Source organism: Bacillus rossius, chromosome 1 (assembly GCF_032445375.1).
Source record: "Bacillus rossius redtenbacheri isolate Brsri chromosome 1, Brsri_v3, whole genome shotgun sequence".
Classification (NCBI taxonomy): Eukaryota; Metazoa; Arthropoda; class Insecta; order Phasmatodea; family Bacillidae; genus Bacillus; species Bacillus rossius.
The window spans coordinates 89,347,632-89,491,810 of NC_086330.1; the positions used below are offsets into that span (position 1 = coordinate 89,347,632).

At 40.9% G+C, this 144,179-nt stretch overlaps 2 protein-coding genes across 16 annotated transcripts in view; one reads left to right on the forward strand and one right to left on the reverse strand.

The window, feature by feature from the left end:
• Positions 1 to 4,644: 4,644 nt before the first annotated feature.
• Positions 4,645 to 82,917, reverse strand: LOC134539511 (lariat debranching enzyme). 14 transcript variants are annotated; one of them, XM_063381687.1, is made up of 10 exons: positions 56,636 to 56,853; positions 56,491 to 56,535; positions 48,358 to 48,560; positions 46,131 to 46,422; positions 41,605 to 41,705; positions 32,836 to 32,965; positions 22,258 to 22,341; positions 18,176 to 18,318; positions 13,428 to 13,903; positions 4,645 to 12,509 (listed from the first exon to the last, which is right to left on the reverse strand). In XM_063381687.1, the coding sequence occupies exons 3-10, from the start codon at positions 48,552 to 48,554 to the stop codon at positions 12,397 to 12,399; spliced, it is 1,536 nt and encodes a 511-aa protein (XP_063237757.1). In that variant the 5' UTR covers positions 48,555 to 48,560; positions 56,491 to 56,535; positions 56,636 to 56,853; the 3' UTR covers positions 4,645 to 12,396. The 14 variants fall into 14 exon arrangements, with proteins under 14 accessions (XP_063237757.1, XP_063237684.1, XP_063237667.1 ...); XM_063381614.1 differs by having other exon boundaries at positions 48,358 to 48,566; XM_063381597.1 differs by lacking the exons at positions 56,491 to 56,535; positions 56,636 to 56,853 and adding an exon at positions 82,636 to 82,917.
• Positions 82,918 to 98,334: 15,417 nt separating this feature from the next.
• Positions 98,335 to 144,179, forward strand: part of LOC134539570 (chitooligosaccharidolytic beta-N-acetylglucosaminidase) — a 79,276-nt gene continuing 33,431 nt past the window's right edge. For both annotated transcript variants that reach the window (XM_063381724.1, XM_063381731.1), the window contains exon 1: positions 98,335 to 98,546. The gene's annotated coding sequence lies outside the window, so the exon portion shown is untranslated. The remainder of the gene's footprint in view (positions 98,547 to 144,179) is intronic.

The window sequence follows — 144,179 nt, forward strand, 5'->3', positions numbered from 1 at the left end:
TTTGAGCACTTTGTGTAGGTATTTTTTTTCGTATAAAATGATGTATTTTAAAGTAGAAATCTAATATTTATTCCGACATTACCACTTATTTAATTAACGGAAATACGAAGTTGTCTGATGTGTAAACTTTCTTTTAAAGACTTTTTAAATGTTATAACCTTTATCTGTCTGCGTTGCCGCAGTGTACCACTTATAAAAATGTAGCCAGCGCTAGTTGGCATCATTCATGTTTGGTTATGTTGCTTCCTGTATAGAGCGCGCACATGTAATCAAATAATGATACTGATATCACGCCAATTGCATGCAACGCACGCTCTGTATTGAGTGCTGAGTTACCTAACTACATTTGTTGGCCCGCACTCTTTCGTGGTGTGTACAATAGTTATGTGTTCGTTCAGGCTTGCATTCACATTGTTTTTCTATTTAAAGTTGAATAAAGGTTTTTGTTGCATTACTTATTAATTTAAATTGTTCGGCGTGCTTTTATAGACTCCACTTAATAAACGTACTTTCCATGAATGAGTTGTTTTTATGAATAATTGAAGCTAACAAAAAAAAAAATTTTTTTCGCTTAAAAATTGCACCCATACTTTTCAAACTTCGTTTTAGTATAAAATGTGCGACAGTTATGCGATTTAACACGGTAAAATGAATAATATCTAAAGTAAAAGTCTGTTTAGGTTAGGTCAGCTACATAAATTATCATTAAATATTATTTACTTACTGAATAAGTATTGTTAATGTAGATGACCTTACCACAATTTTTAATGTTATCACTACAACTTTAAAACAGTAAAATTACCCAATTAAAGCTTTTTTTTTAAAATCATTTGATGGTTGTGTTAAAAAAGCAACACGTAAGCCGAGGCCACACAGAAAGCTACGCTATGTTCGCTGCGCCAGGTGGCCATGTCTGAGAGACGCCTGCCATGGGGTTCAAGTGATGATTTCGACGATGATATTCTGACAGCATGTGAACATAAAATGAAATGGGTTCATGAATTTAAAATAAAAACAAAGGGATTTGAATTTCATTTGATGAAGCAGTTGCTAGGGAGGACGAAACCAAATTTATGGATTATTTTAGGATAAATTCAACTAAGTTTGATAGCATTATCTTGTAATCAAATTCCAGGTGTTGTCATGCCTTCTATATTCTTCCATCAATTTAGTCCATAAACATTGATATTTTCATAATCTTTCAAATAACTTTTCCGTCGACTTGACTATTTAAAGTATAATACTGGGAAGAATTAAAATTCATAAAAAGCAAATGCAGAAGTACAGCACAATTCCGTGCGAAAACAGATGTTTTTGGTTAGTCTGCGCATGTGCAAAGTCAGCGACGTTTTAGAAAAATAGCAGAGAACCAAACACCTGGCAATGTCGCCAACATATCAAACAGCTTTGTGTGACCAGTGACACCTGAGATTCAGTTGGCTATATTTTACTTTGTAGCAAACATTGTGAACATAGCGCCCTGTATGACCATAGCTTAAAACTTTTCTGAACAAAAAATGGAAACAACTGGAATAAAGGTTAACTCCAATATTAATTTACTATATCCAAATTGCATAATAGTTTTGTTTATAAACAAAATAAAGCTGTCTGACATTTTGAATAGATAATCAAAGTTAAGATGATAAAGTGCAAGACTTATCACATTGGTTTTGCTACATTTGTGCTGAACATAGTTCTATCAATTGACACTGGTAGGAAAAAAAATTACATGCAAGACATAATAAAATATGTTCTTCTCAGGAAAGTTCTTTGCTTTGTTATAAATCAAAGTAGTACTGCTGGCATTTCATTCCAAAATGGCTTTGATTACTAGTTTTTTTTTTTTTTGACATATGTTTTCCAGAATTGTAATTATGTAAAATACATACTTTAAGATGGCAGGAAAATGTAAATAGTATGAAATTAAATAAAAGTTTTTATGGTAAAATATTTGCATAGTCTTACATGATTTTTATCCTTGTTGTGCATATTGAATATGTATAGAATTTAAAACAAAATACAGTGAAATGCTTTTAAAATGTTCCCGCACAATACAATTTCCTGTCTCATACGATCAAATGTTTCGGTCCCGCCATTTTCTGCATATGATATGGATTATTATTTTCTGTGTAAGAAGTTTCCTGTACATTATTCTTTGGGAAATTACTGTTTTTTTTTATTTATTAACAAAAATAGGTAATTGTTCGACATGTAAATTCTCTTTAGGACACGTTTTAAAACATTACAACCTCGATTTGTTCCATGTCCGGTGGTTCAGTGCAGTGTGCAGCATGTATAGATATGTAGCCAGTGCTGGTTGACATTGTGCTAGTTAGGTTGATGCCTTTACAGAGTGTGTGCACAATGTCAATAGCTCGCCACTGTGCAGCAGTGGTTGGCATCATGTTTGGTTAGGTTGATACCGTATATGCGCACAAATTGTTGACTATAGATATGGGGAACTCACGGATTGCTGCACCATGTGCACTCTTTCTTTTACTGAATAGTATAATTTTACCACTCATTACATTAGTGCTGTCTTTCACTGGCATTACGGTTTTTGTTAATTTAAGGGAAATGAAAAATATGGTTTTTGTTTTGTAATAAAGGTGTCAACTAAGAGTGTGATTAAACACAAAGCGTTTTCATTAAAAGAAAAGCTGGACATCATAAAAAAGTTAATTTCAACCCCAAGGTTTCACGAGTGGCAGTCGCTAAAGAGCTGGTAATACCACCATCAACATTAAATACCATTGTTGCCAAACAAGATAAAATACTTTCCGAGGCTGGCAATATTTCATCGACATGTAAGAAAAGGAAGAGTGGCAAATATTAAAAGTTTGAAAAACCATTGCCTGAATGGTTTAAACTACAGTGTGCACAAAAAATCCCATTGAGTGGCATGATTTCAAAAGAAAAAGTCGAGAAGATTGCTTTGACACTTAATGTTAAATTCAAAGCATCAAATTTAACGATTTAAGAATAGGACTGGCATTGTCTACCGAGCAATAGAAGTGGAGAATCAATAGATGCATGGAAAGTATTATTGCCTCAAATTCTGAGTACAAACTGGACATTTCCAGTGTTGATGAGTTTGGCCTCTCTTTCCAAATGCTGCCTGACAAGACATTTTTTTTTAAAAGGAGAGGCTTGCCATGGAGGTAAGCAAAGCAAGGAGAGGCTGACTGTTCTTGTGGAGGGCCAATATGGATGGGTCCGATAAGCTTCCAATTTTTGTAATTGGAAAGGCCAAAAATCCACGATGTTTTAAAAATGTGAAAAATTTTATCATGTAGGTACACAAATAACAAAACAGCATGGCTGATTTGTGGCATCTTTGAGCAATATTTGCACTCCCTGAATGCCAAAATGGGAGTAATGAACAAAGATTATCGTGTTTATGGATCACTGCCCTGCCCATCTGAGGAATGTAAAAATACAGTTTCTTCCTGCTAATTCCACAACAGTGCTGCAATCCATGGATCAGGGTGTGATCCAGGTACTGAAGCAGTATTACCATAAGAGAATGGTGTGCAGACTAATCACAAATATGAATCATGTAACACCCAACTCTCCACCATACAAAGTGTCTTATTTTAGTTGCACTGCATTTCCTTACGGCTTCTTGGGATTCGTTGGACCCAACCATCATAGCCAACTGCATAGCCTGCTTTGGAGGTGACATGTTGGTGATGAGAGTGCAATAATGCATGGAAAAGTTTGCAAGGCAAACTAAAAAAATCACGTGAAGTTTTGACAATTATGATGAAGCTGACAGTAACGTCTTGCCTTGTGAGCTTCAAGAGTGCGGAAGCGATAGCATGCAGCAGTAACAAAAACATGGTTGCAGTAGAAGACAATTAAGATGAAGAGGATGAGGAAAATGAAGCAAGAGCACCACCAAAACTAACCTGTTCTGATGCCTTAGTACATCTGGAAGGACTGCTGGACTTCATTGAAGGAACGCAAAATGTGCCAGACAATATTTAGTAAAGTGTGTCACATTAAAAATGTCATAATGCAGCAAACCAAGAATAACTCTAAGCAGAAAACACTGGATCACTTTTGACGTGACGACGTCAATAAATCGATGAACGCCGGCTGCACGCACGAAAAAGTGTCCCACTACGGATGTTCCTGTTTGCTCATTGTACGCATGCGTGGCATCTCTCTTCCACTCGATTGGAACGACCATCGATTTGACTTTTCAATCATATTTTCGTCGTTTGAATTATTAATATTATGTAATTTAACGATCGTCCACCGATTTTCAGCACAATCGGTACGGTTATTTAAAAGTAATGTTAAATATTCAAATACGTTTTGAACCAACAATGGTGTTTTACAGTTACACATAATAATTCAAATTACAACCGGGATCTTTTGCACAATGTTTTAAAAAATATTGTAACAACTTATAAATAAGTTTGGTGTATTTGGGATGTGCATTTGTTATAAAATAGAGTTATTAAAATGAAATAATATTATTCCCCTACCGTGAACAAAATTTTTACAAAGATATATACGTATGTATAACATCTGAAACTATAAATTATCAAGTATGGCCTCATGGCTGAGCGGTCAGCGGCGCTATTTTCTAATCGTAAGGTTGTTGGTTCGAATCCCGACAGGTGCGAAATTTTTTATTTTTTTTTAACTTTTAATAATAAATACGGCGCACGTAACATTTCAAAAGTAATAAATATATTTGAATAATGAATGCAAATAAAAGTAAATTTATTAATTAAATTGTACATTTCATTTCACTCCTTTGTATCCATACAAAATAGTGATAATTCAATAAAAATGATTCAATTTTATTCATAAAAGTATGCAGAGGTAGATTTTATCATACAAAAGATAGAAATATTAAAAAAAATTCTTCCTCAAAGAATATAATATTTTTAATGCCTAAATGGTTTGGTTGCAAAAACTTATTACGGCTCAGTCTCAAGCCGAATATGATATTTCCTTTTCTTCTGGATCAATAATTTCATCAATGTTTTGTTATAATGTTGTCACGTTAAACTATCGTCCGTAAACTAAATTTACAGACAACCAATTTTTTTCAAAAAATTTAATTTAAATATGTATTTTTGTGCAGACACATATTATTCAACATAAATATATACAACTAAACTATGAAAAAGAGAAAATCTTCAATTTCCGTTATAAAAAGTTTTCCCAGCTAAGTTTTTGATACAGTTCGTTGAAAAACCTTTTTCCATAATTTAACTGTAATGTCAAGTTTTGTTAGGTCGAGTACAATGAACTTGATTTTCAAGCCAAGCTGAAGCTACTTGCTCAACTCAGCTTAAGTTTTTGAGCCTTGACCCATCTCAAAACTAAATAATTCTTCTATTGAAACATCAGAAAGTTTATTTAAAAAGACCGAATAGGTTTTTCCAGGGGTTGGGGGGGGTAACATAAGCAGGAAATATCAAGTTAGCACTTGTCAGTGTTAGAATTTTTTACGAATGGACACGTTCATGTTGGAACCACTGATGGGTACTTTAGATGCTCAAAATAGCATAAACCAAGCAATTTCCAAAAGGTAAACAGAAAACGGACCTTGCGGTAGGAACAGGAAGCCAAGAAGACCAAGACAAAATATTGCTAGTCCTGTCCGTTTGTGACTGGCGCTTTTCACAGGGAGAAAACGAAAATCCATTGTTGACAGTGTGACTAAAATCAATTTATTAGTATACATTTGCCTTACTAAATATTATTGAACTCTTACATCTTTCACAAGTTACTTGATTAATAAGCTCAGCAGACAAAAATTAGTCTCCCTAGTGCGCACGCACAGATGGATCGTTAAGCCTGTACAGATGGCACATTGAATGAGTCCCGTGCTCAATCTCACGCACCATTCCTCTATGTGAGCATAAGGCAGTAGCGATAAGTGAGACATTGATGTTTCAAGTAGACAGGGTACGTCAATATGGATAGATTTAAGGATGTAACAAGAGTGGCAGAAAGGGGCCATGCCCATGGCCATACGGTGCGTGAAGTTGCTGGATTTGTTGGTGTTGGTGTTTTGCAGTGGACTGTTCAACGTGTCTACAAGCAGTGGTGTACTACACGTGGCTACAAAACACATCAGAATTGTGGTTGGAAAAAGATCCTGACAGAGGGACCGGAGATGTATTTCACGGCTAGTGAATCAAAATCTGATCCAAACCCGACAGGAATTGCTGAATACAATGAATGAAGGTCCATCCCAACCTGTTGGCAAGAGAATATTGCGATGGGAACTGCACACAATGAACATTTGGAGTTGGTCACCTCTATAGAGTCCATTGCTCGTACATGCACATAAAACTGCACATCTTCAATGGGCTAGAACTCATAGTACGTGGACAGTAGTTGACTGGCGGAATGTAATGTGGTCAGACGAATCATGTTTTTGCCTGTATACCAATGACGCATGTCGAGTGCACTGACGGATTAATGAAGCATTTCATCCTGGATTTGTGCGAGGTCAAGTTCAAGCCGGAGGTGGGTCTGTGATGTTTTTGTGGGTGTTTTTCATATAGTGGATTTGGGCCCACTTACTACGGTGACCACTAACATGAATCAGCATGCTTATTTAAACATTATGGATGATCAGGTGTTGCTTTTCAGTCAACATCTATCTGCATGAGTATGTCCCAATTTTTCAAGATGACATCAGCAAAGTTCATCAGGCTAGACGTATATGTGACTAGTTTTATGAACAATCCCCCACCCTATTACATCTCAATTGGCCTGCAGAATCACCTGACTTGAACCCCATGGAAAATCTGTAAGACATGTTGGAACAGCAGGTAAAACACCAACATCAGCATCCCTGCAATTTGGTGGAATTGTGCGATCAAATTGTCAGCGAGTGGCTTAACCTGTACGCGACGTACCTGCATGTACGGACTCACTTCCCAACCAAATTCAGACGGTTATCAAGTCCATATTGTGCCGGATATTAGGTTTTTCGACACGTTTTTTTTAATTGTTATTATAATTTTAAATTATTTTTGGAAATTTTATTTGCTATATAATTTGGTTACAATTGGGTGATTTACACTTTGTTTGGCTGGTGTACTCTACGTAGTTAAACTTTGTGCCAGTAGACTGAAGCACCTTTCTCAGAGACCTATCTGATCTTTTGCAAATCTAAGACTTCGTTGGCAGCCCGTTTGACATTTCTCTCGCTTGCAGTCACGTCCCAGGCCTGTAACATTACTTCTCTTCATGACTAAAACTGCATACAACAGCTCTGGACAAGTTGTTACCATTTCTCAGAGACGAGCTTACCATAGCTTTTAACGTCACGCATTTGTCTTAGGTTCTCTCCTTGAAAGTCACGGCTAGGACGCTCGTTCCCACCGTCATTGCGTTTTTGTTCCCCCCCACACCGTCCCAGCTCCCTCTTGGTTCTAAGAATTTAGCCCAGGATCATTGTCCTCCCGTGAACCCCGCCAAGCGTTGGCCATTTTCAAGGCCGACTTACCATAGAAAAAAATATGTGCAAAGATGGACCACACACGACATCTAGCGGCGGACACAGTAACTTCTTCCCTTGTCGCCAGCGGGCGGAGTTGACCCCCGCGACATCTGGGGACAACTCTGCTAACCTCACAGCTACCTTCCCCTGTAGGCCGCCAGAGTGCAGCACCAGACTGCGGCATTAGCCCCAGGCGATAGCTAAAGTCTCGGGCGAGTCGATTCTTTTTTTATTTCAGACACCCCACAATAGGTAGCGCTAAAGTCGGCCAGTGCTACCAACTTCGAGACATCAAAGTCAGAGTTTATTATGATGCCCACTCGGGGAACTTCGGAACCTTTCGGTGCAGACCCCCCAGTCTCGCCCTCCACTTTTGATTGAACATTTACTTTTAATTACGAGATGCGGCTCTTGGCCAGACACTTCGTGGCGCTATCCCAGAGGACTGTTTGTGATTATCGGCGGATCAACGCACTGCAAGACTTCCATCTGGCAGCAACCGACGATGTAGTCGATTAGACAAGGGATGCGATCCCTTTAAATTTATTTAAGTAGTTTAGTCTGTCTGTACAGTAATCAACATAGTAGTCATTTTATTTTAAATAATTTCTTTTGAAATGGTAGAAACGTCTGCGCCAGCCGCGTATTCGCGGGCTCCAGATCCGGACTGGCGACGCATCAGAAAATAGAAGCCAACGTCCCTGTCTGGTGAGTTACGATCTGCGACATTCCCCAACCTCCCCATAACTTTTGCGGGCATTCTCTGCCCAGTTTATACTATCTGTGTACTAGTTCTGATCAGTTTTGATTCGGACTGTTCGTAGACAGGGTCCGAGAGCCGGACGCCGTATTGGCATTTTCACCACCCTTCCTCAACAACACACAGGCACCCTGGCATCATGTTCCCGATTGATCTCCGGGAAACGAAGGCCCTACCTCCAGTGCTACTGTATCTTTCAACCTTTTTCTGAACTTTCTTAAATCACGCCGTCAGACGTGGTTCATCAGATAAACATCATTTCTGGACTTTAACAATATATACTGGGATGGTTTAAATATATTTTCATTTTTTTATTGGTTTATGTATTTTTTTTTTAGTGAAACCTTTTTGTAATCTGATTTAGGGCTGGCCCTAGAGATGTAAAATACCCAGGTATATATAATTAAGGGTAAATACCTTGGGTACTTACCCAGGTAAATACCCAAATTTCATAAATACCTGGGTATTTTCATTAAATCAATGATAATTTTAATTTTGTCGAGTTTTAATAATTTCACAAAGTAATAGGTTACATACACGATGTTAATGAAAGTATGTTGCAAACTTAAGCAGGTGATTCCTTATCAAAAACATGGAATAGTTATACACCACCATTTTTTCCAAGCACAATTCTTACGGGGGAAAAGCAACAGTGTGAAATATTTAGAAAAACCAGACAAATAAATTTTTATTTTGGGGAATAGCGAATAGGGTAACCTGACCTGACCTATTATTATCATGAAGGGGATAGTTTTATTTTAAGGTTTTTCCCCCCCGAAGGTTGGATAATTCAACACACTAAAGATTTATCAAAATATTGTAATTTTACTCCACATCATTTTAGATACTTTGTCAATATTAACCATTTTTAATTTTTTAACTACAAATTTTCCCTAGAGAATAGTACTATGCAAAAAAAATGGCGTAGTGTAACACTAAGACTTGACTACCTTGTTTTTGGAAGAAGGAATCACCTTTAAAAGTTGTAGCATACTTTCATTAACATCATGCATTCAACACAAAAGCACACAATATTACATAACTAATCATATTTATTTTTTTTGTTTTTTAAGTTTCTGTTTTTAATTTATCTTTTTATAGTTTTATATTACTCCATCTGTTATTACTTTCCAGTCCTTACTTAAATCTCACATTAATTAACCTACAATGTTATTTAACTTACACAATATCAAAATAAAAAGTAAACATTTATTTTCAAAATTTTCTAAGAATAGCTGAGAAATTAATTGCATGTTTATTTGTTCTTCACTCTTCATCTGTGCAAAATGGACTAAAAGTTAAAAATATTCGACTAATATTTTTAATAATACTCTTCCAAGTTTACTAACCACTTCACTATCACTTTCACTAGTAAGTTCCAGCTTGTCATCTTCCTGTGTGTCATCTTCCTCTATGTCATCTTCATCTTCACTGTCAGTTTTGCTGTGGTTCTTGTATGGAGATACCTTATTTCTCTCTCTCACTCTCTTTGTTTTTCGTCTGTCTCAGTAGTACTGTTTAGTAATTTCCAGTTATGAGATACATACGTTATCTTGGCAGCACATAAGGTTGTTAACCTGTTTCTTTTCTTGTCATGAATCCAGCTAAAGGTACTGAATGTTCGTTCTGTAGCAGCTGATGCGACAGGAGCCCCAAGGATTCTTATCGCTACATCAGCTAACACACAAGTTCCACGTAGGCCCCTCCACCATAATATTGGGCTCAATTCATTGTTACCCACACCATCCCAAATGAACTGGCGCCTCCACAGTCCTTCTTTATCCCTGTAGTCAGCCAAATCATGCCGAATCTTCATTACATTCAAGGCCATGTGGTGACCAACTTCACAGATAAAACCCAAGGCATCAACCAATTCTGTTGGTTTCAATTCATTACCTTGTACTGCAGGATTCAAAAGATTTGCTGCTAGGTGAATAAAGTTACAGCATAAAGTTACAGCAATAAAATAATGAATATGCCATATGATTATACACTTAAAAAGTGATTTTATTTTAAAAACCCTCATTTTGGGTATTTACCAGAGGCAGGGGTAAGTACCTAGGTAAATACCCATTTATAAATACCCTACCCACCGGGTATTTACCCAACTCACAACACTAGCTGGCCCATATTATTTTTTTTAAATATATACCTGAAAGGTTTTTTGAAGTACTTAATTGTTTTTGTATGTTAATATTTTTTAATGTTTGTCATAAGTTTTCTAAGTATGGAGTAATTATATTCAGACGGAATCACACCTTCTTTCTATTCATTTCCTATATCCTTGTGAAACCTTAAAGATCCTCAGCACAATATGCAGAGTTACACTGTCTTTAAATGATGCTTGTAGTGATTTCTCCAGGGGAAACTAATTTCTTTGTCCGGTAAGCTTATTCAAAACTAAACTGCATACTAATTTACAATGCATAAACACAAAATCAGTGGATCCAAACATTGGACATTGCAAATGTAGACTTCATTTTTCTGTCCGACAATGTGATGTCATTCACATAAGAATAAGGACATGGACAGCCCACAGGTTTGGACCATTGAAGATGGGCCCTAAATGATAGAATTCTTTTTATTCCTCCTCCCCCACCCTTATTATTGCTTAAAACTGTATACTGGCTATTTTACTTATTTGGACTTTTGGCTGGTTGTACCTTTTAGAGAGAGAGAGTAATAGACCCACTATTGACAAATCTCTCCCATGTTGACTATATGCTGCAGTTTAGGGCAGATACCTACCTGAATCGTTATCAAAAGAGAAGCAATAATGTCTTTGCACAGCTCAAACTAGCAGAGAAAAATTGTTAGAAGAAAAAAATGTTACTGCTGAGGTGCATATTTTGACACTAAATTGACTTACTTCACGTCATGTCTCATGTATTTAATAAGCACATTGCCCCACATACCAATAGTTAAATGGATTAATCTTGCATTTATATTTTGCACAACGGGCCTACTTTTGGAATTTTTTGGAGTAGCTGCTTCTGAGAAAATATGTTCTGAAAATTTAATTTGGAAGTACTGATTATTATTATTATTATTAATAACTGTAATGCAGCACTGCGATACTGTAGTAATTTTTATCTTGGAACAGTTGACTTTCACTTTTTTAAGGAGGAATTGGTTGGATTCATAATGGTCATTGTAGATTATAATAAATCAAGTCCATAAATGAATGTTGTGAGACATGCCTTAAAAATTCCATGCATTAACAGACTACTTACCGTTTGTATGTACCTAACGTAATCATACAGGATAAATATTTAATCTCCATTTTAGGTATAATAAATATGCTCGACTGTTACTGTGAGTTGCATTTTTAAGTTGATTCTGTTTGTAAAATAAGTACCCTATTAGATAACAGACTCGCACCATTCTTTTATGTACCTGAACTAACCTGGAAAAGATATTACTGAAAGGAGCACAGAAGCACATCAAAGCTTCTTACATGAAAAAAAAAAAATTGGCCTTTAACTTTGTAAGTGAAACCTATTTATTATTTATCCCCAAAATAGCAGCATAAAGTATACCTAATAATTGCAGTTAGTGTTTGTAAATGAAAAACATGTTGGTAGAAAACATTACCCAGTAACCATGAGGCAACATGCGAGAAATAAGACGCTTGCCTTGCTGTAAAACGGACTAGCCACAAGATGAATACCAAATTTCTTTGATGCACACGAGTCACATACGACACCTTCATCTCTTAAGTGGTGAAAATGTATGCAGAAAATTTAATGCTTCAGCACTTCAACTCTGCCGAGGGTTGTATCATGTTCGAGTTCACTGTTCTAGTGGAGTTCATGTAACACTGGAAGCTAAGTGTTTTAAACATAGGGCCCCCAGGCTGTTAATTGTACAGCTGTTAGCCTAGTTTCATGTTTCCAGGCATTTGTCACAATTGCACTCTGTTCCCGGCCTTTACTTTAAATGTTTTTAAATGAACTCTAGACAAAAAACTGACATTCAAAAATGATTGCTGCAGTGTCATTAAGCTTTGGTAGGGGCGAAAATAAATGGTTCTTTAAAAAAGGTTTTTGTAACTGATATAAAAAAAATTCTTTCTTAATTCAAATTTTTTGCTTGGTTTGAAAATTTAAGCCCCTTGAGACTGAAAATAAACACGTTCTACGGAATGCTGGTATCAATCGTTGTCTGTGCTCTGGTACAAGGCCTGGTTTCGCCTCTTGAACTTCTTGTTCTTGGGCTGTGGGTCAGTGGGCTGGCAGTCGGGCGTGTCCGAGACATCCTCTCCGCCTGCGCATGCACGCCAACCACAGATTACCTCTTTGCACAGTTGCTGCCACTCGCAGAAACTTACTTTTTCTATACAAGTGCACAAAAATGTGCAAGTATTAAAAACACTGCATTAATTCAAAGCAAGATATTGATAAAATTCAGTACAAAATAGTCAGCAAAATAGACAAGCATTTTGGTTACTTTCACTTGAGTCTGAACCACAGATTATTGTATTGTTTAGATTGCTACCACTTCTTTCTCATCAGAAGAAGAACAGGGTGTGAACACCTCCTTAATATCCTTAAAAAGTCCTTTATTTGTTTTAATTGGATAAGGGCCTTGAAAAATTCCTTAGATTTCACTAAGAATCCTTTTTTTTTTAATAAAAAAAAAAAACACCTAAATAAAAACTGATAGCATGCTAGTAATGGGTAAGTGCATGCATTCTAATTGTTTTGTTTACTGACTTGGCAGAAAGCAATGCTTTGTGCATGCGCAGTACAAATTGTGAATTTCGGGCCACATTGATTAGATTTTATGTATAGAAACCATTTTGGATGATTTTTTTTTATTTCACCTTTAAACTGAAAACGTGTGATTTACTCACTTACTTTGAACTTATAAAGTAAATATAAATATGATCAAATTAAATGTTAGGGCTTCAAATTTTGGCTAAATACCATGTTTGGGTTGAATGTGTGTTCCAGAGATAATTATTGACGAAAGGGGCTTATCTGTAAGAAATTAAACTAACCAAGGCAATTATTTTTTGTGCATTGACTATTTAACATTTTTATTTTCTTGAGGGATTTAGTGATATTACCAATAGTTTTATGCCTCTTGATAGTGGCGAAGGTAATGAAGTACAGGGGTCCATCAAACTCTTTAATGTTTAAATTCATGAGACGGTACGAACCAAGAAGAAAGTCGGCGTACCTGTGCTGCCTTGAGACACTGTGGACACGTCGTCACAGCCGCTGTTCACAACCTCAACATCACTGCAGTCGGGTTCGCTGTGCAGCGGTGATGGAAGCACAATGGCCGACCGACGCAGCGACACGCGCGGTGAACAAGTCGACACATCCAGCTCGAGGCTGCCGTCCAGTTCCACTGCCGAGTCGTCCGTCACAAGGAATGAGACAGACGCATTTGCCTCAATGAGAGAGGCATTAGCAGAATCTGGTGCATTATCTTCCAGGAGCAGCGACATGGGGTCATCCACGCCCAGGCGTTCGCACAGCGCCATTGTCTGCGGGTTGACCTGTGCGGTGGGACGTGTTGCCAACGTTTGCGCATCTTCGGCTGGGTCGTACGGGGTTACCGTCTGCGTGAAGTTGAGCGGTACCGTGAGATTGTTGTTGAGCCGGCGTAGCACAAGGTCCATTTCCTGCCGTGTAGGCGCAAAGTTGCACCTGTGAAGCACAACCATACCGTAAGATGTGTCAAAACGTTTTCACTACAATTGTGCTATTTAATTAATGAAAGGATTGTGAACAAATGTTATTAAAGTATGTGGAACTTTATGGTTTCTACTATAATATCTGGCAAAGTGTAAGTATTCCTATATAAAGTTAAATTACATAGAGGTGGTAATGGGTATAAGCATATCATAAAGTGGGATTTTTCAAAATTACTATTAATGTTTTTTTCACAGAAGAGTACTTGGTCTAGAAAATTACCTACATATTTATTCTTAATATTGTATTTAATTTTAAAACATGGGGTGCTCATATTAATCAGTAATATAGGTAGAAGATGTAATATTTTAATTAAGTCAATTGACAAAGAATGTTAGTATTACATATAATTATGTAGGATGAATACTTTGGAGTAACTGCACCAGCCTTCAAACTGCAGCCCCTTCCCAACACACCCAGTCCCCAGCACCTGCCTCCTGTACCTGACCCCAGCCTTCAGTCATCCCCACCCCCTTCACCCCCAGCACTCAGCCCTCAGCCTTCTGAATTGAATGAGAACAAGGAACAAAGATACTATTTACTAATACAAGTTAAGTGAAGTTTAAAACTACAGTAGAACCTCGTTTTTACATATTTCAAGGACCAGGACAAAAATATTAAATTAATTAAATTTTTGTCTTTATTTAGTTCTTATTGTTATAAACTGTGGGACAGTGGTTCTGTGCCCTGGGCTCAAGTAGGTAGCAGCCAGACGTGGATAGGCAAGTTTTCTGCAAGCCTTGACGTCAGTCAGGCTAAGAGTGCATGATTGGTTGGTGTGGCTGCGAGACACAGTTCTCTAGGTACTGACCTAACTTCCCCCTTCCCTTTTCAGGCAGAACGGCACTTTTGAATGCAGCGATGGCAATGTGCCTTGGATAATGGGTAGTAGAAGGGGGGGGGGGGGGGGGGGGAAGACTCATTACAAAGGTAGATTGGAGAGCGGGAATAATCTAGGACAGTATTGGTTGGTTTGGTAGCACGCGGTAGGATCTGCCCAATAGGGCATGGGTTTTGGTTTTGGTGTTGGTGTTGGTGAGGGAGACAGCAACCGGACACTGGAGGTGATGATGGTGTTTTGAGGTATTCCATTGTTTTGAGAGAAGAAATAGTGATCCTCCCGGTGGAGGTGGCAGAGTCAACGGCCAGGATGCAATATGTAGACATCATATTTTAGTACCTCAGTGCTTCACTCTTCAGAAATGTAGCAAGTACAAATTTATGATGGTTTATTCATGGCAGGCATTTCACACGTGTTAGATAGGCAACTTTAATGTTTCAATATACGTATTTTAATTACCCAGTTTTATCACATAATCTTCGCACCTCTATTTTAGGGTGTCAAATTGGGATAAAAAACCTCTTGCGTAAACGTAGCGTGATGTTTTTGGTCCTATTAGATTCCAAGCATTTTGTGTAGGTATTTTTTCCGTATAAAACGATGTGTTTTAAAATAGAAATATAAAATTTATTCGGACATTACCATTTACTTATTTAATTAACGGAAATACGAAGTTGTCTGATGTGTAAACTTTCTTTTAAAGACTTTTTAAATGTTATAACCTTTATCTGTTTGTCTGTGTCGCCACAGTGTACCGCTTATAAAAATGTAGCCAGCGCTAGTTGACATCATTAATGTTTGTTTATGTTGCTTCCAATATAGAGCACGCACACGTAGTCGAACATCGATACTGATACCTCGCCAATTGCATGCGACACGCGCTCTCTGTCGAGTGCTTCGTTAGCTACATTTGTTGGCCCTCACTCTTTCGTGGTGTGTACTACTACGATAGTTACGTGTTAGTTCAGGCTCGCATTCGGATCACAGAATTTGTTTTTCTATTTAAAGTTGAAGAAAGGTTTTTGTTGCATGACTTATAAATTTAAATTGTTCAGCGTGCTTTTATAGACTACACTTTTTAAATAAACGTACTTTCTATGAATGGGTTTTGTTTTTTGAATAACTTTACATAACAAAAAAAAAAAATATTTCGCATGAAAATCGCATTCCTACTTTTCAAACTATATTTTAGTATAAAATGTGTGACAATTATGCAATAAAACACGGTATGTAACTTTTGATATGCGAGAGCTCGTTTAATCACTAGTTTTTACATCTGTTAGTTTTGGCTAAACCTTGAGAAATATTTATTATGTTCCAGTTTAAATTCATATGTGGAGTTTTAAGCGGTTTTACAGTGAAGTTTTGAGCTTGGTGTGAAGTTAGGTTATTTCTTTAAGTATTTTTGATGTTTTAGCATGGCTACAAGTTCTGTTAATTTGCATATGTTCGTAACTTGTGTGAGTTATCTTATTACTTGAGCATTTTAGAGTTCCTAGGTCTTACCAGAGTTCAGTTAAGGGAGTATTCTTATGCTTTGTTAATGTCAATTTGAATTTTGTTTAATATTTAATTTCTGATTTTTTGGTAATTGTGTGTGCACACCAATATTATGTTATGTAAGCAGACTTGGCTGTTATTTTTTAATCCTAATACAGTTTGTTGTTGTTTTTAATTGTTGACTTTATAACGGTTCGTTATATACAAAATAAACAGTTCAATGCCGATTGTAATTTTTGTTGTTTTTTATTTTTTTCCAAACAGAATGCCCCGACGAATCCAAACACTTACAATTGTTCATTCACTCGTTCCACATGTATATCTGACTGTCGAAAATACTGCCGGTAGCTCGCATGACGAGAAATTACCGAAAATTAATAGCGTAGATGAAGTCCTTCAGTAATGTTTTACTGCAAATACAAGAAAATGGGACGACCTCGAAGAGGACCGCACCCAGCGAAAACGAATTCCGCCCCGAGCCAACTGCCGACGAAGGTGGCCGCAATTTCTAATTCATTGTCCGAAAGAAAATAAAACAAATTAGGTTGATTTAATATTCGGCCTGGCTCCGACCACCAACGTGAAATTATCTATTAGTACATTACATTATAATTTAGTGAGAAGCCACCGAACGCGACCTACTGTGGCAGCGATCGACAGACGACTGGTGATCTCATGAACTCGTCTCCTCCACGAAGGGAGTAGACGACACATGACCTCACCGACCAATCACACGCACTCTTCATTCACTCTACATATATTAGCCAATCACAGAACAAATTACAACACATGAAAGAACCTTTTACACACAGAACTCTGGGCTTCCCCTGATCTGTCTCTTTTCAATTTCACCTCGAAATCGGGGACTTCCATTCTCGTTCTCTCTCCCACACCGTGAGAGAGCAGTTATCACTCCGTTCCCATGCAGGGGGAGAATTACCGTCTTTATCTCGGTTGGCGGGGAAGCACTGTTCCTTTCTCACTCCCACTTACAGGCCTCTCATGCCTCTCTTTCTAACCATCACACCAGCCCAGACACAGTCCCGTGATTTATAATTATATTACAACACGTTAATAAAAATTAAGAATAATAATTATAATACGAATTACTTTACAAAATTAAACTTATTGAGAAAAACCTGAAAAAGGAGGCCTAAATAGGTAACAATCTAGAACAGCGGCTCATTTGTGAAAAATTACATAAAAATTACTAATGATAGAAAATGTCTAATAAAATAATCAATACCTTCTTAAAAACATAGCAAGTGAAAAATATCAACCCTAAAATATAACAAACGGTAAAATATCATTAGAAAGACTTTTTAACAAATACTATTTACATTCATGAAAATAGTTTAAAAGAAAAAATTATTTAATTAGGAGGGCAGGGTTCTGCAACATTACAACTTGGAGTTGTGTTTATGGCGTGGTCAAATAAATGTATTTATGTGTTATTGAAATTCCCCCCCCCCCCCCCCCCCCCCCCCCTCAAAAAGTGTAGAGGTGTGATGCCTCCATGTTGAGACGATGCAACGAATATAACAATCGGCCCCACCTGCTGGCATCTGCCGTGGGTCTTTAGGGCGGTTCCAGTAACTCTCCAGCAAAAACAAACAAACAGCTTTTCCTCCCTTCCTCAGAACTTTTAGTTTAGTAAATTAATCTATCATTTCTGAGGATTTGCAGACATTTGGTACTTTGCGACAAAACTACCTGGTGGAGACTGTTTGGTTAATTAAGAGTATATTTTCTTCAATTTTATGCTACGGTAGCTTCACAACAATATACTGCACTCATTACATTCAAAATGTTAACTGAAATACATTAACTTTGGGAATGCTTGTTTGAACAATCTGTTGTTCGACACTGAAGTGCAGAGCCGTTACCTCTCGTCTGCGCCAGCGCCTGGCATGTAGTGGATACCTCGCTTCACGCTCAGCAAGTGGTTGGTCAAGTACACGATGGTGAGCCACTCCAGGTCGTACTCCAGCTCCAGGCTCTTGACAGGGTCGTGAGGGATGTCCAACACCTGCACATGGCACGTGGCACGCTGCTAGTTGCTTACCAACAGCAGCACAGTACTTTACTTTTCAGTATCAACATTAAATAAGCTGTTAATAATTTCACTTTGGCTTATTTCGAAACATCTTATATATTATTTCTCTAGCCTGTTTTTCTGTTGGTCCGCGAGATCTTACATATTCCTTTACCAAATTCCATGATTAAACCCTCATTTTAAAGCTTATCATACCGGCTAATGACGAAAAATAAACCCAAGGTATAAAAATGTACCCTTCTCTTAAATTTGAGATTTAAAATCATCTAAGAAGAGGTCCTTTAATGGATGAGTCGAATTTTTGATAGATATCGAATCAGATTCGATAAATATTGAATCGGATATCCGCTTGAAATATCAGAGTTTACAAATTTCTTTTTTAAATTGCACTTCTGTCATAATAAACAGAACTTATGATAAAGAAATCTTAGAGGATCCTTCAACCTAACCAAAAAATTCCACCAAAAAAACTACTTAACCAAAACTTCTGGCACGTCAGACTTTTCTTATAAGTACGTATATACTTTTAAAATTACTGTTGATATTTTGTATCACAAACATAACCTCTTACATTTACTTCTCACAGCATCAGTTAGTATTGAGGATACGTACAACCTAAAAGTAAACGATGATCACATCTTCACTTCCAACATTGCATTTAAAGAGGTTTTGTAAACGCGTATATTATTGGTATGTTTGAATATAATGTTTCTGTAAAAAAAAAAATGTGTAACAGCAATTTGTACTGATGTGTTCAATTACATGTCTTCTTTCGTACCAACCCCCGTTTACTTTTTTCTAATCTTCTTCACAATGTCATATAAAGGCAATATTTACCCTTTATAGAAAGTAAATATTTAATTTCCTTTAATATTTATTTTGTTTAATTACACTTTATTCCGTATGTTTACATTTGTAATCTATGATTAATTCAGATTTAAATTTCTTTGGTTATCGTTTTGTATATGTATTACTCTATGCTAATTTTTATTTTAAATTATTGTCAAGGCTAAGATAGCAGTATTTTTATTGAAACCAATATTAATTTAAAGATGAACAACGACAGTAATGGGTAGTAATTTTAATAGTTTTGTTTTATCAACAACCTTAAGAAAGTCGTTTATTAGTAACGGGGAAAAGATTCTTTAGAACAAATTGAGACTCGATGAAGGCAACATCTAGAAACGCAACTATTTCGACATTAAGTTAGAATTGAATATTTATAGAAGAGTTGAAAATGTTTATTAATGCTAATATTGAATTAGATTTCGAAGGAACTACTAATTTGAATCAACGAAGATAAGATTCAGACGTCAAGAATTCAAACAATTATTTAAGAAGAGAAGTCGACGAATATCCAGATTCAAGAGATTGTCCAATGAATATAAATTGCTTTGAAACTACGAAGAATAGATGCCGTTGATCATCCTGAAGAAAGAAGAATTCAGTCGAAGAATGAGAAGTCGCAGTTCGAGCCCGGGAAGGATGACCGTCGTGCAGTCCAGCCCAGTTGCCGCCCACAGCCCGAAGGATGGAGTCGTGACGGCGCGTATTCCTGCCGCCCGCTAGAGACCGGAGGAGCAACACCGAGTTCGCAGTCCTGATTGAGGCGAACCAAGGATTCTTCGAGCACCTACACGTCTCGTGGGTATCCTGCAGCAAGGTTTGGTCCCTTACCCCATCACCCGAAGACTCGCTGATTAAAGAAGTATCCTCACGAATTACGATTTAAACAAGACGAACAATTTTCACCGAACAAGAATCTTTTATGGTATCGAACATATTCTTTGTATGGAAAGACAGTGTACTTGTTCATCTTTTGATTTATCAGTTAAATTCCGGAATCGCGATCCCGAACTAAATAATATTAGATAGTATAGATGGAACTTGATATTGAAAGAACATGTTGCTATTTTGTTTGACGGGTACTGAAAGTTACGTACCCAGTAGTCCACGCTCTGCGGACTGAAGCTAGTTTAAAATAAATAACACACAAATGATTAACATTTTATCTTAAAGATAACTTACTCAAATGAGAGAATTGCTAGATGCTTTGAAGTCGAGAATGATAACAAATTCCATCTGTATTTTAACATAAATTATTTTAGTTAAGTTATTTATATAAAGTGTGATATTGTGCTTGTCGAAGTATATTGTCACCGTCTGCACAAAACCTTACACGCAAATATAAATACTACATTTGAATTTGTTTACACGTCATTAACAGGTCTAGTCACGAGATTAGTATTTAACATACTTTTGACACACTGTAATTTTGACTTTCAGACACAAACTTCTAGACACAATTCTTAAAACTGAGAGAGGTAGCCTAGAGAAATTGAAATTATTAACTACATCAAAGAATTTTAATAATTACACTAGCTGACTCATCAGTCATTTCTCTCCAATTTTTAAAGAATGAAATGGCACACAAAATGATTTGGTGCGCACTGCGGAATTCCGCACAGGTCAACTAGTTATATTTAGTGACAATTTTTTTTTATTACCACCACCTCTGGGGTTAGACCTGCAACATTTCAGTCCCGCAACAAAAGAAAAACATTAGGGTCAGCAAGAGAGACAGTGCCCAGCCCCAAGCTGAAACCAGGACATTCTTTAAACTGCACTTGGACAAATGCATAGGACTGTGCTTTCAATACCATCTCCGGAGCTCCAGTCATCGAGACTTGGATCATAGAGATAAAGTCTTAAAGAATCCATTGGCCAGCCTGATGTATTAGTTTCCTCGAACTGTCTCTGAATGGCACATGTTGCTACAGATGGTTATTAACTAGGGATTGGTGAATCAAATCCTTAGTATTCGTAGGATTCAGTATTCGAGGGGAAAGATTCAAAGAAAAATATTAGATGAAATAAAGTAAATTAAATAATTCAACACTGATAACCTCGGAAATTTAGTCGGTCAGTTTTTTTTCCTTCATACCTGTCCTGTTACCATTCCCCAAGATACTGAACTTTTAGCATATAATAATGAAAATAAAATTACAATATGTATTGATTCTGGAAACTTAGTTTATGAATAAAATATATAAGGGTTAAATGTTTCAACACCATGGTTAATATTTTTCATTTCTTGTACATTATTTTATTTTGTACCCTTAAGACCCAGATTTAGATTCGAGAGGTATATTAAAAGTACTCTTTGGGATTCCAATTCGAGAAAATTGGGACTTGAGTGTAAGGGACAAGATTATATGGTGAATTGTGATAACACGTTAAAGCATGTCAGTACACCATATAACACCAAAATGCATGTTAATACACCATGTAGCACCAAATGCAAGTTATATAATGGAATTAAGCAGAATTTAACCAAAACTTGATTCAAATAATAAAAAAAAGTATTCTTTTAATATTTGAAACTAAGGAATGTTTTTATTTTTTGGACAAAAAAATTGTACCTAAGTGCATATGTTTTATTGTGCAGCATCTATTATTCAATCACTTTTAAACCATAAATGATCGTTCATTTATTTTTATTGTTCTGATTGTATCTGTTTTAGACCAATTTATTACAAATTATTTTATCGTAAAAATGCAGTATACAAATTTTACCAGTATTTTAGTGGAGTAAAGATTACAAAACAGATTTTATAAAAGTAAAACAATAACACCCAATTGGATAAAAAATAAAAACATAAAATATTTTCTCTACCAATCACTTTCATCAACACTTCCACCTCGTTCGCCTGAGAGCCCTACTAGGCCAAAATGGACAAGTCTTCAGGGCTCCTAAGGGCCCATCAGTTGTCACCACCTGTGGTGGTAGAGTTGTGGCAATATTTTGACTTACTCCCCAGTTGTGTCTGGTAGTGTGAAGTGGCCATTCCTATATATATTTTCAGCCCTCATCAATGCAATGGGGATATTGGGAGGAAGGACAAGGCTGACCTGAAGGAACTTCCTGTGGGGCAGACACTTGTCAAGCGCCAGAAATCTCGTGTGGTGCTGCTTGCCACCCTTATCCGGCGAGTCCTGCAACAATCCGAGCATTCCCTTTCACAGCATTTCTTTGCATTTACAGCGGCAAGGCAACTGAGCATCAAGATATTAAATAACTGTATTAATATTTTGATTTATCTCCCCTGCTGCCACTTCGGACAATGTCGACCGCCAGCAGATAAGGGGTGTCCACTGTCCAGGGTATGAATGACCCTTTTTTAGGCTCAAACCCAATAGAAAAATTCACCAAACTCAAATTCTAACTAACCTTATTTTTTATATTTTGATTCTTAACACTGAACTGTCAACAACAACAACAGGTCATACAAAATCTTAAGTGCAAGAATTTTTTTTCTCAAATGTTTGACAAAGGTAGATGATGTGCCCAAGGTCATTTTTAGTACTTGGGTACCATTTTGTTGTTTCTTCCTTTATATTCTTCTCAAAAAGTTGGAACATTAGACATTGCACTTTTAATTACTGCATTATTATGTTTTATTTTAAATGTAAATTTAGTCTGCAACAGGCACACCAGGGACGTAACTAGGAATGAGCAGACGGAGCATGTGTCCCGGGCGCCACATTTGGGAGGGCACTAAGTGGCAGAGTAATTGGTACTACATATAGACATTTGCTTTGAAAGAAATGACATACATACATACGTACTTTACGTACCCACGTACGTACTTTACGTACCCGCGTACGTACTTTACGTAACCACGTACGTACTTTACGTAACCACGTACGTACTTTACGTAACCACGTACGTACTTTACGTAACCACGTACGTACTTTACGTAACCACGTACGCACGTACTTTACGTACGTTACATACGTACATACATAACAATACATTACAATACATTACAATACATTACATTACAATACATTACAATACATTACATACATACTTACATACTGAGGGCTGCGCGCACGTTCCCGGTGACTTTAAAATGTTGTGCATGGGCGCCACCACGTGTAAGGGCACGTGGACCCGGCTGAGTCTCGCTCTCAGGGCGTGACGTAGCCCAAGTGGGGACGAGTTACCAGCCCTTTCTACCCTATCTAGATCCAGACCTGGCCCGCTCTAGGCGTCGGGCACGCCACACTCCTAGGCTAAGTAGGCTCTCTCACCACGTGGTTAAATAAAGTACTCAGGTTTTACTTATACCCAGATTTAATTCCACGAACACGCTTCCCTCTACGCACGTTACACTTTACACGGTTAAAAAGCCTGAGGCACGAATCGACTTAAGTGAATGCATGGTCCACACACGTGGCCATGCTATAAAGTATGCTTAGTACACAATGGTTAAAAAACTCGACTGAGACAATTAATTATTAATGCAGCCCGCCGACCGAGAGCTGCCCCGAGGAATAACGGACGAAAGAGATTTAAGAATAATTAAAGATACAGAATTACTTGATCAGTGGTTCACAACGGTTGAGGTCCCCGGGGTGCTGGCGCGTCTGCTCTCGGTCAGTGATGAAGATGGACTGGGGCGAGAGCTCTGCTCGTCTCGACTAACATGGCGCCTCCGCGCCAACACAATTACCGTTATTACATTCTGTGATTCCGTGCCCCGGCGAAAGTTAAGTAAATTATAGATTAACATTGAAAAATATATAAAAGCTACTGGCAATTTAAAGTTCATTAATATTTACTTAGTTATTGAGAGTTTATATAAAAACATTCCTACCCTCGTCCAAGTCCGTGCCTATTCGGGTCCGCCCGGGCAACGTCTGTGGTTCTTTCAAGTAACATGATATTTAAATTAAAGAATACATGAGTAACTGCACAAACACTGGGGCAAAAATGAATGAAAACAAAAGGTTTACAATTAACATTAAACTTAGCAAATTAGGGGGTCGCCGCACTGCTTCTAAGCGCCCTCTTGTGGTAGTTCGTGGCGCGCAATTCAAACACACGACTACGTACATGGCGGTACAAATGCCAGGGAAGGGGAGGAGGATGTTGGGGAAACGGAGACTGACTAGGCTCATGGGGCGAAGCCCCGGCTGACGTCAATTGCCCCCCCTCGAATAGCCGGTCATGGCGACGTTTCCGCTAGGTTGTCGGTGGGCGTGGTCGCCCCTGTCGTGCCTTCTGTTCCCGAGCCCCTTATCAACAGCAGCTGGGCTCCCTCGCGATCCCCCGGGGTCGTAGCGTGTATCGCGGCGCCGGAACTGGGACTTGTGACGCAAGGTCTCCCCTCTCCTCCCGCGGTGCTTCGTCTTCCTGCGGCTTTGATACTGTCACCCGGAACGTGGAGTCTGACAACGAGTAATGCAGAGGCCACAGTGGCTTGTCTGGTGAGCCCGGCCTACTCTCTACTTCCTCCGGCCACCTTACAAGTGGTTGGGATGCTGACTGGCTCTCCGTCGTTCCGGGCGTGTCCCTGAGAAATCCCTTGAAACGCGAGATGTCACCCCCAGACTCTTCGAACAGCCGTCTCGGCCGGACCTCTGTGACTGCGAAGGGTGTCGCCTGTCCCGCCTCCAGGTTCGGGAAGCCTCTGAACCCGCCCCCGTCTGTTAAGGTGGACGTGGCCAGCTGTGCGGCCGCCCTCCCATCTGTCCCGCCCGCCGTCTCCGCCTCTTCCTGTCCCGTCTCCGTCCCGTCCGCCGCCTCCGTCTCTCTGTGCCGCGTCTCTGCTCCGCCCTCTGTTCCGCCCGCCGTCTCCGTCTCTCTCTGCCGCGTCTCTGCTCCGTCCTCCGTTCCGCCCGCCGTCTCCGCCCCCTCCTGCCCCGCCTCCGCACCGCCCTCCGCCTCCGTCTCTTCCTGTGCCAAGCGTACATCGTCCCGGTGATATTTTGCGGCCCGGCCTGAGGGTAACTTTATCACGACCGCCGTGGGCCCCGCCTTGATCACCATCACAGGGCCAAACCACTTTGGCACCAGGCCGGCGCAGAAGTTGCGTCGGCTAGAGGAGAGTGGGTGGAGCCTCGCGTAAACCAGCTGACCTGGTTTCAGTTCAGGGGGCGGGCGGGTCGTCTCGGGCGTGCGTTGCGCTTGGTAGGCTGCCTGGTTACGTCGCGCCATGTCGTGCGTCTCGGCCAATCGCCTCAGGCGTCTTTCGGGGCTCTCTACTTCCGGGTCTATTTGTTGTTTCCGCACGTGGTATTCCCCGGGGAGGGTGAGGTTCCGCCCCTGGACCATGGTGGCTGGTGTTTCGCCAGTTGCCGCGTTCACCCGTCGCCGGATGCAGTACAGAATGTTCGGGATGTGCGTGTCCCATTGGGCGTGGTCGTCCGCGAGTCTCAACCGCAGTTGAACCTTCACCTCCTGGTTGCGTCGTTCCGTGGGGTTCGCGCGGGGGTGGTACACGGGTGTGGTGTGTAGGATTACTCGCCATTTTCTCCCCAGCTGCGCCCACCGGCGCCCGACAAATTGGGTGGCATTTTCCGACAACAGGACCCGGGGGTAGCCCCACCTAGGAAAAAACTCCGTTTCTAGGCTGCGTGCAATGGTGCCGGCGCGGGTGTTCGCAAGGGGATAGGCCTCCACCCAACGCGTGTAGCAGTCTATCACCACCAGCAAGAATCTTTTCCCTCGGGGCGAGCGGGGGTATGGTCCCATTAGGTCTAGGGCAACTGTATGGAATGGCTCGGTGGGCTGCCTGGGAACCTGCTGGGCTGTCCCGTCGGTGCGGCGCACCTTGTGCCTTTGGCAATGTTTACATCTCCTCACGCAGTCCCGTACAAACTTGTTTACCCCTGGCCAGTAGAACTGTTCCCGAAGGTCGTGCCGCGTCTGGTCTGCGCCGGGGTGTCCGGCTAGCCTGTTCACGTGGTACATGTCAAACACCTCCCGGCGGGTGGTGGCTGGCGCGAATGTCCGCCATTGGCTGTCTGTCCCCTTAGGCCGTGCCTGCAGTGTCCCGTCCAATACACGGTAGCCTTCACATTCTCCGCTCCCGCAACGGCGCACGATCTCCTGTGTGTCTGTGTCCGTGAGTTGGGTCACTCGCACGTAGGCGTCTAAGTCATCAAGCTCCGCGCCTGGCGGTAATGTCGGTGTGGCGTCAAGGATTAAGGCACACAATGCGGCTTGGGTTGTCGGGGTGCGGGGGTCCTGGGCACGCGCCCGCTGGATGGTGGCAAAAGCTCCTCCCACTCGGCGTCGTCACAGGCTGTGACGGTGACGTCCGGATTCCGCGACAGCTCGTCCGCCAGTTCGTTCTGTTTTCCCGGTACATGCTCGACTTCGAAATCTAAGGCCTGTAGGAGCATGGCCCAGCGCGTCAGCTTTGAACGTCGCCCCTGCATCGTGGCTAGCCATTTGAGACATTGACTGTCCGTTCTCAGCACGAATTTCTGCCCCTCCAGGTGCGGGCGGTAGCGTCTAAGGGCCCAAACCACGCCTAGGCACACCCGCTCGTTCACACTATACCGCTGCTCGACGTCGCCGAACTTGGCGCTTGCATATTCAATCACCCGAGACTCTCCGTCGTCACCGAGTTGTAACAGGATGGCCCCGATGCCCTTCTCGCTCGCGTCTCTGTTTGGGTCCAGCCGCGCGAGTAAGTGGCACTGTTGGAATCTGCGTTTTAACTCGTCAAAAGCGTTTTGGGCTTCCGCAGTCCACCTGAACGGACGTTTGGGTGACAGCTGTTCGATCATCGGCGCCGCTATTACCGAGAACTCTGGAACGAAGGCTCGCAGCCAGTTCGCTAGCCCTAAGAACTTTTGCAGTTGCTTGCGCGTGCGTGGGGGCTCTTTGTTGACAATTACGTTCAGTTGTTTTTCCGTGGGTCGGTTTCCGTCCGCGTTAACCACCAAGCCCAGGAAATCTAGTTCTGTGGTACCCAGGTGGCATTTTTCGCGATTACATGTAAGGCCATGGCTCGCCAGGCGTTCCAAGACTAAGGCTAAGTGATGTGCATGTTCTTCCCACGTCTGAGACCAAACAATTATGTCGTCCAGGTACGCGGCCGCATACTTGCCCGAGTAGTTGTCTAGGACCCGTGTCATCATCTCTTGGAAGGTAGCGGGGGCGTCCTGTAGGCCGAATGGCATCGCGCAAAACTGAAACCTCCGCCCGTCCGGGGCTGTGAACGCCGTCTTGTGTCGGTCCGCCGGACGTATCGGCACCTGCCAATACCCAGATTTTAGGTCGAGGGAAGAAAATATCTTGGCGTTACCCAGGCCTGAAAGCGTGTCGGCTATGTTCAACAGGGGGGGTGGGGCATTAATTGTCACTCTATTGATAGGTTTGAAATTGACACAGAAGCGTAGTTTCCCGTCTTTTTTTTCTGCCAACACGACCTGGAAATTATACGGACTTTCACTGGGCTCAATTATCCCGTCCTGTAACAGGTCCTGAACCTGGTCTAGGATGGTCTGTTTACCAGCGTGACCGTAGCTACCGGGTGGGATAAACATTGGCTCGTGAGGATGGGTCGGGATGGCATGCTCAGCTATGGTGGTACGTTTTAGCGGGTCCGCGGACGCAAACACATTACACTGGTGGTCGAGGACCTGCTGAATGGTAGCCCGGAACTCGGGGGGAACCCCGTGTTGGAACTCGTCGAGACTGACCTGGTTTACCTTACCCAGCCCGTGGATGGTCCGCCGCCCCTGAGTGCCGATATGAACGCAGCCGGCCCGGATGTCGATGGCTGCGTGCTGCTCGTAGAGCCAGGGTAGCCCCAGAATGACGTCATCACGTAGCTGCTCCACCACCAGCGCCGTCGTGACGGACCGTTGGTCCCTCACATCCACCTCCAGCGTCGCGACGCCCTGGGTGTAGCAGGCGTCTCCCGTGGTAGCCAGATGGAGTTGGCCCGGGTGGGGCTCGAAGTCATCACGGCCAATCACGCGTGCCGCCACACAGTTGTGGCTGGCGGCGGTGTCAACAAGCCGCTCCCACGTGATCCAGGAGGGACCCCGCCGCCGTTGGTCTGTTGCTGCTAGGTGAGGCGGGGGAGGTGGGCTGTCTTAGCGCGCCGCCCCCTGCCGTCCGTTTCCCGACGGCTGCTGTGCCGCGAAGTCAGGCCGGAACTTGTTTCTCACCGGGCAGTTCTTGTGCCAATGGAATGTGCCTGGTGGACACGTGTGGCACTGAGGTGGTGGGCTGCCACCGGTAGTCCGTCTCCGCCATGCCAGCTGTGCGTGGCCGCTCGGTCCGGGTTCGTCGCGCCGAGCTTGGTCTCGGGCGGGCGCCGTGTAGGGCACCAGCGCCTTGGTGTCGGCGGGCGTCGCGTCTTCCTGCTTGGTGCTCGGGAGGGCGTGGATCTTGGTCGGTCTGACAGCTCGTAGGTCCTGCTCTAAGACGCGCGCCTGTTGGACGAACTCCTCTGCCGGACGCCGCGTCATCGGGCGCAAATACGGACGAAGTTCCGGGCGCATCAGCTCAACTACCCGCTCCAGCACTCCGGTAGGTTCTTCTTCGGGAAACAGCCGCTTGTACAGGCGTACCTTTTTCATGATAAACGCCTCCGCCGTCTCCGTCGCGCCTTGCTCGAGGCAGTACAGCTCCGTCCGCACTCTCATCTCTGCCTTCACGTCCGCGAATCTGGCCTCGAACAACCTCGGGAACTCGGCCCACGGCATGTCATACTCCTGGACAATCTGCCACCACGTCTTGGCGTCGCCTTTGAGCGCGTTGCCCACCCTGTTCGCCCACTCACACTCCGGCACTCCGTAGCGATTCAGGCGTTCCCGAAACGTGTGTACAAACCTCCGCGGATCGTCGCTGGTTCTGCCCGCAAATTGCGGTAGTTCTACGTGTCCTATGAGAGGTATCCTGCCCCGTGGTGTGTCGGCGGCGTCCCTCACCGGGCTGCGGCCTGACGAGCCCGCTCGTCTCACGTGGTGGCACCACTGGCACGTGTACCACCCGTCTTGAAAGGAGATTATCTCGGACTTCGCGAAACACGCCGTGTGCTTGAACGTGCGACAGTTCCGGCACCAGCCTCCCTCCCGCGTCTTGCCCTCACACTCCGCGTCCGTGCACTTCCCGTGTCCCGCCTCAAACTGATCCGCCCGTTCTGCCTGCTCGTGGTTCGGCTCCACTTCATACTGCCCTACGCACACGCACGTGTCCGTCCACGAAGAAACTGCCGTCCCGCTCATCTGGCGCGGTCGTGCGCACATAACACAATATAAGCTATTCTTTTTAAACAACTCACTTGCCTTAATCGCGCCCGGGTTGTTGTCAAGTCCGTGATTGTCCGACATTGTGGTGTGGTGGTGAGACCGGTCGATTGTCTCTCTTCTCCTCGCTACGCGACGCGACACGGATGGCGGTACACACACACACTGACTGCGCCCAATTGCTGTTGCTGCGAGGAATGCGGCCACCTGGCTGCTCGCAGCGAATTCCTGGAAGCGCGCGCGCTCGGCTGGTCACGTGGTCGGCGCGCCAGAGTCCCGCTATGCGCTCCGCGCGAACAATAGTTCCAGCGCGAACTTTAGTTCCGCGCGCCCCGCGTAACAACCGCCTATCTCACACGTTCGTACAGGTCTGGTTTCCGCGGAAAATGTAACTCGCCCCGCGCTCTTGGGCGCCAATTGAGGGCTGCGCACACGTTCCCGGTGACTTTAAAATGTTATGCATGGGCGCCACCACGTGTAAGGGCACGTGGACCCGGCTGAGTCTCGCTCTCAGGGCGTGACGTAGCCCAAGTGGGGACGAGTTACCAGCCCTTTCTACCCTATCTAGATCCAGACCTGGCCCGCTCTAGGCGTCGGGCACGCCACACTCCTAGGCTAAGTAGGCTCACTCACAACGTGGTTAAATAAAGTACTCAGGTTTTACTTATACCCAGATTTAATTCCACGAACACGCTTCCCTCTACGCACGTTACACTTTACACTGTTAAAAAGCCTGAGGCACGAATCGACTTAAGTGAATGCATGGTCCACACACGTGGCCATGCTATAAAGTATGCTTAGTACACAATGGTTAAAAAACTCGACTGAGACAATTAATTATTAATGCAGCCCGCCGACCGAGAGCTGCCCCGAGGAATAACGGACGAAAGAGATTTAAGAATAATTAAAGATACAGAATTACTTGATCAGTGGTTCACAACGGTTGAGGTCCCCGGGGTGCTGGCGCGTCTGCTCTCGGTCAGTGATGAAGATGGACTGGGGCGAGAGCTCTGCTCGTCTCGACTAACATGGCGCCTCCGCGCCAACACAATTACCGTTATTACATTCTGTGATTCCGTGCCCCGGCGAAAGTTAAGTAAATTATAGATTAACATTGAAAAATATATAAAAGCTACTGGCAATTTAAAGTTCATTAATATTTACTTAGTTATTGAGAGTTTATATAAAAACATTCCTACCCTCGTCCAAGTCCGTGCCTATTCGGGTCCGCCCGGGCAACGTCTGTGGTTCTTTCAAGTAACATGATATTTAAATTAAAGAATACATGAGTAACTGCACAAACACTGGGGCAAAAATGAATGAAAACAAAAGGTTTACAATTAACATTAAACTTAGCAAATTAGGGGGTCGCCGCACTGCTTCTAAGCGCCCTCTTGTGGTAGTTCGTGGCGCGCAATTCAAACACACGACTACGTACATGGCGGTACAAATGCCAGGGAAGGGGAGGAGGATGTTGGGGAAACGGAGACTGACTAGGCTCATGGGGCGAAGCCCCGGCTGACGTCAATACATACATACATACAAACAACATAAATACATACATATTTTCAAATAATTGAAAGATGACATTTTTTACATACTGTGCGTGCTCCACATTGCTGGCAGCATTTTTTTAAAGCAGCCACGTTGGGTACAATGTTTATAGAATCAACAAACATAATCGTAAAAACAAGAAAAAAGAGTTTGTGCTCAAATATTCTGACTTATGAAATTAACACTAGCTAGAATGAAAACAAAACTATTAATCATGGGTTTCTCCATAACCACTCCAATAATATTTAAAACAATTATAAATAGCTATCTTCCACATTGCCAATAAGATGCACACACATTAGTCAAAAGTTTTTCGTACAAATATTAAATTATGCGAGACTTTTTCAATACAAAATTAATTTTAACTCTCAGGGTAATTTTGCCAGCTCACTCAGTCGTCAGAGTCAGAAATTTCACAACTCGGGACTACTGATCTTGGTAGTTGTGTAGACGGAATTATTAAGATTTGCTATTTGAAACCCACAAAAATCTTGATTAACCTTTAGTTCAGTAATAATTTTCAAATTACACTATGTATTTGGCGACAAAATATGTTTTTAATAGACAGAAAACAGTATAGCGTCACTTCAAACTTAGGATATAGCCATACCTGAATAGAAGCCTTAGCCTTCGTGACGTCTGGCAAATATCGTGAATACTTTGTAAAATATATTTCACGAATGAAAATTATTACATCCAGACGTACGCCTACTCAGTCTCTGTCGTCGCACACGTTTCTACAAGACGTAGAAGGCCATAAAACGACAAAAATCACATTATTTTGCCGCCCACAAATGCGTCCGGTGACGCCATCGTCGATAGGCCTTATCTCACTCTTTGTTCCTTTCTCTGAATCAGCCAAACGCAGTTCAGAAAAATAGCGTCACTTCCATATTAGCCAATCAAATCATAACTTTCAAAATGCTAATTGTTGTATCTGGGCGTCCTAGCCGAGGCGACTGTTTATTTTCGTAGTTGCCATGGCAATGCATGAAAATAAACGCCGGTCAAGAGTACTACATATAAATGAACCAATATCGCACACGCAGTAGAGGCGGTGAAAAACGTAAACAAATAAAAAAAAACAATACTCTGTACTGTTGAATAAGTACAATACGTATAAATAAAACAGCTACATTAGCCATATAATTGGTAGTGTGAATATGACCAGATGTGACTAATATGTTCTACATTACCTGCTCTGGTCGTAACTATAGCAAATATTATTGGTTCATTGTGGACATTTGACCACACATTTAACCCAAGAAACACACTTTCATTTTCCAGAGTAAGGGAACAAGTTTTCTTTTCTTCTTCGTAAATAGTGCCTAGTTAAAGACCACTAATTTCTGTTCTGTTTGGAGGGATGTAAACTGAGCAAAACTGTTGCATAAGTTCCATAAACTGAGGATGTTTTGTGTCACTATGAAAATATGTATTTGTTGCAAATATGAAGCCAGCTACTTGCTGATCCAAATAATTTTTATGCATTGGTGTTAATCAAATCCATTAGTGTATTACTTTTAACATAATTGGAATTTTAATTTCAGAAGAATATTTGGCTGGGTACGATATTCAGATAGTTTCTTTAAATCTGAAGAAACATTAAAGACCAAATTTTTGTTGTTATTAGACAGGAATTAGACCTTTCATTAAAAAAAAATTAAGAAAGTCTATTTAAACCATGGGCCAACCCTATTTATAAACAAATTATTCTCATTCTCACGACCAATGACAAGAGCAAACACTTGAGGCAAAAATTAAGTAGTTGCACAGATTTTGAGACAAATTTTCTCAGAACTCATCACAGCGATGTCAGGTCACGTGCACACCAGTGAAGACCCAGATGGCGGGAGAAAGGGGAGGGGGACTCACCGGCGGGGAGTGACGGACCAGCGCAGCGAACTTGGTGTGCAAGTGCGCGGCAAACCAGTAGCACGGCTTCAAGTGGTGCAGCAGTTCCTCGCACGGCTTGCTGCCGAGGGAGCCGCTCTCCACCTCCTCCCTGCGCACACGTGACAGGCATCAGTCATCCCACAACTCCCGCCCGAGCTACGGCAGGGCAGCATGAACGACGCTGATGCTCGCATGAGCTGCCTGCCTGAGGCCACATTTCAATACCTCACAATGTGTTCAGTCTTGGAAATCACAGGACAAGTTTTACACATTCTTTATTAAAATATATTTTCACCATTGCAATATTTATAAAGCACTAGCAGAATCCGGCAGATGTTGTCCTGCCAGTGTTTATTTATTTACCTCTGTGTTACTAAAATGGATGGTTTGTGTGTAATCTAGAATCTATAAAGCGTTTTAGAGAAATCTGTAAAAATAAAAGATTTCTATAATTGATTAGATTCCATTATTTATATTGGTATAAATTCATGATAAATTACATCCATTTTTATTCATAATTGAAGTATTTGTCTCTGATCCGGTTAGTTTTACGGCGTGCCTCTCGCGCTTCAGATGTTTCAGCAGCTCTGCTGGCTGACAGTTGATCTTCCAATGTTCAATTTTTTGCATAGCATTTAAAGAATTTCCAATATTTCATTCATGTTTATTGACAAAAAAGACGTCCAAAGATAGTTTCGTTGGGGGTGATACAAATGTCATTTGCCTAAAAAAAATAATAATAATAATAATATTTATTCATAGTTGCAATATAAGGCATTGCCCGGGCTGAACACATGGTGACAGCACTATATGGCAATGTGTTAGACACAGAGAAATGTCACACAATTACTGCTTGTATGTCTATGACCTACAATTTTCAGTTTACCCATGGCCTTCGGTTGAATGGAATAGAAGTTGATGCGCTGCAGCGCCATCTAGTGGCGAGTTGTAACAAAATGGATATACATACCAACATTGAAGTTTATATATATATATATTTATATAGATTACGGCTATGTGAAGCTTAGACTAAGCAAATCAATTGAAGCTCGTTTGAATAATTGATTTGACTTTGCCAGGCAATTTGCTATTTGTTTTATTTGAAGCTTTGTTGTGATACAAAGCTTGGCGTCTGATGTGAAGTTTTGAGTTTGTTGCAAAGCTTTAAAACATTGAAAGCCTAAAATTCATTGATGAAAATATTTAGTTTTTTTTTTGTGTTGTATATGTTTTGCTAGAAACAGTTGGTTACTTAAAAAAAAAAGGCACTCTGTTTACTTTTATGAATGCTCAATATTATTATGCATGGTTACTTTATAATTTTTATTTAATGATCTTATACATACAGCCCAATTGGTTAATCGCTTAATCAGTTCAAATTACAAATGTTAACCAATTATTTTTTTAACTTCAATACTATATTTAGTACAATACGTGAAATACAGCTTTCCCAAAAACAATCTTAGCAATTTGACTTGACTTTGTGAATATTTTAAACATTCAATTTGATATTCTGTTCCTATCAAAAAACTAGTATTCGCACAGGCCTATAAAGCATACGTCTTTTACATTATTTTAACTATACATATCTGCCACCAGGCACCAGCATGCCGTGACAGGTCACTGTTAAAGCATAGAGTCAAAACTAGAATGATGTGAGTGCTTAGATTAATTCTTGATGTCACCTGTTGTTAGGTGCTACAAATTTAACCCATCACATAGGAACTTTAGATGGTTAAGGCAAAAAGTTGTAAAAATATTGTACCACATAAAACCACAGGCATCATCATTTTGATTTTCTATAAATCTTTTGTTCCAAACACAAAATTTAGCAGAGAAACAATGTTACAGTCACAAAAGTTGCATTGTTATTAGTTTGTCTCCAACACAGTAGCTGGATAACTTTACTGTGGTGCCAAATTATCCACCTGATGCTAAACAAAACATCACAGACTACTAAAGGGGCCAGTGCCTGCTTCCAACTTGCATAAATGCCTGGCAATTGGCCGAAAACTGAGTGAACTCCAAAAATACGTCTGCCACATTAGAGAAGCAAATCCTAGTCAAGCAGCAATGAGCCCAACACATACAGCATGGTGTATCACTACCTTCTCTAGAAAGAACCTACTGACTACAGCTGCACAAGCATTACCTCAGCCAATCAGCACTTTATATAACCAAATTTACCTTTATTATTTTTACCAAAACGGAGAAATTTAAAAGTGAAGGTCAAATTAAAATCGCAAACTTGTATCATGCCTTTGGAACAGCTTGAAAACTATAGGCTCTGTCTCTTTTAAGTGTCACTTACGCCACTTTAGCCCGCTTTTAATTAATGCCTTCTGAACTTACAATTACTTTAAAAACTACATGCACCACCAGTAACCTATATTACTTATGCCCCTTTAGTCCCAGGCTTCCTGAACCTATACACAGGCATGACAGATGAGAGATGCAGGGTATAGGAGAAGGTGCAAATGGAATTTGTCACTGGTTTCTTTCTGCTTTTATTCACTGTGGCTGCTGGGAAAAGCACTCCCTTCCCTTCTTATTTCACCCTTCCAGGCATCAGGTGACCACCAACCACTTTATATATCACCATATTCTTTACTTTCTGCTTTGAACTGCAGTCATGAAACACCATTTTTTTGTCCTATCTGCAGCTTGGTGTTTCAAAAGAGACCATGTCAATAACTCTACTGATGAAAGTGGCACTAAACAGGGTCTAGTAAATATGGAATCAATTTGATAATTAAGTGCTTTTTACTTTAACTGTGATTTCTAAATCCATACTCTATTTTTCATAAATTCATAGTCAAAAAGTTTGGGGCCGCATAATAGTCAAGGGTCCATTATTTTTGGAAATATAAATTTAATTTATTGTCGTACAACAATGAGTTTAACCTGATTGGTTGAAGAAAGTCAGGCAAGCCCGACTCTAATCTGAATACATGCACCCCAAAACAAAACATACCTCAGGTCGCCTGCCATCAACACATTTACCACTGAAGGCCATGATTTAACCGCTGGAATGAATACTTGGAAGTTAAAACTCTAACCATGAATCAGTTTTTAGTATTCAATCAATGAAAGCCAGAATTAAATATTAACCTAACCAAAATAACTAAAATATGTCAATTTCTTTGAAAGTGGGAGAAAAAATTACATAAATAAAGGGCCTTAAAAAAACCAAGACCCAAAATACAGAAGACTAGCGAATAACCAGCAACTTCACTTGTGGCAATTTCAGTATGCTGCTGATATTGCACCACTGTCGGAATTATTGTGAATAATTCCAATACTTTTAGCTAAAAAAAAAAAACACAATGAATATAAGATATATTTAAGATTTCATTCATAACAAAACTATATAAGGTTAAAATTTGTAATGTTGTAAAAAGTACCTCGAGAATCGACACAGTGTCCCACCTGATGCAGAGTCTACATGGATGGAATGGGGCTGACACTCAAGGAACCGGCTGCCCTATACGAGGGAGAATGCATGAGGGGAAATGGGATGGAGTGTGAATTGGTGTGGGAAATGGGAGTACCCAGAGAAAACCCATGGCATCATTCACCACATTTCCCACTTGAAAAATCCAGGTTCGACTATGCCAGGAATCGAACCCCGGTCGCCTAAGGGGAGAAGGGGAGGGGTGATTAATGTTCTAACCACTCGACCACCACACCTCTTACTGTTGTAAGAAGTAATTGCTATCGCACTAGGTTGCTGAATATTAAAGATGTTATGTGGTGGGCGCCACCACGTGGTTCGTGGGCACGTGGACCCGGCGAGACTCTTTCTCCTGGTCGTGACGTCGCCCGTGTGAGGCGAGACACGCAACCCTATTTACCTACGGTGGCCTAACACCCGCTCTCAGCGTCGGGTACGCTATCACCATGAAACAATTATCCCAAGTGGGCTCTAGGCGTCCCACACGCCATACACTCCTTAAGGACACACGTGGTTAGAATGAAAAGATGGAGACTTCAATGCGCCTGAGTTTTATTCACTCCTTCCTCTTACATATTTACTTATTAAGCGGTTAAAAAGCCAACGGCATGAATCAGCTTATAGGAGGGCCAGGTCACCTCGTGGCCTGGCCGACGATTCGCAACGCAGTCGATTTCAAAAGCCCGGCTGAGCAGAAAAAATATTTACGTTAAAGAGTCTTCCACCCGGAGTAGGCCTCGAAGCGGTTAAAAGCGGTTCAGAGAAATTACTACACGGCCGGATGCTAAAAGATCAGTTCTTACCAAGTATTGAAGGCGACGAGGTACAGCACGCGTCCGACTCCGGGCGGTTCCAAGATTAGACTGCCTGGCTAGGGGGTGTCATGGCGCCTCCTTCCGCTCCCATTACCGTGAGCTGTTCAATTTACGTTCTTACTTACAATGAAATATGAATAAACATTTAGTAAATCAGTATTAATTAAGTTACTGCCTCTGCTCCTTCCACCTAATTAACAAAGCTAAATAAAAGAATTACAATAATGAAAAGTTAATTTGGTAGTTCTCTTAGCGGTCGCTTGTGGCGCTGTAACGTCTGTTTAGAAAAATGGACCTGCAAACATACGACCCTTGGGAATTAAAAGATAAAATAAAGGTTGACAATTCTTATTTAATAATTAGGATTTACGGGGAAGCCGCACCGACTCTAATTACTGGCCTCTTGTATGGCCGCAACACACACACTCACCTACACACGCTCGCCGTCGGCGGGACGTTTGAAATAGAGGGTGCTGGTGGGAGGGAGGGGCGCTGCTGTGGACGGGTCACATCGGGCTTAGGAGGGGCGTAGCCCTGGACGACGTCATAAGATTAAATTTAAATATAGTTTAAACATAGTTTTATTTCATTAAAATGAATTGTTTTGTTAATTACTTGATTCTTTTCAAGCATATTGAAAAAATTACTTTATACAGCATAGTTTATTCTACCACTGTTGAAAAAATTACTATAAATTAAAAATTTATATTTTCTTTTTAGTTTATGAAACAATGAAAGCATGGTTTTTAGTTTTTAAAAAATACAATTTTTAATTTTTTCCTTTTTAATTCATTCTGAATCAAATTTTTTCTATTAATTCCTCGAAATGCACAAAAAAAATGTTCAATGTCCCAAAAATTTGGGAGGTAACTGACCCCCACCCCGCGAGGAGGTCTGATGATGCCCAAAGGCCTCGGAAGCACATCAAAATCAACTTAGATCAATTTTATCGACTTTAAAAAAATTGGGGGCACCCCGAATGGCTCCGGAACACTACAAATAAAAAGAAAAATGTATTTTGAAATTTTTGAAATTATGTAGCTTTTACCCCATGTTGAGGCAAGTCGACTTCGGGCAAATTACCCACCATGCCCCTTGCTCATGGCTGCACAAAAAGCATAGTTATTGTCTTTAGCTTGAAATTAGTGGCCTTTTTTCTACATAGTCACCGAAAAGCATTTTGTGTAATCCGGCAAATGAAAGCACATGCTGAACTTGAAGAGTGACCCAGATTTTTTAAAATTATTATTATAGAAAATGAAAATTAAGTTAAAAAGGGCCAGAACCCATCCCACAGAGAGGAGGGGGGAAAGGTGGTCCCACCAACATCCGACTTCGTAATTCACTTCAAAGAGCATCACAAAATCAATTTTCAGAGTCCTGAAATTTTCTGGGCCAATTGACACCCGATGTGCCCGAAGGCCTCGGAAGCACATCAAAATCAACTTACTTCTATTTTCTTGACTTTAAAAAAATTGGGGGGGGGGGGGGGGGGGGCAAAATACCTCCACTCGTGGAAAAGGGGGGGGGGGGGGGGAATCAAACTACAGGCACATTTTACACTGTGCCCCGACCTCTTGGATCAGAACACTCCAAATCGATAAAACCTTGATTTTTGAAATTTTCAAAATTTTGGGTGTTGACCTCTTGTCGGGGGAGGGGAGGGGAGAGGAGTCGACCACCGGCGAATTTCCCACCATGCCTCGGCCTCATAGTTACACAAAAAGCATGGTTATTGCACACAGCTTGAAAGTACAGTAGTAATTTTCTGCCCCTACGAATCTCCCACTCTCTCTCTTCAGGTTATAGTCATAATAGTATTGTATTGTCATACGGATTACATACACTTGGTAAGTTTCAAATAGATAAGACAATTAGAAGTAGGTTAAAATCAACTTTCAAGATTTGATTACATAGTCACTTACAAGTGACGCTAATAAAAGTGTGTTAAAAAGATATTGCCTCGTTTGTAATTCTTTATAGAACCAACAATTTTAAATATCTTATATGCCATGTTTGTTTCAACACAACCTATCTTTAATTTTTTTGACGTGATAACGTCTTATAAATCAATGAACGCTGGCTGCACGCACGAAAAAGCATGACTCATTGTCACGTTCCGCCTGACCCGAGCGTGCAAGAACCGGCCAACCATCGTGCGAGAAAATCTTCTATAATATCAAACAGGTTAAGGCAGGCTTTTTAAAAGCAGCAAATTAAATTTTTTTATTTATTTGTCCAATATCGTCATTTCAAATTAACAATTTATTGACTTTGATTTGATTTCAGTTTATTTCTATAACTACCGGTAATTGTTCGTGATTATATTTAAACAAATTATTTAGATTGAATTTGCAAAAACTGTAAATAATATTTGAAAATTAAAAAGTATGCAATTTTTCATCAATGTTTTCTTATGACGTTATCACGTAAAATTATCGTCCGTAAACCGACTTTACAGACAACCCCCTTTTTTTAGGCTGCTCTCAATTTCTAGAGATATATAATATGTACAAGTTTTTAAGTCTAATCATAAGCTTTTAAAGACAAAACATTTCATAAAAATTGGTCCAATAGTTTTTGCATGATGCACATCTTTCGTCGAAGCATTTGTATGCTGATAAAAACGACTGACTGTGTCAAGTGCCTCCATCATTGACGTTTTGGACGGAACAGATACGTCACTTGGTTAGTCGTCATTATTGTTATCATCTTCAGACGCAGCTTCGTTTTGATTAGAAGAGACGAGCTCAACAAGTTCCGTGTCGCATATAACTAGATGTAAACAACAATGCGCGTAGTGCCGTACACTGAAACTACACTGTACGCAACGCTTACGATGCAAGTGTGAGACGAGTTATGCTCATTTACGGGCTACAGTCGGCATGAATCCAAATAAGTAATGCTCGCAGCGGGGCCCTGTCACAGTGGGTTAACGACACTTGCTTTCGTCGCCGCGAGGCAAGCTATGCTTTTTTGGGGCCCCACCTTGTGCGGTGTTGCCAAGACGGCCACATCATGCGCGTTGTTTCATTTGCCGGACGCTTGTGCGAAGCTGTTTCTCATTTATTAAGGAAATTGTAGATGTTTTCTCATTGTTTTAGAAAAAAATTACAGGTGTGTAATGTATCGCTATAGCGAAAATGAGCCCACACTGCATTCGTTATATCCTAAATTTTTATACTACGCAGCATATGCAAAACTGACGGTGCCGATGGCAATTATCGTTATAGCAGACTTTACGTTATAGACCGTATTCGCTACAACGGACTTTCACTGTATTAGGGGTGAGCCGATCACCACATTTGCCGATCAGTCAGATGCCAGAAATGTGGTACCGATCATGCCGATTTTTTTCACCGATTAGTGCTTTTTTATGTTGGTTGTAAAATATGCTCCAAATTACATACTTGAAAAGTATTGCATAAAGATACAAACGTGATCACTGTTGGTAAAAAAAATATATGCACAATATATTTCACGGTCATGAAATGACATTAAATGTCTCGACAAATTTGTGGTGTTGAAGCCACGTGTCGAATTTCCACCATGTGAAATTTTGGCTTTGCAAAGGTTGTTTCTTGCATTCCCCTCATCACCTACAGCAACGGTAAAATGTTTCCAAACAAAGCTGCTTTCTTTGACATTTACAATCAAAATGCCATATTTAACTGGAAAATATAAACTCCAATTTTTAACTCTGACTTTCAAAACATAACAAAATGACTAAACGAAAAACATAATGAAAATACTGTTGCAAACACGCCAGACAGTCGAGGTCAACTATCGCAGTTTGTTACACAATCGATTAGTAATGATCACATGACTTATTAAATGGTTTGGTGTGCTTTTGTTTACTCTTTTTTAACAAACGTACTTTTCATGAATACGTTTATTTTTTAAGAATAACTTTACTTAATTTTTTTCTGCAGAAAAGATTAAAACACGTAAGTAACGTAAATGTTACTTAAAAACGTCAAGCAACAGTTCTGAAGCAAAAAAAAAATGTTGGCACTTTTGTGTTACGTAAAGAGATTTTTTTTTGTCTTCAGAAAGCGGTAATCGGCTTAAAGGATCGGCATGCATGAAGCCGATCATGCAAATGACAAAATGACCAAAATCGGCCAATCTTAATAATCCGCAATCGGCATCAGCTCACCCCTAATATATATAGATTAGATTAATATATCCAAAGGCTTTCAATGACTTGAGCGTTAATCATATCATTATGTTATGTTATGCTTTTGACCAAACTGCAAACTAGATACATATATATATATACTTGGGATAGTAGAAGCGTTCAAAGTATATTATGTTAAATCATGATTATTAGATTTGAAAGATATTGAGAACCTAAAAGAGCACACAAACATTATTGACACCAGCAAGATACCAGGAAAGATACATAACTAAAATTATTTATGACACACTGGCACAGAGGAGTGTTGCAAGTAAAATATAAAGTTTGAAGCATCTCACCTGAAGAAGGGCTTGTGGCGAAGCAACTGGTTTACGTCTCCATGGTGGTACACCCCCCGTGGCCAGTCATGTGACAGGAAGATATCCACTGGAGTCTGGACCTGTTTAACACACCACTCATCTCGGTGGCCGGCAGAGCACACAGCCACTGCATGTAACTCTATGGCTGGACACATATTGCTGCCACTCGCTGAGCACTTGGAATCTTGTGTCATGGCAAGAGATTCATCTTTGTTTAGAGGAAAAAAGATTTACTAACTTGCAAGCATGGAACTTTTTCAGAATAATGCTATATTTTGCATTTATGGATTTAATATCTGAAACTTACTCTTAATTTCCTAATAATTCAGCATGTAACGCCCCTCGTGCCTCAAAATTAAATTATTTTAATTTAATAAGAAAAAAAACTTGGAAACTGCTGGGCAATATATTAAGAAGAATAAAGTTATTTACCAGAGGGGGCACGAGGTGGTGAACAAGACAAATTTAGACTATCTGCACACAAGCAATTTGGGAGCTAGTGGATCGTTAAATAGAATAAGGTATATAATAAATAAACACTACATAAGTAGCTTGGTCTATAGGTTCCCTGTTTTATTTAGAATGGTAAATTAAATCTTTTTTTATTTGTTTTGGTATTACAATTAAATATATTAACACATAACAATTAGGAGGGCCGGCCCGATATTATTAATAACACGTTATGTTATATTAATTGCACATCATCACAGAAACAAAAAAAAAATTGAAATATTCCACCCTATTAGATCCTTTGGTTGATTACAAAGATAATATTCTCATTGATTTTACATATTATAAAGGTAATTTCTATACTTTATAGAAACCAGTTTATTTATTTTATTCACGCTTAACATTTTCATCAGTTTAATTATGGTTCGTTTATTCTATGCAATTGTGTGTGATTTGAATAGTATTTTGCTTTGTCTATGATTATGATTTTATCTTTGGTCATAAATTTAAAAATTATTTGTTTTTTTATTTTCTCTGCATTTTGTCAAAATTGAGAGAATCGCGGTGGTTATTAACAAGACAAAAGAAAAAGGTGCTTTAGAATGTTCGGCCGTAATCACGTTTTAAGTTGGATTCTACGAATAGCTACTACGAGAAATATGAACATTTAAAATAAGTCAAGCTGAATTACTGAAAATTGAAGAAGATTTATAGATATTTGTAAGGAATTAATTGGATTTAGATAAAATAATTTACAAAGAATTACCATATACCGTCAACGAGAGCTGATCCATTATCGACGTGTATAAAAGACCGTACCATGAATAAGTAATGTTGAAGGATAATCGCAAATTGACCTGCTAAAGACTAATATAAAAATTCAATGAAGAGTTGAAGCTCGAGTCTACTTCTGTACTACTGTCCTGCTAAACCATGACTGACTGAAGGAAGGTGGAGGAACATTTCCAATCGACGATGAAGATTCCAGAGAAGGACGATCCGTGAGCCAATCCGAATACCAGCCCCAGGAGACCGTTCGAGAGCAGTGCCCAGACGACTACTTCTACCAGGTCCTAGAGTGATGGATGTCCTTGTCCGCTGATCGCGCTGTGCGGTGATCACCGAGGATGGCCTCTTTTCCTTGATGTGTTTGCTGAAACCGAGGTTGGTTCGTACCAGTCCCGTCCCGTCGCTGTAGAAACTTTCGTCGTTTACTTTCAAGAGTTCTATCCACATTAAAAACAAAAACATTATTTCTTCAAAGATACTTAAAGCATAGAAAGTTTAAACAAAAATTGTAACGACTATTCTTCATACATGTTAACTTGGTTAATTTAATTATCAGATATTTTACCGGGATCCCAGTATTACATAGTTTTAGACATATTACATGATTGGAATTCATTTTGGAGTCTGAAACTATTGATTAAGACGCTTACTCTGGTGTATTATTTGTTTTCACTGAAACCCAGAGGTTCGCTCACCGACTGATCACTAAACGGCACACACTCATAATACATACATAATTTATTTTGGTTCGTTGTAACTTTCAACAGGAGTTGAACTTTAAAGTAGAGACAATATTAATTTATTTTAACCTGAAGTAATTGATTTGCATCTTTGCATAAATATTAATTTTTGCAACTTGATTATGACTTTGCACTTAGATTGATGAGGAACAAAACCCCTGTAAGAATTCCAATCATCTGAGATTAGCAAATAATTTTAATTATACCATAGTGTGATTTTATTAATTCTGTGGATCAAATATGTGATATGAATGTTATGTCAACGATACAAAGACACTTAAAGAATACACTGTCATTTGTCACCGATACCACATACTTTTATTTACCACGGATAAAATAGTTACACTAAGGAGTATTTTCAGTTTGAATTTGAGTAAGGCTAAGTTACATTATTCAATTCATTCATTCTGGGCCGGACACCACAGATGTTAGGAAATATACAATTAATAATCCATAATTTCCGTCTGAAACATTAGTGGGTACCGCCCAATATTCTCGTCGATTAAGTTCTTAAGTCACTGGTCGCTGGTATGCAATTTATTCACTTAGTTCATTGTATGTAAGGGGGAAATATATTTTTAATATCACCCGGGTCTTCAAAGGATGACGTCAGGCCGGGAGGAAAGCTCTTCTTAGGGGGAAAAGCAGCTGGAGGTTCTGCACAACATGATGGGTGTAATTTCGGCACCCAACTGTTGGACCCTGTCTGAAACACAAGCCAAATTCCAAACGAATTAGACCTGCTTCCAGACAGTCAAACACAGTCGGCGTAAAGGCCAACAAACGGGAATTCGGGGAGGAAAAAGATTGAATTAACTCACCAAACAGGGTGTAGCTCCAGGGCTCAAGAGATGTCTCGCGCCAACATCCAAATGGCGCGGACCGAGAATAGCGCGGATGACGCAACTGAAATCATCGATAAGTGAAATAAAAAAATTAATTAAAAATTTTAACTAAGACATGACTTGTTCTAAATGTTCCTACTGACTGGCTACTGAATTTTTGCTGGGATCACATCCCTTAAGACAGATGACTACATTCTTGATTCGAACGAGTACGTCGTTGCCGAAGACCAGCCTCTTAACACAGAGGACGCAGAGAAGACGCGGTAAGTAGCCGAAGTCAGAGTCCCAAGTGCGGCGATGGCGGACAAAGCACCTAATTAAAACGGGCGTTAGGCCCTAAGGGAAAAGGAGGGGGAAGGTTCGGCTTTGCGAAGGCATCCGGAGGTGACAGAGCGGTCGTAAGCACGACTTCAGTTGTTCGCGCCGAAGAGCGACTGCTGCGGTCTCTACCGGCAGGTACAGAAAGCAACATACAATCGACTATTACAGGCTGCGAGGAGGAAGCATAGGGCCTTATGGCGTAGCTGGTGGTGCACTCTGGTTGCCTAAAGGGGACATAAAGGGGGGAGTTAACAAGATCGCCCACAGGTCCACGAGCTGGCGCCAAGAGAAGACGTTACAGTTTCTGCCGCTAGATGTCGTGGGGGGGCTCTTTAGGGCAAGGGAGAAAGTCCTTGGAGTAGGCCATCGTCTTGGCGAGTTCACGTACGGTCAATGATCCAGGGTAGAATTCTGCGAACCAGAGGGGTGGAGAGAGAGGGGAGGGTGGACAGAAAAGCGCAGAGATGGCTGGGAACGAGCGTCTACGGGAGACTTGTTTGTGCCGAGACTAGCTAGTCCCAGCAGGCCTCTAAGAAATATAGCTTGCAGGCCAGAAGCTGCTCTATGCAATTTTAGTCATGAAGGGAAGTAATGTTACAAACCTGGGACGTGACTGCAGGCAAGAGAAATTTCAACCGGGCTGCTAACGTCCACACTAGACTAGCAAAATATCAGATAGGTTCCTGAGAAAGGTGCTTCGAGCCACTAGCACAAAGTTTAACTTTGTAGGATACACCAGCCTAACAAAGTGTAAATCATCCTTTTGTAACTAATTATAGAGAAAAATAAAATTTCCAAAAATAATTTTAAGATTATAATAACAAATTCAAAAAAACGTGTCGAAATTCCTAATTTCCGGCACAAGCATGTATTTATTTTCTTATCGAACGTAAGCCCCTGGTGACTTAATGCACCAGTGAGGGACTTAAGTTTTGCTATGATCATATGTCTATTATTTCATTCGATAGCTTATAGGTAATGTGCAACCTTTTACTAAAGATATTACTTAGGTTTCAAATATGTAACTACTTATGGAGGAATCAAGGCAAATTACAGGAAATGTGACAGAATTAAGTAAATTTAATAAATATGCACATCCTGAAAAATTTTGTGTTTTTTGTTAATGTTTTCTTTTCCGTATTTTTGAATTGGTACATTAATGAAAAGAGATCTATCCATTAGTATTTTCACAATGAACGGACCCTGACTTCAATCGGCCCGCCACCCCAACAAGGCCAGAAGGATCAACGAAGCTCCTTTGGATAAGGCTGTTGGGATTAACTACTCTTTGTGGAGCAGCTTTTGTAGAGTGGTGACAACGGTCTGTCCTCTGCCTGGGCGGGTAACCGAGGCACAGCACCTGCTTGAGACGGAACACCTCCAGGTGTCGGACGTGGTAGGCACTGCGCTTGGAGTCCTCCGAGTACGGCGGCCGCTCGAAGTGGCCCTTCATGTAGTCGTGGCCCTTGAAGATGCCGGAAAGGCCGGCGATGCGCAGCCCGCCCACACGCACAATGCCCGCGTAGCCCAGGTAGTAGATGCGCGGCGCTACCCAGCCGCCGTACGCCAGCTCCTGCAGGTGGTTGGATGCCTCGTGGTTTCCGCCGACGAAGAGCGTCAGCACCGGAGCCACCTTCTCCCCGGAGTAGTACCTGCGCAAACATTCTTACCAACTGTTCTACACTTTCACACCATCAACAGGGATCAATTGTGAAGGTTAAAACACATTACCTACTAATCACAGAAATCACTAAAATTTATGGAATAATGATTAGTAAATGATAAGATACATTCAGTTTCTCATATATATATATATATATATATATATATATATATATATATATATATATATATATATATATATATATATATATATATATATATATATATATTTTTATATATAATTCAGTCCGGTGGATCTGGCACCCCCTTTCGAAAATATTTGTGTAGTGATGTTTAACAAATCAAACACTATTGATACATATTGCTGGAATTTTGTACAACAATTACAAGTTAACTGCAACGCTTATTTAAAAACCATTGCTAGTTGGTAAAGTAAGGTGTGGATATACCAAGATTTTAATGTCCGTAATATAGGTCAGTAAATTTACATATATGTACGCCGCATATGTAGTGCTTTTAATTTTAAACCTGTCAGAATATATTTACAATTACATTTCATTGCTCGAAAAGATTTCAACCACCACAAACATAAAATTATATCTTTTTCCCATCGTTCAAACTTTGGATGAACATAAAAAAAATTGTACGTCATACACAAATATAAATTGTAGGAAAATCCTGATAAAAAAAAAACTTTTATTCTGTTCATGTTTGCGTGTTCAAACATAACCAATGATTCTACTCCTGCCCATAATTATCTCTGTTAAACTTCACCATGCTAGTAGCTGATCAAACTCTGACACACAGATTCATTATTTGCAGAAACTGGAGTTTCAAATTACTGGTAAAATGCACTGACTGGCACAATTAGCTTGTGCATGTCTCTGTAGAGTTTAATTTAGAAAAAAATTTATGTGTTCCTTACAGTGCAATGAAAGTGTACAGTTGGTAACTTGAGATATAAATATTTTCGAGAAAGAATAAGTTTTAGTGACTACTAACTCACAAAAAAGGTGAATACAAGGGACAGGGAGCTAGTTGTTCATCTTACAATGGCAAAGGATATAGACACTTATCTACTGACTCACTACAATGCAAAATACAGGAGGCAGCAACGAAGAAAAGTTAATTTTAGCCCTTGCATGGATAATGTAACAACATGTTTTTTCAGTAATTTGTTAGCCTCTAATCCAACTACTGAGTGGAATTCATGTTTTCACATGAGACACTTTGTCAAAAGTTTTATATTTATAAATATCATGTAATACATTGTGATAAAAGATCTCGTGGTTATTCACTTTGACTTAAGACTTGCTTGCATTACAGCACTTTGTAAGGTTCTATATTTATTGTTACTTACATACCAGTAGGTAATTTTAATGGAATGGGATAGGCACAAAGCAAGCTTTGAATATATATACTGTATAGAAGTCACGAGTGGATAGGATTTCCTCTACGTTTTTCAGGAGCGTATGATGAGCAGCTTGGGAACTTCACCGCTGCAGGGCGCTGCCGTAACGCCCTGTATCGTCTTAGGTTTTTATTTACACGTTAGAGCGCAGCACTGTCGCCCGCTGTCTTTCCCCCGCTCAACATTCACTGCAGCTCAAGGTCGTTCAACGGGAGGGGGAAGGGGTGTTTGACGAGTTCGACACTTGTCCGCTAGGGACCACCACAAGTCGATGCCCTAGAGATGGTGGCAATTGCGGCGGTGAATTAACCAACTACCTCAAACCGTATTAGAAATTTTAACCTGGGCTGGCGACTTCTATACAGTATATATATTCAAAGATGCAAGTCTCGCTCCATACACTATGGCTGTCTGGAATCCATCCCCGCTTCCCCCACGATGAGCATATTTTAATTTCCTCAGGTGGGAAGCATTGTAAAGTTTAATGGGTTGTTTCTTGATACCCTCGTTTCCCTGGCGTCACACTCTTGAACTGCGGCCACCTAGTACCTACTTGTAAAAGGAGCACATGCGGCGGTACTTGGGCGGCACGGCCATGCACTGGAGGTCTGCGGCGTTGCGCGTGGCCTGGAAGTCCCCGCAGCAGATCAGCAGGTCCAGCTTCACGCCCCGCTGCTCCTGCAGGTAGCGCACCGCCTCGTAGATCCTGTCCAGCTCCCCGTGGGCACAGCCCTCCACAGCCACCTTCATGGCGACCTGCAACTGACGACCCTCTGCTCACATCGCGTGTTGCCCCAGCTCTAGTTCTCGGGTGGTCGGACAGCTGGTGCCTACCGTTAACTCATTGCAGTAGGGAATTCAGTTTTACTCACGTTTGTGGTCAAGAAGGTAAAAGTTAGGTGGAACGCTCGCTAATTGTTCCTTATTGTGTACGCAGTTGTTTTTAAACATAAAATATTATAATTGAGACATGAATTGGGGGTAAATATGTAGTTGGGCGGTATTTGCGAAAAAAATTGTTAAAAATCCGAAAATACCTTTATTGTATGCTCTTCAACTTCCTCTTTTCATTAAAAGTGGCGGAGGTAAGAAATTCCAAATACTTTAGGAGATATCAAATTTTTAAATTTCATCATATGTAGTTCAGCGGTATTTGCAAAAAAAAATGTCAAAAATCCGAAAATACCTTTATTATATGGTCTTCAACTTCCTCTTTTCATTAAAAGTGGCGGAGATAAGAAATTCCAAATACTTTACGAGATATCAAATTTTTTAATTTTGCAATACAAGACCTCTGCAACCATTCGGCCGGGGCCATTTTTGTTATTTTGCTGTGTGTTCGTGAATGCGTAATTAATAAAATGGTTGATTAGGTCAGGTCAGTTACATTATTAATACTTTCAAACTAAGGTGATATTAAAAATAATGTGAATTAATTTTAATTATTCTTTAGTTTTAAATTATTTATAGTTTAACTGACCTGACCTAACCAACCGTGACAAAGGATGGACAGTAATAATGTGAATTAATTTTAATTATTCTTTAGTTTTAAATTATTTATAGTTTAACTGACCTGACCTAACCAACCGTGACAAAGGATGGACAGTAGGAACTCACGTAATTTTATTTTTTACTTATTACTTGCGCAACAATATTCAAATAAGAAATGAGACTTTAAAATTAGAAACGTTAAAAACTCACCTAAGTTGGAGGCGGTAATTAAACACAGTTTTAAAAAATAAATGAACTAAATAATCACGTATTAGTTCATTTTAATTCTGACCTATCACGAACAATCACGTGACATCATTATCCAATAAAAAAATAGATACTCGTACATAAACAAGAAACAATGGTGCACGCACGCCACAGGAATGCGCTGGTATTGTGCTGAAATTTAAAAATTCGTTATCTCCTAAAGTATTTGGAATTTCTTACCTCCGCCACTTTTAATGAAAAGAGGAAGTTGAAGAGCATATAATAAAAGGTATTTTCGGATTTTTAACATTTTTTTTTTTGCAAATACCGCCCAACTGCATACTACTTTGAGGAAAATTGTTTTTGGGAGAAATTGTTCCATATAACGGTTCCAACTGTGTTTTATATTTAAAAGATAAATTAATATATGCAGTTAAATGTGTTTGTGATGCAAAACTAAGATATAACAAAAATATAATTAATTCAAAAAATATTAATTATAAAACTTTTATATAAACTGGATATGCAATAAGTAAAAGTTACCAGTGGAAAACCTTTCTACTGGAGGAGGATCCACTAATGATTGGAAAATCATATAATTAACCCTTAACTAGTGATGTGCAGCTTTGTAACACAAACAATGTTGTTGGGTCCCTGGGGGCCCAATTTAAAAAAAATCCTAAATAATATTACTTTATTTTAAAAAATTGCAGTTGCATCTCTCAAATATTCTCCACATTCTTAGGGTTACAAAAAATACAATTGGGTAATTTTTAATTTATGTACACATTAGCAAAACATATTTTTACTGACCATCATATGAAAAGTTAATGAATTGTTAAGCTAACTATTTATTTGTGCTAATATAATAATTAGTTGGGCTATACTCGATAGATTCACAATTTGTAGTATGAGAAAGTACTTAAAATCTAAATTTGAGTAAAATTTGTAAACTAATAAATTTCGACTATATATAACTAATGTTTTTTTTTCAGCCAAAAAAATTAGATATCACAATTTCCAGTCAAGCCTTAAATTATTTATTGCGTGCAAATTAATTTTAATGACCGAAATATGTTATAATAAAAGATTATGAACAATAAAAATCAGTTAATAAATAAAGTTACAGTCACAGTAAATAAAAACAATAAAAAAAACTGAATTGGTATGTGCTCTGTTCATAATTGAAATGTACGTACACCTTTATGTTTGTTCAAATAAACATTCCTGAGTAATAACAAAATAGGCAGTATTTATGTGGCAGAAGTGTTGTTGATTCACAAATAAATTTCTTGAAAAGGCTGGAAATATGTGATGCCAATAAACACAGTATCGTTATCTTTCAAAACACAATTGGGTAAGGAAAGAAGAAGATACTACAGTTCTTGAACAATGCTAGAAGCAAAGAAATATAATGTTTCAGCCTATTCATCACCAGAATCTTCTCCACAGCTTGGGCAGACCTTCTTGGTGCACTGAAGACAAACTGGACTTCTACACGATGCACAAATATATGTTGTTTTCTTTCTCTTAGAAGCAGGGCAAGACTGACATCTTTTCCGATTTTCTCGTGACAAGTCTCTCTTCTCTTTGGCTTTGTTCTGGTAGTGCAGTTCCAAGAGTACTCCCTATTGCTTGCCTCAGTGAACGAGGTAGCCGAGTATTCACAACTCAAAAGTTTCAGGTAGGGCTCAATTAGCTGTTTTGCTAATGCTTTCATGAAGTCCGCTCTTTCCATTACCTTTCTCTTCTTGTAGGATTGGTTAAGAATAAATCCATTGATAGCATTAATATCAAGTAGGGATGGGACGAATCCACATTTTGGTCGAATCCGAATCCTTGTTCGAATCCTCAGTGTTTGTCATCGAATCTCGAATCCCAGTCCCACACTAAACTTCACATGTTATTAAAAAAAATCACACATTTATTTTAAAAAATTACATAGGCCTATGTATTAAAAAAAAATCACATGTGTATTTATAAAATTATAAAATAAGTGCATAGTGTATACACCTGATATAAAATAGAGACAAATAACCTCAAAAACCACACACGTAAGTTTGCATCTGTCTAATTCTCTGTTAAATTAATCCTACCTATGTTTTCAATAAAATACATTTGTATAACAGACACCATTTAAAAAAATTTACGTTTTTTTCTGTAATGTTATATTATTGAAGGTTGGAAATGATCGAGTAGGGTAAATATGTATTGTACGGATTAGCGCCAAAAAAAATCGTACAAATATGAAATAACTTTCATTAAATGCTCTTTAACGTCCTCTTTTCAGAACCGCCTGCGGAGATTAAAAATTCCAATTACTTTTGGAGATATCGCCGTTCTTATTTTGCAATACAAGCCCTATGTAATCATTCAACAGACGCCATTTTATATTTTGCCGTGTGTGCGTGAATGCATAAATAACAGAAATTTTCCATTATGTAAGGTTAGTTACATGATAAATACTTCAAAATAAACGGAAATTAAAAATAATATCAATTAATTTTACTTGTATAGTTTTAAGTATTTATAATGTAACTGACCTGACCTAACAAAACGGGACAAAGGTAGATTAGGTCAGGTCAGCTACAGTATAAATACTTTGAAACTGAACGGACATTAAAAATAATAAAAATTAATTTTAATGGTTGTTTAGTTTTAAAGTATTTATAATGTAGCTGACCTGACCTAACAAACCGGGAAAAAGGATGAACAGTAGGAACTCACGTAATTTTCTTTTTACGTGATGTAGTCGTTCAACTACGTCGCGAAAAAAAAAAAAAAAAAAATCATACTTGTAAACAAGCAACAATGGGAACGCGGGAAGCCTACGATTCACTCATCCTTCTGGACATACCCGAATACTCACGTTGGCAAGCCTTCTTTCAACAGACGAGAGGCAAACGCCCGATCGTGCATCTTCGGTTTTTTTTGTTTATTGTAAATAAATATGCAACTCATGAAAACTAATGGTCAATTAGGTTATGTTAGCTACATTATAAATACTTGAAAACATTGTGGATGGTTGATTTGGTTAGGATAGCTACATTAAAAATACTGTGAAATCATGTAAACTGTTTCTTAGCGCTGGATAGCTACATATTAAAAAGATATTGGCTAAGCAACCATAAAATGATTTTACAGTTTTTTTAATGTAGCTATACTTACCTAATATAACCAATCATCCACAATGTTTTAAAGTATTTTAATTACTTCTTGCTAATTTTAAGAAAAGAAGGCTTGCCAACGTGAGTATTCGGGTATGTCCAGAAGGACGTGTGAATCGTAGGTTTCCCGCTGAGGGACGCATCAGTGCACAACATGAAAATTAAAAAATTCCATATCTCCTAAAGTATTTGGAATTTCTGATCTCCGCCGGGTTTAATGAAAAGAGGAAGTTAAAGAGCACAGAATAAAGGTATTTTCGGATTTTTAAATTTTTTTTTTAAAAAAATCACCAAAAAATGAATATTAAAAAATTCCATATCTCCAAAAGTAATTGGAATTTTTTATCTCCGCAGGCGGTTCTGAAAAGAGGACGTAAGATAGCATATAATTAAAGTTATTTCATATTTGTACGATTTTTTTTGGCGCTAATCCGTACAATACATATTTACCCAGTTTAGGTATACAATTTTCTAGAGCTGGACGAACCTCAGTTCTCTGGTTTCGAACCGAGCCGAACCAAACCTCATACATAAATGTTTTGAATTAAAATGAACCGACCACCAGAATTTTGGTCTTTAACTGAATGGTGAGAAAGAAAAGTTCTCCAGCTATATGTAAAATTAAAACATTATATAGCTTAGCTTTATTAAATTGCAAAACATGTTATAAGTAAAGTTTATGCAATAAATAAATAATGAAGGAAATAAAGCAGTTTAGAGAAAATAATTTTGCATTTACTTTCTTTATATATACATACTTTTAATTCATGAAGAAGTTCCATCTAAATTTCATTAAGAGTATCTTCCTTTTTCAGTGTACACTAACCTTCATTAAAAAAAATATAATATTATTATAAAGATGACCAACATTCAGCACAATGCCACATAACATATTTTTGTGGTAGACATAACCTAACATTTTTAATAAGTAAAACTTTTTAATAGGACATTAAAAAAAGTCGAATGTGAATTAAGTTACCTATCTACATTACAAAACCCGCTGACTGCAGTTGCTGTTTTCTTGGAAGAATGCTGCTCATCAGAAGAAACTTTAGACATTTTTTGGGTGGTTCTGGGTCATCTGGGTCGTCATTATCTTTTCTCCATTTGGAAAACTTCAACGACGTAAGCCTGCTCATCGCAAATCACCTCAAGAACAATAATATTGTAAACGTAACGTAAGAAGTGTGGTTATAGAAATTTGCGTCAGAAAAAAGAAAACACGAGAAATAATGATGGCTGCCGCGACTATGCTAGTCAACTTAGTACCGTACTGTAAAATTTACTGGACCAGTATTTTTAATACACAAAATTAAATTAATATTTTCAGTACCTGACTGTTATAACCAAAAAGGCCAAAGAAAATAAATACATCCCAGTAATTTAAAATACGTAATTTACGTAATCATTTCCTACCGCATTTGTCTTGTGTTAACTTGATCACGTTAGTTTTGCCGAAATACGAGAGTTCTCGTACATGCGCTTTAGTTTAACGTATGTGGTACGCAATGTTTGGTGATTTTACAACACTTCTCGTACACGCACTATAGTTAAAGGTATAATATACAATACCTTTGGCATTTGTACGATAGTTTATATTACGTAGTACGAGAAATGCATACAAAAATCTCTAAAGTAAACAAAAAACAAAGCGCGCCTATATGAAAAAAATGCTATGCGAGTTATGCGACGATTAATAATTTTATTTTTATTTTGTCTGTGCTTGAAACTGTTGAGGCGACGGTTATGCGATAAAAGTCGGAATATTACAAGTAATGGAATTTTGTTGTGCTGTTTTGTGAATGGTCTCAAATGGGGGTTAGAAAATTATAAAAACGTAATTTTTTTTTAAACGAACGTTCGGTTTTTCTAATATATTTTATGAGGTTTCGATGAACTGAAAGTAAGGGTTCGGTTCGGTTCTAAATTTTCGAACTCCGCCCAGCACTACAATTTTCAATTACTACCTAAAACTCTTTAAAACCCACCTCGAATCCTACCTCGAATCCCACCTCGGATCCTACGAATCCTCGAATCCATAGGATTCGGTATATTCGACGAATCCAAGATTCGAAAATCCCATCCCTAATATCAAGTATTCTAAAGAAAACAGCCACTGTCCATCGCCTTGTTCGCCGACTGCTGGAGTAGTTTGCACACATCTGATCTACTGTACCAACTCCACCTTTAGTGTTGTTGTAGAAACTGATAATTTTAGGCTTGTTGGAGGATGTGTCATTTTCTTTGCTGTGATGCATAGATGATATTAGTAGCACTGCTTTCCCTTTCTTTGGTACGTATGAAAGTGGTGTCATTTTATTTATGAACCCATATACGGACGATCTGACTTCCCGCTCTCTTGATGGTAAGAACTGTTTTGGTATTTGAGGTTTGTTTTTCTTCTGAGTGCCAACAAAAGTCAACCCATTTTCTAGGAATATCTCTACTAGTTCAATTGATGAATACCAATTCTCTCCTGTGACCTTTCTATTAGTTTGAAGAATAGGCTGGCAGAGACGGAGGGCCGCTTGAGTTGGAATGGAAAATTTCTTTCCTCGGCAGAAAGTCCTCTTCCATCACTGCCTTTCCCACAGTACAAATAAGTGTTGTAAACATAATGGTTTCTTGGATCTGTTAGGCACTGAACTTTTAGCCCAAATTTCGCTGGCTTGCTGGGCATATACATTTTAAAAAGACATCGACCCCTGAATGAAACTAGCATCTCATCGATTGTAGCATATGCACCTATCCAAAAAGCCACTTGCGAGTTGCGGTTGAATTGCTCCAACAATACAGATACAGCACATGCTGGATCATTTTTTTCTTTTTTTTCTCCCCTTTCTACGATATCATCAAATCTTAGGCACACCAAAAGAACATGGAATCTTTGAGCTGACATTGCCATTCTAAATATTTATCTGCTGGTTCCATCAGTTGCAAAATTTGTACTCACATTTTCATGGTTAGACTTGAACACAGCTGTGTATATCAACAGTCCAAGAAGTGCTCTCATTTCAGTAGTGTCACAATCTCTCAGTTCCGTCCTGTCTTCATTTTTGTATTTTTCTCGTGCTATCCGAATTTTTATGTTGGTCCATTTGACTATGTCAGTGACCATATCATCAGTAAAAATGTAACTCCATGCGGTGATCGGGTCAACTTCACTTTCTACTGAGGACCTCACAATCCTGGAAGTTTCACAATGTTATGAGCAAATACTCTAACATTTCTCTTTGGCTCTTCTGCCAACCATTTAAATTTATTCTTACCATAAAAAGCCTTAACCTGTTTATTTTCACATTCCTCGACATATCCTTCACCACTTTCCTGAGAATCAGTGCCACGTTCACTTTCTATAACATGGTCGCTTTCCTCGCGAGAGTCTTCAACACTTGAAATGTCACTGTCTATCTCATTCAACCACCCTGTTACTACACTCGAAAAATTTGGGTTTTCTGCTCTTATTTTTTAAAACTTTCGACCGTTCAGACATCGTTATTTAGAACAAAAACATCCGTGAAAAAAATTATCTCAGAATGGAAAAAAGTCACCTTATTTGTGTTGTGGGGTCCCACGGGGCCAGTGGCACACAGAGCACAAAGAAGGACACTAGTGTTGGACTAGCCACGTCGGGTGAGCATTCGAGAGCAACTGATGGGAAGGTACCAAGAAGGCCAGCTGCCTCAGTGGAAACAGAGATAAAATAACAGGAAACGAACATCTACCCTGCCCCCAGGGACCCCACGACAGCAGTTAAGGGTTAAAAAAAATGTTATGAATTAACTGGTCAAAGACTAAAGAAATATTATCACATACATTACCTATTAATTTTTTTTTGATGCAGTTGTAACTGTCTGGCCTTGTTACTGTAAAATCATTACAATTGTTGGTTAGGAATAAATAATTTAAAATGTAGCTAACTTCAACCATACTTACTATTTTAATACTATTTTTAATGTAACTAACCTTAACTAACCCAGCGTTCCACAATTCCAAAATATTACTAATAAAGCTACGTTAAACCTTGAAAAACAACCGTTCTCCCAGTTTTACATAGTTTCCACTTATTTATATAATTAACTTACAATGTACCTAACCTCACTACACGTCAAAAAGGAAAAAACTGGTTAACTACTATTGTACCAAAACAAACCCTTGAAAAATGATTTGAAAACATTTCAACTTAGACCATAGATAGTATATATCATAGAGTAAGTAAAGGGAGAGGCGCCACTCCCATAGTAATGATCGTTTGCTTAAATTTGTAAACAAAAGGTAAAGGGTATATATGTATGGTCTAAGCCATGGAGGTCCCTCCATGGTCTAAGCATTTCAAGAAGTAAAAAAAAAATCCTTTTAACGAAAAACAAAAGCTTTGCCTTAAATTTACCTTCTTTTATAAAACGAAATAATAATTTTAAAAAGATTTTGTGTACTTCATATAATTTTATCTAACCAAAACTTACTTTATACCACTTTTATTATAAAGTATAATTTGTAATTATTTTTAGTGAACATGTATTTTAGTTTTCATTTATTTAAAATAATAAGCAATGACAGTCGATAGCACTTAGCACTCGTTTCCGTGGTTAATCCAAAGAACCAAATATTGTTTTTTGCCAAAAGGAAAGTGGTGGCCTACGGCACGATACCCACGGGCATAGGGCAGAGAGAATCCATTAGTGGGGTCTAGTCTTGATTAGAGGATGGTCTGCATCAGTGGTTCCCAACCTGGGGGCGATTGCCCCCAAGTGGGCGATTTGGGTATATCAGGGGGGGGGGGGGGCAATAAATAAGTGGGGGGCGATGATGAGTATTCAAATGGGGAAAAATTAAAATAATACTGTACAGTAAAGTTGCCGTATAGCATGAGTCACTAGCTATTCTTAGCCGGCGAGTTCACTGCACTCACCCCTCTCCCCAGTTACCCACCTGTTGTTGCTCAGCGCGGCCGACTGGTGACTCAACCCCCTCCCCATCCAGCTATCACAACACACTTGCCATTGACCTACATTCATCTTCAGTCTTCACCAGTCTTTGTGTGCCTCACCATCAGTTTTTGTGAGTGTCTTTTCTGCTTTTGTGCATTTGTTTTGAAGTGTAGAAGTTCATGCACAATGGCATCAAAAAAGAAGAAGTGTCGTCAATACTCAGCTGAGTATTTAAAATTCGGTTTTATCGCGTCACTGCAAAATGTGCAGTTTCCACATTGTCTTTTGTGCGATAAAACTTTTACTAGTAATGAAGCCATGAAGCCTTCGCGAATGAAAGATCATTTATCAAGAGTACACAATGATAAAGTGAGTAAAGAACTTAGTTATTTTCAACACCTCAAAGCTAAAGCTGATAAACGGGCTAATGTGAGTGAATTATTTAAAAAACGAGCAACCGATCTTGACAAAGGTCTTCTTGCTTCGTACGAGGTGTCTTTATTGATCGCTAAATGTGGTAAACCTCACACAATTGGCGAGACTCTTGTTTTACCTGCTACCAAAAAAAAATGGTTGAAATCATGCTAGGCGAGGGCCCTAGTAATAAGATAAGTCAATCGGTTCCTTTGAGCAACAATACTGTTTCCAGACGAATTGACGAAATGGCCACGGACGTTGAATCCAAACTCACCAATTTGTTGAAAAAAAGTAAATTTGCATTGCAGATTGATGAATCAACTTTGATTGATAACAAAGCAATTTTATTAGCTTATGTGAGGTTTATCAATGAACAAAAGGAAATTACAGAGGAAATGTTGTTTGTACCCAAATATGTCCATTAATAAATACGTGTACCACATGTTTTGAGTTCCAGTGCATGTATTACATCTGTAGTTAGGCACCAGCCACCCTATGCTGAACAGGGAGTGTCACCATTATCTACTAGCAGTTAATACCACCCTTAAGATACAGCCGAGTCTAGGGAAGCACGCTTGGGCCGATCGACAAACCCAATTGGTTAGATGTACAAGCTAACCTGGCACCCTCCCGGAAAAACACATCATAAAATACCACCAGCCCCTTAGACTCGCCGCGGGACTCGAACCTGAGGCCCCGGCAAACTACACTTGTAACAGATTTGAATTACTTTTCCCATAAACACGAATTTTCCTCCGTGTGACTGTGTCGTAAAATTGGCAGCTTCAGTTTTCCAGTGCTCTGTGCTATTTGGTGGGAATTTAGCATCTACCTCCAGCCCAGCTGGGAAGGGAGATCAGTCTTTGTCGGGAGCTGGCAGCTTTCACACTACCTGGGAGCAGCTCTTTCGCATGTAAATGAGTATGTAGGTGAAACATCTGTCATGTTGACATAGTATCACTCATCATGTGTACGGGCAGCACAATGACAACTGTGCCTTAAGTATATTGTCGGAGTGTCATGTATTTACTTTAGTATTAGTGTTAGAGACTTCGTGCCACATAGGAACGTCCGCTGTGTCAGTCGTCAGCAAGGGACCTTCACGAGAAATGGAATCGGTGCTACCAATGGAAGGGGCCGTGTTAGTGCAGAGACGTATATCCGCTGACAGAAACGGCCAGGAGTACGGGAGTACAACAGCACCGAGTATCTTGTGCCAGTGATAATAAACTCCTGTAATTTGTCAGTGTATTCATTTTTACATTTAATATGGCATCCTGGGTAACCTGAACAACCCAGGAAATCTTTCAGTCTGCAGCCTCTGCCTCCGGTCACGTGGCCGAACCGAACCCTGAGACCTACGTATTTTCTTACAGACTTAATCACTACAGGGAGGCAGACGGGGCGCGGTCAGAAATGTTAACAGATCACTAGACCCAATTGAGTTTAGAAAAAATTTATTTTTGTGTTATTACCCTAATTGAAGGACATCGATTGGATGCTCTCACAGCCAACTACCACATACTTATTTCTCTTCATTCTGATTGGCTCTCTCACTATAGGTGAGAATATCCTTGACAAAGTCCCTTAATATGAATTGCTGACCCAGAGGCCATCGCCACCATTATTGTCACTACCTCCAGGGGACAATAGCCAACCCGATGGCAAACTTTGGAAAATTGTTGATGATCGATACATTCCATTTCCTCCACATACACCTCACCTGTATGAAATACCCCCAAATCAATATGCCAAAAATCTCCAAGACTACAGCCATCTTGTCTCAAAGCAAAGGGACTGCAACTTGGAGATAATGTAGGGAGCATTTCGTCATCCCGACATCAGTCGCACTCCAAAGTCCAAATTCGCGAAAGGCAAGACAGGTTCAGACAATTGGGCAAAAGCAGCTGGTGGATGCCAACACTGATAGTGTTATTAATGCCCTTGCACGAAATGATTAACCAGAACAGTCTCTTCAATCTTCGTCATCTTGGTCTAACAACCTCTGGGAGGTTAATCTCGACTGGGTCGAGTGTTCTGCTTCCTCATTGTCGCGCTGAAAGTCTCTGACCAACCTTGCCACCACACTCTTGGTGCATCAGGTCTAAGGCTACTGGCAAGGTTTGCTGGACCCTCAGCATGCTGCAGCTAAGCAGAAAAGCTTTACGACCACCACAGCTCAGGCTGCATCCACTACCCAGACCACAGTCTTCACTTCAAATGCAGCACCTCAATGCTCGCCTGACCTCGGGCTCAACAGTCAGCCCATTACCAAACTATAGCGAAATAAATCTACACCTGCTAGCATGGGCGTAGATCCCGGGGGGGCCAGGGGGGCCCGGGCCCCCCCTGGAATTAATGGGCCCCTCCTTGGGGGGGCCCACTTCGTGATTTTAAAGTTAATGGTGTACACAACATATATATATATATATATTAGATTATTATTTACAACGACTACAGACACTTTGACATGCTTTACATTCCTACCTTCGAGTTCCGTAGTTATTTTCCCTTACCCCTTCTGCGAAAGCCATGGTATGGAGTTTTCCAGTGATAACTTTGAAACCCTTAATTCCTAGAAACCGTTCATTCCAAAGGACGAAGCTAGGGTAGGGTTCCGTTAGCATTTCCTCCCCATTGTTACCCACACTACAATGTCCTATGAAACGACAGTATTAAAGGTTTCAGGTAGTCTGTTTTTCAAGTGGTTTTGCTCTCATGTGCGCCAGTCTTCTGCTTTCTTGGCAAACATCAACATGGATAAGTTCGTGACGCGGAAGAAACGGAAAACAGAATCTGATTCTCACCTGGTACGCTTGATTGTTTTATAAGTAGTGACTATTATTTAGGTAATATATTTTATTTAAGTGATTATGTAACGTTATTTTTTCCAGTAAATAAACAACTTAATACTTTGACAGTAATTATAGCAGAATTTAGTTTATTTACGAACTGAAACTTATATACCATTTTCTGGAATTTTTTAGCTCATCTCCATTCTGTAAGGCTAGCTGCTCTGTACGTTATATGTGAATGAATATACAGGGAATAATTTTTTTCCTCGTCAATATGGAATTTAAAATTACTCCCCTTTTATTATCAAACGATAATTTTCACAATTCATGGCCGATAATCACTTTATAACATTTGTTATTTGATAACTGCAACTTTGCACGAGTAAACAGAAGTAAGAGTGAGAAGGAAGTATTTAAACGTTACATATCCGTATTTAAGTTAACAAGGAAGCAAACGCGTAATTTTAATAACTAATCAAGCGGCATATTTTAACTAAATAATTCACTGCCAAATACTGATTATACTAAATATAAGCCGATAAATGTATTTGGTTCAGTTAGCTGTAGGATAAATTTCATAGTTCTATCTCCGAGATTTTTCATTTGTGTCATTAAGTTTTTTTTCTTTTTTACCTGGTTGATGCCTTTACTAAATAAAATAGTCTTTAAGGGTTTTAATATGATTCGATCGTTCATTTGATGTTGATCCGTTTATTAGATTTGGCGCTTTGGGTTTTTAGGGCGCATCAAAAACTGTGAACAATGAATTTTACGAACAGCATTTGAATCGCAGTAATTATGTGATGTGGCATAAAAAAAACCGACAAAGTGTGAGTCGAACTCGCGCACGAAGGGTTCCGTACCATTATCTATAAAAACGGCAAAAAAGTATCATGTCTGTTGTATGGGAGCCCCACTTAAATATTTATTTTATTCTGTTTTAGTATTTCTTGTTATAGCGGCAAAAGAAACACATCATTTGTGAAATTTTATTCTGTTTTCACGTTTGTTGTATGGGAGCCCTCCTTAAATATTTGTTTTATTTTAATTTAATCATTTATTTGTAAAGTAAATATACAACTTAATATTCTGTAAATATTTCAAGTGTCTACCTGTTGCCGTTTTCAATATCGAGCAAAAACGAACAAAAAATCACGTTGGTTGCATGGGAGCTCCCTTAAATATTTATTTTACTATGTTTTTATTATTTGTTGTGTCGTTTGGATGAACTAAGTTTACATGAATTAGCTAAAGATTTTGCTTCAAGATCTGAAATTAGAATAAACACTTTTGGAAAATGGTCATGTATGGGTGGGGTGTTATCTATTTGCACTATATTCACGTATATTATTTTTATAGATTTTTTCATGGATATTTTATGTATTAAGGTTAGCAAATTATTGAAACATGTCATTAATTAATAATTACTAAAACATGTTGCTCTGCTTTATTGTTAATATCACTTACGTAAAAATTAAGTGTATAACATACGAGCTTATCATCCAGAGAATACTTGTTTCGGTTGACCTCTAGCGCAAAATTCTTAAACCACAGAATTCACGGGCCCCCCCTGGAAATCATACAGATTTGCGCCCATGCCTGCTAGTGTACTGCCTATGCCAACAGGTGTTCCTATGGATGGCGTAATGCAGCTGCCACCGGCCATCGAAAGTATACACCTATTCTAATCTACATCAGATCTGGAAAGAAAATTCTCTAGTACATCCTGGAACATCACGTCAAGACACCGCAGAGCCTTCTACTCATCACCAGTCTCCACTGAAAATTCCACCATGGCATGTACCTCCCATTGTCATCAACACCAATTTAAATGTTGATGTCATGCACTATAGCCAAGAACTGCAGCATATACTACAAGGACCATTCATAGTGGACTTCTTTCGGGGTGGAAAACCTTGCTACCATTATTTCTATGTACAAGACCATGACACTCTTCTTACTGACTCAAAGTACCAGGGCATCCCTTGTCACTAGTTTCCGGTAACTACGAAGGAGTGGCCCATTTTAGTACTGACCGACATATCAACTACCACAGCAGAAGAATCGGTCCGAGAGGAACTCGCCGAGCTGGACATTAATCCAGAAGCCACTGCTTCATGTACAATGCTGAGCTGGCACAGGCCTTCATTAAATAGTTACTTGTGCTCAATGACGTGGAACAGCTCACAAAATACCAGGGTCTTCATCAACTCATTGGGTTGGCCATCTAACATGAAGTATACAGGAGGGGCTTCCAGCCCATGCAATATCATCAGTGTCAGCACTGGGGGCATCATGCCAACGACTGCAGAAACCCTTTCCACTGCCTGCAGTGCACTCAGATCCACGAGCATGGTGCTTGACCGAAGAGGATGGACGAACCATCACAGTGATGAAACTACGACACATGCCACCTGGCCAACACCCCTGTGTGGTCAGATTTAATCAATCATCAGCTCCTCGAGCAGATTCAACAAAGCCCATTCCAGAAGCCACTACCTCCAGTCACCCCTTCCACAAACCACTAATGTTTTCTCACCCGAATATCCCTTATTTTGCACCTGTAGTGTCTGAATCACATCTGCAACCACAATCATATTATTTGCCTTCCTCGCAGTTTCCTGCCCAGGTGCCATTGCCCCTGTACACGAATGCACTCATGATCTCAGACTACCAGGCGTCTTTAACTCTGTTCTTACAGCTTCCCTATCCATTTTTCACTCTTGTTCATTCACTACTTCTCCCACCCATTAAATATCCCTCCACCACTACACCAGGTTCACTCGGATCAGCTCTCGCAGCTGTCACCCCAGTCTTTCCATCCTGCTCCACCATCACAGCACCCAGCCCAATCATCCACCACTTCTCAGCCTCTGCTCCCTCCCCCTCACCCATCCCTCTCTGATGAGGCTGCTCACCCATGTTGCAGTGTTGCTTAGTGAGACATGGTTAAAGTCCGACCAATGCTTTATCAATCCAGGATATATCACACTATGCAAGGACAGGGACATGACGGGCAGCGGGGTCGCTCTCATCCACTCTGATGTACCTCATAGTTTGTATGAGTTGCCCTCACTCCAGAACTAGGATGTGATGGCCACTCGCCTTCGCCTTGTCTCACATCCACTCACTATTATCTGCTTTATTTACCTGGCTGAACATGTCCTTTCTCTGCTGCCGCCCTCACATCCCTTTCCCGACTCAACACATGGGCCATAATAGGGGGCGACTTCAATTGCTGGCATCGGGCATGGGGTTGTGTTTCTAGAAGAAATCGGGGTGCACAGCTCCACCACTTTGTCCAGGGTTCCCTTCATCTCACTCTTCATGCACCACCAATTTCACTTTCAAACTGTGCCATTTTCGGCAGCGCCCGCGTGACCTGGACTTCTTGATCACAGTGGATTGGTTTGCAGTGTCCGGGCTCTTTACGCATGTCAAGCTAACATTGTATCACATTTCCGTCATCGACTTCGTACGTACCAACTTCCACTACTCATCATCTAGGTCACCTTTATTCGACTTACACAGAGCTGACTTGGACACTTACATTAATCTCCATTTCACTGCCAATTATAATCGCAACTCGACGAACACATACAACTCTTCATGGATGCTGTGCTCATGGCTGTGCGCGCCACCATGTCTGTATGCCTCCATAACATGAGAGGACCTCTTCTCCACCTGATGATGTCAAACTCCATCTCGCTGCCCATAATGCCACGAGACTGGTGGAAATTCCGCCGATTCCCTGAGTGGTGGCAGGAATATGCCTGGCTTGTACCAGAGCAGGCTCAAAACATCACATCGCTTTCATTTCACTCCATCTCCATATACCAGTATGTATGAGGCCTCTCTGCTTTTGTCCCCCATCCGCCTTTACACAAGGGACCACAGGGGCCCTGCGATCTTATCTTCGATAAGGCAGAACTCCTGTGGGTTTCGTCCATATTTCATTTATCCCCAGCAACCCACTAGGGGTCATTTTTCACATTTTGTCTAATCACCCCCTCCTCCTATTCCAGGGCCCGGAGACATCAAACTCAATACCCTGGGGGTAGTTCATTTCATCACTTCCCATATAATAATGCCCTGGTCCAGACAACATCCATCTGCGATTTATCTTCTCCCTGTTCAGGAAGGCGACCATGTATTCGATCAAACTCATAAATTGCATTCTCCTTACAGGCCATTTCCCCACCAAGTGGTGGGTTGAGATCATCGCACCTATTGCTAAATCACATGCCCCTGCTCAACTTCCATTGGACTACTGCCCCTAGTCTCCTTTCAGTGTTCTCTAAAGTGACAGAGAAAGTTATTTTACACCATTTAGAACATCACCTAACTCTTCTCAATCCCTTCCATCATTCCAGTTTGGTTTCCGACAGGGACTCTCAACACAACATGCTGTGGCCTGTGTCGTTGACCACATCACTTCAGGATTTACTTTACTTCAACATGCAGTGGCCGTTCTCATTACATATTTCCATTCATGGGGAATCAGGTCAAATACTGGAAAATCACAAGCAAACCTATTCACCTGTCTTTTCCTCAGCTCTCCCCTCCTTTCTTACCATGGCTTGATGATCCCATGATTGCTGTCCGTGGCGTATGCCTTGATAAGTGTCTGCAGTGGGGGACACACTTCGCGAACAGTGTGGCATTGGACGAAAGAGTCATCCATGCCTTCGCCTTCATCCTTCGTTCATCTTGCCCCCACCTGCTGTACACGTATTGCTCTCCCATTTTGGCCCATGCTTCCCCTACTGTATTCCGCCCTCTTCCATTGCTGCTGGACATATGTTGCGGAACTCCTCACCGCAACGAATCTCCAGCCACTCCCTCTACATATCATTTCCCATGATGATAACATATATTCCTCCTTTCGCAAATTTAAGTATTATGTCATCCAGTCTATAATAGCACATCATGATATTAAAATTTCCTACGCACACAAATTTCTCCTTGATTATCGCCCACACCATCCCCCCCTGATACCAACGCTCTGCCCAATTGCACATTTTCATATATCCTTCCACTTCATTAAGCAGTGAAACATCATGTGACAGTGCAGTGAAGAGAACTAGTGCAATTTCCATCAATTTAGGTGTGTAACATCGCAAAGTACATCTCATTGCAAATCCATATTATATATGATTGTAGTACCTTTTATTGACATTTTAGTCTTTCTATTCTTGTCTTATTGGCTCATTTTAAGAATTTTTAAACTAATTTTTTGTATGTACACACCAAATTATTTTTAATGAAAATGGTATCAAAACGACTCAATATATATTCCGCTTCATTGCAAGAGACTGAAGATTTGGGACAATGTTTTCTGTATATCACCATATCTTGTATGCCTATGTGCACACTCAAAGTAAACAAATTCAGATCAATAAACGAATATTTAAAACCAAAACCAAACCTGTAGCAACACACTTTATTTTTTTACAGAAAAAATGACTTGCAGCTGGGCCTCCATGGAAAATTTTTCTGTTTCATACAACTCTTCTCACCAGGACCTTTTCCCATTAATCCAGTGGTGACCCGTTTGTTTGATGCATGTTAATTGATACCTGCATGACCTGGCCCAGGGTTATCCCTGTGTCTGTTCCGGTTTTACCTGGGCCACATTAGCTAGCTTTGGCTAGAGCGATCAAAGGGGCGACAGCCATGGTTTCAATGGTGGCCATGACTAGCCAATAAACCTCAGTAGCACAAGATGCTGGCAACCTTTCTTGCATCGTTAAATCATAGCATGTTAGGGTGTATAGGCTTCGGCCTGAGACATGTCTATGTCGTCATCTAGCCTGGAACATTCCCACACACTTTTAGATTAACTTAGGCTAGGAAAAAAATACATTATTGTTTTCAAACCATGTAATCCTTGCAAAAATAATAGGCGAAACAGATTCCGACTTGAGGATGTGGCTTCTGTAGGGCACACACATTGATTTAGTGTCTAGTTTGTAAATCATGTTGTATTTCTTCCTTTTTACTTTTAGGTGCTGCTGGAAGTCGGGTAGTTTGTGGTTCAGAAATAGAAATTACAAAAATTGGACTTTGTGTCCAAGTTCCCAACCCCCCAGCATTGTAAACTCTATTCTATTCTGACAATTCTTTATCCAGATTATCCTCTGTCTTCTGTTTTCTCCTTCACTTAATGCATGCAAATTTACACCCCGCATGATTGTACCCAGGGTTTTCCCTGTGTCTATGCAGGTTTTACCTGGCCCAACATAGCATAGTTTTGAGATAGGGGAGTTATTCATGACTTCAATCGCTGCCATGGCTGGCCAGCGACGTCGATGGCGTCGGAGATTTCAACGGCATATGTGATACCAGCTGCAGAGGGGATATCAACATGTGCTGTTCCTTTGGCTAAAGGTTTGCCAGCAACATTGGATACTTCAATGAACGATGGGCATTTATCGCTTTAGTGCAAATACTGTGGTAAGTTATTCACCACAACTTCAAGTGCTCGTTGCCATGAAATACGTAGATGCTGTAATAATACACAAAGAATAATGTTTCAGTGCATCAAATGTAATAAACTAATTTAATGACTAGATAGTCTTAATCGACATTACACAACTTGCATGGGGGTCAGTTAAGTACAAGCAAAAACCTGTTTGTAAAAATTAAACTGGATGTTGTTTTGACTCGCATCTCATACCAGTCGCTGCAAGAATATAGGTGAGGCCCAGACTCTAAGTCCACCTCTGGCAATGGTGCAGTGCGGATCGTCTAGTTTGACTCATCTCACATATAATTCCAGTATCTGCGAATTCTTGAGAACTCGATGGCATCATTACCATTATTAACGATGGCTACAATGGAAGGCCTACCATAAACAGTTCAGACTTCGATGGCAAAGTTGCTGACCGCTCCAGAGATCCCAATGGTGATGAGACGACAGCGACGCAGATCCTGTTGGCGACTGTGTTAACAGTAGCTAGCAATGCAGGATATTTCGATTCATGCATTATCGACAGCAGAGCAACCCTTGACAACTTCCACGGCTGATTTTTCACCAGTAATGCAATTGTTGTCAACAGTGCCAGCGACAACGATAAAGGAAGCCTCAACTGATGGTGGTCCATCCCCCGACTGTACGTACCGTGAAACCATCAAAAACTTTAAAAATCGTGATTATGTAATACACTATTTTAATAATAAATCTGAATGCATTAAATATCAGTATAATAGGTGATATAGTCCGTTTATGTCTTCGGAAATTTGAAAAAGCACATGTTGTTTTGCAAAGAATCGATTAAACATTCATCGGAATCCAACTGTATATTCTGTGACGAAGCACTAGAAAATATTTCAAGTGCAAAACACCATGAAATATATCACTGTCCTTTTAATGAAAACGAAAATTCTTCTCTGTGTGAAAAATGTGGTGTATCGATTAGTTGACTTCATAAACTGAAAATACATGTCAATACATGTAAAGGGCTCCCTTCTTACTCTAAGATGTCTGTATATATCGAGAAACGCCAGTAAACGCTTGTAGTAGAGTAGAAATTATGAAATAAATATTTTTATTAGTAATTTTGTGATGTTTTTATGTTTCGAAACTGTCATTTCTACCTAATACTGAGTTCTCGTGAATACATGTTCAATGTGTGTATTGTGTTTTCATTGTGTGTATTCATGTTCTTTTCTTTTGTTGAATGCATGTCGTTTCGTAAAATGTGTGGAGTCAATGTCATTATTGGTCTCGTGGTTCGGAGATGCTTGGCCTATATGTATATCATTGTACCTGAACTGTTGGATGGTATTCCATGTATCTAAAAATTTGACTTCCATGGCAGGCACAGCAAAAACATATTTATTTCGTCGGACATGTATGTTGTAGAGTCGTTTATCATATAGAGGATGATTGATAAACTCCACAAAATGTGATGGGAAACAAAATTTATTTTAATTTTAAGCTTTAGTTACTCTGACCACTGGTCTATAATCGAACTAAGGTGATCGAAACAATCATGACTTTAACAAGCGATTTTTTAGATGATTTTTGGAAATTTTTTCCGAAATTCTAGCTTAAAAATTACAGATTTCCAAGATGGTAGACAGATTTCAAGATGGTGGGCATCCTAGCAATAAGTAATTACTGCACTAAAGTGAGCAAAAATTAAACTAATATAGTGGCAGCACACTCTATCAGACAAAAACAATATGTCGGATCAAAGATGGTGGCCAAATTTCTAGCATTAAAAATATGGATTTTCAAGATGACGAAATATTCAAAATGGCTGAATGTTTTTATAAAAATTTTATTAATTAAACATTTTATTAATTTCAAATTTTGAGTTTTTCTTATGAAAACTATATATTTTCAAGATGATGATGATAGCAAAAATGGCAACATTGACATCATAAGATGGCAGAAAGTTCTAGAATTCGAAATGGCTGAACATCCTAGAAACCAAGAAGTCGGAATGTTCTAGAAACCAAGACGGCGGAAAACAAGATTGCAGAAATACAAAATGGCGGATACAAAATGGCCACCCGGATAAAGGTCAAGGTCAGAGTCATCCAATGTGGCTGCTGTGATGTCACAATCCAAAAAGGCAGTTCGTCTCCTCGGCTCCTCAGCTTTAAGACTGTCCCTGGATCGGCTCTTTTATACTACTCGCTTCCAACGACCATCTTCTGCCTACCTCCTCTCAAGAAAATACTATCGTATTACGTCAGTTATTTACGTAACTCAAAAGCACTACTGCAGCATGATTAAGATGAGAATGTCGTTAATCACAAGTAGTATTTTGTTACACCCAATTCTTTACATGACTCAATAAAGTATAAACGAGTCATTTTAAATTTGTTTTAATGATAAATGTATATTAAATGATCGACAAAAGCATCAAAATTAGCTGTTCAGATTATATATTTATCATCCCTCAAAATTCTGGTATGTATTACGAACTTTTTTTTTTTTAAATTTAAGTATTAAATGACAAAGAAACTTTTGAATTTTTAGAAAATATAAATTTGTTATGGGTTAAAAACCGTTAAAAGCTAAATTGTTTATTTCAGTTCCTTTCCCTCCCCCATAACAATGTTATATTTTATGATTTTTTTCTAGCGAGTTCCTTTTCAAAATATTAAATAAACGTCTGGTCTTTACGAAGACACAGTGTTATTTTACAAACCAATAGGTAACCCGGGTGACTTCATCATATATATTATTCACCCACTCCGTAGACTTACACCTCCATGCATCTCGCACGGCGCGGCGGCCCAACGCGAGCGTGACAGCGGAGTTCCGTGGCGGCCCCGGGGTGAGGATAAACCACGTCGTCGGAACACGAACGGTTAAGGGTGGAATGGAGGGGGAAGAACCGTGACCCAAGGGAGTCGGCGCTATCTTACGGCGAGGAGCCGTGCGGCAGGCTGGCATTATCTGATCAACTGGCCTTCGCCGCCTCAGCCGTCTCCCGTTTCTCACGCTCGCTCCGGGGCACAGAGCGGGTGACGCCCGGAGAGGACCTCCCGCAGATGAAGAACCTATCCCGGCTCTCCTAGGGTATGGGTGACCAAAATTCTAGTATTTAGATATTTAAAAATGCCAATTTTCGTCCGGCATAGTCTTCTCAGTATCAATATCAACTTCAAACACCCCTCTGTCGCCATCCTTTTTTTTTTTCCACAGCTCATACCATTTATGTTTGTGGAAGGTCGTGAGGGGGGGATATTGTAATCGAGAGACGCCATCTTGGTTTGAATCGTTATCGTGGATATTTGAGGTTTTAGAGTGGCTGCTAAAGATTCTCTAATGGCTCTTAGACGTCGAATAGTGGCTCTTAATAACTCTTATAACTCTTTAGTTGCCCTTAGAGGCTTTTAGAATGGCGCTTGGAGGCTCTTAGATGCCAAAATGTGGCTCTAAGAGGCTCTAGGGTGGCTTTTGTGGGCTCTAGAGAGGCACTTAAAGGCTCTTGGAGAGAATGTTGTATTGTTTGATTTTTAAAATTTGGATTCTTTAAAGCATAGTTTACAACCAAGTTGAATGCTTGAAGTTAATAACAACTGGCTGCTACAGATAGTTTATCCTCTGAAGTCAGTGGCACATAGTAACGATTTTTTTAAAAAAAATGAAAACTGTAATAATACTGTATACTCTTTTATATTATGCATATGCAACATTATGTTATGGTCGTTGAAAATCTTTCTATATATGATGTCTGCCATTATAATGTATAAATATTTTATTTAATTAGCAGTCCAATAAAAGGGTGTAAACAAATTCCTCGTAAAGAAATTTTAGGACTTCCCTACAAATTAAAATGAAATTTTCTTACAAAATTTTAAATTACAGGACCATTGTTTTATATAATAAGCAAAATTATACATATTACGAAGTACGTCTACTATTAGCAGGAACGTGCCAATGTTTCGTTTAGAAAGCTAAATTTTAGGTTTTTCAGATATAATTATTTTCCAGTCTATTCCAGTGGTTAGTCTACAACTATTTATGGTTACTGTGTAACTATAAACTCAAGTGCACAACGGGATGATAAGTGCGACGCTCGCTGGTGCTTCTAGCGCGGTATCGCCTGTAAGCGCAGTCTTCTTGTCGTGCATATGGCAACTGTGAGACTTGAGCAGTAACCATAGCATTATATGGCAGAGAAATTAAAATAAAGGTGTAATGCAAGGCTCTTGGGTGCTTTCAAGAATCTCTACAGGACATTTCATATATAAAAATTAGTCTAAAAACACGCGTTTTAGATATTTCCGCAATCACAAAAATAGTCTAAAAACGAAATACAGAAACATAACTACCCGTCCGCACTCAGAGAATTCTTAAGTGCTTTTAGTAGACATACGACATACGGATATGTTGAGCAATTTTCAAATCGCGTGGTTTATTCTGAAGCCCTGCACACTGTATGTGTGCCCAGGGGTTTCATGATTTCTAGCGCCTTTTATTTCGGCACTTGTTCGTGACACCCTGCATAGTGGCTACCTGTTGTGTATGTCTGGCTGCAGACCAAGTTTCAACAGGCCCACAATGGCCCGCGGACCGCGAGTTGGTCACCACTGGCTCTTGAAGGAAAAAAAAAGGGGGGAAGGGGAGGTGCGAATTTTATTTTCTTCTTTCTGGGCAGCTCGTCCACTCCGCGCTGACCTGAGAAATTATCCGTGCGCGACCGCAGATTCACGAAATCGCGAAACCCGTTTTCAAGCCCAGTTTGACCCCCCTTCACCTCAGCCGACCATCATTCTGCTGCGGGCTGCAAAATGCAGCGCACGTCATCTGCGACGCGTCGGTTGTTCAAAACGTCACGGTGGTTGAATCCGGGTTTTACAGCTAGAGGAATGTCTCTTTTTGAAATATGTGTCTGGATTTTAAAATAGTTAATTCCAAGTTTGAGAAATATGATTATTAATATTGAAGTAAAACTTCTTTGGACGCGATGAAAGTAAAATTTCAATGTCAAATGTTTATGCGAAACTATTTATGACGCAAATAGGTTGCGGGCGGTGCAGAAAATTTGTCGGACCCCGTTCACCTTGGGCGGGCTCCACGTGGCGGCGTGCGGCTCAGGTTGAACCCTGCCATGCTGCAGGGATAGGCGGGTCGCGGCGGTAGGGACCTGCCTTCGCCTGACGTCATCTCACGTGCTGGCATCTAGTGGGGGAATATTGGGCCAGAGGGCAACACAACGGGGTTTAAGCTTATTGTTGTGCACCACGCCACGGGCTATATTCGCAAAAATGATGTTTTTTTAATTACGTACTATTTTAATTACTTGTGTAAATTAGGATGTGGAAAAGGGTTATGTGAGTATTGTTTTAGGTGTGTAACTAAATATTTTTTTCTTGTAAAAAGCTTTTCACACTTTAGTTTAACAGGGTAATTATTTGTCACCAAATATTTTTTGATTAACTAAATAACACATAGTATTATAAATATTAGCCCACGAGCGTGTAAATATGTTAACTCCAACTAATAATAGGCCAGTTTAAAAACGTTTAAACAAATCTCATGTGTGCAATATTGGATGTTTTAATTTTAATGTAATTTCTAATAAATAAAAAAGGGTTAGGATTCTGAAATTCTTGAAAAAGAAATGAAAGCCAAAAAAACCCACGCTGTAATAGTTTTAGAAACGTTTCTTCCTCTCTTTGCTTCTCTCTCTCTCTCTTTCTCTCTCTGCCGATTTACCCCTTAAGATATGCTTACGAGTAGAGATTTGAATTGCCAAAGAAGTTTCACTTCTATCAATTGTACTGAGTTACAAGAGCTTTTTTTCATTTTACATAATATACACAATCATACTGTTTTACATCAAATAATTTTAAAACTCACAAAAGAAAGCTTGTGAGTGAGTGCTAATAATGTAATTTATGTCTGTGTGCAGTATTACTGCTTAGCAAAATAACACAAAACTTTGTTAATAATTTTAAATGATAAAAATTTTGAAAATATTAATATATGTTATGCAAGATTAAGTAGTATGTTGACACAAAATACTTACAATTTAAAATTACAATTAATATTAAATTAAATCTACTTAAGCTGCATTGCCCAAATAATGGAGAAAAAAAATTATCATCAGTTAAATTATCCAGCTATAGAAGGATAATATTTTTATTTGGATATTTGTAGCATTTTTTAGGAAGAATAGATAAAGTTTCGAATAGCATTTTAGGCATGGCATTTAAATTTAGGCGAATAGTTCATGTACCATATCAATGATGCGGGAACAGAAAGGTGACTTACTACTCGTGTGACATTCACGAAAAGACAAATTGGCGTTTATGCAAGTGAAAACCTCTCTCTTAACAATTCCCTTAATGCCTCGTATTCATAGTTATTTTGGGTTAATCCAACTACGCGCGAGAGCGAAGTAACAATAATTTCAACCTATTTATGCGTTATCTTAGGTTGGGAAACAGTAATATATATATATATAATATAGTAACACGCACGCACACACACACACACATATATATATATGTATATAGTATAGTCACAAATTATAAACAGAATCAAGTTTATTCATTATTAAAGATGCTCTTATTCTTGGTTATGTTTTATCCTTATGTAAATTATTTTTCAAATAAGTATTACAAGTCGAAGATTACCATGGCATACAGACAAAGTTTTCTGTGACTGGTAAGTACTGAGTGATATCATTTCTTCAAACATGAATATAAAAATACTTAACAGCTTTTTATTATAATTGTATGTGTGAAAATATTAACTGAAATAAAATAAATATAATTTTGAAAGAACATTAAAAAACATTAAAATAATATTATTTGTTCCGTAATGGGACTAGTTCTAAATTCTTAAAAGTAGATATTTCGTCTATCTTATCGCCATTTCCCTGGAAGTTAGCCAGGACCGCTAGTTAAAGTTCTTATTTTTAACGCCTGCAGATAGGCAACCTGCATATACGCTTAACTCGCCTTATTGCGTATCTTTCAGGCGCAAGTACATTGATTTACTACACTAAGGTCGGCTTGCACAGTCGTGACTTGAGGCAAAATAAAGAAAGTATTTCTTCATTTGATTAACCTGCAAAGTTTTTGCTTGGATTTTACTTACCTGACTCGGCAAGCAGCCCTCAGAATACCAAGTGCCAAGAAAACTTCGTACCATTAACATTGTCGTACCTCATGAACCCATACAAAACTAAAACAAGATAATTATAAACCACAACATACTCTCTGGAAAAAGTATTAATCATTTATTCAAACATATATAAAAATTAACTTTGGATCATATTTATTTTACGCTACTTGCGTTGTTATGTAAGTATTATTTCTGAATTTGAATTTGTAAGATCTGAATGTTATAATTTAAATTTCAGGTATTGAATTTTTTTTAAAATTTCGTTAACATTTTTATTGTCATACTTTATTTGTTTTGTATACTTGACGACAGAAAAGCATGAAGTGACATAATGAAATATTTATCAGTGTGGTGATGAAGGTTTAAATAGATTTATCAACCACTATTACGAGAATACCGTGGCGTTACCAGGGACCATTTTGCTGGATGATTGCATTATGGTTGCAGGTTGTCTTCAGCAGTCAGCTCTAAAGTGACTCTTAGAGGTTCTTTGAGGATCTAGAGCAGTGGTTCCCAACCTAGGGGCGATCGCCCCCAAGTGGGCGATTTGGGTTATCAGGGGAGGGGGGGGGGGCAATAAACAAGTGGGGGGCGATTTGGGGGCGATGATGAGTATTCAAAGGGGGAAAAATTAAAATAATACTGTACAGTACAAGTTGCCGTATAGCATGAGTCACTAGCTATTCTTAGCCGGCGAGTTCACTGCACTCACCCCTCTCCCCAGTTACCCACCTGTTGTTGCTCAGCGCGGCCGACTGGTGACTCAACCCCCTCCCCATCCAGCTATCACAACACACTTGCCATTGACCTACATTCGTCTTCAGTCTTCACCAGTCTTTGTGTGCCTCACCATCAGTTTTTGTGAGTGTCTTTTCTGCTTTTGTGCATTTGTTTTGAAGTGTAGAAGTTCATGCACAATGGAATCAAAAAAGAAGAAGTGTCGTCAATACTCAGCTGAGTATTTAAAATTCGGTTTTATCGCGTCACCGCAAAATGTGTAGTTTCCACATTGTATTTTGTGCGATAATACATTTACTAGTAATGAAGCCATGAAGCCTTCGCGAATGAAAGATCATTTATCAAGAGTACACAGTGATAAAGTGAGCAAAGAACTTAGTTATTTTCAACACCTCAAAGCTAAAGCTGATAAACGGGCTAATGTGAGTGAATTATTTAAAAAACGAGCAACCGATCTTGACAAAGGTCTTCTTGCTTCTTACGAGGTGTCTTTATTGATCGCTAAATGTGGTAAACCTCACACAATTGGCGAGACTCTTGTTTTACCTTCTACCAAAAAAATTGTTGAAATCATGCTAGGCGAGGGCCCTAGTAATAAGATAAGTCAATCGGTTCCTTTGAGCAACAATACTGTTTCCAGGCGAATTGACGAAATGGCCACGGACGTTGAATCCAAGCTCAATAATTTGTTGAAAAAAAGTAAATTTGCATTGCAGATTGATGAATCAACTGTGATTGATAACAAAGCAATTTTATTAGCTTATGTGAGGTTTATCAATGAACAAAAGGAAATTACAGAGGAAATGTTGTTTGCTAGAACTTTGATAACTGATACGAAGGGATCGTCGATTTTTAAAGCGGTGCAAGGTTATTTTGAGGAAAAAGAGATTCATCTAAAAAACGTGAGTGATTGGGCAAGACAGTGCTCCTGCCATGTCAGGTCGTCATGCTGGGTTTCTAACCCACCTTAAGAAAGAAGTGCCAGAGGTCATCACTATTCACTGTGTCATTCATCGTCAACACTTAGCTGCGAAAAAATTGAGTGGTGTCGTGCATGAAACCCTACAACTGGTTATTGCTGGTGTCAACAAGATCAAAGCTAATCCCCTCAATGACCGTTTGTTCCAACAACTTTGCCATGAAAATGATGAGGAATTCGAACGCTTGCTTCTACATACGGCCGTGAGGTGGCTTTCCAAAGGAAACTGTTTGCGCCATTTCTACGAATTATTTGACACGGTTACCGAGTTTCTCGACACGTCTGATCATGTTTTAAGTGAGAATTTGAAGCAATACAAGTTTTAACTGGTGTACCTTACAGATATTTTTGAAAAAAAAAAAAAAGAACAAAGTCAATATAAGGCTTCAAGGAAACAAGATGAACCTTATCAAGGCCAAAGGAATTATTTCATCATTCATCGCCAAGTATGACATTCACAAGGTAAATATTGGCCGTAAAGAGCTGATTCAGTTTTCGACCCTTAAAAAGTGTTCTGTGTCAGATAACGTGATTCCTGAACTCCCAGATGACAAAATCCTAATCTTTACTGATCACCTTGACCAGTTAAAAACTGACATGGAATCAAGATTTGAAGATTTGACCCAGTTACAAATTCCAGATTGGATTCTATATCCGTTCTCGTTTGCAGCTGTGGATAAGCTTGATAACTCTTTGCAGACGGAGTTAGAGATCTGAAGTATGACTGTGCGGCGAAAATAATTTTCAAGCAGAGCGGTTACAAGTTAGCATGGGTGAAGCTTATGGACACTTATTCACAACTGTGCGGAAAAAACTGAACCACTTCTCATCTCGTTCCCGTTAACATACTTAGTTGAAAACGGATTTAGTTCTGTTGTTCAGCTCCTCAAAAAAAAAAAAAAATAAATAAATAAGTTGGACATTTGCCTAAAAGGATACTTGCGTCTGAAGTTGACGAACATAAAGCCGGATATTCAAGCTTTAACTGAAATCCACCAAGCACAAGGCAGCCATTGAAAAGGTAAAATAAAACAATAGTAGTATGTAAATGGCGGTCCTGGGACAGGCTTCAGGCTGTGGTGCCTGTGGTGCCGACCGCCATCTTGGATTGTTACGTCACGGCGGCCATATTCGATGGTTATGACCTTGAACTTTGACCTTGACCTTGAATTTGACCTTCAAAATGTGTCAAAATTCTCCAAAATTGGGCCAAATTTACCCAAAATTCCTTAAAATTTCCATTTTTGTGGAAAAAAATTCCACCAAAAAATCTGAAAAAATAAAAAAAATAAAAAATTTCTCTTTTCGAGGGAAAAATTCCCGTTTCGAGGGAAAATTTCCCGTTTTTAGTCCTTAAAAATCCCGGTGGCTAGAAATGTCCATATAGCGGCTTAAGAATCCATGTCTTCAGCCGCAGATAAGCCTCTGACGTCATATTGGATGAATACGTCACCATTGCAGTTTCCGTTACGACCGCCATATTTAACTTTTTTATTTATTATCCGATTTTAATGATTTTTTTTAAAAAATTATAAAAAAAATTAAATAAAAAAATTTTAATAAATTATTTATAAAAAATATACATTAACGACACGGAGCTCGGAGTCATCGGTTCGAACCCGACGAGTGCAAAAAAATAAAAATGGCGACCGATCCTTCCCCCACGGTGGGTGCTGGCAGACTGACCCCCACCACTTTTACCAATGCACATATACCATCAGGTAGTATGACGTAATGTCCGCCATCTTGAAAATCCGTAATTTTAATGCTAGAGATTCGGGAAAATTTTTAAAAATCATTAAAAAAATTAAATAATAGAATTAAATAATAAAAATATTAAAAACCACTGTTGCACGTATCGTAATGGTCGCCATCTTAGATTATATAATTTTAGCATGTTTTGTTACGCCCGCCATCTTGTCTCCGTTTTCTGGAGACCACCATCTTGTTATCGTTGGCTAGAGTGCGCTGACGCCATGTTAGTTTAATTCTTACCCGCTAGAGTGCAGTAATCATTTATTATTACTGTGACACCCACCATCTTGTCATTTGGCCGCCATCTTGGAATCGTGTAATTATTTAGCTAGGAATTCGGGAAAAATTCCAAAATTCATTAAATAAATCACCCATTAATTTACATATTGAATCGCTGGATTCCCGTCCTTGGTTCGATACCTGACCGATGCAATAATGTTTAATTTTATGTAAAATAATAATAATTTCAATAAACCATGTTCAATATTCTTAAAGAGACTTTAAAACCTCTACTACCATCATCCTATAAGCCATCAAGACCACCATATTGGAAATTCGTAATTGTAATGCTAGAGATTCGGGAAAAAGTTACAAATTCATTAAATAAATTTGCAAACAATAAAATGATTAATTAGGTCGACTTAGGACCTTGGCACGATTCGGAATGAAGATGAAAAAAAATAAACATAATATAATAGTGGCAGGTTCGAGAAAGAAAACAACACACGTTCTTTCACAAAATAAAATTTATTACATAATTTCTACTTTACTACACGAACACTTGCGAAAGCCAGCAATCTTATAATCATTTAGGTCCGCATAGGCGTGAAATGACTAATTCTTAGCTCCAATCGGCTTATACTAGAAAGAGTCCAACCAGAACCTTTACAGACATAGTCCTCCTCTTCTTGACAGAGTTTCTGGATACCATTTTTAACAGTATGCTTCACATCGTCAGAACTGTAAATTACTGCAGCAGATGTCTTGAATGCACACTTCTTCACTTCGTCTTCGAATGGATAGGGCTTTCCATATATACAGTCCAACCACAAGTTGCATTTTAATGGACCGTTTGTTGCAACGTCATCAGTAAGTTGATTGATTATGTTCTCTCTGATATCATCAAGAAAATTACAAATGTCTTTCGACTTACCTAACGTATTTAAATAATAGTAGTCTTTCAATGTCCCACGAAATGCAGACTGCGCCAAGTAGAACCCATTATCATTCACTTGTAATGCGCCGAACACAGTCTTAGGTTTATTTTCTTGTCCAGACGTTATAGCAACCGGTTGCTGCACATCGGTTTTCTTGCTTGTTCTCTTACGAGTCTCCAATCTAAAGCGAGGAGTCGAAATTTCTACAGGTAATTCTTCAGCAGACACATGGACCTTACCGTTACAATTTTTCACATGTCGTCGCAAACTATCAATACGTGTAAACCATTCATGACACCCATCACAGCGAAACTTTATACTAGATGGATTCTTCTTGCATTTACTCCGTTCATGTCTTCGTGCATCATGAGAAAATGCGAACGACATATCACAGTAGCTGCAAGGATACCGGGGTGATGAAGACGAGCCTTTCAGACCCAATCCAGATACTAACGTTGCCGCAGTTGCGTCATCTCTAGGCATGCTCTTATGCTCATCGATGCATCTTTGTTGCACCGATACCTTTACTTTCTGCCGCTCTGCAGGACCTTTACATGTCTCCAAGTGATGCTTCAAATTAGCATTTCTTGTAAATTGCTTGCGACATTTGTTACAGCTAAACATTTTAAGATAAGGGTTCTTAGCGCATTCTCTCCTCTCGTGTCGTCGAGCATTGCTGTTGTTTGAGAAAATCTTGTCACAGTAACAGCACTGATGTTCGTTAGTTGTTGTTGAATCACCATCCATTGAAGTTTCCATCGAGGGCGAAACGAAGTTCGACGAGTTTTCCTGCGTAGTCAGCACCACCGGCATTAAAGTCTCTCCTGCTGACGGTATCGCAACTGTTGAAATCTCCTCTTTTGATGACGTTGTCTTTGCCGACTGGATCTGCACCTTCTCCGCCGTAGCTGACGTCAGGGTTCCCGTAGACGATGGTGCGTCGTCCATCAAGTTCAGCGTTTTAGATGGTAAAGATGCCATCGAAGTCTCAAGAACAAGCAATTACACGACTTATGCACCAGAAGAAACAAACTAGGTGATCCGTACACCGTCGACGTCAGTAACAACTGAGCGTCCTGCTGTCTAGGACTCGCTTATATACATGCACCGGTTGGAATAATATGCTAGTCAAATCAAGAACCAATTACTATAATACTCGTGTCAAAACATCATTTTAAAAAGCAGCACACCAAAATAAGGTAACACATTTGGAAGCAATTTCGACAAACGTAATGGTCACGCAATACACGCACGTGTAGCTTTCATCACAAAGTTAACATTTACATTCCATTCAAGCGAAGTATCAAGCCAACGCCACATCATCATATTAACATCCTATTGCTCATACCATCCTCAACATTTCTCAGCATTATAAATCACATCAGTTATAGAAGGACTTATAGTTTATAACACACATCATTTCAGTCATTGTTCTTTAACAAAATCAAATTTTAAAATACAAAATATACACGTTAATCGAAGAACTAGGTACGTAAATATTTTATATACTTTATGTACACTGTAGGCGTCAAGAGCTTGAAAGTACATATGTAAGAATGGTATTTAATAAAACTCATAGTAAATTGTATATGTATTCCCATTAATATACATCAGATCAGAAAAAAAAGGTTTTATTCTATAAACCACACATTTCTTAGTTCAAGTTTCTTTGAGAACGTAAAAATTATCATCATTTCGCGAATCAAGTAGAAGATTTAGCCTATTATCCCATCATTTGGATGATCAATTTGGTCTCGCGTGCTACGGTTTCCATCTTCTTTACATAAATGTTATTATTAGTCTTAATATGTTCGCGTCCGTGTCACTATCACAGACGTAAAGACATCATCACCGTAGCTACCAGTTATAATACCAGGAGCTGCATCAATATCACTCATTTTATGATATCGTTTCCACATTTCTGTTGTCAGAGACGTACCACAATCTATGATATTGTGAGCTTTACAATAGTCTCTATTGTTTTCTAGACATGGTTAGCTCCATTCTCATTTTCTTTAAAAGCCTATGTGTCCAGTTTTATTATTTAATCCTTCAACCCATCATCCCAAACTCAATTAAATCATCTTAGTATATAGAAAAAAACATCAGAGTTCCTTTCATATAATCTAAGGAACCGCATCATCCTTTCCACCTATAGTTTAGTTTCTTGAGCCCAAGAGTCTTTCATTATATATACCATGCAGTGTTCTTCAAGAGATGTGGTATACCACCATTTCTACATACAAATCCGTCCTATCATTAATTTGTTTACACATTAGAAAAAAAACACGTTATTTTTATGTGTTCTACTAAATTATCACTTCGACTAAAATAATTACCACACCTTGTAATTTCTACACAGGACTCTTTACCCATGTCATTTTAAACATCATCTCTGAAAACATCCATGACCCATCTATATCACATAGTAAAAGAGGGTTAGAGGAGATATGTCAAACGACAAGTGCTAATCACCCATAGGACAATAGCCATGAGTTCGATACCTATCTCAGTCAATGTAGCAGCTATGTATTTTTCTTACCTCATGTAGAAAAATATCTTCCAATGCATACGAGTTTAAACTTAATCACGTGCGACTAGTCAAAAGTACATAAATTCAAGAACGTCAACCGCAAAAAAAAATTCTCAAATATAGAGGCAGAGTCTTCTCGATCGAGACATGCCTACCATCACCTGCAAATGAACATTGACCCCTCGCGCGGGAATTGCAAGCTTGCAGAATGCTGCGACACTCATATGTTTTGCTCAACACATGCATACATCACATCGCTAGCCTTCCATCACATTACACGTAAAACTCCAGTGAAATCGTAATCCAGCATACATAAAGTACTTGCTGGAACCACTTCAAAGTATACATCACTGAACCAGAGCAGAAAATCAGCCTACGAATGTATATCTTGCTACCTACAAAAATAAATGTGTAGCACATATACGAGAGGAGTCGATTCCTACATACCATACTGTGAAAGCCGATACTCTGATAATTATAAGCAGCAAAATATTTCAAATCAAGACCTTAGCCAGTATACATTCAATTTCCCATGTTGTAAAAATTCATGTTAGTAATCAGCAACGAAGGAGTGAGTAACTTGGACGAAGAACCGCTTTCCAAGTATCCAGAATCTTACTGATACAGCCCATCCAGTGCACCAGCATACCCCGAAGTGTGGTCAATTGATAAACATTCTTTAATTTTTTAATATCACCTCCGTAGTGTACACCAATATATGACAGGTTACGATTTAAGACCATAAATTTCTTACAAGTCTGTTAGTTTTATTTCGGGAAGTAATAAATTATTTCTCAAAAATAATAAATCAAGTTCCTATCAGATTTGCTCTAATGTTACGGCATTACCTGTACCTGAACTTTACCAAAATATCGCCCATAAAAAATCCTAAGAATGCAGATGGCATACTCAGACAAAAATAATTTTAGCAAAAAAAAAACAGTCTTCAGCATTATTGGTAAAAAAAATAATACACAGAAACAAGACAAAACGGACATTACAAATCCGACCTAAATTACGTGTCACATGTAGTTTATTACATTAAGTTTGTCGCGTACCCGCCTCCGTAGAATGCGTGGAGACGTGGCGGACATCGCTCGGCCGTTTTCTAGTGTTGCCCGGCGCCAGCTCTCTCGCGTAGAGCAGCCTCCTGCGGGGAGGCAGGGGTGGACCGTCCGGCCCGTGTAGCTGCCGAGGGACGTCGCGCGCTGGTGAAATGTGCGGTGCAGGCTAGTTGTGTTAGTCCACGTGTTTTGGCCCGCGGACACGCCAGATACAAAACAACACTCACGCACACGGTAAAGAAAACGATAAAAGAGATTATACACACTATAGAACAGAATCCAAAAGCGATAATAGCGGCGAGTTTATGGAGCGTCTCGCGGCCGCGTCTAGCCTCGAAGGTGGCTCGCACGGGACTGGAGACCAGGACGCCGGCGCACTGCTCTCGCGCGCACGGAGCGGAAGTGACGTCATTCCCAAAGCCGCGGCGCGCTGCGGACAGGGCTGTTATCCGGGCTTTAACCTAGAGGCACAGAGGTACGACGTCAGATGCCCCCCCCCCCCCCTGGATAAGCCCGGGTCAATGCCGTCCGTGCTTCCACCCGAGGCAGCAGGATCGGGACGCCCTCTCCCACGGCGGTCGTTGGAGTTAGGGCCGCCTTTCTCGCCCCGTACTCGCCGGGTTGTCGTACACAAACGCGTCCAGCTCCGATCCTGTGACATAGTCTGCCAAGTAACGTGGGGCTCGCCGACGTCGCCGGTTGCGTCTCGGGGTCGTCTCAGCCGGCTCCTCGACTGTGACTCTGAACTCTGCATCGGCGAGGGAGGCACCATGTCCCCATCCACCTTGGGTGGGGGAGAGTGGCTCATCTGCCTCCTCCTCGTCCGGCTCGGTCACCAGAGGTTGTTCGCCCGCCGCATCGGCGCCCGCCTCGGGCATCCCGGTGACGTCATCGATCTGTGTCCGCGTCGTGCGTCTCCGACGGCGTCGCCTCGGACTTGTGGCCGAGCTTCCTGCTGTTTCCAGGGTCGCTGTTTCGGGGCTGGGGGTGGCATGGAACAGGCCCCGCATGCCTCGTGGTGTGATCGAGTCGTCGGAAGTAGTCGTTTCGTCCACTTCTACTAGGGTGACATCTTCAGAGACCAAATTTTCTCCTGGGACTGATGTTCTCCGTATGGTGTCTCGGTGCACTTTTCGCGCCCGCCGCCCATCAAGGCGGACTAGGTAGGTGCTCCTACTTAGCCGTTTAAGGATCGGGTGTGGTCCCGACCATCTGGGGCTCAACCCGGCACTGTAGTTCTTCGGCGCGCTGGACAGAGGCTGCGTGCGCACGTATACCAGTTCTCCAGGTTGGAGTTCCGGTGGCATTCGGGTCGTCTGCGGTGTTATCTTGCGAGTATAGGCCCTCTGGTGTTCGAGCGCTGTTGTCATTTCTGCCTCTCGCCGTTGACGGCGCTCCTCTGGATCTTCTTCTTCATCGGCTACCCCGTGGGCTGTCCATTCTCCTGGCAAGGGCAAATTGTGGCCTTGGACCATTTCCGCCGGGGTCATTCCTGTGGCTGCATTGGTTCTGCGACGGATACAAAACAGAGCCTCTGCAAGATGGTTGTTCCACTTAGTATGGTCGCTACCCAGCCTTATGCGCATCTGGACTTTCAACTCTTGGTTTCGCCTTTCCGTCGGGTTGGCTCGGGGGTGGTAGGCAGGTGTGGTCCAGTGTTCGACGTGCCACGAGTTGCACATCTCCCGCCACTTCCTCCCGACGAATTGGCTGGCATTGTCCGTCAGCAGGTCTCTCGGGTAGCCCCAACGTGGGAAGAATTCCGTTTGCAATATTGTCCCAATGGTGTTGGCCCATACATTGCTGGTGGGGTAAGCTTCTACCCAATGGGTAAAGAGATCGGTCACTACCACCAGGAATCTCTTGCCCCGGGCTGTGCGGGGATATGGCCCCATGACATCCAGCGCGACGGACTGGAAAGGGGTAGTGGGAATGCGAGGCTGTTGTTGCTCCATCCCGTCGCTCCGCCGCGCTTTCCGCTCTTGACACATCTCACAAGTCCTCACGTACTCCCGCACGTCCCGGGCCATGCCGGGCCAGTGGTAGTGCTGACCGACCGCCCGCCGTGTTTGGTCTGCCCCAGGGTGTCCGGCCAGGTCGTGATCATGCATAAAGCGCAACACCGCTTCACGTGCCTCCGGTGGGACATAGGTGCGCCACTCCTGATCGGGTCCCAGTCCTCGTATGTAGAGCACACCATCCCTCGTAGTCCAGGTCTCACATGGTTCCGCTATTTGCTTCGCGCATCTGCGCTCAGCATGCTGAGAGGTGCGTTGGGCATTGTGCACCCGACGTTTAAGCTCGACCATGTCCGCAGGAGGCGGGTCGTCGTCTACACCTAGAGCAAGCAGGCGGCAGGTTGGGTCCCTTGGGTGGTGGTGATCCGTCTCACGGCCAGGTGGCAGTATCTCGTCCCAAGATACCTCGTCCTTCAGGCACGATCCCTCATCAGGGTCCCGTGACAGGGCATCCGGCAGCTCGTTTTCTACTCCTGGAACGTGCTCCATAACGAAGTCGAACGACTGTAGAAACAGCGCCCACCTCACGAGTTTGCTTTTCCGCCCCTGGAGGGTCCGCAACCATGTGAGGCATTGGTTGTCCATGCGTAATACAAATTGCCTACCCTCGAGGTGGGGACGGTATTTCTTCAGTGCCCATACCACAGCCAGGCACTCCTGTTCATTGCTGTGGTAATTCCGTTCCGCGCGGCCGAACTTGGCACTGGCGTAATCGATTATGCACCTGTCCCCATTTTCGTCTCGTTGATATAGCACCGCGCCCACCCCCTCGGCGCTCGCATCCGTCTGCACGTACAGCGTCCTCTCGGGGTTTATCCGTGACAGAGTGTGGCATCGGAGAAAAGCCGCCTTCAAGCTGTCCAGCGCCTGCTGTGCAGCCGGTGTCCATTGGTAGCGCTGTCGTGGTGACAACAGATCTGTCAGAGGGGCAGTGAGCATGGAGAACTGCGGGATATAGTTCCGCAGCCAGTTGGCGAGGCTCAAGTGCTTCTGCAACTGCTTGCGGGTTCTAGGGGGTTCAGCTTCTGCAATTTTCGCCAGGTGCATCGGGTGCGGACGATTACCCTCAGCATCCACCACATGCCCCAAAAACTCCACCTCTCTCCGTCCAATGTGACACTTCTGTGTGGCACAGGTCAAGTGGTGCATCTGGAGCCGCTCCAGGACCAGGGACAGGTACTGCACATGGTCCTCCCAGGTCTTGGAGTACACAATCACGTCGTCGAGGTAGGCTGTCACGAACTGGCCAATGTACCCTTCCAGTACGCGGGCCATCATAGCTTGAAATGTGGCCGGCGCGCACTTGAGCCCGAAGGGCATGGCACAGAACTGAAATCGTCTACCATCGGGCACCGTGAACGCAGTCTTTTCTCTGTCACCTGGGTGTATTGGCACCTGCCAATACCCCGAACGTAAGTCAAGGGTCGTGAACACTCGTGCATTGCCCAGGCCTGCCAAAGCCTCGTCCACACTGATCTGCGGTGGTGGAGAACTAATGGTGACACTATTCAGGGGACGGAAGTCCACACAGAAGCGCATGGTCCCATCCTTCTTGGCAGCTAGGACGATGCGTGAGTTGTATGCGCTGTTGGAGGGTTCAATGACACCATCTCGCAACATTTCGTGCACTTGCTCACGTATCACCCGTTGCTCGCGGAAACCATATCCCCTGGGGGCCTCATACACTGGTTGGTCGTGCATAGTGGGGATTCGGTGTTCTGTCACCGTTGTGCGCCTGAGTGGGAGGCAGTGGCGAAGATGCTCTGTCTTTCCCTTATGAGCCGCCTGAATGCATCCTGATACTCTGGGGGTACATCATTGTCCACATCTTCTAACTTCGTAGGCTCTCTCGGGGGAGGTGGTGCTCTACCTAGTGCATACACTGCCAGGCGCTCACGTTTGCCAACATTCACTAGCCCAGAGGCCGGCGCTATCACTGTGTCATGCTCTACCAACCAAGGCTGTCCCAGCACTAGGTCCTCCCTGAGTCCCTCTACTACAACTGCTGCCGTCTGGGTAACCAGCTCCCTCACACTCACCGTTATGATGGTGTCCCCGATGGCTGTCCCGACTCCGGTGCTCGTGGCCAGACGCAGTGCACAGCATCTCGGTGTGACGTCCGCTGGCGGCACCAAGTGTTGTGCCACGAACACGTGGCTAGCACCTGTATCTACGAGAGCAGCCGTCGGTCTCCCGTTCAGAGTGACGGGTACCCGCATCAGCCGGTCGTCTGGGGTGGTGAGCTGTCCCAGTGTTATGCGTGTCTCGGCCATGGTTTCGGGAAGGAGGTTAGGTGGTGTGGGGGGCAGAACTGTTGGTCCTACACTCCCTGCTGCCCGTTTTCCGCCAGTTGTTGTTGTTGTTGTTTTTGTTGTTGTCTTGGGCAGTCCTGGTGCCAATGGAACATGTCCTGCGGGCATCCAAAGCGACACTGGGGTGGTCGGCCTCCGTCCCGCCGATTCCCCGCTTTCCGCCACTCTGGTGCGGTGGTCTGTCGTCTGCCACTCGGTGGGCCTTCGATTGCCCGTGCTACCATCTGCCGTGGACGTTCGAGCTGCATGTCTCCCTCTGGGAGAGCGGGCGCTCTGTACTCGTGTCTGGGCTCTCGTCCGGGAGTGGTCATAGTTGTCCGTCGCCCCAGAAGGCGCTGCAGGTTGCCGTCCGTGGCTACGGCCTGTCGCACATATTCTTCAACAGACCCGTTGCAATACGGCCTGAGGAAGGGTTGTAATTCTTCCCGCACTAACGCGGTCACGTCCGGCAACGCTTGCTCCGGCGCTTCCCCTGGGGCTATGCGACGATATAGCTGCAACTTGCCCGCCAGGAATCTCTCCACCGATTCCGTGTCCCTCTGCGCCTCGCCGTAGCTCAAGACTGCCTGGCGGTCATCAAATCGCTGCATGAGACGCGTGGCGAACTCCCGCCACTGCATATCGTATCGCCCCCATATAGTCCACCACTCACGAGCTCGACCACGCAACTGTTCGCTTGTGCGCTGGGTCCACTCCTCTACCGGCACACTGCACTGTAACATGTGCCTCTCACACCACCGCACAAACTCCCGTGGGTCTTCATGCACGAGCCCGCTAAACTCTGGCAGCACTATACGCCCAGCCCCTGTGGCAACCCGCACAGCGTACGCGACTGGCGGCGCTGCCGAGTTCGTAGGTGTGTCCCAGTCAATTAGGTTCGGCGACTGTGGATTCTGGTTCGGTAACATCGACCCGACGCGGTTGCCCGAGCAGCCTCTACACTCGTCACATCCCCCTTTTTCCCGGTACACGGCACTCGCTGTGTTCAAGGCTACCCTATGCATCTGCTCTGATGATGTATCCCTGTCCCATAACAACACACCCTCAGCAGTTTCTGTCTTCACCTCACTGCGCCTCAGTGGCGCGCACGTACACGTGTTCCGACACTGCCACTCTCCTGTCACAAGGTCCATGCCTTTCGGTAGCTGACACGTCGCGCACGTAACTGTCAACCCGCGCGGCAGCATTGTTTACAAACACGGGGCCCACGTGGCCGCTCCGTCTGCGCAGCCTGCCTGCGCAGGCTATCACCGCGCTCGCCCGAACACCGCCGGCGCGCCCCGAAGATCACCGATGGCAGAACGGCGAAAGGGTGAAAAAGGAGGGGGTACCACTGTGCGTTATCCCGTTGGAGGGGGGTGGTGGTGAATCGACGGGAAATATAATCCGGTTGCGGGACGGGAGACGGCGATGCGTTATCAGCTGAACCGTGAAACTGATAGGTGTTGGAAACGTGGGAAAGGAATGGTTGCGTCCTCGCGTTGATGAGATCAGAAGTACTGTCTAGGTGAATAAGTGAATCCATCCATTGTCCCAGGTGGATTTTCACGCTGTCTGATCACTCACTGTACACTCTTTTCCCGCACTGCATGCGCTCTCCTGTGGACTTGCAGTTCGCCCCACGTTGGGCGCCAAATGTCGCGTACCCGCCTCCGTAGAATTGTGGAGACGTGGCGGACGTCGCTCGGCCGTTTTCTAGTGTTGCCCGGCGCCAGCTCTCTCGCGTAGAGCAGCCTCCTGCGGGGAGGCAGGGGTGGACCGTCCGGCCCGTGTAGCTGCCGAGGGACGTCGCGCGCTGGAGAAATGTGCGGTGCAGGCTAGTTGTGTTAGTCCACGTGTTTTGGCCCGCGGACACGCCAGATACAAAACAACACTCACGCACACGGTAAAGAAAACGATAAAAGAGATTATACACACTATAGAACAGAATCCAAAAGCGATAATAGCGGCGAGTTTATGGAGCGTCTCGCGGCCGCGTCTAGCCTCGAAGGTGGCTCGCACGGGACTGGAGACCAGGACGCCAGCGCACTGCTCTCGCGCGCACGGAGCGGAAGTGACGTCATTCCCAAAGCCGCGGCGCGCTGCGGACAGGGCTGTGATCTGGGCTTTAACCCAGAGGCACGGAGGTACGACGTCAAGTTATAACGATGTAGGTTAAGAAAAAACAAATTAAAACTCTTTAATTCTATAATTTATTTAAAATTGTACATTTTTACACAATAAAATCTGACATGATATATATATCGTATACATTTCTCAGTCCACGCGACATTAATTTTTATTAAAATAAATTATTAAAGTTCGTTTTAAGAGTGACAAAATACAAATAATTCATACAGATCACGATACATCAGATCAGGAGTGTAACACCTTAGAGGACCAGAAATTATGCTAGAAACCCGCCTTTACAAAATTTATAATGTTTTTTCAAGTAAAATTTTCGTGTAACCTGTATACCGCACTTCTCACACAGAAATTTTACACGGTCAAGATTTCTTCTGCAGCCATGCTTTTCATGGATGCGTGTACTTCGTAGTCGTTCAAATCGTTTACCACAGTAGCAGCACTGATACAGATATTCATCGCAATTACCATCGATTACCCACTGTACAACTTGCAAATGAACTTTGCTTTTACAATGCCTAATCAAATTACTTTTGTTTGTGAAATGTACACCACACGGGTCACACGGAAATGTCACACGATTAGCGTTTCTTCCACAGACATGATTTTCATGTCTTCTTGCATGTTGACGGTATTTAAAACTTTTGTCACAGTACGTACACAGATGTCTCGTCGTTAGAACTTGAGTCACCGACGGCTCGGAAAGTATCTTACTTTCAATGTACACTGCTGTTGTAGGCGACGAAGTCCCGTATGTTGCATGAGCTGGAGATTTCCCAGTCGACATTGACAGATCATCTGTACTGGATGCCAAAGAATCTGATGTAAACACGACTGATGCAGAAGCTGGGAATTGCTCACGAAATGTTGTATTTACCAAATGCGATGTAGTTGCAGGTATCGGAGTCTCCTCTGCGTTCGATAATGCACACATTAAAGTCTCTTGGAGTGAAGAGACAGTAGATACAGCCATCATCGAGATCTCTGGAGATGGTAGCCTCGTTACCATCGGAATTTCTGGAGCAGCTCTCATCGTTGTCATCGGGATCTGCTTCGTCATCATCACCTCCGTCGTCAGGGACCCCGGTGAAGTCGCGAGACCCTCCGTCAAGATCTCTGCAGTCGGTGACCCCGCCACCATTGGGATTTGTACCGATTTCGACGTTGCTACCATTGAGTTCGGATACACATCAATATTCATGTATCGGACTTATATGCAGACAAGCCAATTCATCAGATCTGCACTGTACCACTACAAGAGGTGGACTGAGGGACCTGCTGTCTAAGACTCGCTTAAATAACAGTGTCCGCTTGTATAATACACAAGTCAATACATCGTCCATTGTTATTACTTAAAAAAATTAGGAAGACACGATTAAACTTGTAAAGCCAAGCTCGCGCAGGAGATAAAGTACGTAGATGGAGACGCTATGCTCGGGGACAGTATGTCTTACAATAAAATTGATCTACCTAGCCTTAAAAGCGATGTGTTAAAATATCTCCAGGTCTTGAGGAAGGAAATAGCTTAACTGTTGTTGAAGATATAAGTAAGGTAGAAGATAATGAAAGTAACATCTCCAGAAAAAGTGACAAGTCGTCTTATAAGTCATGTAATTGCTTGTTCTTGAGACTTCGATGGCATCTTTACCATCTAAAACGCTGAACTTGATGGACGACGCACCATCGTCTACGGGAACCCTGACGTCAGCTACGGCGGACAAGGTGCAGATCCCGTCGGCAAAGACAACGTCATCAAAAGAGGAGATTTCAACAGTTGCGATACCGTCAGCAGGAGAGACTTTAATGCCGGTGGTGCTGACTACGCAGGAAAACTCGTCGAACTTCGTTTCACCCTCGATGGAAACTTCAATGGATGGTGATTCAACAACAACTAACGAACATCAGTGCTGTTACTGTGACAAGATTTTCTCAAACAACAGCAATGCTCGACGACACAAGAGGAGAGAATGCGCTAAGAACCCTTATCGTAAAATGTTTAGCTGTAACAAATGTCGCAAGCAATTTACAAGAAATGCTAATTTGAAGCATCACTTGGAGACATGTAAAGGTCCTGCAGAGCGGCAGAAAGTAAAGGTATCGGTGCAACAACGATGCATCGATGTGCATAAGAGCATGCCTAGAGATGATGCAACTGCGGCAACGTTAGTATCTGGATTGGGTCTGAAAGGCACGTCTTCATCACCCCAGTATCCTTGCAGCTACTGTGATATGTCGTTCGCATTTTCTCATGATGCACGAAGACATGAACGGAGTAAATGCAAGAAGAATCCATCTCGTATAAAGTTTCGCTGTGATGGGTGTCATGAATGGTTTACACGTATTGATAGTTTGCGACGACATGTGAAAAATTGTAACGGTAAGGTCCATGTGTCTGCTGAAGAATTACCTGTAGAAATTTCGACTCCTCGCTTTAGATTGGAGACTCGTAAGAGAACAAGCAAGAAAACCGATGTGCAGCAACCGGTTGCTATAACGTCTCGACAAGAAAATAAACCTAAGACTGTGTTCGGCGCATTACAAGTGAATGATAATGGGTTCTACTTGGCGCAGTCTGCATTTCGTGGGACATTGAAAGACTACTATTATTTAAATACGTTAGGTAAGTCGAAAGACATTTGTAATTTTCTTGATGATATCAGAGAGAACATAATCAATCAACTTACTGATGACGTTGCAACAAACGGTCCATTAAAATGCAACTTGTGGTTGGACTGTATATATGGAAAGCCCTATCCATTCGAAGACGAAGTGAAGAAGTGTGCATTCAAGACATCTGCTGCAGTAATTTACAGTTCTGACGATGTGAAGCATACTGTTAAAAATGGTATCCAGAAACTCTGTCAAGAAGAGGAGGACTATGTCTGTAAAGGTTCTGGTTGGACTCTTTCTAGTATAAGCCGATTGGAGCTAAGAATTAGTCATTTCACGCCTATGCGGACCTAAATGATTATAAGATTGCTGGCTTTCGCAAGTGTTCGTGTAGTAAAGTAGAAATTATGTAATAAATTTTATTTTGTGAAAGAACGTGTGTTGTTTTCTTTCTCGAACCTGCCACTATTATATTATGTTTATTTTTTTTCATCTTCATTCCGAATCGTGCCAAGGTCCTAAGTCGACCTAATTAATCATTTTATTGTTTGCAAATTTATTTAATGAATTTGTAACTTTTTCCCGAATCTCTAGCATTACAATTACGAATTTCCAATATGGTGGTCTTGATAACTTATAGGATGATGGTAGTAGAGGTTTTAAAGTCTCTTTAAGAATGTTGAACATTGTTTATTGAAATTATTATTATTTTACATAAAATTAAACATTATTGCATCGGTCAGGTATCGAACCAAGGACGGGAATCCAGTGATTCAATATGTAAATTAATGGGTGATTTATTTAATGAATTTTGGAATTTTTCCCGAATTCCTAGCTAAATAATTACACGATTCCAAGATGGTGGCGAAATGACAAGATGGTGGGTGTCACAGTAATAATAAATGATTACTGCACTCTAGCGGGTAAAAATTAAACTAACATGGCGTCAGCGCACTCTAGCCAACGATAACAAGATGGTGGTCTCCAGCAGACGAAGACAAGATGGCGGGCGTAACAAAACATGCTACAATTATATAATCCAAGATGGCGACCATAACGATACGTGCAACAGTGGTTTTTAATATTTTTATTATTTAATTCTATTATTTATTTTTTTTAATGATTTTTAAAAATTTTCCCGAATCTCTAGCATTAAAATTACGGATTTTCAAGATGGCGGACATGACGTCATACTATCTGATGGTATATGTGCATTGGTAAAAGTGGTGGGGGTCAGTCTGCCAGCACCCACCGCGGGGGAAGGATCGGTCGCCATTTTTATTTTTTTGCACTTGTCGGGTTCGAACCGATGACTCCGAGCTCCGTGTCGTTAATGTATATTTTTTATAAATAATGTATTAAAATTTTATTATTTAATTTTTTTTTATAATTTTTAAAAAAAATTTCTTCTAATTCGGATAATAAATAAAAAAGTTAACGATGGCGGTGGTAACGGAAACTGCAACGGTGACGTATTCATCCAATATGACGTCAGAGGCTTATCTGCGGCTGTAGACATTGATGCTTAAGCCGCTATATGGACATTTCTAGCCACCGGGATTTTTAAGGACTAAAAACGGGAAATTTTCCCTCGAAACGGGAATTTTTCCCTCGAAAAGAGAAATTTTTTATTTTTTTAATTTTTTCAGATTTTTTGGTGTTTTTTTTTTCCACAAAAATGGAAATTTTGAGGAATTTTGGGTAAATTTTGCCCAATTTTGGAGAATTTTGACACATTTTGAAGGTCAAATTCAAGGTCAAGGTCAAAGGTCAAGGTAATAACCATCCAAGATGGCCGCCGTGACGTCTCAATCCAAGATGGCGGTCGGCACCACAGGCACCACAGCCTGAAGCCTGTCCCAGGACCGCCATTTACATACTACTAACAATAACAAAGTTTTTACACTTTCAATTAACCTTGAATGATTGCTACAACTGTTTCTAGTGTTAATAAAGTTATTTGAATATTTTTTTTAAATTTTTACTGTCAACTTTCTTAATTTTTCCAGATTCCAATTAAAAAATGTAAACATGTACTCCTGTTTGTTTAATGTATGTCAATGATCTTAGTTCTTTGTTCTTAAAAATAAATCTGTAAGAAATGTACATTTTAATTTTTTTACTATATTATTTAAGTGTGTTCGGATAAAACAGCTTTGGTTGTTTTTTATATACGGTAGTAATATTGTTTAAATGTTTAAATAAATAATTTTTTTTTTACTTTTTACAGTTTACTTCAAATTAAAATTAGGCATACAATGAAATTGAAAAAAAAAGGGGGGGGGCGATAGGTGTTAGTCAACATCCAGAAAGGAGAGATGAACCACAAAAGGTTGGGAACCACTGATCTAGAGTGACTCTTAGAGCTTTAGAGTGTATTTTATAGGTTCTCAAGTAAGAGGTTTTATAATATCTCTTAGAGGCTCTAAAGTGGCTCTCTGAGGCTTCTGAATGGCTCTTAGAGGTACACCAGTGGGTATTTTAGCCCTTAGAGTGGGTTATAACGTCTATATAATAAATTTAAGAGTTTCAATAGAAACTGTTAGAATGCTGATTGATGGTTCTTAGATGCTAAAAAGTGGCTCTAGCAGGCTTTAGAATAGCTCTTATAGGTTCTATAGTGGCACTTATAGGCTCTTAGAGGCATTAGAGAGGCAGTTAGTTGCTTTATGTTGCACTATATTGGCTCTTAGATGCTCCTGAAGTCATTTGACGGCTGTTAGTGACTCTAGAGTGAGGCTTTAGAGTTGAAAATAAAGGCTTTATAGTAAGTAGTTCTTGGAGCCTCCTATAGGATATAGGTTGCTCTTAGAGGATCTTAAAGGCTTTAGAGCGGTTCTTAAAGGCCTTAGACTGGCTTTGAGAGGCTTTATAATTTCTTTAAGTAGCTCTAAAGCCACTCTTAGAGACTTTTAAAGGCTCTAGAGTGACTCCTGGCTCTAAGATATATTATTAAGCGCCACTCTAGATCTTAAATCAGCCACTCTAGTTCCTCGAAGATACATTCAAGAGCCTCTAAGTGCTTTTAAGAACCTCTCTTAAGCCTCTAAGAGACTTTAAGGGCCAATCTAGAGCATTTAAATCTACTCAAAAACCTCTAAATCACCTTAGAGCCACTCAGGAGCTTCAATGAGACACTCTAAATCCTTTTAGAGGACTTTTTATAACCCCCATGACCCTCTAAGGGAAGTTATAGTGCCACTAAGACCCATACGGGAGCCTATAATTCCAATTCTAGAGGCTCTAATAACTACTCTAGAGTATATAGGAGCCACTCTAAAACTTCTAAGAGCCTCTTAACAGAATGAGCACCTATAGAGCCACTCATATCAAAACTATAGACAATATAGGAACCTAAACAACAAAACCAGAGCCTCTAAGAACCACTCCAGACGTTCTGAGAAACACTAAGAGTCACATTAGAGCCACTACTATCCACTGTAGAGCTTCAAAGAGCTTAAAAAGCAACTTCAGATCCACTTAGATCATTAGGAACCACTCTATACAATTTATACCTACTCTTGAATCTCTAAAACCAGTTCTAGAGCCTCTGAAAGAACTCTAGACCTTCTACGAGACACTAAGAGTCACTTTAGAAACTCTAAGAGCTTGAGATTCAAAGAGCCTGAGACACTGTAGATATTATAAAATCATTTAAGATCATTCTAGGACCTCTAAGAACAACTCTAGAGTATCTAAGAACAACTCTTAGACTTCTTAGAGCCTTTGAGAGCCACTTTTAGGTTTCTTAGGGCCTATAAGAGCCACTATTAAGATTCTAAAGAGCCCCTAAGAGCAATTATATCATTTCTTAAAGCTTCTAAGAGACACCTCTAACTTTATTAGATTCAAAGAGCCTCTCTAGAGCCTTTGATATCCACTTAGAACCACTAAAGAGTCTCTAAGAGCCAATGTAGTGCTTTTTAAAGCACATAGACTAAGAGTCTCTCTAACATCTATAAGAACCTTTAACGCCACTATAGTGTCATCAATAGCCACTCTACAGCATATTGGACTTCTAAGCGTATCTAAAAACCTCTCAGAGCCTCTAAGAGACTCTATAAATCAATATAGAATTATATGCAGATATCTACCTGTGTATTTGAGGCTTCCTGAAACGAAAACGTTAGCCTTAACTACCCTGCAAGAACCATCCTTGAACCTCCCTGCTTAAAGGCGTCCTTAATTTGAAGTAAAGGAAGCGGTCAGCCTTTCAGCCGCCAGATTCGAGCTTTAAGGCCTCCTAAATCAAGATGACAGACGATCAAGTTTTTAATAATACTTCTACATTAATTTAGAGAAGAATTGGACTTGCGCTGCTTGTAAATAATGATAGGCCTAATTTATTATAATGAACGTGTAGGAAGAGTTCTGCTACATATTTTAACATTTTAATCATTCTAGTATTAGACAGACTACAACAGCATCTAGCCCAGGCATTTTTATACATTTGATGTTTCGTTATAGAGATTCTATGCGCCACTCTTGAGCCTTTTAGAGCAACTTTCCAGCCTCTAGCAGCATCTAAGAGACACTCTAGAGCTTTAAATAGGTACTTCAGAACTTTTAGGAGCTACTCTAGAGCCTCTATGTACCATTATAGAGCTGAAAACCAATTATAGTACCTTTATACCTACTCTAGAGAAACCAAGAGTCTTAATAATCAGATAAAACAGATAACCTGAACGTACGGACTAATTACTTTCACGGAATTCTCTGTGTTGTCTTTACATTTTACATTTAACATCGGCTGATATGGCTAGTTTTCTGTTTATGTATTCATCTTTCTGTGACAGTTCTTCAGATTTTTTCTATGACATACAGTTAAAACTATCAATGGTGCATGTACAAAGTAATGACTTAAATCATAAATTAACCACAAAGACATGGCGGAAATACAAGGCAGTAAACTTAAGAAACATTTATCTCACTTCAACGACATCTGTTAATGAAGCAAAATTCCGAGTTTACTTCTACAAAGCCATATTTTGCACAGAGGCAATTTTCACCAACAGAAGAAAATCTAAGCATACAGAGACGCTCACAAGAAAACTAAGCATCATTTTTGAGGCATAAGCAACACAAATATCTGCGATAAGTAACTTAGCTATCGTGGTACAGAATTAGCCTGCCGGATTGAGATTGGTGAATTGTGTGCCACCATGTTGCTGGTCAGTGTTGTCATCTTGGCGGCGAATAAGCTTCAGTGCGCGATGAAAAAAGAGTGCAGTTTCACTTCTAAACGATTTTATTCATTTAGGATACGAGATTATTTTCATAACTATCTCTGTTATTGGTTTGTTTCACATTCCTTTAATTGATTTTATACATAATTTATTATTACTACACTTCCTTTAGACGATTGCATTGCCTAAAATTTATGAACACTAAGCTGTGATATATGACTTGGCTCATGCTAATGACATAGCCTACAGGTATATAAGATTTTATGTGTGTCTATATATACATGTATACCCAATATAATGTCATTAATTTTTGCTATCTAAAATCTTTAATCACAAATCGTTATTGACTGAAATGGCGGCAAGAATATAACTAGTTAAAATAAGAATTTCTATTGATATCTACTGCAATGTAACATATAATTCAAAAGTAACATTTTCGATCCTGACAACAAACGCTTTTAAATGAACTCAAAAATTCTATGTGAATACATCATAATATTGGTCTTCCATATTGAATTTTTCTTTCAGATTTATGTAACATTTGTGTTACAATTATTTCTTAGTCAAAAGACATATAGGTATAAAAATTAATTCTTAGTTTTAATCAATAATAAATAAAAATATTACACAAATTCTCGAAAAAGGGGTATTAAAATAACCTAAAGACACCTCAAACAACACTTAAATACTTTAAACTTTTTTTTTTCAAGTTTTAAAATTTTCAAAAAACCTATCTCTTTTAGTAACGACTGAGAATCTCTTCGCCCATCAATCGCATTTCTTACTCCAACTATCTCCGTCACATTTACGAGTTATCGTAGTTACCTCAGTCCTGAAAATAACACTAAATCCTTCACAATTCAATTTATTGTTAACAATTTCGAATTTTTCACCATCGGAGCTTTCTGAAAGAATATTTTCTAAGTCTATTTGAGAATCTGCAAGAGAACACATCGCATGCCCTCCCCTTTAAGTTCCCTTGTATTTTTTCAAACCGATTCTGGCTTAGTGCCCCTGCTCCACATCATGATGGCATTTTTATTCCTCTTCCTGTGCCAAGATTAATACAACCATTACAATCATAAACCATCCAAATGACGCGGCTCCTCTTCTCCTCGGTCACCTGAGCCGCGGCCGATCCCAGCACGCTTCAAGGGCATGGTGGGCGAGTTAATCTAGGGTTTGGAAAACGCGTCCCGGCGGCCGCGGCAGGAGAAAGGAGTAGGGGGCGTGGTCCCACGCTGCTGGGGTGGGAGAGCATGACCGCCCATGCGCGGCGGGTGGGGTCCCGCGGTGCGCTCCTCGCTCGCACGGCTTGTAGATAGAGAGCTCCGGCGGCCGCCGACGGGTCAGTCTACGGAGCAGGCATCTGCAGGAACGGGAAAGGGGTAGTGGGCGTGGCCCCGCACCACGGGGGTGGGAGGGCGTGGCCGCGCATGCGCAAAGGGTGGGGTCCCGCGGAGCGCTCCTCGGGCGCGCGGCCTGTAGATAGGGAGCTCCGGCGACCGCCGACGGGTCAGTCCACGGCGCGGGCGGCAACTACGTGGATCTCCAAGCGTCTCGCTAGAGCTCTCTCTCTACAAGAGTCCCACGCCCCGCAGACATCCGCGTGGGCCTTGCTGTGCCACTGGTGGGAAGGCCTCGCCAGTCTCGAGGTGAACAACTACGCATTCTTATTTACTTTCAAGGCTTATTAACTCCTTCAGGAGGATTCTTGTTCGTGATACAACCTAGTGTTTTAAGGCCACTTGCAGAGCCAGGTAAGCAAAATCTAAGAAAACCTTCGCAGGTTAATCAATATTTGCCTCTAGTCTTGACTGTACAAGCTGGCGTTAGACGTTCAGTCGGCCCTAGCACTCCATAAGAGCAGTGACTTCCCACTATCTTAGGTGCATTTCATCGCTTTGTAATACGATTGCCGACTATTCTGAAAAGAATTTTTTTTTTCACATCAAAGTGGAATATGCCTGTTTGAGCTGAGAACAGCGTCAAGCAGAATGTCATTTCCTCTTCCTGTTTCCGGGATATCGGTGCGACCAAGTCCCGATTGCAAACTTGCGGGGTAATAAAATACTAAAAACCGAACGTGCAGTAAAAAAAAAACACCTTTCCTAGATTTGTGCATGAAACGTGCACAACCTCTCATTGTTCTACGACGGCGACTGGCTACTTTAGTTGAACTAGCATAACTCGTTTCATGCCAGAGTCGCCAGAGTAGAACTAGTGAGTAGATATGAAGGTTGATGCTAGTTGTGAAGCTACGGTAGTCAAATACAACTGCGGCCACCAAATCAAATCTTAACTCACGTTTAACCCGAGGTAATAACGTCAGAAAATAAATTGCATCGCAATTACTGTGATTGCTTTGAAGTTACTACTATTTATAGTTACTAGTATTTATAAACATTGACATCAAAAACTCTTTTTTTAAAAGTGCGTTATCTTTCTTTATCAGTAATCAATATCTTTTTAAGGGTTAAAAATTTGTTGTCTATATTTGGATTCATAGGCCATGTTCTATAATGTAAATATTCTGGCTAAAGTTAAGGTACCTATTAAATTTAGTCTTGGTCCGCTATAAATTCCCGTCGCCTGAGAGTTTTTTTTTCTTCATAGACTTAGATTTCATGTTGATTGATCATCAAAATACCTGCTTAAACCTTTATCTCTGCAACACAATTGTCCAATTACATTGATGTTTGAAAATAAATAAGGGGCCGTCCATAAATTACGTGAAACATTTATGGAGGAAGGGGTTCGAGCCTAATCTCACCCAGTCTCACGTGGGGGAGAGGGGAGATCTCGGAAAATATCACGTAATTTTTTTTCCGCAAGCAACAGTGTGGAATTGCGAGAAAACTGAATTAAATTAAGTAAAACGTGATTCTCCACTAAAATATAGCTAAATCCTACACAATAATATTTATAGCGGTTATGCGAACGCCACAAAGTCACTCTTGATACCACACATGAGTCCCCGTGGACTGAATTAAAATGAATATTCTTTTACGAATTTTAGTAGTTCCTATTTAAGTATTTTCTTGTTCGATTTTCTCACTGTGATTCTAGACTATCTGCTATCTTAAATAAAATTAATTAAGAAAATTATGATTTTTATTAATACAACGCAATAAAGCACATATTAACGTGTTTACACTAAAAATACGCATTTTGAAAAATCTCAAGTGAGATTATGGGGGAGGGGGTCGAACAAAATCTCACAACATTTCACCAAGGTGAGAGGGGGCGTCGAAAAATCGGCAAAATCTCCTCACGTAATTAATTGACGCCCCCTAACTTTTATAGTGTTGGAATTATTGTTTTTTTAATGAACCACATTAATTTATTTCATTTTCAAAAAAGCTTACATTATTTTAAAAAAATTCTTACGATGTATTTCGTTGGATGGTAGACTTATTGTGTTAACGTGATGAACCATTTACTTTCCGGCCATTCCGCAATGTAAGAAAGCTTTACTCTTCGTACCTTAAAGTGCAACTCATCTACAGAAAATACCTACTTTATCATAACCATCCTGAAATAGCTACATTGCTCATGCATTTTATAAATGTATCTTACAACACACTATTTCAAAATAAAACAGGTTTATAAAATATAAATTTAGGAGAGTAATATTTAATCATGTGTTACAGTGCAGTATTTTCTTTTAGAAATAATAATAAAATAATTTTAATATATTTACAAACTGATTTGTCACTATACCTATGTGATTACTTGAAACATACGCTGGCAGCATTTGAAGCTCTCATTAAGGATGTCGTTTCAAGTAAATGTGACTAACCCTATTCAATCTTATTGAAAGGTTGCAAATGCAAGTCTCTAACGTAATCATCAAAGTTAGTTAGTTGATTAGCGATTTAACTTAAACTCTGTACCTTTGTGTTTAACGTTAGATCTAAACCTTACCATTTTAACTTTAGCTCTAAACCTAAGCGTCTTGACTTTGGCCCTGAACGTAAGCGCTTTGACTTAGCTCTAAATTTTTGCGCTTTCAATTCAGATCTATACGTTAGCACAAGCTTGCAAATAAAGTATAATATTCAAGTCTCTCTACCAGCGTGATGCAAGCCAAAAGGCTATGAGGTTTTGGTTTGCAATGCCATGTTTATTTAAATCTTTCCTTTGGTAACGGAGTGAACGATGATTGACTATTCGTAAGGCGGAAGTTTATTCTGGGCGACGCGACGGTGAGATATGTCGGCCTGTAACTCATGAACCAGTCTCAAGGTCATGCCCAGTGCAGACTCGTTTCTTTCGCACCACCTTTCCTGGGCTGTCCCCCCCCCCCTCCTCATATAGTCACAGCTGACGGCACTTTTCTGTAAACACTGACACATCGCTCGATCGAGGGAAGCTCTTAAGAAAATTGGCGCTCAATTTTACATTTCAATTGTTGTTTAATTCAAGGACAATTTCTTAAACCATGAAAAAGAAATCGAATACTCAACCATTTGACTTTATTTTGTTTTATCATGCTTATTATGTGTGCTATTAATACTGGAAAGCTATTCAGGAAACAATTTATAAATAACTTTAACTATTGAAGGTAGTGGGACAAAACAAACATAAATGCCCGAATAAGAATTCGAATCCAGTAATACTGCAAACACCATTTTGTCGTGATGCAGTTGTTTTTATGTAAATGTACAAATTTACAAAAATCTGTAATTTTTCATGAATATTTTTGTTCCATTTAGAAAAAAATATATATTTACAGTGTGTGTATTGTTTGGACTAACCTACGATTCACAAATCCTTTCGTAAACGGCCTTGCCTTCGTGCAACTGCAGATTTTTTTTTTTGAACGTCACATGTAATTAACAGTTTTAACGTAAGCCTGTGACGCAAGTATCAAGTGATCAAACAGAAATACTTGCAGCAATTTTAGATTCAAGTATATTTGTTGCGTCACTTGATAACTTAACGTCGCGCTATTAAGGTGATCATCGGGCCAGGTCGCCGAACGGCAAGCAGATTTCTAGATGTTAAAGGCGCCATTTACAAACTGCTAGAGATTTATTGAAAGAGTCTGGTTACGAGCTGCATTTAAGAGTCGTTGCATGTTTCTGTACAAGTTACGTTCCATGGTTTCATCCAGAACGTGTATTTTTCGGTGAAAAAGGGCTAAAACAGGTGTTTTCACGGACGTTTTTTGGTATGAAAAACTCAGCACACAACATTGTAAGTTGTATAGGGACGCGCAGGGAGCCTTTATCTTTAATATTCCTGTATAAAATGACAGGGTCACCGCTACTCGTCTCACAGAGGCGCGTTACCGACCCGAAGACTACACGCCAGGTCCGTGCCTGGCGCGTAGAGGCGAAGAGAAATAAAACACAGAAATAATTTGTGTTTAAAGGCAATACTGGTGGCTACTGCGTGGTGTGTTTCGAATTTATTTCACAATTTTTTTTTTTTTTAAATATATTAAACCTTTTAAAAACATAAAAATGCTGAAGATTTTAAAAGGCTAGCTAAAATTAAAAAAAAAATAAACCAAATCACTTAGTAGCCAGTCAATGACTTTAAATCTAAAAAAACTTTCAATTTTGTATTCTATTTCATTATCCGTATCCTTACTGCCGATAAACGTTAAAAATGCAAATTTGCCAGCTAATTATAAAAAAGTATGTGATACACACACCTATACATATATATATTTCATTTTGTTAAAGTTTAGCCACTCAAAAAGTCTGCAAGTTTAACCGTGTGGAACATGAATGTAAACTAATGACCTGGAACGACCCTTACGCGCAGTTTTTTTTTTTTTAACTTAAAAAAAAAATGATTCCCGAAGTTCCACGAATGTACGTATTCGGGCGAGTAAGAACTTCTTTGTGAATCAAAGGGGATTGTATTTGTGGAGTGGCGGTCGGGAGCGGCGGCGGTGACGCAACGAGGAGGGCGGACGGAATATTAAAAGCGACGCAACTGGGTCAGCCACGCCGGCCGGTCCGACACGGGCGCTTTCCCCCGCGCTGCAGCCACGGAGTCAGCATGTCAGGAGACGGCATGCCGCGACGTGGTTGAAGCCCCTTTTTAACCTCCCCGCCGCCATACTGTTCCGCCCAAAACATTGCGGAGACGTCTGATGATGGCCAGTAAGTATGAATTAGAATCTCCAACATTAACAAACAGTCAGTTTCATTAAAAAAAAAAAAAAAAAAAAAAGTCATTTAAAACTGTTTTTACTCTACAAACACTACACTTCAGCAATGTTTTGGGCGTCTAGCCAACATGGCGCAACAATTAGTTGGAGAGAAAAAAAAGGGCTTCACACACTTACCATGTAATCATGCCTACGTGGCCACCCCCTAGTCTACAGACCATCATGACATTCGTACCAACACGTTCCTCTCCTCAAACATCCAGTAACATTTCTTGTAATTAATTTTTTTCCACGACTGTAGCCATCACAAACTTTTTTTATAAATTTAAATCATCAAAATTTGTTAATTAGTTTACAAATAGTACAATTTTGTAGTTTTTAGAAAAACAAAATCTTAGTACATTTTATTATGTGGAAACGTATGCGTATATTAAACATTATAGTATGTTATACATATAAAATCTAAATACGCTTATCATTGACTCACTGACTAACTCTATAACGCTGTATGAATTCTGTTTTCATGCACTTACAGTATAACATTTTCATTGCTATTTGCTAACCGTTCTTCCTAGCATTGCTGCCGAGTCCGTAGCGCAAATATAATGTACATGGGGGCATAGCGTTATATATTAACGAGGCCGATAGTTTCAGCATTTTTCAGTGATAAAGTAGCGAGCCGTGGCTTAATGTGCCACGTTTTGGCCACATATATCTGTTTAATATAATTCAATTTGTTGGCCTCCACTTGCAAATATGAATCTACCAACCACGTTGACTCAATTTTACAGCGATATGACATGATATGATTAAATTGATCGCACATATGAATTGTAGAGCACCTTCATACGAATCGCACTGCACAATATGTTGCCATCCTGGTGTAGGTTGAATCGAATCCACAGCAAGGAAGATAGTTGAATGACCAGTGACAATTAACAAGCAATGTCATTTTTCAAGAGGTTCTTCATTAAAAACAATTTTTTTGTCAAATATTCTTTTATCAATTTATATATCAGAAATAATTTTTATTGGCGCAGTATTTAAAGAAATTTAATTTTAAATAAATATTATTTCATTTATATTAAATTCAGTTGTTTCTTATACTAATCATTTTTTAAGCGGGAGCCTTAGGTACCTTACTACTAACTAGTGTGTGTGTATGTATATATTTATGCATATACATACATATATATTTATACATACATATACGGACCAACCAGTGAGACGGGGTTTCATGCGCTCTCTCTCTCTCGAGCAGAAATAAACTTAACGTTCACACTGAAAACGCCATCTCAGTAGCTTGTTTTTTTTATGTAAATATATAAATATATTTGGTAATTGTTTTGAACTGCTGACGGGTGCCGTAGCTTGTGGGGAGTGTTCAGGCACCCCACCGGTACTCACTATAACGAGCTCTGCGGTGTTTACCGAGTTGGTTCGGGGCCCTTTATAAGCTTATCATGTTCGTTTAAGGGGGTCGCCTGGCTAGGCCTCGAAAAGGCGTGCAGAGATTTACAAACCGCTTAAGATTTCCGGAGGGTGTTTTTCTTACGAATGACATTTAGGAGCCATTTCACTTGTATATACAAGTTTGGTTTCATGGTTTATGGGCAGTGGAAAAATGATGAAACAGGTGTTTTCACGGACGTTTTAAGCCATGAAAAATGTTAAACCTGGTTTTGTGAATGGTATAGGGAAAAGCAGGAACACTTTAATTTTAATATTAATATAACGGTCATAGCTTGAAGTCCCATATAAGCGCTTTACCTACGAGAAGCCTGCACCCAATTCGGTACATGGCGCGTAGAGGCGAAGAGACGTATGATGAGCCAGCCAGTGTCGCCCTTAGCGCCATTTTTCGTTTCGGAAGATTCTCACGACAACAATTTTTATTGTTTTATGTTAAAAATTTGCCTTCTTTAAATCATAAAATAAAACGTATTGGAATGCCTGAAGTTAACAGTGACTAGTTGTGAAGATATTGGGTGATTAATGCACAGAAAAAAAAGTTTTCTGTACTTTTACAAAAAGATTCCTTTGGAAACCAGTTTCCAAGAAATAGTTTGTGATACTACAAGACAAAATAGTATTTGATATGGATATGTTTATTTTTTGAATATATGAAAGAGATTTTTCGAGCTAACACTGCGTAATTATTACGAAAAATTCTGCATAATAGTGTATTTCAATTTATGTTTCATTCAAGCATAATTTTTCATCAAGGAAAAGATAATCGAATACTCAACCATTTTACTTCATTTTATTGTATCGTGCTTATTAATATACGCAGTTAATACTAGAAAGCTTTTCAGGGAACGGTTCACAAATATCTTTAACTAATGGAGATACTGGGACGACACAAAGCATATGTGCTCGGGTAAGCACCCGAACCCAGTATTGCTGCGAACACTATTTTGTAATGATACAGTTGTTTCATGTAAATGTAAAAATTCAAAAATATCTGTAAATTTACATGAAAATTTCTGATCCATAAAAATAAAGAAATTCCAGTGTGGCATGGTTTCGGAACGCACTCGTCGGCCGGCCGCAGAGGATGGCAGATGTGGAGTGCACTGCCGGGGGAAGGGCAAAACAGACCGTGGAAGATGGCAGATGAAGGAGTGAGGGCGAAACAGCAGACTGCGGAGTTGGCCGATGGCTTTACCGGAAGAGATAGCGAGGTGGTTATCTGCGTGCTCGCGCTGGCATTTCCGCGTGCGTCTTCGTGCTCGTCGATCAAGGGTGACGGGAGTACTACAAAAAAATTACAAAAAATACATAAATAGATTCTGCTAGCTTGTAAACTTATCATTGTTGAGCAAAGATAGAGTTCTAGTACAAGCCAGAATATATTTATGTATTTTTTGTAATTTTTTTTTGTTTTAAATTTTTTATTATTTTTTTATTTTTTTTTATTTTTATGATATCAAAGAAAACGTGTGGCGGATTTCTCCGAGTGCTTCTGATTAATCTGGTCAATATTATGGTAGTTTTCTCCGTGAGCTTTTGATTATTCTTGTCAATATTTTGATGGTTTTTCCCGTGTTCTTGCTATCATTCCTGTGGTTTCTTCAAGTGCTTCTGACTATTCTGAGAAACCGCTCTCTGCATGGATTTTTTTGTCTAATGAGTCATGACATTTTATTTGAAGTTACATTTAATTCGATAATTTCTGCTACTAAATCAAAACTTGCAATATTTTTATCAGGTGGAATTTAAAAAAATAACATTACTCAGTCAAATTAATAATATGCTTTGAGAAATCTGTGAAACACTGACTGGAAGAACAAACATCCTTTTCCTTGGAGTCTAGCGAAGCCATCGTTCTATTACGATCGTTAGTGAGCATCCCGCAACCCGCATAAAAGAACTAAATATTATTTACCTGCAAGTAACATGTGGCGACATCTGTTGTTGAAAAGCAGAACTACTTGCAACAAGTACCTTTGAATGAGATAAATTAATTCTCGCTGATGAAATAATTAAAAAATTCTATTTAAGTAATATATCTAATTTAAAACTCTTAGTTTGCGTCTGGCATTAGTCTCAGTAACTAATATGAATCCTGATTCGGAATTAGTTGCTGTATAGAAACGTCATCACTGTAGATACTGTAGCAAGGTGTTTACCTTGAGAAAGAATGCTAAACGACATGAGAGAAGCGAGTGTAATTTGGGTCCTTGTCAAAAACCATTTCATTGCAGTCAGTGTCAGAAATCCTTTGGTAGAAGATATTACTTGGATAGACATTACAAGACCTGTACAATTAAGATGAATAAAGATAACGAAGACTGGGCTACAACATCGCGGAAGAGGAACGAAGGCGAAAAAGCTAATGCTAAAATTACTGATCTAGATCAAGATAATATTTTTAAATTTAAAACTAACGAAGGAAGTTGTAACCACATTAGAAATGAAAATATATTTACTCCAATATCTAGTCGTCTCCATGAAAATGTGAAAGATGGAGAACCACCTGAAGCTTACATGTTCGAAGACTTTGATGAATCATCTGAGGCTGGCATGATTGAAGATTGTGGTGACACATCTGAGGCTGACATGATTGAGTACTGTACTGAAGCACCTAAAGCAGGCAAGATCGAAGACTGTGATGGCGGTCTGAGACCAAAACGATGGAAACGGCGTAATAAAATAAATTATCCTGATCAAGTTTGTGGTGCTGCCATGATTGAAGACTGTGGTGACACATCAGAAGCTGGCATGAACGAAGACTGTGCTGACACATCTAAGGCTGACATGATTGAGTACTGTGCTGAAGTACCAAAAGCATGCAAGAGCGAAGACTGTGATGGTGGTTTGAGACCAAAACGATGGAAACGTCGTAATAAAATAAATTATCCTGATCAAGCTTGTGATAATCACTGGCACGATGACGAAAGTGACCTTGTGGTTGGTGTTAAAACGATAGACACCAGAGATAATAATATTTATTATAAACATGCAAGGATGATGAACGCAGCAGAAGAGATTGATTATACCTCATGGGAAATCCTAACATATTGGTTGACAGGCTACGACTACTACATGGATCGCTTTGTGCAGGAAACTATTCGAACATTAAAGAAATATCCTTCATACTCAAAGAACTGAGGGAAGCTGGCTACATACAATAATGGCTTAAATTAAATGTATGTGTATAAACTTGAAGATAAATTAATATATTTTCTTTCCAAATGGTATCTACCATTTATCGAAATCTGATTTCTAAATAAAACTTATAACTTAAAGGTGCAAAATACGTTACCGCTGCCAGTCAAAATGTATACTAATAAAGACATGTTAGTAATCATGCCATGTTCGATAAGAAAAGTAATTGGAATCAGTTGGAACCAATTGAAGATGGAGCTCTTGGAGCAATTGGAGCCTTTTGAAGCATTTTGAGCCTTTTGGAGCTGTTGGAGCCATTTGGAGCATTTGGAGCCTTTTGAAGCATTTGGAGCTGTCAAGCATTTGGAGCCATTTGGAGCTGTGTTAAGCATTTGGAGGCTGTCGGAGCCATTTGGAGGCCGTTTGGAGCATTTGAAGCCTTTTGAAGCTTTTGGAGCCTTTTGGAGCATTTGGAGCCTTTTTTTGAGCTGTTGGAGCATTTGGAGCTGCTGGAGACATTTGGAGCTGTCAAGCATTTGGAGGCCGTTTGGAGCATTTGGAGCCATTTAGAGCTGTGTTAAGCATTTGGAGCCATTTGGAGCTGTGTTAAGCATTTGGAGGCTGTTGGAGCATTTGGAGCCTTTTTTTGGAGCTGTTGGAGCATTTGGAGCTGCTGGAGACATTTGGAGCTGTCAAGCATTTGGATGCCGTTTGTAGCATTTGGAGCCATTTAGAGCTGTGTTAAGCATTTGGAGGCTGTTGGAGCCATTTGGAGGTCGTTTGGAGCATTTGGAGTCATTTGGAGCTGTGTTATGCATTTGGAGGCTGTTGGAGCATTTGGAGCCTTTTTTTGGAGCTGTTGGAGCATTTGGAGCCTTTTGGAGTCATTTGGAGCATTTGGAGCCTTTTGAAGCATTTGGAGCTGTCAAGCATTTGGAGTCCGTTTGGAGCATTTGGAGCCATTTGGAGCTGTGTTAAGCATTTGGAGGCTGTTGGAGCTGTTTGAGCCATTTGGAGGCCGTTTGGAGCATTTGGAGCCATTTGGAGCTAAGAAGTAGTCGTTGTACGTCTATGCAGGGCTAAATGTTTATAAGATTGCCGGCTTTCGCAAGTGATTCTGTAATAGGATAGAAATTGTGTAATAAATATTATGTTTGTAAAAGACTTTGAGGTGTTTTATTTCTCGAACCTTACACTTTTCTGGTACTTTTTTAAAATTAAAGTTGTTTTGTATCGGCCAGGGATCGAACCAAGGACCTTAGTCGATCTAATCAATCAGTATATAGATTACAAATTTATTTAATGAATTTTGAACTTTTTCCCGAATCTCTAGCATTACAATTACGAATTTCCAATATGGTGGTCTTGATGTCTGATAGGATGATGGTAGTAGAGGATTTAAAGTCTCTTTAAGAATTTTGAACATGGTTTATTGAAATTATTATTTTTTATATAAAATTAAATGTTTTGCATCATTCAGGGATCGAACCAAGGACTGGAGCGGATCGAATCAATATGTAAGTTAATGAGTGATTTTTTTGATGAATTTTGGATTTTTCCCGCTTTTCTAGCTACATTATTACATGATTTCAAGATGGCGGCCGAATTTAAAGATGGCGGGGGCACCTCGGTAATAAATGATTACTGCACTGTAGCGGGTTAGAATAAAATTATCAAGATGGAAATGTACTCTATAATACAAGTACACACAAGATGGCGTACTCCGACAGGTGGTAGCTCCTGGTAGCATGTACTGAACATAAAATGACGAATCCATGATGGTCGACAAGGACAAAGTCAAATTTCAAGGACGAAGTCAAATTTCAAGGACGAAGTCAAATTTCAAGGTCAAGGTCAAATTTCAAGGTCAAGGTCAAATTTCAAGGTCAAGGTCAAATTTCAAGGTCAATGTCAAATTTCAATGTCAAGGTCAATTTATAGGTCAAGGTCAATTTTAAGGTCAAGGTCAAAATTCAAGGTAAAGGTCAAAATTCAAGGTCAAAATCAAAATTCAAGGTCAAAATTCAAGGTCAAGGTCAAATTTCAAGGTCAACAGTTGAGGACAAAAAGTATGGTGACAAGATAATTATACTAACATGGTATCGTCGCACTGTAGCAGACGAAAACAAGATGGTGGTCTCCAGCGGATGAAGACAAGATGTCGGACATGACGTCATACCAGTTGACGATACATACCTTGGTATTGTTGGTGGTAGATCAGTCTAGGTAGCTTTCATGGAGGAAGGATCGACCGTTTACTCTCGCCGGGAATCGAACCAAGGACGTACATCGATATAATAAAACAGAATTCAAATAAGTTAATTTTTGATGAATTTTGTAATTTTTTTTATTAAAATCGGATAATAAATAAAGATTTTCAAGATGGCGTCCAAATTTCAAGATGGCGTACATGACGTCATACTGCCGGATGATATATATGCTTTGAAAAAAAGTGGTGGGAGTCAGTCTGCCTGCACCCACCATTGAGGAAGGAGCCTGTCGCCATTTTTAATTTTTTTGCACTCGTCGGGTTCGAACCGAGGACTCAGAACTCCGTGTCGTAAATGCTTGTTTTTTAAATAATTTTTATTAAATTTTTATCATTTGAATTTTTTTATAAATTTTAAAATTTTTTTCGTTAAAATCGGATAATAAATAAAAAAGTTAAAGATGGCGGCCGTAACGAAAATTGCAACGGTGACGTCATCATCCAATATGGCGGAAAACACATCACAGGAATTTTCGAGAACACACAATTATGTCATCCAAAATGGCGGATCCAAGATGTCCGCCGTGATCTACTTGTCCCGTTACGTTATGTCCCGTTACGTTATGTCCCGTTACGTTATGTCCCGTTACGATGTGTCACGTTACACTCGTCCAAGATGTCCGCCGTGACGTCAGAGATTGACGTGACGTCTGAGATGTGGATCGGCTCTCGGCTCCACCTCCTGGACCCTGATCTCGGACCGGCCAACCTATACTACTATCTACAAGAATTTTACGCGAAGTGACAGTAATATTTTTTTATTACGTCTGCAATATAGGACCAGAATCAAAAACGTATACAAGGAAAGAGAGAAAATGTGGTATGGTGGATAAAAAGAGAAAGTATATATTTGAACAACATTTATATATATATACACACACAAACACACACACCAAAGTTGTGTTTATTACCTAATGAAACACTTTGTAAGATGATAATTGAGAAGCCATAGTAATTACAACCTGTACAAAGAGATTGCATCATCCCGAAACACTTTTTCCCGCTCCCTCTCATCATTCTTCCGTTTTGTGCTGGATACTCCTTTCATAAGGACACTCTCGACCGGAAATGCGTCAAATCACACGCATATCATAAAAAAAAACTTTTCGCAAAGTCAACAGCGATTGAACAGTTGATATTTCCTCGAGAATGCGGGGGTGAAGAGGGACTATGGTCAATGAACCCGTGACATTCTTAAGCTTGTAAATAATCCTAGCGCCACATGAGAGTAGGAGGAAAACCACGGCACCAGAGTGTTCAAGGAGAGATGTCTGCACGGCGCGGCGTGGCAGCAGGCTTGGAGGCGGGCCCCATTAGGGCGCGTGCCTCCTTGATTGTGCGGCTGGTCTGTGGCCCAAGGTCACTCTCGTGGGAAACTTCATATCGCAAGCCGCGTGTCTCGCGAGGCCTTCAGCGACATTAACAACCTCCCTGCTGCTGACTGCAAGACTCTGGGCAGTCCGCACCCGCGACTGTCATCTTTCTAATTCAGGCCCTCGCCTACCCGGGGGGAAAAAAAAACTAGAAAATTTTGAAAATTACTCGAGATATCCTAGTGGTGTCTGTTTACGAATTGCATTTCATAATGCGCTAAGGGCGAATGGGTAGTTATGTTTCCGTATCACTTTTTAAAACTGAATTTGTATAAGAGTGTGAATGGCTGAAATGCGTGTTTTCAGAATAATGTTTAGGCATTAAACACCCAGTACAGATTCTTGAAAGCACTTTAGGGAACTGCGTTATACTTTTATCGTCATTTCTCAGCCATATAATGTAACGGTTACCTCTCAGGTTTCATAGTTGCTCTACGCACGACAAGAAGACTGCGCGCTAGCCCACAGACTTGCGCTTAGATACCGCGCTAAAAGCATTTATAATTCCGCCTAACACAATAGGCAAGCTCTTTAAGTTGTTTACAATGAATGGTCCGTATCGGTTCCCCATACATCCGCTAAACACGTGACCTCAAGCCAATCAGGAGGCCCTAAATATTCTATCCATCCATCCGTCCGTCCGTCCGTCCGTCCGTCCGTTCGTTCGTCTAACGCTTCACAAGCTTTAATAACGGAAGGATCAAATTACCTTCAAAATGTTAGCAAGGTATTGCCGGTAACCTTGGCTACTTCCATTAAATAGTTTTGCTTTCGCTTGAACACAAAAAAAATTGATCTTTGCTATACATTTAAGATCGTCAATCTAATCTACTTATACAAGATAAATTTTCACCACCATATAGGCCTACTAGTCCGTTGGCAGCGTGAAAATGGAAAAGTATTTGACGAACTCCGGGATCAATGTGAATCGCTCGGCTTGTTGACGGAAGGACAGATGGACGCAACGGACCATAGAGAGTCCACATCAAGTCTGCAAAAACGCTAGACTCCAAATATATCTCCATAATGAAGTCAATTTCATTCATTATCTGATGATTCATTTAAAGTGAACTGTAGGTTTTCGCGGCTATTGTCTTGGCTTTCTAGAGAGAGCCACGTCGAAGTGGTAAGAGTGTACTGACGTTTCGCTCTGCTTTGCAGCAGGCGTCATCAGGGTTGAGAATTAAAATGATGATTACTCAGCCCTGAATATGCCTACCGAATGCAGGGCGAAACGTCGGTGCAATTATCACTTCGTGGTGGCTTAGGCTCGTGATAGTTTATTCATTTTGCGAAGGCATTTTCGACCGAGCGTGGCTCTGTGGCATCATCAACTCGTTGTGAAGTAGGCCTACACTTTGACAGCGGAGCGGGCCGCCTCGCGCGGTTCTCCGCAGTCGGGCGGCGCGGTGTTGTCCCGCGTTGTCGCGCGACGCGTGCGTCGGCACGAAGTGTCGTGACGCAGCCTGCGTATGCGCGGCACGCACCGGGGGCGGTGGCCGCCAGCCGAGACGCACTTCGTGCATTGACCCGTCACCGACCGTCGGCAGCCACGTACTCGCCACAGATGATACACTTAACACGTAACCCGGACACGAAATTTAACTTAGAATTCTTTAAAATATAGCCGGGCGTGATAAATATACGCAAATTGTGTTTTCAGATACAATTTTTTTTACGCTAATCACACGTAGCTTTTTATGCACCCGTCGCTATAATTCGTTACCGGAGCAGCTACGTCGACTATTGAATCATTTGGTTAATAGGCCGAAATTTTAAACTATAAAATTAAACGGCTCTGATAAAAGTGGAAAATATTTTTAAAAATACGAATCCCCGGCTTAGGACTTGTTTTTCGATAAGGAATTATATTAAAATACTACCCATATTTATTTCAATTATTAAACAGTTAATACTACAAAATTCACTCTTTGGCTTTGTGAGTATTGGTTCGCGCCATCCTCCACAGATGGCATCACAGTGGTTACACACTTCCGTCCATGCGATTTCCGTTACATTCACGAAATTACGCCTACCAAATACCGTGTACCGACAGCTAAGATGTTACACATTAAAAATTTCCGTTTTGCAAAAGTTCTATTTCTTTGGCTGGGTATAACCTATATCATCCTTCGTTTGCAGTGTGTATTGTAATGGGCATTTACTCACTCTTCGATTCTCTCAATAGCGCTGTCCTTGTTTGAGTCTGCTCTGTTGCCAGATACAGGCCAATAGCATAAAATCTTAACATGCACCTTTATAATGTAATGCAATTTTTTTAATGTATTGTAAACATTGAATTCTGTAAATAAAAATTTAGAATAAATATTTGGTAATAGTCTTTCGTCTTGTATTTCATCAAGACCATCTGTTCATTTTCTACTTACTAGTTAGGAGATGGTACTCAAAGACGCCATCTTAGTTTCAACCGTTTTTACCAACAAATTTGTCACATTATCAATTAAATGACTAATTTAATCGCACCTAGTGTACAGAGTTAACTCGAAGTCCTTTTTACTGAAACTCTGTTACAATTTGCAACGCCATACTCTAACGAATTTCACGGTCACAATAGTTTAGCTGCGACAAGTATTTTAACATTCAATCAGTGTAGAATAAATGAGTTTTACTCATTTTCCAAATTTCACTACAGAAATAGAGCGCATGTAACTCAGGTCATGTAATATAAGTGAAAATTCTTTGACAATTCAGATCGGTTCAGTTCATAAGAGAGATAGATGAACAAAAGAATAAGACAGTCTGCGCATGAGCTTGTTTCAGAATATCGTAGATATAGGTCTAGTACAACTTTGATCGCCGGATGCTCCTACTCTCACTAGCTTCGAACCGGAGACCCCCAGCGTAAGCGATCCAAGTGCAGTAGCTCCAGAGACCATCGGATAAGCAACCGCTATACTCGTTGATAACTATCATTCTACTGTACAAGTCAATCTTACCGCTTCTCGGTACAACCAAATACACTAGAGAAGACAAATACCGGACAACTTTGTGAATTCGCAATCGTCGCACCAGTCCAGGATATGGCAGCACATATGTATATGTAGTATTAACATTATATTGGTTAAAATATACGATACCAACTTTATACAAAAAAAATTTCCTCTCAGCAGTTTTTATTTCCGCCATACAAATTTATTGTGAAAATAAACCAGTGCTTCAAATTTCTTACTAGAATTGAAAAAAAAGTGTATCGCTTGAAAGTCAAATACATTATCTAACTATTATTAATAAATAAAAATTGGTTGTCTGTAAAGTCGGTTTACGGACGATAGTTTAACCTGACAACCTCATAACAAAACATTGATGAAATGATTGATCCAGAAGAAAAGGAAATATCATATTCGGCCTGAGACTGAGAAGTAATAGGTTTTTGCAACCAAACCATTTAGGCATTAAAAATATTATATTCTTTGAGGAATAATTTTTGACGTGATAACGTCTAATAAATCGATGAACGCCGGCTGCACGCACGAAAAAGTGTCCCACTACGGATGTCCCACTACGGATGTGCCCTATTTGCTCATTGTACGCATGCGTGGCATCTCTCTTCATGCTCATTGTAGGGCCTACGCATGCGTGGCATCTCTCTTCCACTCGATTGAAACGACCATCGATTTGACTTTTCAATCATATTTTCGTCGTTCGAATTATTAATATTATGTAGTTTAACGATTGTCCACCGATTTTCAGCACAATCGGTACAGTTATTTAAAAGTAATGTTATATATTCAAATACGTTTTGAACCAACAATGGTGTTTTACAGTTACACATTATAATTCAAATTACAAACGGGATCTCTTGCACAATGTTTTAAAAAATATTGTCACACATTATAAATAAGTTTGGTGTATTTGTTATAAAATCGAGTTATAAAAACGAAATAATATTATTCCCCTACCGTGAACAAAATTTTTATAAATGTATATATAACATCTGAAACTATTAATTACTGAATATGGCCTAGTGGCTCAGCGGTCAGTGGTGCATTCGACACTGTCCATCACCAGGCCCTTATCCTCAAGCTAGCATTCCTGGGAGTCAACCCTGCACTTCGCTCCATCCTTCATTCATTCCTAGAAGCCCGCACGTTCCGCGTGCGAGTGGAAAGGTCCACCTCATCCTCACGAGAGATCACTGCAGGAGTACCCGAGGCGTCTACGCTCTCGCCCCTATTATTCTCCTTGTATATGCACGACATTCCTAAACCCCCCGAATGCACGATTGTCATGTACGCGGACGATACCGCGCTGATGGTCAACCATCATGACCCCCTGCTAATAAAAGCCAGGCTGACCTCGGCCATCCGCACTGTCCAGCGTATTTTACTTCCTGGGGCATCCTCCCTAACCCCTCCAAAACTGAAGCCATCTTTTTCACCCGACGACGCCCCCATCTGCCCCCAGCACTGTTCGTGGCAGGCGCAGTGATCAAGTGGAGCGACTCAGTGAAATACCTCGGTGTGACACTGGACCGCACACTGCGCCTCTCGCCGCACTTCTCGTCTGCCACGGCCCGGGCCCACCGTGCATACAACTCTTTGTCCATCATTCTCCGTCCCCACAGCCCCCTGCCAGATATGGACAGAGTGCACCTCTTCAAGGCGTACATAGTCCCCATCCTGTTGTATGCCTCCGTAATATTTGCCCATGTACCCGACTTCCGCTTCCACCAGATAAATACATGTTTTAACAAACTCCTAAGACGCACACTCGGGAAATACAAACATGTCACCAACACACAGCTCCATGCTCTCGCAAACACTCCATCACCACGCGCCCTTGTAATACAATACGCGGACACTTTTTTCCACAAGGCAGCACAACACCCGTCACCCCTAATCAACAGCATCGGACAACACGACATCCAACACCCACATCCACACAAATTGATCACAGACTACCATCCTGGCAGACCACCCTGACTGGGAAACACTTAAGCAGGAAGATATTAAGGACACCAACCATAGTGCAAAAAATTTATAGATATGGACACCAACCATAGTGCCATAATTCTATATATTCTTATTGTGATTTTTCTGTTGTAAATAGTGTAATATATATTCTGTGTAAATAAAATCAGTGTCATTTGTGGAAAAACGTGTGCATTAAGATCAAGAGACCATAGAGCCAGATAGCTCCAACTGCAGGACTGAAGGGTTTTTCAAAATTTTTCCCTTTAATGTAAAGTATTCCTCTTTTGTAAGTAAAACATACAATTTTGGAAATAGTCATGTAATTAGCTGGTAAAAGAGCACTGAGTGCTGGAGTGCCAAAAATGAATGTAAAAAAACAATGTAAAGTGCAAAAAATGTAGAATAAAAAGCCTTTTTCAATCAATCAAAATCTTCTAAACCTAAGGTTGTCGGTTCGAAATCTGGCTACTGTGAACATTTTTTTGTACTTGTAAAAATAAATACGGCGCACGTAATATTTCAAAAATAATAAATATATTTGAATAATAAATGCAAATAAAAGTAAATTTATTAATTAAATTGTACATTTCATTTCACTCCTTTGTATCCATACAAAATAGTGATAATTCAATAAAAATTATTCAATTTTATTCATAAAAGTATGCAGAGGTAGATTTTATCATACAAAAGATAGAAAAATTTAGCAAAAAAAAATTCTTCCTCAAATAAAATAATATTTTTAATGCCTAAATGGTTTGGTTGCAAAAACTTATTACGGCTCAGTCTCAGGCCGAATATATTTCCTTTTCTTCTGGATCAATCATTTCATCAATGTTTTGTTATGACGTTGTCACGTTAAATTATCGTCCGTAAACCGACTTTACAGACAACCAATTTTTTTTTTTAATTTTTCTATCTTTTGTATGATAAAATATACCTCTTCATACTTTTATGAATAAAATTGAATAATTTTTATTGAATTATCACTATTTTGTATTGACACAAAGGAGTGAAATTAAATGTATAATTTAATTCATAAATTTACTTTGATTTGCATTAATTATTCAAATATATTTATTACCTTTTAAATGTTATGTGCGCCGTATTTATTTTTACAAGTAAAAAAAAATGTTCGCAGTAGCCAGTTTTCGAACCGACAACCTTACGATTAGAAGATTTTGATTGATTTATTGAAAAAGGCTTTTTATTCTACACTTTTTGCACTTTACATTGTTTTTACATTCATTTTTTGGCACTCCAGCACTCAGTGCTCTTTTACCAGCTAATTACATGACTATTTCCAAAATTGAATGTTTTACTTACAAAAGAGGAATACTTTACATTAAAGGGAAAAGTTTGAAAAACCCTTCAGTCCTGCGGTTGGAGCTATCTGGCTCTATGGTCTCTTGATCTTGATGCACACGTTTTTCCACAATTGACACTGATTTTATTTACACAGAATATATATTACACTATTTACAACAGAAAAATCACAATAAGAATATATAGAATTATGGCACTATGGTTGGTGTCCATATCTATAAAATTTTTGCACTATGGTTGGTGTCCTTAATATCTTCCTGCTTAAGTGTTTCCCAGTCAGGGTGGTCTGCCAGGATGGTAGTCTGTGATCAATTTGTGTGGATGTGGGTGTTGGATGTCGTGTTGTCCGATGCTGTTGATTAGGGGTGACGGGTGTTGTGCTGCCTTGTGGAAAAAAGTGTCCGCGTATTGTATTACAAGGGCGCGTGGTGATGGAGTGTTTGCGAGAGCATGGAGCTGTGTGTTGGTGACATGTTTGTATTTCCCGAGTGTGCGTCTTAGGAGTTTGTTAAAACATGTATTTATCTGGTGGAAGCGGAAGTCGGGTACATGGGCAAATATTACGGAGGCATACAACAGGATGGGGACTATGTACGCCTTGAAGAGGTGCACTCTGTCCATATCTGGCAGGGGGCTGTGGGGACGGAGAATGATGGACAAAGAGTTGTATGCACGGTGGGCCCGGGCCGTGGCAGACGAGAAGTGCGGCGAGAGGCGCAGTGTGCGGTCCAGTGTCACACCGAGGTATTTCACTGAGTCGCTCCACTTGATCACTGCGCCTGCCACGAACAGTGCTGGGGGCAGATGGGGGCGTCGTCGGGTGAAAAAGATGGCTTCAGTTTTGGAGGGGTTAGGGAGGATGCCCCAGGAAGTAAAATACGTTGTGACAGTGCGGATGGCCGAGGTCAGCCTGGCTTTTATTAGCAGGGAGTCATGATGGTTGACCATCAGCGCGGTATCTTCCGCATACATGACAATCGTGCATTCGGGGGGTTTAGGAATGTCGTGCGTATACAAGGAGAATAATAGGGGCGAGAGCGTAGACCCCTGGGGTACTCCTGCAGTGATCTCTCGTGAGGATGAGGTGGACCTTTCCACTCGCACGCGGAACGTGCGGGCTTCTAGGAATGAATGAAGGATGGAGCGAAGTGCAGGGTTGACTCCCAGGAATGCTAGCTTGAGGATAAGGGCCTGGTGATGGACAGAGTCGAATGCACGACTCAGGTCTAGCAACACCATGCCAACATGGTTCCTTTGGGTGAAGTTGAGGGTGATTTGGTCGGTGACATGAGCCAGTGCGTGCTGCGTGGACAGTCGCCGCCTGAAGCCGAACTGAAACTCTGGCAGCGGCTGCAGGCGGTCAACCTCCTCCTCCAACCTGGACAGGACTATGCGCTCCGCTACCTTGGATGTCACCGATAGCAGCCTTATGGGGCGGTACGATGCTGGTCGATCGGCGGGGCCCTTCCCCTTGAAGATGGGCACTACCGTGGCCTCGCGCCATGGAAGTGGGTAGTGACCAGTAATGAGGATGGAGTTGATGATGTTGGTGAGGTAGATGAGGGCTTTATGTGATATGGATTTGAGAAGTCGTGGTGTGATGTCATCGGGGCCTGGGGCGGCGTTAGCTCGTACACGGTCGATCTCCTTCCTGACTTGCCTGGGCGTGGCCAGCTTCAGGGCACCAGGTAGTGGTGGAGGAGGGGGGTGGTAGTGAGTGGGGAGTTTTGATTGGTGGGGTGGAACTGGTGCTGGGGTGAATGAGTTTGCAAAGTGGTCAGCCAAGCACTCAGCTCTGTCACTCCCCGACTCCGCCATGCCACCGGCCGCCTCAAGAGGCGGGATCGCAGACTTGGCGGAGCGAAGGTTGCGAGCAAAGCACCACACCGAACCATTCGCAAGCGACAGTGCACGTAGCCTCTTTACTTCGTTCGCCGACACCCATTCAGCGACGGCCACTCTGCACTTTCGGAAGAGTGCATTGTAGCAGTCTCTGTCTGGTTGCAGGCGGGTCCGCTGCCAACGGCTCCGAGCCTTGTTGTGTGATGAGATGAGTTGTTTGATGTTGTTTGGGAGTGGGGCCCCGAGTGGGTGTGGCTTGACTTGGGGGATGTGCAGTGAAGCTGAGGTGATGATGGTGTCTGCAAAGTGAAGAACATGTTGGTCAAGTTCTTCCTTTGAGCGGGCTTTACGTTGCAGATCTAGCTGCTGGTCCATAGCTGTTCGGTAGGCTTTCCAGTCAGCCAGCTTGTAATTAAAGATGAGGTTTGTGACTGTGGGGGTGACTGTTGTGTCTAGTGTCCCCATGACGGGGAGGTTGTCTGACGTCAGGGCGGTGCTGACAGTAAGGGGGTTGACCCTTGGTAGTGGGGTACTAACCACCAGGTACAGTACACTGGGGCTGCCAGTGTGGAAGTAGGGGTAGTAGATAAAATTGTCAGGGTAATGGAGGGTAAGCGTGGTTTCTTTAAGGTACTTGCGTAGGGCAATACCTTTACTGTTGTTACTGAGGCAGCCCCAGGAGGTGTGCCTAGCATTGTAGTCACCTGCTAGGATCACACGCGAGTCGAGCCGATGGAGGCTGGTGAGGTCCTCTGCTGGGAGTGGAGTGGTTGGTGGAATGTAGAGGGCCACGGCAGTGAGAGGTGTGGGGTTCGTGTGCAGTCTAACCGCCACCGCTTGGACATGTTGCAGTTGTGGTGTTTGTCGCCTATGGTGCGACAGGGTTTGACGCACAAGAAGGGCCACACCTCTGTGTACACCATCCGATCGGTCAGCCCGGTGCGCCACATATCCTGGTATCTCGAGCGGAACGCCAGCCCTGAGCCAGATTTCTGTCAGGAATACCAGATCTGGTTTGTGGGATGAGATGAGGTGATTAAACTCTGCGGTCTTGTCGACAATGCTGTTGCTATTCGAGACAATGAACTTAAGGGAAGGCATTAGCAAGGGCAGAGAATGTTGAGAGTATGACTGTGCACTTCTCGTCGTAGTTCTGCGCTGATTTAAACTTTCTGGTGGCGTCAAGGAAGAATGGAACCCATTTTAGTAAGTTTAGTTCTTTTATCATCTTTAAAAGTTCTGTTAGTTCTCCAATAAGGTTGGGTTCCATGTTATGCATTTGATTTTTATTTGGTGGAGGGTTGTTTCTGCTTTGGCGGGCTGTCAAGTTTGGTGGTGCGCGGGTGTCGCGGTTTGGGGCTTGAGTTTGTTCTGGTTGCTGTGGTGCTGGTGTGGGTGTTTGTGCTTGGAAATTTTTCAGAGTGCTTGCAAATGTGTTTCGTGGTGGGCGCAGCGGTGGGAAGTTGGGTGTGGTGTGTGTGTGCTGTGTGGTGGGTTGTTGTGTGGGCTTTGGTACCTTGGTGCTGAGCATTGCCAGCCTGACTGGCCAGATGCTGGCGGCTGCAATGTGTGACTGGTCAGCTTGGCCGTGCTCCAAGCAGTTGACACATGTTGGGGTGTCCTCCCTGGTCCTTGGGCAGGCAGTGGATGGGTGGTCGCCTGGGCAGCGCACACATCTGGCTCGAATGTCACAGCAGTAGGACGAGTGCCCCCAGCGCTGGCAATTTACGCATCGCTGCAGTTCCTGTTGGCCCCGGTAGGCCTCGAACTGCACTCGTACGTGGTCCAGAGTGTGCGGGCCCAGGACCGCCGACAGCTGCGTGGTGCCATTCAGGGAAACGAGGAACAGGGGGACGGGGATGGGGTCTCCCCCTGGTGTCTTCCTGTCCATCCTCTTGATAGTGGCGACATCCAGTCCAATGGCGTGGATCTGGTTCCGGAGTTCTTCGGTGCAGGTGTCTACCCCAAGGCCGCGGACCACAAAGCGCAAAGACAGCGCCACTGACTGCTGAGCCACTACGCCATATTCAATAACTAATAGTTTCAGATGTTATATATACATTTATAAAAATTTTGTTCACGGTAGGGGAATAATATTATTTCGTTTTTATAACTCGATTTTATAACAAATACGCATCCCAAATACACCAAACTTATTATAATGTGTGACAATATTTTTTAAAACATTGTGCAAAAGATCCCGTTTGTAATTTTAATTATAATGTGTAACTGTAAAACACCATTGTTGGTTCAAAACGTATTTGAATATATAACATTACTTTTAAATAACTGTACCGATTGTGCTGAAAATCGGTGGACAATCGTTAAACTACATAATATTAATAATTCGAACGACGAAAATATGATTGAAAAGTCAAATCGATGGTCGTTTCAATCGAGTGGAAGAGAGATGCCACGCATGCGTAGGCCCTACAATGAGCATGAAGAGAGATGCCACGCATGCGTACAATGAGCAAATAGGGCACATCCGTAGTGGGACATCCGTAGTGGGACACTTTTTCGTGCGTGCAGCCGGCGTTCATCGATTTATTAGACGTTGTCACGTCAAAAAAGGTTATCGCAGTGTAACGCCATACCACCAGCTCATTTTCACACGCTCGCCTGTTTGCTAGAATACGGAGAGCTGTCGGGTATTGGTTTCTAGCATATTTGGTACAACCTTTGAATATATATACTGTATAGAAGTCGCGAGTGGATAGGATTTACTCTACGTTTTTCAGAAGCGTATGATGAGCAGCTTGGGAACTTCACCGCTGCAGTACGCTGCCGTAACGCCCTGTATCGTCTTAGTTGTTATTTACACGTTAGAGCGCAGCACTGTCGCCCGCTGTCATTCCCCGCACCCCCAATCTATCATTCACTGCAGTTCACTGTCGTTCAACGGGAGGGGGAAGGGGTGTTTGAAGAGTTCTACACTTGTCCGCTAGGGACCACCACAAGTCGATGCCCTAGAGATGGTGGCGATTGCGGTGGTGAATTAACCAACTACCTCAATACCGTATTAGAAATTTTAACCTGGGCTGGCGACTTCTATACAGTATATATATTCAAAGTTCAAAGGTACAACTGCCATTACTCTAGCTCACATTAAAACATAACTCTCTCTGCATACGTTCAACTTTAAGCCTGAACGGCAAGGAAAGCAAGTGACCTCTCGTAGTTCGACCGCGAGGGGGCGTGCCACGCTGCAAGTCAGCGATTCCTGGACAAATGCCAGTCGTCGCTGAATCGCACACACGCCTCTAGAGTTGCGAGTTCAGGGCAGCGAACTCTTCTGCCGACTAGGCGAACCCACACAATCGCCCGCCGCAGACTACCTTATAAAAATTGAATATTCAATTCCCTTACACAGTGAACAGTACTCAAACTTCGCCTGCGCCTCCCATGAAGACATACATGCGTTACCGAGGTCGTTTATTTGGCAAAATCCAGGATAGGTCGAGGATAGAGATTTGTCAGGGGCATGATTTTTTTTGTGGAAAGATTTCGAGACTAGCGGAGAGTTAAAACACTGTAGCGTCGTCTGTGTCTCGTGACAGGTCGGGTTTCTTTCAGGGACACGCATACTGCAGGCACTCGGATAACAGCCATTCAGAGCGGAAGAAAACGTGACCTTTATGGCCCGGTCAAATAAAGGCGATTACTTCTCTTGCAGACGGTCACCAATCACAAGGAAGAAACAGCCACACGTTTTTATACAGCTTCAAATTTTTTTTAGGGATTGTTAAATACAATTTTAGGATGGATATACTTGTGTCTAAAAAAAAAATGGTACACTAACACTATCTAGAAGTATTTAAGAAATAATAACGCAAAGGTTTAGAAACTACCAACATATGCACCATCATTTTGGAAAAATATGTAATTCCTAAGAATTCTTTTTCCCAACCTATACTGAACAAAAAAAGGCATCTATTCAATTCAGTTGAAATTTCACTTTGTATCTTTACTTTGCTATGGGATATTTGTATGAACCATTATTATCTACATGAAATTGTTTACCCTTTCAACAAAACAAATTAAACAAATTTGTATTACATTATAACCATACTTTTGTATTAAACAAATTACTTAGCACAATAACTCCTAATGTAATGTCTAGGGACTGTGAAAACACTTTGTTTTAATGAGAGTTTTGTACTAACAGTATTTTTATCAGTGAGATTACACTATACATCAATGCTAAAGATATCACGAACATTAGCTAACAACAATTGATTTCTCATTAGCGCTGTCACATGAAGACGCCAGTAAGGATATAATGCCATAACAAGATTCGTTGGAAGCCCTAAGGTCGGATATGCCCGCGACAGAACATCATCTCTGAATGCCATTGTCCAGTGGCGGTGTACGTGCGCTGTTGTCGTATGGCGTCGACAAAGGGAAAAAACAGGCGATTAACCTTGAAACTTTCCATCGTCCCGTGACCTTCTAGAAGTGACCTGCACGAAGTTAGTCGCTGCCAACATTCTCTATCCTCGCACGAAAACAAGTAGGTTGTCGGTTCCTCATTTTCCTTTCTCACGAATTGAGAAATTACAATGGAAAATATCAAAAACACCATTGAATTTTGTTCCCGCGCAGAGCATGTTTTTAAGATGCTGAGAGGAACGATATAAATTACGTATTTAAAACGGTGCCTACTGGCAGGGACGCAAATCTGTAGGATTCCCAGAGGGATAACGTTTTCCATTCCCATTCCACAATTACGATTTTTCAACCGCAAGCACCCCCCCCCCCTTTTTTTTTCAGGATCTACGCCCATGCCAACTGGTATCTGTGACGGCTGAATGCCAATATATCAGTGGGGGGTCCCTCCTGTAGTGTAATCTGCAATCATTAATTACGATGGACAGCAAATTTTTGACCTGAACTTATAATGTAATGGTTGAAAATATTAAGTTTTATCACAAAAATGCCGAAAAATTAAGTAAGCCTAGTAAAGTTAACGATGCAACCAAAGGTCTACAGAAATTTTGAAGATTTTTTTTTTCAAATTTAATCAGAAACTACTACTTAAATCAAAGACTATTTGAACAAATGTGAAGATTATTTTTTCTTATGTTAATAGTCTTTTTAATAAGAATGAGAATCATAACTGAGCTTATTCGTTAGGATTTACCTAACAAAATTAGCGCACACCAGCCTTAATCAGAGCTTAAGATAACGTAGATAATATTTATTCTTAAATCGTGCATTTTCAACAGAACTGAAACAGCAATTCACGTGTTAAGTAAAAAAAAAACACACGCTCTTCTGATAAACTATCTGTGGCGATAAACTAAAACCATTCGTTTATGAGAGCTGCATTCTTCGTTGCTAAGTCCGTCTGTTTATAGTTATTTCTAACAGGGTAAAGCTGGAGTCACAATGCCACGACGGACACGACAAGTAAGTCAGATCAGACGTCGTGCATCGTCCCAGCACGACAGGGGTAATAGCGTGGGGTCACATTACCTCGACAACATTAACACTATCAACTCTAATATGGCTGTTGGAAAATCTTCCTAATGACAATTACGTCCATAAAATGCAGTGCAGAATGCGCTAAAAACAGCGTAGACCATGTAAAAAGCTTTTATTTCACGTTGTCGCTTATTTGTCTTTGGCACGAGGTGAGATTAAGGTACGAAAAATTAATTCTGCTGTTAGCTGAGCAAAGAATTAAAATTAAATTTTTCATGAATGTAGAATAATAACGTTAATCTTAAACGTGAAGGTATCCTTTTACATAAACATTTGAAGGCACACTACAAATATGTAAATGTAACTACACATAAAACGAAATTTCGTTTTTCATCCTAAAGATTTACCACGTAGGTCAATATTGTTGGAAGTTTAGTTTTGTAAAGTTTTCGTTTTGCTTTCCGTCGTGCGGCACGATACGACGAAATCAGAAATAGAAGATACTTTTTGCGGGCCGTTGGGGCGCTTGTTTCGTCGTGTTGACGTCACGGCGATCTTGTATTTCATTAGCTGATGATTGTGTCGGGCCTGTCATGGCGTTGTGACTCTAGCTTGGGAAACAAGAAGCCACCGAGATAAATCGCGGCCTACTTTGTGGCCCCAACTTGTCGAACCTAGCGACTGCGTAAAGTGACCCACTTTACAACACGTGAAACACTGAACGAGCTGACCGTGTATGAAACATCAGCAGTCTGACGTGAGCACCACCAGATGACACTTGGTTTAAGCGAGGTCGCAGACACAGCTTCGGTAACGACAGACGTTGACGTGGTAAAACCATGCCATATAAACTGGGTCCAGAGCTTCAGAAAAAAAAAACCGATTTGACAAATGCTCAAGATATCCGAGTGATGTATGTTCATGAAAATCATTTAAGAATGCTATGAGGGTGGATGAGAAGTTCTGTTTCCGTATTTCGTTTTTAAACTGTACTTTTATAAGAGTAAAAATGGCTACCGTGTTTTACCCGCGTTTTCACAACAACTTTAAAGCATTTAACATCCAATACATATTCTTGAAAAGCACTCAAGGGACTTGCATTACAACTTTATGTTCATTTATCCACCATATAATGTTCTGGTCACCAATCGTATCTCATAGTCGTCCCAAGACTGCGCTTAGGTTCAGTGCCTTGTGCTTAGAGGCGATATCGCTCTGGAAGCACCAGCGAGCCTCGCACTTACCATCCTGTCTCACTAAAGGCGCGTTTTCCTAGCTGCGGGGTATATCCCGCACAGGAGAACGGAATCCGCTGTGCGGAGTCCGCTGAGCACCCAATGTACAGTACGACATTGACGCGTTGCCAACAGATCGCATCACGCATTCCGCCGACGGAGTACCTGCAGCGGAACGCACCGACTCCTTCTGGAGCAGTCTAGTCCGTCGTCCGCTGCGATATAGTGAATACGTTTCGACAGCAGCCTGTTAAAGTTGTGTCGTTGTGACGTTTTCAGTTTAAATAATGGCGGTGCGTTTTACTGCTGCTGACGATGAGCAGCTCATAGAGTTGGCAGCTGGACACGCGATCTTGTGGGATATGTCTTCTGAAGAAGTTTAAAAACACGATGAAAAAAGAACTAGTCTGGAAAGAAATTGGAGCCATGTTGAATAAAACAGGTAAAGATATATGTTTAAATGTATTTATGTAAGTACTGTAATGGTCAATCTTTAAATATATTGTATATTTGTTTTAAAATAGCATCATAAATGAGTAGTATATAATAGGGGCTACTGGCACACGGGTTCTGGGTGTGGATTGTGATTGTCGGTCCGCCATCTTGGATTGTGACGTCACGGCGGCCATCTTGGATGGTTGTGACCTTGACCTTTGACCTTTACCTTGACCCCGGCGGCCATTTTGGATCCGCCATCTTGGATCCGCCATTTTGGATGACGTCATTGTGTTCTCGAAAATTCCGGCGATGTGTTTTCCGCCATATTGGATGATGATGTCACCGTTGCATTTTCCGTTACGGCCGCCATCTTTAACTTTTTTATTTATTATCCGATTTCAACGAATTTTTTTTTAAAAATTATAAAAAAAATTAAATAATAAAATTTTAATAATTTTTTTTTAAAAATCATACATTAACGACACGGAGTTTGGAGTCCTCGGTTCGAACCCGACGAGGTCAAAAAATTAAAAATGGCGACAGGCTCCTTCCTCAATGGTGGGTGCTAGCAGACTGACCCCCACCACTGGTACCAATGCATATACGAACTTACAACCCCCCCCCCTCCACAACCCCCCCCCCTTCCTAAAAAAATTATTTTTTTCGCACATGACGACCAACCCCTCCCCTTTTTTAATTTATTATTTTTTTTCATCGTAATAACCACCCTCCTCCACCACTACTCTAGTTTTTTTCCACTCCCTCCCTCACCATACCATCATTCCCACCCCTACCCTCCTCCTCACCCCTATTCTACCTTTTAAAGTATAAATACCGGCCGCAGGACCCGGGAGCCGTCAGTGTTTGCAGTAGCTCCCAGCCTGAAGGAAAGACGATGTTTGCTTGTTGTGCAAGCGGAGCAAAGATCTTGTCGGCCATCTTAGCTTATGGTAAAGTGCGCACGCTTGCGGCACTGGATAAGGAGACGGAGTTACCTTACCTACCAAAGGAGTTTCTCCTGGTATACGCCCCGTACGAGATTAGATACGTCTACAAGTTCCTGCCGGTGTACCTGCAGCTAGACCCAGACATCCAAGACTGTCTACCATGCACCGAGTGCGACAAGGATATGTCGTCCATGCCCGACACGCCGCACATGAAGTCATGGTGCAAGAAGCGACGAGATGCGTGGCGGCAGCAGCCTAGATCCTGAGCGCCAGGGGTCACAGCTGCGAGCATCCAGACGCCCCGGTCTCCGTCAAGGCCAGCCTCGAAGCCTTGTAGTGTCAGCTCTCCGGCCTCGCAGCGCCAGCCTCACGTCACTCCAGCCTCGTCGTACGTGTAACTGTGAGTAATGACAATATGACACTCTTTCTTGTCAACGTCCAGTGTCTTACGTCCCAAAAGGGGCCTGTAGTGAAGCAACTGTCCGTGACGTCCGTCATTGGTGGTGACGAAGTCAAGACTAACGAATACATCTTTAAACCGCCGTGTGACTGGACTAAGCTAGACAGATTCTCTCAACGCGAGAACCGACGTCTAACCTATGAAGTGAACGGACTCTCGTGGAATGAAGGTGATGTGGACTATGAACAACTTACATCCGTGCTACGTGATCTCGTCGAGCCGGAAGACGACGCTGTTTACGTCCGTGGTAATGAACAGAAACGTATTGTGAGTGATCTGTGTAGTGCCAATGTAATTGACCTACGTAAACAAGGCAACTGTCCTGGCTTCAAAACACTGTTAAAAATGTACGGAAACCAAATTGAAAAGTGTGATAAATTCTATAATGGTTTCCACTGTGCACATTGTAATAGCCAGTTACTGAAACTGTGGCTCTATGAGCATCCATATTACTACAGTGATGTTTAATTTTTTTTACTCCTTTTTGTAATTGAAAATGTTTCCAATGTCATCGACTGATGAAATTATGTAAATAAAAAAAAATAATTACCAATGTATTTGTTTTATTCTTTTCACCTTTATTTCATGGCTCCTCTTTTATTTCGATTTTAGTCGGTTTCTCGTTTTCGACAACCCCTCGCCTGGCTATGAAACTATCCAGACGCGCACTCAAGGGCTTCAATTTTTCCTCTCTTCGAACCTCGTCGCTTAATCTGTGTTGCTTTGCGAGCAAGTACTTTGTTCGTATGGCCTCGATGACTTCGTGCAGTTGCTTAGCCAAATCGGTGTTAACATCCATACTGTTTATCTCGAAGCACCTTTAGACACCAGACGTGAATTAAGTTTTGACAGAAGCGACTTTAGGTCGTCGCGTCTTTGTGCATTCGAAACTTCGATCATGTCGCGAATTCGAGAATCAGAAGCTTCCACGCGCTGGTCTATGGCTACGAGGTACACTATTATTTCGTCTTTTGAGCGTTTTATTTCTTGGCCAAGTAGCGAAATGTATTTACGTATTTCATCATCGTGTTTCACGGTGCATAGTTCGGTACGCGGAGCTCGACTGCTACGTCCAAATTTCGAAATGCTATGATTCATGTTTGACGATAAACTGATCGAAACCCTGTCTGTACCTGTCCTTATATAGAGGCCAGTCCTTTACGATGACTAGAAATCCGTGATCGTCTTTCCAACACAAGGAACACATGTCTTTCAATTCCTGAAACGACATGGTGTTTACGTGATCGTCGTAAGCGTGACGTAAATTAAGTTCGTCCATGCGAAACAAAACTATGACATTCGCATTATCTCGCAGCAAATTTTTGGGTATTCTGCCGTACGTCTGACACAGGTATACGCAGTCTACCTTGGCGTGTCTACCCATGGAAAAGTACTCTTGTATTACGCCTTGTTTCTCACAAGCCACATCATCGAACACAAACACGGAATTAGGCTTTGCCTCGTCGGTAGACACCACATCGGTATTATCGCTAAACGGAAAATACTCCAGACCATCCACCGAGCGTAGAACAGTGGCCAAGCGCTGGTACTTTGGCTGTTGCAACGACTTGGAATACAAGTAAACGTTCTCGAACCGAAGACCGTTTGGCTCCTCCAGTAAACTCAGTAAAACGCATGTTTTACCACAGTTTGACGGCCCCGCTATGATGCAACGTACGGTGGACGGTAACAATATACCATGTCGTGATTCACGACCGATAGTTTCATCGTCCTGCGTAATGCACACTGGCAAACAAACATCTTGCTTGACTACCTCCATCGTACTGACGAAAATTCTATAAGAGCAATCGTATTTATTGATTTTTGGTCAGTTGCATGTAATGTCTCGAAGAGGTAAGAACAAAAAACACATTGGCGCGGGACTCGTAAACTCGCTGATAAACAAACTACCATTCGAGCTACACATTCCCGGCTACAGATTTTGCGGCCCCGGGACTAAACTAGCGAAAAGGTTAGCTCGCGGTGACGTGGGCATTAATTCTCTCGACGAAAAGTGCAAGCAGCACGATATCGCATATTCATTAAGCAAGGATCTGGAATCTAGGCACAGAGCAGATCAGATATTGGCACAGGAAGCTGAGGTAATAAGCAAATCGCCGGACGCGGGACTAGGAGAGAAAATCGCGGCCTGGAGCGTATCTAAAATCATGAAGGCAAAGACGAAATTAGGAATGGGTGCTCGTCGCCGGACCAGGTCTCGCAAGACCAAGAAGCGCAAGATACAAAGATCCAATAAGAAAAAGGGAGGGTTTTTACCGCTGCTGGTGCCTGCTATAGGTGCACTAGGCGGGATCGCAGCAGCCGCGGCAAATATCGCTAGAGCAGTCAAAACTAGCAAGAACCAGAAAAATCAATTAAAGGAAGCACAACGACACAACGCCAACATGGAAGCCATTGCCATCGGTAAAAAAAAAAACGGCGCAGGACTGTACTTACGGCCTCACAAGGCTGGCCGAGGCATGCCTTGTGAGGCCGTAAGTACAGGCAGGCCGAGGCATGCCTTGTGAGGCCGTAAGTACAGGCAGGCCGAGGCATGCCTTGTGAGGCCGTAAGTACAGTCCTGCGCCGTTTTTTTTTTACCGATGGCAATGGCTTCCATGTTGGCGTTGTGTCGTTGTGCTTCCTTTAATTGATTTTTCTGGTTCTTGCTAGTGTTGACTGCTCTAGCGATATTTGCCGCGGCTGCTGCGATCCCGCCTAGTGCACCTATAGCAGGCACCAGCAGCGGTAAAAACCCTCCCTTTTTCTTATTGGATCTTTGTATCTTGCGCTTCTTGGTCTTGCGAGACCTGGTCCGGCGACGAGCACCCATTCCTAATTTCGTCTTTGCCTTCATGATTTTAGATACGCTCCAGGCCGCGATTTTCTCTCCTAGTCCCGCGTCCGGCGATTTGCTTATTACCTCAGCTTCCTGTGCCAATATCTGATCTGCTCTGTGCCTAGATTCCAGATCCTTGCTTAATGAATATGCGATATCGTGCTGCTTGCACTTTTCGTCGAGAGAATTAATGCCCACGTCACCGCGAGCTAACCTTTTCGCTAGTTTAGTCCCGGGGCCGCAAAATCTGTAGCCGGGAATGTGTAGCTCGAATGGTAGTTTGTTTATCAGCGAGTTTACGAGTCCCGCGCCAATGTGTTTTTTGTTCTTACCTCTTCGAGACATTACATGCAACTGACCAAAAATCAATAAATACGATTGCTCTTATAGAATTTTCGTCAGTACGATGGAGGTAGTCAAGCAAGATGTTTGTTTGCCAGTGTGCATTACGCAGGACGATGAAACTATCGGTCGTGAATCACGACATGGTATATTGTTACCGTCCACCGTACGTTGCATCATAGCGGGGCCGTCAAACTGTGGTAAAACATGCGTTTTACTGAGTTTACTGGAGGAGCCAAACGGTCTTCGGTTCGAGAACGTTTACTTGTATTCCAAGTCGTTGCAACAGCCAAAGTACCAGCGCTTGGCCACTGTTCTACGCTCGGTGGATGGTCTGGAGTATTTTCCGTTTAGCGATAATACCGATGTGGTGTCTACCGACGAGGCAAAGCCTAATTCCGTGTTTGTGTTCGATGATGTGGCTTGTGAGAAACAAGGCGTAATACAAGAGTACTTTTCCATGGGTAGACACGCCAAGGTAGACTGCGTATACCTGTGTCAGACGTACGGCAGAATACCCAAAAATTTGCTGCGAGATAATGCGAATGTCATAGTTTTGTTTCGCATGGACGAACTTAATTTACGTCACGCTTACGACGATCACGTAAACACCATGTCGTTTCAGGAATTGAAAGACATGTGTTCCTTGTGTTGGAAAGACGATCACGGATTTCTAGTCATCGTAAAGGACTGGCCTCTATATAAGGACAGGTACAGACAGGGTTTCGATCAGTTTATCGTCAAACATGAATCATAGCATTTCGAAATTTGGACGTAGCAGTCGAGCTCCGCGTACCGAACTATGCACCGTGAAACACGATGATGAAATACGTAAATACATTTCGCTACTTGGCCAAGAAATAAAACGCTCAAAAGACGAAATAATAGTGTACCTCGTAGCCATAGACCAGCGCGTGGAAGCTTCTGATTCTCGAATTCGCGACATGATCGAAGTTTCGAATGCACAAAGACGCGACGACCTAAAGTCGCTTCTGTCAAAACTTAATTCACGTCTGGTGTCTAAAGGTGCTTCGAGATAAACAGTATGGATGTTAACACCGATTTGGCTAAGCAACTGCACGAAGTCATCGAGGCCATACGAACAAAGTACTTGCTCGCAAAGCAACACAGATTAAGCGACGAGGTTCGAAGAGAGGAAAAATTGAAGCCCTTGAGTGCGCGTCTGGATAGTTTCATAGCCAGGCGAGGGGTTGTCGAAAACGAGAAACCGACTAAAATCGAAATAAAAGAGGAGCCATGAAATAAAGGTGAAAAGAATAAAACAAATACATTGGTAATTATTTTTTTTTATTTACATAATTTCATCAGTCGATGACATTGGAAACATTTTCAATTACAAAAAGGAGTAAAAAAAATTAAACATCACTGTAGTAATATGGATGCTCATAGAGCCACAGTTTCAGTAACTGGCTATTACAATGTGCACAGTGGAAACCATTATAGAATTTATCACACTTTTCAATTTGGTTTCCGTACATTTTTAACAGTGTTTTGAAGCCAGGACAGTTGCCTTGTTTACGTAGGTCAATTACATTGGCACTACACAGATCACTCACAATACGTTTCTGTTCATTACCACGGACGTAAACAGCGTCGTCTTCCGGCTCGACGAGATCACGTAGCACGGATGTAAGTTGTTCATAGTCCACATCACCTTCATTCCACGAGAGTCCGTTCACTTCATAGGTTAGACGTCGGTTCTCGCGTTGAGAGAATCTGTCTAGCTTAGTCCAGTCACACGGCGGTTTAAAGATGTATTCGTTAGTCTTGACTTCGTCACCACCAATGACGGACGTCACGGACAGTTGCTTCACTACAGGCCCCTTTTGGGACGTAAGACACTGGACGTTGACAAGAAAGAGTGTCATATTGTCATTACTCACAGTTACACGTACGACGAGGCTGGAGTGACGTGAGGCTGGCGCTGCGAGGCCGGAGAGCTGACACTACAAGGCTTCGAGGCTGGCCTTGACGGAGACCGGGGCGTCTGGATGCTCGCAGCTGTGACCCCTGGCGCTCAGGATCTAGGCTGCTGCCGCCACGCATCTCGTCGCTTCTTGCACCATGACTTCATGTGCGGCGTGTCGGGCATGGACGACATATCCTTGTCGCACTCGGTGCATGGTAGACAGTCTTGGATGTCTGGGTCTAGCTGCAGGTACACCGGCAGGAACTTGTAGACGTATCTAATCTCGTACGGGGCGTATACCAGGAGAAACTCCTTTGGTAGGTAAGGTAACTCCGTCTCCTTATCCAGTGCCGCAAGCGTGCGCACTTTACCATAAGCTAAGATGGCCGACAAGATCTTTGCTCCGCTTGCACAACAAGCAAACATCGTCTTTCCTTCAGGCTGGGAGCTACTGCAAACACTGACGGCTCCCGGGTCCTGCGGCCGGTATTTATACTTTAAAAGGTAGAATAGGGGTGAGGAGGAGGGTAGGGGTGGGAATGATGGTATGGTGAGGGAGGGAGTGGAAAAAAACTAGAGTAGTGGTGGAGGAGGGTGGTTATTACGATGAAAAAAAATAATAAATTAAAAAAGGGGAGGGGTTGGTCGTCATGTGCGAAAAAAATAATTTTTTTAGGAAGGGGGGGGGTTGTGGAGGGGGGGGGTTGTAAGTTCGTATATGCATTGGTACCAGTGGTGGGGGTCAGTCTGCTAGCACCCACCATTGAGGAAGGAGCCTGTCGCCATTTTTAATTTTTTGACCTCGTCGGGTTCGAACCGAGGACTCCAAACTCCGTGTCGTTAATGTATGATTTTTAAAAAAAATTTATTAAAATTTTATTATTTAATTTTTTTTATAATTTTTAAAAAAAATTCGTTGAAATCGGATAATAAATAAAAAAGTTAAAGATGGCGGCCGTAACGGAAAATGCAACGGTGACGTCATCATCCAATATGGCGGAAAACACATCGCCGGAATTTTCGAGAACACAATGACGTCATCCAAAATGGCGGATCCAAGATGGCGGATCCAAAATGGCCGCCGGGGTCAAGGTCAAGGTCAAAGGTCAAGGTCACAACCATCCAAGATGGCCGCCGTGACATCACAATCCAAGATGGCGGACCGACAATCACAATCCACACCCAGAACCCGTGTGCCAGTAGCCCCTATTATATACTACTTAAATGTAATATACTTAAACATTACGTGCATCGAAGCCATAGCAACATCAGTACATACAAATTACATACGATATAATTATAATGTAATATAACCAAATTTATCTAAGAAATTACATTAGTACTGTGTGTTTTTGTCCATTTAGTAGACTTTCATACTAACATAATAAAGTACAAGATATAACACCAAGAATCCTGTTTACTTTGTTAAATTACGATTTTATGGATGTACAGAACAAATACATAATATAGGTAAAGAGATGTTTGTATGAAAACATAAGCCTGTACCACAAGAATGTATTTCATTGAACACAAGAATACTGTTCAATCATTACAAATACAACCCAAACATGTATATATACACGTATACATACACACACTTGGTTCCGGTAGGTTTTATTTACTTATATGGCCTACTTCATATTACGAAAAATGGCCAGGCCATTTATTTAATTGTAGTTCCTGGTACACTGGTGAATGCTTATGTCTTCTTGGCAGATTTACCTTTAAAGTATTCAGTAAACCGACTCCTTACTTGAAATCCTTCAGCTTTAGCAAAGGCACCTGTTCCAGGTAGAGGGATCATATTTTCAGTTGGCAGTTCGTGTACAGATTCTTGTATTTCGCCACGGCTTGGATTTCTACTGAGGTATTCATCTCGGAGTAAATTGTGCAAGCAGCAACATACCATCACAATCAGATCTACAGTTTCTGGCTTTACAAAAATCGGCGTAAAGAAAATTCTGAACTGTGAACACATGATACCAAATACATTCTCAGAGAACCTCCTAACTTTCGACAAGTGATAATTAAAGTGCCTTTTTTCTTCGTCTTCCAATGCTTGTTGTTTACAATATGCTTTCATCATGTGTTTATCAAAGCGGAAGGCCTCATCCCCTAGGACTACATAGGGCAACAGGATATTTGAGTTCGGTAAATATTGAGGTGGAGGAAAAAGTACTGTCCCATTGTTGATCATATGTCCCAGTACACTTTTTTTGAAAATACCTGCGTCTCCTTCCTTTCCAAATGAACCTACATCAACAATAAGAAATTTGCAGTTCGCATCAACCAAGGCAAGCAGAACAATAGAGAAGTACTTCTTGTAGTTATGATATAAACTACTGCTGTTGATTGGAGCAACAATATGCACATGTTTACCATCTAATGCGCCGACAATATTACGAAAATCCCACCTCTTCCAAAAGTCCTCCGACTTCTGCTGTCAGTCAATTTATTCTGGGTGTCTCAAATATAATGGTTGCAGTTTTTCTTTCAGAGATTTCAAAACAATTGGGATGAATGTAGTAATGTAATGAGCTGATATGCGGTATGAAAATGCCAACGATCGAAAACTCTCTCCAGTTGCTAGGAACCTGTAAATACATAATAATAAATAAATGGTAAACACCAACATTTGTAACGCAGATGCACCCACAACACACTCATTTACATGGTTTGATCCACCACCTGGCACCTGGCACACATCTCATCTGTGACCTTTTTCTTTACCATATTTTTTGTCAATTTTTTTGTCAATAACAAAGGCAGTACAGTCAATTTGTCCATAACACTAACATAAACAATCAACAAACAGACTACCTTAACATTAAACTTTGGTGATTTTTTCAAAAAAACAGTGTAAAACAAGGTGGAGAAATATTAGAGACCACTATCGAAAAGTGAAAAAGCAAGACATGAAAAAAACAGGTTCTGCAGCTACGAAGAAAAGGGCAGCCTACTGGGACCGACTACAGTTCCTCGACAACGTTGAAGATGAGAGGCAAAGTATATCTAATGCCGAAGAAACACAATGTGTGCACGAAGAGACATTCAGTGAAAACGGAGACACTCCCCTCGATAGCAGCCCATGCGCTGAAAGTACTAGTGACAATATCAGCAACAACAAAAAAAAACGTGATTTTGAAAGTAATGACAGGTCTTCATATAAACATCCAAATTCCAGCGTGAATAAAAGGGGTAGGCAACATACAGAATTGGTGGGAATACTGCAGAAAAGATCCGAAGAGAAGGCAAGTTTTCATAGGTCCGTGGAAAAGTCTTTATAACATTACACAGAAGATGAAATCGACCTATTCTTTAGATCAATTGCAGCTACAGTAAATAAGTTTGATCTGGAGGCGAAAATGAAATCAAAAGCCACATTTTCAGTCTTGTTACAAAATATGAACCTCTTCAACAAGTGTCAGTAACGACACGTTGACACGAAGCACTCCGCCATCGTTTAGTCCTGTACCATCATATGACAGTGGTTCTAACAATGATGCAGGACATATTCAAGACTCCAAAACTACCAACGATCAAGAATCGGGAAATTACTTTCAACTTATAGGCAGTACCTGCAACACGGACATTCATTATTATAGTTAGGTGTACTTCCTATGCATGTTCCTAATTACTACATATGTTATAAATGGGTCATATGGTTAGTTAGCACATTTTGCTATATGTATCCTCAATTTGTACATATCAATGAGCATATTTACAATGAATTGTGTATCAAAGTTACTACAATTTGCATAGTTACAGTCCACTTATTTATATTATTATACCCTAAAATATACGTTTTTTGCAGAGTACATATTTGTTTTTGGTTATTATTGTTTTACTTCACAATATGTTTCGCTATGGACTACTAAATACACATCCCTTGTTTACAAATGAAACTATAAGTACACATATGCTTACCTCAAAGTAAGAGCAAGTTTTTCAGCAGGGGTAATTGGTTTTGTGACTCTGTTGCACGACTCAACTTTTATGTCATCTTCAATTTTATTCAACACGTCGTAAAACTGCTCACGATTGAACCTGAAATATACTTTAAATTTTACTTCGTCAGCCAAGAGGTGTTTTTGAATGAGGATTGTGTAGACTCCTTCGTTTCTTCCATTGCAGTGCATTTCCCTGGCTGACCTCCTTACTTTAGATAACCGTTCAACAACAATGTCCGTTTCTTCTTCTATTTAATTTAAATCCGCAATCATTAATGCAACACACACCCTTTTCATTTTCGACAAACTCATAGCAAAGCGATCAACCACGTCACAAACTTCGCTCAACCTATGCTTTCCGCAGTGTGTAGGAAAACACTTTCCGCAACGGCTGTGCGGTGCGGTTTCTTAACTGCGGATTCCGTTCTCCGCTGCGGCATATACTTCGCAGCTAGGAAAACGCGCCTTAACACAAATACACTCCTGACTAGGCGGGCACCCCCTGTTTGACGTGGCAACGTCTAATAAATCGATGAACGCTGGCTGCACGCACGAAAGTGTCCCGTAAGGCCCGGTGCACACGTGCGGACATTGTCCGCGCGGCACCGCTGCGGCGCCGGAGATGCGTTTTCGGAAGGCTTCACTGATAAGAAGTAATGCACACTCAGCTGCGGCGCCGCAGTGGCACCGCACGTCCATTGCACGTCCACTGTGCTTACATTTTTGTCCGTAGATCCCACAGGCACGCTGCGGCGCCGCACGTCCAACTACGTTCCTTAGTGCATTGGTGTCAATCGAGCAGCGCACACGTGCGGTCGATTGCCGCAAAGTGAGATGGCAGCATCACGTGAATTTGAAGACATATTAGATGTTGAACTATTCATCGCAGAAGTTAAAAGTTATCTAGAGATATGGAACGTAGCCGTTGAAGAATACCATGATCGTAATAAAAAAAGAAGTGCGTGGATCAACATGTGCCGTAAATTTTGCGAATCGTTTGACGAAAAGGATGACAAGGAAAAAAACGAAATATGTAAGTATACATTATACTTTATTTTGACGAATGCCTATATGTTAATCTATATAAATATAGACAAGAAAGTAGTGTATCCAATAAACATTTGTATACTAGGTACACAAAGAATACCAGTTTACGTTTGTACACATCCATCTCGTTAGTCGGCATCATTCAGAGTGTGCGGTATTTGTCCGTACTGTGTGAATGTGTTTCTGCGGCAACGTTGCGGTGCCGCAGCGGCACCGCACGGACAATGTCCGCACGTGTGCACCGGGCCTTACGCTCATTGTACGCTTGCGCCGCATCTATCTCTCTTCCACTCGATTGTAACAACCATCTATTTGACTTTTTCGAGGCACATTAAACTTGAAACACTCCCATTCGTTTCCTATACTTTTCTTATCATCGTCCTATCCTTAACAGAATAACACAGATTGGAAGAATTTAAATAGCAAACATGTATAAAAGTTATAGTTAAAATAATCTCTTCGTTAAAGTAATAAACATATTTGAATTAATGAGTGCAAATAAAAGTAAATTTATCAATTAAATTGTAGATTTCATTTCACTCCTTTGTATCCATACAAAATAGTGATAATTCAATAAAAAATATTCAATTTTATTCATAAAATTATGCAATCATTTCATAATTTTTTTGTTATGACGTTGTTACGTTAAACCATCATCCGTAAACAGACTTTACGGACAAACATTTTTTTTTTAAACTAAATATTCTTTTGTAAGAATTTTTAATATTTGCGTACCTGTCAATATTTGGGTTTAATACATTTATTTTTGATATCATGAAATGTGTAAAGACGACTGCCAGCATCGAGATTGTTTCAATTCCCGTGCCAACGAGTTCCGAGCGCCCGCGATGACGTCATCGGGCGAACAGCGGACAATCGGCGCAAGGCGATTCCGCCGGGCAGACGGAGGCGGAAAGAGAAATGGCCTGGCTCACGTGGCGACGAGACGTGTGTGCGTGCGGGAGCGGAGAATGCCACCAACTCTGAGTTATGCCCAGAGGAGGCCTCTACAATTATTTGTTTGGGTGATGGCTTATAATCCTGGTGCAAGAGAGTAGTCAATCGCTGCCCTACTACTAAAGTACTCTGCGAGAAATAGGACACGTAGTTTTGAAGGAGTGTGAATCGCCGAATACTTTTCGTGAAGTTAAAGGAATTAACTAAGAAGTGATTTTTTTTTTACTTTTTAACTACTTGGCTTCAGCTTGCAATAAAGCCTGCGCATTAAATGTTTTGGCTCGGCAGGCCAGTAGACCTGGCTTTGGGCACTGGTTGAAGTCAACATTCTATAGTATCACAACAGTTGTAAACACTGGGGGCTGCAGACTGACTACCTGTAGATGAATGTAATACCGTAACAAGGTAGAGACTAGAAAAAATCTTGGATTCATTTCATGATAGGTTAAGAATCAAACAATTTTTTCCTCGTGCTGTTTTTGCTATTGAGTCCCAATTTATGGGAATGGACTCTTAGCCAATGAGAAACGCTCAACATAATACCTATAAATCACATTCTACCAGGTTTAGACGTCTCACAATATAGCAGCCAATGAAAGGAGTTGACATTTTCCCGAGTTTGTAGAGGACATTGGAGTCCATCCTAGAGGTCAATGAAACTATGAATTTTTCCGTCCTCTAGGCATAGGGTTTGCGAATATATGATCCATATGTCATTGGTCAATAAAAAGGTCTCAATTTTGGGCGTGTTACACGTGACTGAGTAACCACTTATTATCCATGTTTATAACTGGCTCAGGGTGTCAAGAGAACTGTAGTCTAATCATCAACATTAGTCAGATACATATGTGCTGCATGTGTGCTTAAAGTCTACTTTTACACCCAATGAATTCGTTAAACAATTCTGGATCTAACTATTTGTAGTCCAGCCTGTTGGTAAACTATAACTAGGTTTGGTTTGGTTTTAAAAATTATTTTATTCACTAAAGGTGTGCATTAAGCATATTTACATAGACAATAGTGCCAGACATTTTTAGTCTCCCACCGTGTTTGGGTTTGATATTCTGACAATTTGATTCCAGATCCTTGAGTTAACACCATGTCACAACATACACATGGGAGAAAGTAGCATAAAAACATCCACATTGAGAAACTAACACTCAATCAGTAAATTAAATTAAAAACACATATAAAATGAAATTAAAACACGTGTGGTAGACGTAGTATGTCTTCTGGGCGTGTCGTGTCGTCATGCGACAGGAATTTTAGGTTTCGCTCACTGAGTATTCACAAGATCTTAGTCCCTCGGGGGACGGACGCGCACTGTCTACTTAAAGTGGCGCACTTCGTTGCACTTTTTTGCACTTATTCGCACTTTTCTTCACTACGTTGCACTTTTTTGCATTTTCGTGCACTTTTGTAGAGGGCTAGAATGAAATGATTTGGGGGAGGGGTTTAGGGAGGGTGGTGGGAACTGGGGTAGGGGGATTGTCGGATAATACAGTGCGATGGAGGATATGATATGGTGTCTGGATTTTACGGGTGGATGAGGAAAATCTGTCTGCATGGGAGGTGATTAGTTGCGTAAGTATCGGGAGAGATGTTGCTGCAAGATTGTCGGGAATAGGGGTCCAGCGGAAACTATAACTATACTTGCGCTGCTTCTTTAACTGACCCGTGGTGGAAGACTTGCACAGTTCTCTTTATTTTCTGGTGTCAGGTTAGAATACCTAAATGCGTGCAAAGTAAAGTCGATCTCACGTGTTCATAAGCTGAATCTGCGTTTAATTTTCTCTTCATGTCGCACATGGCTAGGCCATATGATTCTCAGGTGTGTACTACTGAATTATAGTTCTTGTAGGCGTGTTAAGTTACTTGTACTCCAATGACAAAGTGTCATTCAGTGTACAAACATGTACAATCTAGACTGTTGTCAAATAATAATATGAATTTTGCATGGGTGTTCTGCCCATGGTGTGTCTGTGAAGAGAACTCTACGCCAGTTGCTATTCCCATCCGCCGAATAAGAGCAGTTATTTATTTGTATTTTATTTATCTATTTTATTGGTGGCGAAGTTAAAGCGATACGCCTTTTCTTACACTTAACCACATTATATATTTACTTTTCTCAACATTAACATTTCATATTAAAAATAAATAATAAAGCATAGTAAAATAACACTTGATATAAAACAAACTTGAATGTAAACTAAATATACAAAGATAAAAGGTAAGCAGAAAACTAATTTGAATTTAACCTGAAATTGGCATATACACCTGATGAAATGTAATTAAAAGTTAAGAGTCATTAGTTGCCAATATGATATATGTCACGTAGGCAACTTGTTTCAAATTTTAATGGTTTCAAATGTTGTACCCGTAGTACCCATTTCCCAACTGTCACTTTCAAAGCATCACGTAATGTTTGCTCGCGAACACTGGCAACCACATGAAAATGTTATAAAAATAACGTTGGCAGAAATAATATGTAGACCATGGTTTATTATTTAATTCTTTTTTTATTGAATTTCTATATTATTATTGAATATTTGTCTATTGGTCTGTTTGTTTGTTCAAGTATCGCGCAAAACTACTGGACAGATTTTGATGAAACGTTTTATATTTCAAAGATGATTATTATTACGATTAAAAACTTATATACCTATATATAAACTCGCTAGAATGATGGGAACTGGATATATAACTAAAAACTAACATTTTTTCACAACTAAGTTCAGCCAATATAAGGTGATCTCCCATTTCTACCAACACCCACTTCTACCAATACTTATATATTATGTATCACATAAATAATCTGATTAATCTATTCTATCACAACCAATAACTACTTCACAATTAATGATAACGTTTTTATTACATGATGTAATAATTAAGGAGGGAAAATCTCCGCGCGATTTTTCGCACGGTGACACACACTAGTTTGTTATATATGTTTATTTAATCTTTCATTTTCTATCTATAACTAAAACAAATTGTTTAGGCTTTAAATTGATCTAATATTGCATCCTTTTGTCTCAAGTGCACGCGGTTTCCGTGTTCAGAAGTCAGCAATTGCAGATCAGGCTTTAAAATAATAATAATAATAATAATAATAATAATAATAATAAATAATATAATAATAATAATTATCATTGTTGACGGCAAGTTACCAACTTTCTTACAGTAACCCCACAATATTACACTTGCTCTTATTCTAATGTGTATATTTATAGTGAAACAATACATTTATACAATATCATTTTTCAATGACCATTAAATCAAAGAAGACGGACATTTTGTACGAGGGCTCGAGATATAAAACAGCACATCTCTTTATCTCGTTGCTAACCTGAGTGTAGTAAATCCGGCAATAAAAACTAATAATTTATACGTATTTCATACTCTGTGAAGTTATTTTAATTAAAATTTCCCGAGTCTTTAGACTGGGACGTACGCTTGGGGGCAATATGAAACTTGCTTGGAACAGCTGGTGTTGTGTGGTATTTAACTGTCGCTTGCCTTCAAAGGTCGTTAACTAACGTTTAAGTTGACCAACTACGTTTTACGCATCGTGCAAGAAAATGAACTGGTGTTAACGGTGTTAAGTAAATTTCTTGTGCCAAGTAATTATTGCCTAAGAAATAAACTTGGTGATAATAACGTAAGAAGTTTTCAGACTGGAAATAGCGTTTCTGCATGCTAGACCCACGCACAAACATTTTTATTTGTTACGTCCCTAGAGAGAAATCGTAATCGCGGCGAAAGTACCCTGGCTTCAACAAATTTAAATAAGATTTAAACGCTGGTGTTAGGCTACGGACTTAAGTCAACATAAGTTTTGACGTTATCTTCTTTGGCTCGTTTATTTGGTAATAAGATATAACCTTATTTATATTACTAATTCACGAAATGTAAGACTTTATTATATTTTGTGGTGGCTAGTTTATTCTAACAGGTTAAAGTTGTAATTTTAAGCGATAATAATAGCTTTGTTTCTCTTTGAGACTTCCGATGTAACATGGGCTCAAATGTATATTTCTGTACTTGGTTATTTAACTGGTTTATCGTTTGTAGCGGAGTGTACGCCCGTTACGTCTCCTTCCCGAGTTGCCAAGCGAGATACTTGACTCTAAGGCCGGTGTTCCCAGACACGAAAATAATTATTTAAGAGTTGAATATGCTTCGCCTGTACGCTAGCACGTATTCCTAGTGCACCAAACCGCTCCCAAACCATTAGATAGGACATGGCTAGTCCCTTATTTTTAGGGAATGGATTTTGGTGTTCTATCCGTGACCTATCTGTTGCCCAAACTTCCGCGCATGCGCAGAGCTCACTTTTTCGTCGATTTTGTCCAGGTGGTGGACCTGAGTCTAGCGCCATTAACTTGTATATAGTCACTTTCGTGAACATCGGAGGACGTGCTAAGCGTATTGGTGTGTCAAATGAAACCTAATGGTAGCGAAACTATCCTAGAATACTTTTACACTTTAATGGCTACAATAAGAATTGATCGTAATTTAAAAAAAGTACTTGAGAAAATTAGAAAGGTTCCAATTTTTTGCGATGGTGTTGCAATCTATAGGATTTTTGCCATAAAAATTGTATCGATGGATGCGAAACGTCCGCTAGAATGCGATGAAACCAATTTCTAGCCTCGCGCAGGGTACCGTTTATTAAAACAGTTGCGGATGTGTAATGTGTTTCCTTACTAAGAGTTGGTTTGGACACATTCTGAATACGGCCCGCGAGTTAGTTTACGGTTGTATTCCAAGGTCTTGGAATGCTGCCGTAAGTTGCTGAACGAGACGCGGGAGCGACTATGAAAGAACAAAACAGACCCGAGTACGGTGAGACCAAAATTTGCTGGGCTAGATTGGGATGTTCTCGGTCGTTTCGAACGTCACACCCAGCCAAGTACGTATATAAGGCCGCCCAGCAGGCTGCCTGTTGCTCAGTACATCAGGAATCGCGTCAGGAGGTGCATCGACGGGCGACGGCGTCCGAACCCGGCCGAAGACCAGGCAAATGCCACACAGGAGGGCATAGGGCCGCTGATCGGCGCGGCGAAGAAACATAGCGGACGACGCCAGAGAAAGGTGTTGAGAAACTCGCCTGTGGGCATTGGGTTAGTCTTCCACCCACTTGGGGAGTAGGTAGCCCGTCAACGAGTAACTTGTGTTGTCGACGCCGGCACTACCACTGACGAGCACGGGGTTGAGTCCAACGCCCACGA

Coding starts and splice junctions, on each gene's coding strand:
- LOC134539511 (XM_063381597.1), bottom strand. CDS start 82,671: ATGTCCGCCACGTCTCCACGCATTCTACGGAGGCGG. Junction 48,561..82,635: donor CACGCATTCTACGGAGGCGG/GTACGCGACAAA, acceptor CGTCAGTTGCAG/GTCGCCATGAAGGTGGCTGT. Junction 46,423..48,357: donor CGCATGTGCTCCTTTTACAA/GTAGGTACTAGG, acceptor ATGTTTGCGCAG/GTACTACTCCGGGGAGAAGG.